Source organism: Colias croceus, chromosome 5, assembly GCF_905220415.1.
Source record: "Colias croceus chromosome 5, ilColCroc2.1".
In the NCBI taxonomy this organism is placed as follows: Eukaryota; Metazoa; Arthropoda; class Insecta; order Lepidoptera; family Pieridae; genus Colias; species Colias croceus.
The window spans coordinates 4611852-4724878 of NC_059541.1; the positions used below are offsets into that span (position 1 = coordinate 4611852).

The 113027-nt window shown below is 32.0% G+C and overlaps 8 protein-coding genes across 9 annotated transcripts; 6 read left to right on the top strand and 2 right to left on the bottom strand.

Annotated features, from left to right (window-relative positions):
* Positions 1–20195: 20195 nt before the first annotated feature.
* LOC123691891 (achaete-scute complex protein T3-like) lies at positions 20196–20804 on the bottom strand. Its single transcript, XM_045636477.1, has one exon. The coding sequence runs from the start codon at positions 20802–20804 to the stop codon at positions 20196–20198; it is 609 nt and encodes a 202-aa protein (XP_045492433.1).
* Positions 20805–60477: 39673 nt separating this feature from the next.
* LOC123691812 (protein yellow) lies at positions 60478–67007 on the top strand. Its single transcript, XM_045636379.1, has 4 exons — positions 60478–60558; positions 60799–61032; positions 65212–65400; positions 65488–67007. Exons 2-4 carry the CDS (start codon positions 60807–60809, stop codon positions 66552–66554), a joined length of 1482 nt encoding a protein of 493 aa, XP_045492335.1. The 5' UTR covers positions 60478–60558; positions 60799–60806; the 3' UTR covers positions 66555–67007.
* A 327-nt stretch (positions 67008–67334) lies between these two features.
* LOC123691581 (proton-coupled amino acid transporter-like protein pathetic) lies at positions 67335–71630 on the top strand. The gene is made up of 8 exons (XM_045636035.1): positions 67335–67759; positions 68383–68533; positions 68821–68942; positions 69369–69453; positions 69537–69781; positions 70067–70279; positions 70896–71065; positions 71289–71630. The coding sequence occupies exons 1-8, from the start codon at positions 67677–67679 to the stop codon at positions 71537–71539; spliced, it is 1320 nt and encodes a 439-aa protein (XP_045491991.1). The 5' UTR covers positions 67335–67676; the 3' UTR covers positions 71540–71630.
* Positions 71631–71907: 277 nt separating this feature from the next.
* On the top strand, positions 71908–78302 carry LOC123691582 (proton-coupled amino acid transporter-like protein pathetic). The gene is made up of 8 exons (XM_045636036.1): positions 71908–72132; positions 72596–72746; positions 72913–73034; positions 73432–73516; positions 73762–74006; positions 75099–75311; positions 75579–75748; positions 78036–78302. Exons 1-8 carry the CDS (start codon positions 72050–72052, stop codon positions 78284–78286), a joined length of 1320 nt encoding a protein of 439 aa, XP_045491992.1. The 5' UTR covers positions 71908–72049; the 3' UTR covers positions 78287–78302.
* A 2836-nt stretch (positions 78303–81138) lies between these two features.
* LOC123691583 (proton-coupled amino acid transporter-like protein pathetic) lies at positions 81139–90974 on the top strand. The gene is made up of 9 exons (XM_045636037.1): positions 81139–81350; positions 85349–85483; positions 85772–85922; positions 86044–86165; positions 87272–87356; positions 88030–88274; positions 88642–88854; positions 89728–89897; positions 90605–90974. Exons 1-9 carry the CDS (start codon positions 81313–81315, stop codon positions 90850–90852), a joined length of 1407 nt encoding a protein of 468 aa, XP_045491993.1. The 5' UTR covers positions 81139–81312; the 3' UTR covers positions 90853–90974.
* A 3700-nt stretch (positions 90975–94674) lies between these two features.
* On the top strand, positions 94675–102457 carry LOC123691584 (NADH-cytochrome b5 reductase 2). Of its 2 annotated transcripts, none has more exons than XM_045636039.1 (6): positions 94675–94904; positions 95749–95971; positions 96526–96644; positions 97932–98136; positions 101130–101324; positions 101948–102457. In XM_045636039.1, the coding sequence occupies exons 1-6, from the start codon at positions 94872–94874 to the stop codon at positions 102118–102120; spliced, it is 948 nt and encodes a 315-aa protein (XP_045491995.1). In that variant the 5' UTR covers positions 94675–94871; the 3' UTR covers positions 102121–102457. The 2 variants fall into 2 exon arrangements, with proteins under 2 accessions (XP_045491995.1, XP_045491994.1); XM_045636038.1 differs by lacking the exon at positions 94675–94904 and adding an exon at positions 95288–95524.
* Positions 102458–103569: 1112 nt separating this feature from the next.
* On the top strand, positions 103570–106573 carry LOC123691892. The gene is made up of 4 exons (XM_045636478.1): positions 103570–104388; positions 104819–104896; positions 105966–106119; positions 106293–106573. The coding sequence occupies exons 1-4, from the start codon at positions 103570–103572 to the stop codon at positions 106454–106456; spliced, it is 1215 nt and encodes a 404-aa protein (XP_045492434.1). The 3' UTR covers positions 106457–106573.
* Positions 106544–108678, bottom strand: LOC123691585. The gene is made up of 4 exons (XM_045636040.1): positions 108498–108678; positions 107934–108074; positions 107512–107665; positions 106544–107344 (listed from the first exon to the last, which is right to left on the bottom strand). Exons 1-4 carry the CDS (start codon positions 108544–108546, stop codon positions 107212–107214), a joined length of 477 nt encoding a protein of 158 aa, XP_045491996.1. The 5' UTR covers positions 108547–108678; the 3' UTR covers positions 106544–107211.
* Between the last annotated feature and the right edge of the window lie 4349 nt (positions 108679–113027).

The window sequence follows — 113027 nt, forward strand, 5'->3', positions numbered from 1 at the left end:
AAGAAAGCCGAAAAAGACGCGTTACAACCGGTGCCAACTCAGGAGCACATGTCCTAAGCACAATAGGGGAGACTCCATCCGGCCCTGTCGACTTATGGATGTCAAGGGAAAAGAGAGCGTTTCGAACGGCACGTTGTGTGAAACGTATATCCGCCATTGAATGGTTGCACCGCGGGATGGTAGGCGGTGTCTTTCCCCTGTCATCAAGAGTCGAGTTCCTAGCAAAGAGAGCGCCCAGGAGTTCGGCTTTCTCTTTAGCGGAATGGGCCAGAGAGTCTTCGTCCTTGTGCAAAGGAGGAAAGGATGAACGACAGAAGTTACCTTGGATGGCCTTGGCGAGGGACCAAAACGCCCGTGTTCCCGAAGGAAGTCGCGCTAGTCTATCGCCAAGTGCACCAATATAACTGGATTTAGCCCTAGCGATTTCTCTCTTGTAGGATCTGGAGGCAGAGTTGTACTTCTTCCTGATGAGACCAACGCTTGGATCGCGACACGCCGTTGCTGCAACCCAGGCTTGAAAAAGTTCCTGTTTCTGACGAGACGCCATGTTACAGGAACGTCCAAACCAAGGCTTAGATCTACCACCAACGGGCACAACAGAGTATGGTACAAATAGTTCCATACCCTGCAGTACCACGTCAGTGATAGACTCAGCACAAGCGTTGGGATCCTCCGAGGAGAAGCAAACAGGCCCCCATGGGTAGGAAGCGAAAAAACCACGCATTCCGTCCCAGTCTGCCGACTTGTAGTGCCACACACGGCGTCGAGCTGCAGGTGTCTGCTGTTTCGAGCCCATAAGTGGCACCATACTCCGTATCAGGCAATGGTCTGATGACCCCAGTGGGGCCACGACGGAGACCTGATAGTTCTCGGGATGTGTGGTCAGCAGAAGATCCAAAAGAGAGGGAGTATGGCCCTCCACATCCGGTATTCGCGTAGGCGATGAGACCAGCTGTGTTAGGCCATAGGCTAGAGCAAAATCGTGTACAGTTCGTCCCGCGTGGTCAGTTGTACGCGACCCGAGCCATTCAACGTGGTGGGCATTGAAATCGCCTAAAACCACGAGCTCTGCAGAAGGGAACTGTACAAGCAAGGTGTCGATCATCTCTTGGATGTGCTCAAATAATCGGTCGGTACCAGTATTCCCGCTGTGGGATCTGTACAGGCAAGCATAGACGCGAGGGTGGTCGCCGCAGTCAATATGCAGCCAGATAATAGACAGATCCTCACCTTCAAGGGTGCCAAGACGTCGACAACAGATATCCTCCCTAACGTATGCGCATACCCCGGCACGCGGTGCAAAAGTATGCTCCAGCTTAAAACCAGGGTATGTGAGATAAGATACGTCGGCCGGAGTTGATATCTGAGTCTCAGTCAGGAAGAGCAAGGCCGGCTTAGCCGTCTCAAGATGGTAGTGGACGGCGTTTAAGTTAGTGTGCAGCCCCCGTATGTTACAAAAGTCCACCGTGAGAGTGGAGGGGGGTGATTTTTTTTGCTTGCTCTGCGAACCCCTTGGCACATGACCGAGCGGAATTATGCCCGCCCCAGAATACGACGGGCTGCCGCAGCGCAGGCGCTGCGGGAGGGATTCTCCTGCACCGCAGGTGCCGGTACCCTCCTGGGGTATTCTGCCTAATAATGCCGCGTTCATATTTGGGGGTTGTTGTTTTTGGGCCTCCGGACCCCTCACTCACCGTACGAAACGCGGTGGCATACTGTTAATATGCCACCACTTCACGCCGGTTTCCTGTGAGGGTGTGGTACATTTTTATTTAATAACGTTAAAAATAACTGTAACTGCAGTAAAACAAAACATTGAAGACAATCCTGAAATTTCTAATTGCTCCTGGCCTTTTTACCTACATACAAATATATTTAAGTCCTTTTTCATTACGGCCTTATGTTCACTGTCTAAATAGAAATAATAATAGTATCAATTGAAGAATCGATCACTCCCAGTACTACGAGACATGAAAAATGAGCTTCTCATGCGGTAATAAAAATGTCATCCGCATGATATCATTATTATACATTACATTATATAATTCAATACATATTTGCACACAAGGCAAATGCATCAAACTCACGACCATAAACTACACCCTATAACATTTTTATAAGCATTCTGTGTAAAAGCTTGTTTGTTCCTTTACCCTTTCTAGTAATAAATCATAGCCCACATGGATAGAATAATTAGCAGAGCTAGATGATATCTCTAAGAAATTCAGTCAAAATAAAAAAATACCTCACACGAAACCAATCGACTATCATTATACGACATACAGATGAGGGCACGTTCTATTAATTTATATCCAATGTGGGTGGATAAACTGATATTATTTTTTTATGAGTCGCAGAATATAAAGCAACAAATAACTATAATTTTTATGACATTTTTATTAAGGTCTTTGAAAAACTATGAGGTAAATAAACAATAGATCGTAAAGCGTATGAACTAATGAAGACACGAGAGAAATTGGAACTATTTGTGTTTGATATGTTGTAGGTGATTGTTCACGAATAGTTTATATTAATTGCTCCTGAAATTATAATAAGGGGTATTTTTTTCATGAACAAATATTACAATTCCTATATTCGAATATGTAGATACTTTTTTATATCCTCACAAGATAAATTATATAAAAAAATGATAATATTTAATTCAATTAATGTCTATGCATTAATAATTGCATTGTTATGACACGTCATGAGAAATTAATTTGTAACTTTGGGTTGCGTGTGACCGAATGTTTTCTACAAAAACGTTATTGTTTTGATAAAAAATGACACGGCATAGAGGTATCTGATAATAAGTGTAGGCGGGGTCACAACAAAAGAGAAATTGGTTAACACCAAACCAACACAATACGGGTTGAAGTTTTGATTCGGGTGTAAAATTAAGTTTCCTAGCATTCTTTTGTTTGCTTGTTTTATTCTTTTTTCTAACGCGCGGTTTTGGTCACCGTTTACAACACGGCTGTTTGTTTAGCAGATCGATGGAAAATTACTGTTTTGTTATTATATTCTTCTTCAATTCAATTGTATAATGACTGTTTTTGAAAAATTAAGTTGCCAAATCAAATGGGCCGCATTTTATACAATAAAACGATCTCGATAACATTTTGTTGCTGAACCACGATCGCTACTTGACATCAATCACGCGCGTAATCGCGTCTGAAGCCTTTCTGAACTAGTGGAGACTGCATTTAGGAAGTTTATCTTGCTAATGATGTTTAACGACGTAGCCTCGCTGTGTTATCACTAGCTGTCGCCTACGGTAGCTGGTCCACATTGAAATACACTTATAGCAAAATCACCCATATACGCTGGGAGGCAAAATCTAAATTCCTGTGCACAAATGTATGTAGCGAAATGCTAGTAGCATTTTCTCATCGGCTGTCCCTTTGTCGCCTTCGATATCTCAAAAGTGAATTAATTGACGGATCGCGGTAGCAGTGTTGATTACTCTTTTTTGTGACTTCCAACCACTTTTGTCACTAATTTTATCTATTCGATATGAGGTTGCGTTATCGTTTGTCGAAAATATGTGGATACTGGAAGTATTACAGATTATCGATTTCATCGCCTGCATCAATTTAGGCGTCGGTAATTATGGGTAATTGATTTAAAAATAATGCACGTGTGTGAACAGTTCGTAGCGAGTAAATTTAATAGTGCGGAGGCGTCCAGGGTGCGCGGTAATATTCCAATTGAATTCGGGTTGCGAGAACAAAAGCCGGCAACACGGCTGTCGGCCGCATTAACGCCCTACTACAATAAATCCAGGAGGTCCGTCGCCATGGGGCTAATTACTCTGGATATCGGTTGATATACTGTCTACTTAGGAGCCGTGATGTATGACCATATTCAAAGGAGTGGACGCCGCTCGCCCGAGGCGCGGACTATATGCCCTGATTATAATTATGCACGTTTAGGATAACGACTGTCGACAATGCTCCGCTAAGCTCTAACCGCGGAAGCGCGTCCCGACCGGTCACTAAAGGACGTAATGAGACCTCCTTGTTTATATTTATCACAACCGCTTGTGTAGTGAGATAAAAAAACCATAGTTAACATGATCATGCGCCTCTTCATAAATAAAAAGACTTTAAGGAACAAAAAATTTGCTACGCAGACAACGAGTCCTTCAATACGGTTCATTCATAAAACATAAGAACCATTAAGCACGACAAAGGAGGAACTTTACGAAACTATGCAGCTTCTTATAAATCGACATCGAATGAGATATCTCGGCCGAAGTATTGTGGTCGAACAACAATAAGATCTAGATTAGTGACGCGTATTGTGTCGCCAAAGGGTTACTCTTTTGTGCTGTATACAAGCGCTGCGCCCGCGCATAATGCGTATCAGCGAAATTTTCGATCATCGATTCGCACGGTTTCTTCGAAATTTAAAAGATAATAAATAGTTTCGCATTGTTGGTTCTTTTCTATGGATTGCAATTTAAATAAATTGAACTGGCTATGATAAACAATTTCAATATGTTTATTGTTTATCTACCATTCTGGTAGCTTTATGAAATTAGAGTAAGTTTAATTAAATTTATATTCAGCAAAAGATTTAAAATAAACAAATTAATTGGGAATTGTTAGAGAAACAGAAAAATATTTAGTCAGTAGATAGGTATATCTAACATATCTTTTAAATATTATTTCTAAAATATAATTATTTATTTTACGTGTATTTTATAGGTATAAAACATTTTTAAAATTTTAAAGACACATAAAACATGCTGATTTCTCACGACCACGACTTTCTAACTAAATAAATATTTATAAAAAAAATTACATATTTTAACCACATCTCGCGAACTAAGCCACCAGTGTTGAATTTGTTACCAAACTTACAATAGAGCAGTGATAAGATCAAAACTCAGGCCTCAGTAGACAAATTGTTTGCATTCAATACCCATTACTTCGTCGATGTTTACAAAACATGTCATTCTAAAAGAATTACTTTAAATACTTTGTACTGTGAAATTGATTCTTGGATATCCATTGGGAACGGTGTGAGAAATTACATGGTGGCTGATTCTTATCTAAACCAACAACATCTTTAACACGATGTTATTATTTAAATATTCACTGAATACTAACTATTAACTTGTACTACTTGAATTTCGATTTGAATGTATTAGTCAGAATTTGTAACGTGTACGCGATACCATCTTTTTCAGAAATACACCAAATATGTTATGTCTTTCGAGAAAATGTACGCATTTACATTTCAACGACACGTTCTACAGGGTAAACGATCGCAAGCATTTTTCCTTAAATTATAAAATCCCAGCGTAACCAATTAAGTTAAATATCTGCCAAAAATATTACGCTTCTCACATTAGCATTACCTCGCAAACGAGGTATTACATTTTCGATGTGGCTATCAATCTGCAGCGCACTTCCCGTCGAATCGTTTCATATTTTCAATTTGTAAGTGTAATATTTGATAAAAATCCTTTAGTATCGGGCAGATGTTAAATGATTTCGGGCAAGCAAGGTGTCGCAGCTCAGGTGCCGCGGCACAAGCCATCAAAATGTCCCCAACGTACAGACGCGAGAAGAAATAAGAAACCACATTTAAAACATTTTTTTGGTTTCGATTTGATGAACGATTTTGGAGGGGTGATGTGATGTACTTACATATATGTTCTAGATTGATTTTATTTATTTTAACTGGATATTACATCTGCTTTTAGTAATAGTATTTTTCAAGTAAGTACTAAACACTTGTAAGATCATGTAATTGAAATTCAATTACTATATTACAGTAATTCTTTACACAACAAACCTAGCTATAAGAAGTACGCTACCACGAAACTCTCAATGATTCTTCAATTAGTGAAGATTCAAGAATTCAAGTTATGGTTAATAGTAGATAATATTCAAGTTATGGTTAATAGTAGATAATATAATGAAATGGTAATATTTCATTTTAAAATAACTATCCCATAAAATGTTTTAACGAGATTCTCTAAAATTATAAGTAACAATCAATATGTAGAGATTCATTAATCTTATAAAGCAAAAAATATTGAAATTCCTTCCTTCATATACGTCATAATTTAACATTGTATAGCGTAATAAAATTAAATACAATTAATTAATCATTACACCAACTGCGCTTCAGTGTCCTTCCTGCAAGAATTTTTTAAGTCCCGTAAGTACGATGGTTTGAAGAAGTGGGCCAGCATGAACCATCGATTAAATTCCGAATGTTTTTGGTAATTATTTTTTGGCAACATGCCATCAATTTTATATCATTTGCATATCTGTTACGTTTTAATTGCATTAAGGTAATATAATTTTACAGTGAACACATTGTACCCTGGTTATGAATGTATTATATCTACAAATTAATATTTCTAAAAAGTTAAATTTTATGTCGGGATGATAAAAAGTTAATTTTGAATAAGATATGATTTTACATAAAGGAATGGAGAGCTCGAGTCACGTTGATGTCTTTTACACCTACCGGGTGATATTTCATGCCCATTGCTAACATACACTTTACTATGAATGATATTTTCTATGCTACTATTACCCCAATTGGCTATATATTCATATTACTGACAGATGACAACGCAACCTTTGCATAACAGTTATCAAAAGCTGCAGACATTCGTCGAAATATAAAATGCAATAATCAAATCGGACGGGTGCTTCACGGTCAAACGGATTTGCTAGCTAAAGGATTTGCGCAAAAACTTTCTATTTGCAATACCCTTTCCTTTTGTGCAACCCTAAACTTTCGATACAATTTGCACAAGTATAGTCGGCACATGCTAATCCAGGTGTACAATTAAATGCATCTTGCATCTTTCTGAATGAAAAATTTATAAATTTGTTTGATAGATGATGTTTTTATACTATTTCTCTAATAAACGTTATATTTTGAAGGTTATATTTAAAATATCGTCGAAGAAATACGATTATATAAAACCTATATTGAGTAAAATTTAAATAACAATAAAGAGAATGAACAGTGAGTGGAAAATATTTTAGTTCGAGACATTTACATTGGTGTTAACGAGGGCTGCCTCTATAAAACTTTTGTGCTCAGACATAAATCTTTGGCAGCAGTAAGAAAGACATTTCAATATGAATATATAAAAATCGTCAGACTTTATGATACTTTAAAATATAAAATTCTAAAATAGATTTCGAAAAATTCTGTTAACTATTTCTAGTAGATAAATTAGATTTGTGCTTTAGTTCTAACTGTTATCTATAGAGGCAAATGTTATCTTTTGTGGTTAATACGTTAATGTTGTTTCTCTGTTTAGAAGACGTTGGACAAAAAACTTCCGCCGTCTCGTCGGCTTGCAAAATTTTCAACTAATATATTACTAAATTAGAGATTTACTAGTATTATCAGTTGTTGTTGTTTTTTTTAGTTTATTGTATGTGTGATTTATGTATTGCATACATTTCGAATACCATTAATATTATTTTTTTATGCCAGGCAAAAACACGAAGATTAAACAATTAGCACACAATTTAATTAAATTTACGTTTTCACATTAAATACATCAATTTTAAGAAGACGGTGAATATTTTGTTATTTTAACTGTTCTAATATTAACATAGGTTTATTGTTTTTAATTAATTATTAATGAATTTGAGTGTGGGAAGATTTAACCTATAATTTTTAGAAATGTATGCCTCAACGATATTTCATTAATATCCGAGCTCTATCCTGATTCGATAACAAACAATAAAAGGCGCTAGAGACTTTGGATCGATTTAAAAAATTATTTTAATGATTCCGAAGTGTAAAAATTGCGATAAAGAATACTAGGTATCGCTCTCGTCTTAAGTGGCCGATAACGTCTGTAAGAAAAGTTATTTTTTTAATTAACACATAAAGGTAAGATATCTTAATCTCCATGGCGCCAATTCTTGAAAGAGCTTACCCTTTGATAACGTCTCGACATCTTTATCAAGTGTAGCCGTAGGGCATTCCTATAGAACGGGATGCGTTATGCAAAAAAATCCATTGGTTCTTCCGTTAATTAATGGTTTGAGTATAGGGTTTTAGCTAAGACCACCCTCGGAATTCATATTGACCAATATGTAGATGGAGATATTCAAATCGCAGTGTAATAATTAATGAGCAAACATGATCTATAAAATTTAGAAAAATAAACGCCATACTAATGGCAAGCCGCCTGGACGCCTTTTTGTCATTTTCTAATAGGTTCCCTAAAATTTTGTTTAAAGTGTATAAAGCTACATTTACAATTAATATTTGTTATCTATATTCAAATCTATATTACAGCCAATGAAATTTAATACAGTACTTCATAATTAAAAAAAAATGTCTATGATTTATTATTATTCTACTACCTAATTCGAAAAACATGACATCAATTAAAAAAGAACATAAAAGACATAATACCAAGAGGTCGCGTAACTTATTCAATATTGTCATTTGAATAATTTTATATCTCAACTCGGATGGAGGCAAAATAATCGACGCAGTACAACGTGGGAATACGTAACCTACGGCGGCCGTACGCTTCGGATATAAATCACTGAATAACAACCCGAGATTTATACCACTACTTGTAATTATGTACGAATGAATATATCCCGGTAGATATACGGCCTCCGTGATTTACTTCTAATAATTTGTGCGTTTGCTGTTCGATTGTTGAACAATGTTTAGATTTCATGTGCATTATTACAATGCTTACAAATATTATGACGTCAGCCAATTAACTCAAAAAATAGTCGTTTTCAGAAGTCCGTTTTAAGTAAGCAGTCTATTATGACGACTGAGAAATGTGAACGCTGTTCAATATCCATATTTCACCCTAAGCTTTGAAATATTAGGCCAATTATAGAAAGGGAATAAGAGAAAATGAATGAAGACTAAAATCGCTAGCCCGCGGCGGCGGTGCTACGGAGGGCCACTGTTTAGACCATATTTAGATATTTTTTGCTATACATTATGAAAAATAAATCCTATCCATACGATCTCGTTCCCGTGATTTATTGTTTGAAACCATTTAACCTCTGCTCTACACTTGTTAGTATTCAAAGAAGATTTCCATATCATTAAACGCATTAGAAATTCTCAAGACACCGTTTGGATGTATAAATAATGAAATGTAATATGTTTCAATCAATTACTTATGTAAACGAGAATATTACATTAATAAAATTCCTCTCATAATATATTATTACGCATTAGGCTTTCATTCTAAATTAAAGCGACGAAATGAAAAATCTGCTTTTATTTTTAATTATGTATAATATCTAAAGTCACTAAGTGAACCTTCTAAAAGCTTAATGCTTGGCAAATTAATAGAGATGCATTAAAAGTTACGAAACCTTATGTATAATTGATACTTAATATCCCATCACTAATGAAATAGATGTTACTTTAAAATCCATTTATTTAATGAAAAAATATACACGCATATAAAATATTAATTTGAATTAATCCATAAAGTTACGTAAGTTTTTAGTTGCAAAACAAGAAAACCTGCATTATTTGATTGAATGAAATATGTTTTTCTTTTTTATATTTACGGAACTAATATATATATATAAAAATTAAAAATGTCTAAAATGTGAAATTATATATCACAGTATCATCATTTCATTTACCACCATTTAGTTTCTATTACCTAATAATTTAAGAAAAGGAAAAAGGAACGAGATTGAAAGAAAAGACAATGACAAAAGGAGCTTTTAACGCGTGTAAATGTATAAGTGTTAAACAAAAAAATTCACATTCCGCGGAATAACAATCGCTTCTTACTTTGAGACATGTCACATACAGACCAAAAGTTTGCGCAGTGCTTATTATACCCTTTTTATATTGAATTATCCCACCATTAATTAAAAAACGAAAGCTTAGGAGTTTTATTCGTGAGTTGAGTAAATTAGATGTGACAAAATGGTGATTTTTGATGTATGTAGTTCTAGTCGAGTGCTTAAAATAGTGTTTATTTATTTTTTCAATAGTTATATTTCGACGCTATCCTAGAATTAAAATCTTATTTGTATGAACTACTTCCTTAAATTTTATTAATAATAATTAGGTAATACTATTACATATTACATTAGATACTATTAAATATTGCTTTTCGTTCTTTTCCAACCATTAGCGTCTAGTAAGCATGATCACGACGTTTGCATGACTATTTCTAATTATGTTGTTAATTTTTTCAGTCAGTATGTATCGCCGTGAACCGCCGTCGGCTACCGCAGCCGCCAACCGCCCAGGAAGCGCAACTCAACGCGAATAAGAAATAAATTCCCTGGCAAGCGTAACAAAGGTAAAGAAAAAGGAAGCGTTTTAGCCCCTCGGCTATGGCGCACTGAATATTCCCGTACTTTACCACTCAGAAAAATGTGCGGATGCCTCGAAATCGTAAACAACCAATTTGTTATACCCTCCACAAAATGAAGCTCATTTGTAGACGCGTACAAGCTTATTATTACTGATTAATAAATTCAAAAATGTATTCGTTTTATTTTCCAAGTCTGTGGCATTAAGAAATCAATCTTGTTAATGATGTAGAAGCTGTTGCATAATTAAATGTTCCGAAAATTACAAATGACTTAAAACAATATTCATGTTCTGGCCAAAGTTCATGCCAACATTTCTATTAACCATTTGACTTCTGCAATCAATAACAATTCGTTCGGTCACAATATGTTACTAATTTTTTATTCCACAGAAACAGTGTGTAATTTTTTACACATGTTACCAATTAACAAAGATTGGTTAGTTATAAATCTGGTTGGAACTGATGGTCAATGTTCAGCGAGCGAGGCAAAGGTGGAAGCAATTTGTCTTACATCGTCTGATACAATCGATCGAACACTATCACAAATCTATTGACCCATGGGCCACTTTATGGAACACTATTGCTCATAGGATCTGTTTATTATTTAATTTATTCTTAGCTTTGCTAAATGCAAAGGTAAGATGAAAGAATTTTATAGATTTCCGAAAACATTTTTAAAATTATCTTGTATCTTGATGATAGTGATAAAAAAAGATAAAGATATATTTACAATACAAGTAAATTATTTTATCTAATTATTTTCAATTTATATAAATGCGCTCTACATAATTTATTGCCAATTGTAATTAAATGATGCTGAAACAACTACCTACTCCCTATACTTTAATAATTAATACTATTTAAAGTTCTTAGCTCAATACGTCATAATACAAAGAATATTACATATAATACTAAAGCTTCCAAACATCAAATATTTGTAGCAACACTGATAAAGCCTGATAAGCCAAGCACCATCGCGAGTACAATACGAGCATACGTTTTTATGCTCCACCATTCATGCTCTATACACGAGGTGTTAAATTGTTTTCACGATAATATCAACGATACAATATGAAGTTCCTGCTGCACTTTTTACAACTCTTTCTGCGTTCGTAATGGAACAGCTGAATTTTATTCGGCTTATTTTACATTAAAAGATATTACAAATTAATACAGCAGCGTCTTCATTAAAAATATTATCATGTAAAACGATTTACTGTTATTAAAACCGGTAGTTATGAGGAGGTTAAAAATTATACATTGCAATTAATTTAGGCTTCGTTGACACACCGAAGATACTTTGGGCACACAATGTTATGTAAATCTGAACGTGTGTCGAACAGCCGAATGGAAATTGGTATATCAAATGATAGTTATTATAAACGTACAAATAAGTTTAATTTGTTTTTACTATATTATAGTTTTAAATGAATGATCTAAACACGACTCAAGGCGTCTATTATAATAAATCTATAAAATGATAATCATATCTAATCATTACAAAGCAGCTATTGTTCCCGTTGAGATCTTTAATGATAGCAGTAAGTACATGTTATATAATTTTGTCTGATTATTCACAATTTCACCGTTAGTCGATGCCGCGAGCTACATCATAATGTATCCAAATGGACACCAGTATTTTAGCATAATTGAAAACGAATGCGCATAATGACAACCTTTGTATAGTTAATATTATGCCGTACTTTTTGAAGGCATAAAAATATTAGCAATATCGGAAGCTGTTTACAAATGAAACATCGTATTGTATCTATTGTGATGCGCTAGGAAGTAGAGAAATAATATTTTCATATCCTGTTTGGTGAGTGAAATTTTAGAGAGAGTTTTTGCAAAGCGCATACATCCGTGGGAGAACTACCTGGACCCCGCTGCGAGGTAATTTCTTATAAATCGACATTGAGTGAGACAGCCAGTACTGTTTTCCCGCTGGGCGAGCGACGGAGGGGGAGAGGAAGGGAAGGGGGAAGGAATCGGCGATAACAATGTCACACAATAGTGCAGTGATCTAGATTAGTGACGCACATTGTGTCGCCAAAGGGTTGGACGCTTTGTGTTCGCACAAACGATGCGACCGCGCATAATGCGAATAACCCGCAAACATCTCGATATTCAATTCGCATGGATTCTATGAATTTCTAAAGAAAATAAATATAACTTTTGACAGCGTTCAATGCTTCGATGCTATCTTTATTTGTCATATTGTGAATTCATAACAGTGATAGTAGAATAGACGGTTTTGTTCTCGTTTTGTGGATTATTTTTATTTAGATACAGAAACGTGTTTAAATATGAAATATGAAGGAATTAGACTATATTGAATTCCTTAAGGCAGTATGTAATTAATTTTTAATGGAGCAGAAAACCTCTAATCATACTTTTAACTAAATTAAGGCTTGTGACGTGACGCTCTTCAGGGTTAAATATAAATCCACCATTTGAAATATTCTAATGGTTTATAATGAATAAGTTTTTATTAATACTAGACAACCAGCAATTAAGCAATTTCAGTCCCCTTAAGGGATGGTATAATTACTGCTCATGTAAGAAACGAAGGGTAAAAGTATTTTTAAATCCAAAGGGGTAACTTAGATATTATTTAAGACTGTTTTATTGGTCTATCAATATATAATTAAATTTTGTTTAAAGTGCCTAAGTAAATTTCAGATTTCAGATTAATACGATAAAAAAGTTATATATAATAAAAAATACAAACAACCCATCTTCTTAGTCCACTAAAAGAGTAGTCAAAATATTTTATGGTCGTAAATGTTAACACTTTTGTCAAATGAGATCACCCACACAAAACACAAAAGCGGCCGATGTAAATCTTCACTTTTAAATGCCGCTTAGAGCGTTTCAAAGCGTTCTAATAAAAATATAGATATGACCAAAATGCTAAATGCAATAAATTCGACGTCCATTCATAAAACCTCTACTAAAAAACGTCAAACCTACATTTCATATCATAAAAATATAAGCTTCGTTTCTAAGGGTTTTTTACATGCAACCTGACCGCTGTCATACTTAATTGTAACCCTTAAAAAACACGTGAATAGGCTCTGCATTCGCTTCGAGCGCTCAGGGGTTGATAAAGTTTGAAGCGATTTGTCTTACAAGATCAGATTGTGTCTCAATTTTATACCCATTTTTTGCACCCTAATTGATCGGTTTTAGTAAGGTTTATGATCCAATTTCGATGACACCCCGGGCTATAAAGTAATTCGTTTTAGTACAACTTATATTTCAAGTTGAAAGATTTATTAAATCTGTCCTGTGGTCTTATTCAAATGACACTCCCTTAAATCAATGATCAACCATTCATCTCCTCGGCGACAGAAACTTTTTATCAACAACACAGTAAATAAAGTTCACTTAAAAATTCAACCCTTTCTGTCTTACTATTTATTTTCAACACTAATGTGAGTATTACTTTGTCGGTTCGATTTTAATTGTAAATCCATGTAAGATAATATGATAATTGAATTAATCGGAGTTAACTTAAGCTTTCATCCTTTAACTGAGTTTGAATTTTTATCGAAAATGAATATTCAATTCAACCTTAAACTCACAAATTTATAATGGATCTAAAGGTACATTAAGAAATTGATAACTATGTTATTAAATACTAAAAGCAGTTCAAATAGAGTAGCTTTTTTGAAAAATGTACTTGCGATGATGAGCAAAAAACAAACGGAAGAGGATGGGACCTTCCAATATTAGTTTTATATCTGGCAGAAAAAAGACTGACACTTGAGAGCGATTCACGATCGAAATAAAAATAATAATGGGAACCCTTTGAGAATGGAGAATTATTTACGAACCCTTTCGGCGAGCGGCGCACCTGATGCGGAAGCTATTCGCGTATTTCGTGAGAAAATTGATTTAAATTACATTTGATACTTTTGTGCGAAAAAACCAGAAAGGGATGAAAGTGACATGACTTATAATTTATGAAATTTAGATGACCATTCATACGTAGCTATAAAATACATCCGGAATTTTATGAACGCTGAAACAGTGTGCAAAGCTGATTATCAGACATGAAGTTTAAGCATTGTATAGCTTTATTCAGATTCTTATCACACATTAACTTATCTCCCTCGAGTACACATATTCCTTAAAATGTTAATACCGGAATATCTTAATTAAAGTTTATAGGGAAGCGACTTCGATTGCACACGAAGGAACGGTCACGTACTGAATATCACTGATAACGATAAGTGTTGTGTATTCAAGCAAGTAAAATGCACCTTATCACGTTGGAATAAGGAGTATGAATGTTATCGTTTCTTGGTTTTGCCCGCATACTACCTTACAATACAGACACGCGTCACCGCATAGATAATGTTATCTGAATTACACTTGACTCTAAATGTATTCACAGCTACAGCTTATATCTTTTAGTACAAGTACATAACAATACAGGATGCATTGTTATGCATTTTTTTTTTAATAAAAGAAATAATACATTCAGTTATCTGTAAATATCAACGAAAAAAGTTAGAGTGTTATGTAGAGCTTAATTGTTATTGTATGAAAAGATACATCACAAAGGTGAATTTTTTAATAAAAAAAACTTTAACCTATGATAGGTAAACTATGCCTAACGTGGTAAAAGTTAACCATTTTTTCGCAATCTTTAATTATATTAAAACTAGTATTAAATTTAAGTAGTGAGACAATTTATCTAGTTATTGTTTAAATCGAAATATTATTTACATTTCATTACAACTCAGCTCCCAGCGACATTTCCCATGACTAAATACCCCGATAAATTGAAACCGAGCGCGGCCAACAATTTTATCATTATGTGATTTAAAATAATGATTTTGTCACCCTCGTAAGCGCCTAATGTCACGGAAGCCGAGCTTTTGATAATTTGACTGCTGTCGTAACAGCGGATACTGGCCATTTAAGCTTATTTCACCTAATTGAATCCTAGAGTATTAAGCCCTTCTAACCTATAATCCTTTTTATGAGATTCACGCCGACGTTTTTTAGGGATCACGCACTCAAATGTCTCTTTAGCATTAACTTTTTTAGGACTTATACAATCTACTTAAAAATCTTTAATTTCTTAAGTACGTTATATTTGTATTATATATTTGACTAATGGTGCAATTTTTTGGATTGACAAATGCATAGACAAAGTACCTACACTATAATAATAATATTTTTATGATTACGATTATACATATTATCTTTACTGAAAAAGTTATCAACACAACTCTCGAATAGCAAATACTAGGCAGTATAAAATAAGTATCTACATAAATGACTATCTCAATAATATAGATAAAATCTAATAGCCAATACAAAAGGCAATATAAATATTGATAGCTAATGATGCACCTATAAACAGCAAATAAAAATTAGTATATTTTCGCGTTGTATCAGAGCTATAAAACTAATCTCAAAAAGTAGTAATAACGAATGTCGGTACACATCAAAGTAACATGGTATTTAATAAATATTAAATCTCAAGTATTACCCGCATGCGGTTAACTTAAGTAAATTCTAATCTAAAACTAGTGAAAAGGAACTTTGAAAGGCAAAACGTCCTTAAAATATCTATACACCGACAATTTTATAACCGCAGTATAAAAAACTATTAGAGGAAATACAAAAAATGTTGCAAACTGGGATAAGTGTTAACTATTTGACGTAGTTCGTGCGGAAATCATTCTCAAATTGCACATCAAAAAGTACCTTCCGATTTCGTGCGAGCTAACGTTTTTTTGGAAGGTTTGAGAATTGCGCATTTCATGGATTTTAATTTTCATAACTAGCTTGCTTCCGAATGAATATCGAATATCATGTACCATTCATGTGGTGGGCTATCGTAAGGCGATACTTTACGAATTCGCGGTCAAGTGAACCCATCTGTACTGTACGTTGTAGCTGTTAATCAAAACGGGTAATTGGCTCTTGCGATTGCTTCATTCTGCAGATGCGGAAATATTATTGTTCAGAAAATTGCTCCTTTACTGCAGAATGCGCCACTGCACAGGTACCTACCTACATTTTGCTCTTATTTTAAGGAGATCTATGGGATATGAAATTCAATATTAAGAACGTTATCAAATATAAGTGTAAATATTTATAACAAATTCCACAAGCCAACGAACGTATTTTATTTGTTACATATATATTTTCACACGATAATCATTTCGAGAACACACCTCAAAAGTTATCGAATTTCCCACCATCAATACTATTAATATATACAAGATTTTCACGTTGTCATCATAATCTATTCCATTACATAACTAAATTAGACGCGTTTTAATAGAATTTGTTACTAATGAGGTTATCATAAACATAAGAAATAACAACCTACTTTCTAATGTCATAATGAGACTTAAGAAACTCAAAGGCTTAAACCAGATGAAATTTAACATCTATATAAGATTGCGCTACCGTTAAAATACGATTGATATATTACTGACACAAAAAACTTGTATATAAGCATTAGTTTACTTAAAAACGAATCGTAAATATGCATCCGTGTATGCATACTTTGTATAACACACAGATACAATTAAAGCAATGTACTTATTTATATTCAATTAAAATCAGTTTCGTAAGTACAATTGTACAGCAGTAAGCAACCCTCGTGACCTCACCCACATCTACGAGGCTCCCGGCGAAGGAAGCCGATATCCGACAATTATTTATGTTTCCACGGGTCCGCTGTAAGACATTGTTGCGTCAATTGTTTGTACAGCTAAGTACATCTAGATAATAAATTATTAAAACGTAAAAATTATGTCAATCATCAAAGTAAAGATGGAATTTTAGAACCATTTACCAATTTGACCAATCAATGCAGTGCGATATTAAATACATAACTACTTTTGACCTATTTTACAAACATTTACAATGGCTATAAATATAGAAGTAAAATATAAATTTAAACTCATTTACTCTATTAATTTACTCGTAGTATAAGCACAAATTACTAAAATATAATTACAACGTAAGTATAAGTCCCATACTGCGATACTGTGCAATATTTACGGGAACGGCTGTGTATTTGACCTTCACGTACAGCTAAGAATATACTCAAATAAATACTGAAAGCGTGTAGTAATTAAGCATTTCATTACTTCTCTGATAATAAAGTAATGAATATCGTTTTAAGAAAAAAAAACATCAATAACAATGTTCCAATAAAGCGAACTCTGTAAATCTTACGACAAAATTGAGAGAGGCTATAAACTATTTGCATACAACCCCGTTCCCATGTATCGTTTTATTCCGAACAACGGCGACATTGCAATTTTAATCATACTTTAATGAACTAAGACGTTACTTCGGTATTCATTTCTTCTACATCGTCTATAACATATTGATACTTGATAACCCATTGTATAAATAAAAGTTATTATTTCTTACATGTACATGATGGTTTAAATACTAGGTATGTTTCAATAAGTGTTCGGAATCTACAATTTTAAAGAACAAAAGATGGTCTGATTTTAAATACAAAGAAACACAAAAATCGTTAAGACCCATCATTGTCTTGATCTCCACTTGAGCCAATTATTCTTTGTTAAAGACGCGGTAGTTCTACAGTGAAAGTAAGATATTAATTAAAATTTAACAAATGAATAAACCTATTGAGCGCATTAACGCAGTTTATATGAACAATAGCATTAGATCAGTCAAGAGAAATCGCCAGACAATAGAAGTGTTAAGATTAAAAGAAAGGTTGTTAACTTGTAAGCGCCAGAAAATTAATTGAATTGTAGTAATAACTTAAGCTCATTAGATTTTAGCACGTAGCTCGGTATTAATTATCATTATAAGTTCCTTTGTTTTTAATATTGTTTAAATATTTTTTTTTAAATTGATTATATCTATCTATACTTTATGTTTAAAGTGAAAATAATAATAAAGTGTTTGACTTTTAGTTACCACGTAATTCAATTTAAATAAAAACAAGTATCATGTTACAAATGATAGAGACACTCACGCAGTACCTAACCACATTGAGAAACTTTAAAAGAATTGTTTAGCAAAGAAATAAACGTATAAAACTTTATCGTTAACATTTCGCAAATATCACGAACGGAACAAAGCTCACGTGCGCCATGAAACAAGATTACGCGCACAAAGCAAATCAAATTCGCTACGTTTTAACAGTTTCCGGAATTTGACAAACTACACGTTTTTGTGCCGACAAACAGGAAGCATTGAAGTGGGAAATAAATCCAATATTAATAGAAATAATCTTAAGGACGTTATAGACGAACACGATTTTACAGAAATCAAAAGTGTTTGGATTTGAGGTTAGGTAAGCTTTACTTCAATACTGAGGTTGTTATAATATGATAGGTCGAGATCATTGCTTTTTTAATTTATTAAGATTAGTCATCCTCGCAATTTCATCAAAACTTTTAATATTGTTATGTTATTGATTATTATAGTTAACGAAAAAGAAAATAATGAAATTTTCTTGTCCATATAAATTAATAAATGTAACATGTTCCAAAAAATTACAAAATTTATTTAATTACTAGGGTATATATATCCTTTAACCTTCCTCGATAAATGGGCTATCTAACACCGAAACCAATCATATATTTCAAAACAATTCCAACAACCTATATGTGTGCTAAATTTCACTATAATCGGTTCTGTAGTATTTCCGTGAAAGAGTAACAAATACACACACATCCATCCTCACAAACTTTCGCATTTATAATATTAGCTGTAGGAAGGATGAGATAGAGATTTGTTACAGACGCGACGTTTGTCGGCGAATATATGATTGAAATTTTAGTATTGGCAGCTGATTTAAAAATGTATATAGGATTATTTTTTTTACTTATCGCTGTTTTTTCCCCGAATCAGATTATAAAAATAAAGGTTTTGATAGATATTTTGCGAAAAAACCCTGTTACTAATTTATTTATGTTAAAATTGAACATACAAGAATATATATTAAAGCCCGATAGTATTAAAAAAGCAATAAACAAATTTGTGCTTCCTCAACGCTATTTAAATACGCTTAAATATACCAATCGTAATTTGTGCTATAAGTGTATTAACCAGTCGGAATTTTTAAAAATAAAATTCCCATTAACCACACTGCACTAAAGATTCTCAGATAATCTTTCACAATTAAAACTTAACTTGAAATCGCTCGTATTTCGTAGTAATCAAGTAACAGTACATTATCAGACGTTCTCACCCGATGCGAACTTCGTCGCTTATCTGAGACTTTATTCACACATGTAAATGCATTTAGCTTCCAACGCTTATCTCGTTCGACACCATTAATCTTATATAACAATGCATCCGCGGTGTGACCGAGATGGCTAAATCAACTCCAGTAGGTGTGATTACAGATTTTTGCATACAAATAAATAAGATTCGGTATCGTACCGTATGTGAGACAAAAATTCGATATCCATTCAGATCGAACCGCTGGCTATGTTAATTTAAAGCCTTAAAGTAAGCCTGCTATGTAGATAACGTAAGATTGTGTTTTATTAAGATCAATAACATTATCTCTCTGATGAATGTGTTTGTTCTTTTAATTAAAATATCTTAAGTTTTTATATTGAACAGGTGATAAATGAGTATTTTTAGGTAGGTAGTATTGAAGGAAAAAATTCAATATGTTTAATACGTTTATTTATATCAGTATTATTTCTTATAATGGACGAATGCATGTTATCCTGTCATGATTACATTTTATAATAAATAAGTTCACAGCCTCATCAATACATAAACTATTTATACACAATAATTCTTAAAGCTAAATAATTTAAATTATTTACAAAACTTACTGCCACAAACATAACAATGACTAGACATCACTACTCAAACAAACAGAATCGATTTACTTCGCTTGCCACCAAGAAATAGCATCTAACAATTCATTATCATGCATTGAAGTGTACTCAGTAGGGTATGTGGTAACTGGTGGCGCATAATATTCGTTACTAATCGAATATGATGATGATACACCCGAAGAACATTCTGAATTCACTGGTGAAGGCACTGATTCTGCGTACGGTGAATTTCTTCCGCCGTATACTCCTTCGTCGATGTCACTCGCGACTGACGTGTCCATGGGGGCTTTTGTGATACCCAGTTCTGCATCGCTCTCGTCGATAAGATTTTCCAAATATCTAATATATTCCACAACCATACGTAAGGTGTCAACTTTACTAAGCTTCTTCCCGGTTCCCCGGCGGGCTCCACCGGATAAGGCGTTAATGACGGCGGCTGGTAACCTCTTTCGCAAAGCATGAAATCCATCGTTCACTTGCTTCACACGGTTCCTTTCGCGAGCGTTTCTTCTGGCGATCGAAGCGGCTTGTGCGCCTGTATAAGGGTTACTTTTGTAGCTATATTTTCTCGGAATTGTATCCATATCCAAATCTTCAGTAGTCGGTGCAATTGGAACGTATTTGGGCAAGTCGGTCTTGTAAGAAACGTAAGGCATGTTGGAGATCTTATTCTGAAGCATGATTATTTTGAAACGATAAAATTTATGTAGAGCGCGGTAAGAGACGAAGTGTTGAATGCGTGTTCCAGGCACCCGCTCCTCTTTATATGGCATCGAAATTCCCAAAAAAATGAATAGACTCCCACCCCTATGCCTTTTTTTCGGAACTTACCTGGGATAGGAGCAAAAAACAAACCAATATATTCGAAAATGTACGCGTGCCTATTGATGATATTGACCAGTACTTGAGAATACAACAAAATGACATTGAAAAAATTATGCATAACTTACATAAGTTTAATCCTTAGTCGATTAAATTGTGGACTATTTTATGCTGATAAAGATTTAACAGTAATTATATTATATCCATATATATGCAGTTTTCAAGTTCTAAAGCATAATATAAAATTTTATCTATCGCAATTATATTTGTTTAATATTACACCTACCTCTACAGGGCCGGACCGTGAACTTGTGGGGCCCTGGGCTGAAACCACCCAGGGGCCTTTTTTTGGAAATGTTCATATTATTAGTTTCATACTTACTTTCGCAATTTTGTTATTTTAACATAACCCATTGAGCCCCAAGCGGCCCTATCTGACCACGACACAATGAGTGGAGTGCCTGGAGCATTCAAAACCGTCTAACCTCGGATTAGAGTTATAGTGAATGAATTAATATAATCGATGTGGGATATTGTTTTTTAAACTATGGTGAGAAATGAGAATACACGAATGAAGTGAACAGTAGTGAACAATATCCCACATCGATCATATTAATTCATTCTCTAATCCGAGGTGAAGACCCCCAGGCACTCCACTAAATAGATTTTCTATTGTGTCTATGATTCCGGGGGCTGAGTTAATAATCAAATTTTATTTTAAATCGTTTCATTAGTTCAGGAGTCTATCGCGGACAAACAAAGTGACACGTAATTTTTTATACATAATATAGAGATAATAAAAAAATAATAAAATAATGTTAATAATCCATAATAATATTATAAATGCGAAAGTAACTCTGTCTGTCTGTCTGTTACTCAATCACGCCTTAACAACTGAACCAATTTGCATGAAATTTGGTATAGAGATATTTTGATACCCGAGAAAGGACATAGATTACTTTTTATCCCGGGACATAGGATAGGTTTTATCCCGGAAATCCCACGGGAATGGGAACTGTGCGGGTTTTTCTTTGACTGCGCGGGCGAAGCCGGGGGTGGAAAGCTATAAAAGGTTTAATTTATAATAAATATATTAATTTAATTTATAATTTATAGCAAAAGAATCTGACAGATTATGAATGTGACAGTTATGTTATTTAAATAATAATTTTGCTTGATTTAGCCAAGGATTTAGCTATAGTCCTTTTCATCTAAGATGATTCCTGTGACACATTGATTGTTGACACGTGTAGAGATTGCCTTTACTGAAATCGTATCAATTTCTTCCGATAATCGATAATATTTTATATGGAAATGAAATCGATTTAAATAAAGGACCAAAATTAGTTATATCGGCATTTCGCCAACAATTAACTAGGGAAACTTAGCAAACAACAGCAAAAAAAAAGTCAACAATAACAATTAGTAACAATAACAGAATACCACGTCAAATATCAATATAAAAATGAAACTTGTATACAAAGCTGACGCACTCGTACAGACGATTGACGCGATTGACAAACGATCACAAGATAGGCGCCGTTTATATAATTTTCCAACTCTATAATTTTTCAACGTTCCATTTCATGTACACGAATTGCGTAGGTATTATTTTTTTGTGTAATTTTATTTTATTTTTCATTATCTTAAACTAAACAATGCTGTTTTTGTTTTATTAGCTTAAGATGTTTCATTTTTATATTTTTGGTAATGATGACGCCATAAATTAAAAATATTATGCACTAAAATTGAAAACATGAAATACGTAATTCGGAACACGATGAAGTGTCACAGGAATCATCCTACGTGAAAAGGACTAGAAGTAATTTAGAAATCAACCTTTCTGAATTGTTGTGCAGCCAATTATTTTATTTGGTCATCACATAGCAAGTCTTTTGTTAGATCACAATTTATGGAAAGAAGTGATAAATTATTTAGCCGATCATTCGCCATTATTGTCCTATATTTATTTATTTTCTACATATGACATCTTGAAGAAGGAGCGTTCTGCTTCACAGCTAGTGATTTAAAAAAAATTCATAATGTGGCCAACATAGTTTGACCAAATTGTTGAATCGTCAACGTTTCACGATTTTGTCATCCACATTTGGCCAGATCGTATAAAATATAGAGAGTCCATAAAATATTAAAAGAATATTTAATAATATTAAGTATTCAGAATATTTTAAAAACTGGTTTATTGTCTTCCAAGTTAGTGTCGCGGCAGCAGCCGGCGAGTGCCAGAAGCGAATCGTTTTTGTAATAGGAAATATGTAGTTAGGTTAGACTTTGTTAAAACAACTCACAAGACGAACGAGCAAAGCGAGCGTGCCGCAGCAGCGGCCAGCGAGTAAAAGAAACAATTACAATAATATACTGGGATATTTAAATATAATTATAGGAATTTAGAGGCATTTTTTTTTTAATATAAGATATCCGCAGTTTCCATAGTATTCGGACCTCTTCGTCGTAAATTCTTTGCTATGACTTTCTTCATATTTTAATTAAACGAATTATGAAGTTGTTAATTGCGAATAATAAAATTTTCGCCAGCGGCCGCCATCTCCCCACATAAACACAGCGCTTGCAGCGCCAGCTTGATTTTCATCAATTTTTTTCGAAAACCGACTACAGATTTTTTTTTCAAATTGTCGCCTATTGTTTATATCGGGGTATGGGGGCCCTTTTAACCTCGGGGCCCTGGGCTGCAGCCCATAAAGCCCATGGGTAGATCCGGCCCTGTACCTCTACCTCTACACAACCACGACATAATATTTAAATTAAGAGGTACACACTCCCCGTAGCGCCATCTAGTTCTTAATGATGCAATTTTGGACTAATTTTAGATACACAATATTTTATTGTATTTTTTTAATATATTAAGACATCGGACATAATCTTATGAGATGGAGATAAATAAAAATATTTAGTAACTTCAATTAATTTTATATGTAATATTACGGTCTATCTACACATTGCCTTCGATAAAGTGAGATTATTTTCTTTTTCCCATGTTTATAGTGCAATTTTACAAAAGTTTTATTTTAGAAACTTGAAAAACAAGTGTAGTGTACATTGAACTTTAACAACTTGCATAATAGTGCATGTCTAATTTATTACGGTCAAGTGGAATGAAACAAAGTATGTTTTATTGTACAACAATATCCAATGCTAATATTTAAAAATAACATTCAGCTCGTTTTAAGTTAAACTTTATGTTCTAGGATATAAGGGTTATATTTTAAAGCTTTACTAATATATTTTTAAATACTCTTGACGGTTGGATTCTCGCTGTGCGGCAGAGCCTTCAGTGTATTTCTGAAAAAGGTTACATTAATTTGGAACTAAGAGCCAGTATTTTACACGGTCTTCAATGGTAAGGGCCCACTATTGTTCCTTGTATTGTACTTAAAAAGATTACACAAGGAATGTGGGCCAGGCCATTGAGACAGAGAGAAGAATGAATTGTTTAGAAGCCTTCAATCATCCCATTGACGGAGGCGCTAAACTTGATTTTAATAGACTTCGTGTCGCCTTTAAGAAGCAATTCATATTTAATTTTGTCCCATTGATTCTCTCTGGTCTACCTGACTTGAGATTGAAAAACACTACCTTTAATAGTGTTTTAATTGCGCTCTATCTGTAGGTACGTAAAACTTACTGCTATGTTGTTTTTACATTTATTTTTATAACGGAAATATTGTATGAGATAGGTATAGTCATTTAATAATTTGTATTTTATAGTTACATGGAAGATTACAAATACTAGAACTAATAAAGTTTCTTATTTTAATAACAGCTATATTAAAGGCAATATATTGCGTACATAATCAAAATATTATGTAAGAGCCAATTTTGGGAAAAGCAATATCACGAACGAAAAATATATTAAATACGACAACACTAATTAACATGTTTTCATTCACTTAATTATATCAGAGACGAAATTTAGTCAGAGCAAATTAAAACACCCATAAGAACACCTGCCACACCATAACTGTCATTTTGTAAGAGTTCGCTTTCGCCATCATTAAATCGATATTTTAGGGTTCAACTTAGAATTTTCTATCATAAAACTATGAAATTTAATGTCTCCCTTGAGTCGTATAACTTCTCACATGTTCCATTTATAAAAGAATGAATTCATCCCATCCATCATTTCAGCTTCTTCCTGCAAGTGATTTCGCAAAATATAATGAAATTGTGGGAGTGATAGATGCAGGACAAAAAGGCGTACAATGGCGCGACGGGATAGCTCACAATACTATCGTCAAATAACATTTAGCCAGCCCACACCTTAGAGAATCGCAAATAGAGACATCTACAGTACACAATAGCGATATAAAGGAGCAACCAGAACCAAAACTGATAATTACAACCTTTGTAACATCGATATTCAAGCACATTTAAGAAATGCTCATGAACGTCGACAGAATTTTAATTGGCTAGGTTTTCAAACATTGAAATAGTACATTAATTCTAAATTATTATCGATCCACCTGCTCATTTAAATGTTTTTATTGGATGTATTAAATTTATATTAATACCAAACTTGACCTTAAAACGTTAATCATAATGAAATCGTATTAATTCCATATACCTAGACAGCATAATACCAGCAATTTTACGGCAAAACTATAATGTAATTGACACTACAATTTTGCAGAGAAATTTAGTGGGACTCGGCGCATATGAGATCTTAATGCTGATCGAATCTGCATATAAGTGGGCAGTGCACTCGTAATAAACTCATTCAGTGGATTATAGACGAGAAGCGATCGCCTGACAGTTCCATTACTGGATCGATGTGTAGCTAATATTTATACACGGAGCATACAATCCATGCAAATAATCGACTTGGTGGTCCTTCGAGTACTGGATATGTCTTTGATCGATAAAGTTGTAAGCTTAATTACTAAACTGGAACTGTAACATGTTTTAAAAGACACCGCGCAAAGGATTATTGCTTCGAGTGAATCGAATCGCTAGCGCCGGGTTGAGAATCTAAGGAGTTAATGTGAATATTCATAGAAATATTTAATACGACATAGCTATGCGAGTCTCTAGGATTATTATGTTTGCATACTTTTATTTGAGAGAGAGACAAATGTTACACTACAATGCCAATAAACAGGTGATAGTAATCTTTACCATCGTTAGCAAAGAAAGTTCTATGGCTAGATATATCAGTAAATCTGTTATTGTTTGTAGAGTACATATTTGGCACAAGCCGTCGAGTGTAGAAGATTTACGCACCTTGCCGGCATGTGTGCAATCCTTTCGCATCTGCCGATCTTGCACTGATTTTTATTTATGAATAATATGACGAATTATGGCTGCGCTTTTATCTGCTACCACCTTTCCGGATGTACTTTGACAACGGATGTTGCCTATCCTTTAATAAGTGTCGCAAACTTAGTTGCTGAGTAATGCCTTATAAATAAAATAAACACGCAAATATTATTTTAAATATTTGCTTTAGCATATTACGATTTTTTTATTTGAGTGTTAATGCACCTTTTATATTAAGGTCTCTTTAAAAGTGCACAATGCGTAAGTCGCGGCGTGCCACCTATCAATCCTCCACGGGGGCATCTATTTAATATGATTATACGCATGACAGTGCCCTCAGAACGACGCTTTGTTGTGCAACATTATACCCTCTATTGACATGTTAGCTTTTTACTCGCCAAGGTCTATTGTAAATATAGTAATGTCCCTTACAAATCCAATATTAATACGCATTTTTTTAGCCTAAACACGCGCCCAACTGGCATTAGAAAGTTGAATATTCTCGGAATCCGAAAAGCGATTAATGATATACAGTGATTAGATAATAAATTAAATTGAAAATACCGAAGTGTTGAATTTGTGTTTTAGCGTATCGATTTTCCCGATCCGATCCGCTCCCTACGGCGCGAAGCGAATTTAAGTCCAATTAAAAATACCCATAAAATTAAAGCAACACTCGATAGCTATGAAATTCGAAGGAACTCGGTAGATAATTATGACTTAATTATTATTTGATAAATGCAACACACTTAAAGAGTATTTAATTTAAGAATATTAAATTATCATATGTTATGTATTAGAATATATTACCATCTATTAACTTGTAATTTGTTTACTTCTAATTAAAGCTACAAATACAGTCGAAGACGCTGACTATAAATTTTTAGGGTACCGTTTTTCAAATTTCTATCCTTTTTATATATGTGTTATAAAGGGCCTTACAGTTTAATACATACTACTACATACTATAAAATCAAAATTATACATAATTAAAATAAATATAAAAGAGTCGAAGAAATACTTTGTAACAAAATTACCTCAACATAAAGTAGAATGTAAAAGATCCATATTTAGAACTCCAAATTAAATTTAACACATAAAACCGACAATACAATGGCGTTTATTAAATATCTCGGTGGTGGGTTCCCCAAATTGAATGTATTAAAGTGAACTAAATTTTTTAATAATATCAAGATATTTCAAAGTATTCATATGCCCATTAATATGTAATATCTACAAATGTATTGACCGCAATGTGTTATTCATTCAAATTTTATGGGCACCAAATAAAATTGAGCTACCTGCAGGGTGGCCCGGCAATTTATAAATGTCGTTAACAGAAATAACTACAGTGGTTGTAATGAAAAATGATAATTAAGAATAACTTTCAAAATCTACTGTAACGGTAGGAGAGTCGTTTAAATATTCACCGTGACAATTTATGACTTTTACCAGATTAAGGCGTTATTTTTTGGAATAGAACCTGAGCCGATTCAGAGTTCAAATAAATACCAAACATATTATTATGTTAATTTCTTTACCCCGTTGTTTATCATAAATATAAATATTATGTCCGAGAACATGAAGGGAAGGGAAAATTAAAAGGAAAATTCCAAAGTGCAGCTCCATCTCGAAGTAAATAAGAATTAGGATATGCTATTAAGATAATTAATATATTTTCGCTTTACAAGTAAGCAACACAATACATAGTCATTTAATTTTAACTTTGTTTAAAAAAAAATCATTTATTATATTGCTACGATTAGTATCTACTGTACAATGTACATAGAGCACACGCTACTGACTAACTAATGCACATACAGAAGTCACATGAGTGATCTACTTAAAACATCCCACACTTAGCTCGGAGTTTCAAAACACAAGAGTTAACTACACATTTTTACAGGAAACACATTTTCCCACATCCTCTGCCAACCAATGCCATAAATAACCAAAATTACTTGAAGTGTTAAACTGCAATCAAATCAGTTGTTTTCATGCCAGTTAACAATGCTGTAATTAACACCTTCACGCTATATCCACAACGCTCCTTATGTTGATTTTAAAGAAACAAATAAATTAAAAAACCCTGTAAGTAATTACGACAACTGAATAAGACTTCAACCCACATGCATAAATTTTGCACGTGTAGTTTTTTCATAACTCAAAATTGAGGAAGAATAATGGGATGTCATTAATTAGCCACTTCAACAAACATAATGATGAAGAATACTTGAAATAGCAAGGATTAATAATTTACTTTTGATTAACGAATTAATTTATTGAAAATGTATTCGTACAAAAAGGTTGCTTCATTATTTCATTTTAAAACCATTTCTCACTTACTCAGTATTGACTGTGTGTTAAAAAAATCACAACATCTCAAATCTATGTTATTTACATTATGATACAGTAAAATAATTGATATTTTGGTCTTGAACTACAAAAGTATTTTATATTCGAACTTTCGAAGAAATGGCACTGCATCGTAACAAACAGTGAACAATCGAACAATGGCTCGAGCCAAAGTTAGTTTTTGCTAAATAGCATCCATTGACGAAAACTTTAAAATGTCGATCAGGTAATATATAGGCATTTTAATTAAACGGTTAATGAAACATATCGTTTGGAATGTTTCCTGCATTGTAAAATTCTTTTCATGACATGATTTTAAATGCGAATTTAATAAGATATCAGGAGAGAGACAAATTTTCGGTATACCTGTGCACTCATGCGTTGATTTTTATAATTACCCATCGGTGGAGCGTCAATTAGTTATCGAAAATGAAATACATATTCGATTCCTAATTAAAACATTTCTTTGGGTATTGATAAGATATTCAATAAAAACTTTTATGTTCGTAATCTTCGTGTAATAATCTCAATGCTGTAAGCTTTAAAAGCGAGCTTTATCATATTAACGATTAAAATGCAAAAGTTAGATTTACCTTTATTTACTTAGAACATTCGTGTAGCTTCTCATAACTAGTAATAAAATATGCTATTAAGAATAAACATAACGAAGTCTCGCCAATTTTATTTACGTTTATCCCCTGAGGCTATTTGGATAGTAAATGATGTATCCATTTCAGTTCGGATCATCTCTCAGATATCAGATGCTAAATTAGTACTCTTATAAAACAAACAGTTATTTGCATATCTGGATCAGGGGTTTGTTGATTCTTAAAGATATAGATGGATAGAGTGCTGTTGATACACAGATATACATAGAAATTTATAGTGATTAAGATAAATTACAATTAAAACCGTGCCAACTACAATTATGAGAGCTTAATTATATAAATCATTTTTTTACTTATTCATTAAATACGTATACATGATTAAAATGTTACAATGGTTTTTATATTGATTCAGAGTTAACAATAAAAAGGAATAATAGTGAAAAAAAAGACACTTCTACGAAACATTTCTAAAAAAATGTAGAGCGAACTAAATATTTGAAAGTATCAATACGTTTTAATCGCACTACATAATGTTTGTTTGCCAAACCAAGTGAGCTGGCAGGATAAATAATAGCTTAATTCTACGTTTCGTCGGCTAAGGTGGCTGCTTTCTCAGCTCAATACTTAGTTTGAGGTGGTTAAAAATGCGTGTTATTAACAACCAGACGCTCCAAACAACCGACAACAATAACGTTTGTTCAATATTAATTTCGTCGATTATGTTTTCAATCTCGGGAAAGTTAAAATCAATGATCAAAATTTTATTCGACTCAAGGGTAATTTAACCATATGCTATGCATGTTATATTAAGGCCTTCTAAAAATCTTCATATTAACGATATTTATATTTTCTAGTTATGAAAGCACTAACAATGTTATTCTATTAGTGCAAAAAAGCAGTTGACGGAAACTATAAAATCATAATCTTAACGGCACGACATAATGATCTAGCAATGCTGTAATAAAATTAGTTGAAAATGACATAAGAATTAACTGATATGAAGTTTCAGGGAGTTGGTATCAGTTAGAGTATATGAGAGTATATTCAAACGGGGGCCACCCATATTGCGCCCCACGCGGCGTCCTTCCCCGCCACTGTGACGGATTCCCGACACGCCCCTCATTTGTTATACAAATTTTATACTACCCTTTGAGCTAAATATCAGCAAACTCAAGGATAAAGGAACACTGATTTTGCCAAACAATCACCTTTTGCAAATTTTCAATAACACTCTTCCTCATTTTAATCATAAATTATATTCTTCTGAAAAATTTTAAATACATTTTTTTAATGGGATGATTGAATTTGATTGCCAATTTTAAACCAAATAGGTATAAAGCAGCCGGTGGGCCGATTTTTAGTATCAAATGAAAAGTCTTTTTGGGCCGCATCCCTGGACATCAAATTGAATGGGGTGCATAGCCCAGTTCAATAGATATATGAGAGGTGGCTCCCAGCGTGATTTTTCTCGTTATAATACTACAACTAGTAGCCTCTGTCACAAAATAACATAGGTATTATATGTGTAGTCAGACCAAATGAGAGTAGTTATGAAACATGATTTTCAGTTACTAGCTGTACCTTAGATTGCGCTTAGTTTGTTATTTAACTGTATAAAACATGTACTGCGCGAACAAATAATAACAACGTGAAGAAATTCCATTTAATTTACCATAACCTGAGGACAATTCGCAATTGTTTGGCGGCAACCAAGATTGAGACGGCAGGAATGGATTACGCTCAGAAGCCTCAGGGTTTTGGGCTAAGGTATCGCTCCTTGATTAAATAAACCTTCAAGTGAATGTCACGCCGCCGGCCCATAACGTCACTCTTCGGCATATTGCACTTATTTCACACCGTTTTTATTCCTTTAATTTGGTTGCAAAATAAATAGCACGCCATTCACACTCCTTAGTTGATTTGCACGAGTAACAATTATACTGCAAAAATAAAAATAAACAACTGGCTTTGCTCTTTTGCCAGACCACCACCTTGGTCCGGTATATTTGTTGTCATTTTATGCATAAAAAGCACTTATTAAACTCAAGTTTAATTAAAATGAATGTTAAGAAAACTGATACATAAGATAATAAGAACTAGTCATTTTTTACGCGACATATTTGGGTACATCCCCTATTAATATTCATTACGTATAACTGGTTGTTTACATACGACCTTATAGTAGAAATGGTTCGCTGACATCCTCGGGGAGTGCGCGGAGATTCTTAGCAATTTGTTAGGGAGCGAAGAGCTATTTGTCTATAAGGAACCGCATTTATCAGCGGGCAGGCGGTGCGGTTGATTCTTCAACTTAGTCCCTCATCACTATTTACGACTCGATTGTTGAATCACCAAACTTGCCAACAATTTATAATCGTTATTTGTTCATATAACTCGCAATCGAAACGGTAATGTATAGCCTACAAGTATTGAATATTAATATGTTCTCCGAGGTGGTTTTGCTTTCCAATAAAATGTCAAATGCACATTGAACGTCTTACAAAAAAAAAATTAATCTATGGAAATCACAAATTTATACGAAACGGTAGGGCTGAGCATACATAAAAAATCGAGGTTGAATTTCGTTCCGCCGAAAATTATGACTTAATAAAATTCTTCGGGCGTCGTATTTCATTTAGTGATAAAGGGAGCAATGACGTCTGTGGCTACCCATTAGCTTTATAAAGCGAACGAACTATTAAAACCACTAAACGCTTCAAAACGATTAAAGTGCGATATCAAATACGAGTAAATTTTATGGCCTCACCGTTTTTTAATCAACTTTTAATTTCAATTAGTTCTGATAACATACATTTTGATATAAGCTTAAAACGTTTAACTATTAATGCGCACCACCTGTATATCGAATGCACACTGAATAATTACAAGTTAAAGTAATAGAAATCTTTATCTAATAGTTTCGTTTATCGGCCATTGTACACTTTCCCACAATGCTTACCAGAATAATTTTTAATTAAATATATGTACTATGTAAATAAGAGCTTTTAACATTGATGGAGGAATTTACCACCTAAACTGTATTCGAAAATATATATTTTAAAATATAAAAGAAAACTTACAGCCAAATAATCAATTCCAATTAATAACTAAAGATAATTTAGCCTAGTGATGCTAAATAGAGACTAGAAGAAAGAATGTTGAAAGATGAAAGGAATAGAAGTGGAACAGTGGGAACTAATGCATAAATTCACAGAAGCAACGATGCAATACATAAATCTAAACATGGTGTCGTTGGACAGAACTCTGGCCCTTGAATGGGACGCAATATGAAGGATGACCGAGCATACCTATAGGCATGTCCCTTATACTGGACATTTTGACAACGATACGATATGTAAAATGATATATGAAAGCGATCGCTGAAATTGAATCGACTTTGAGCATGAGGAATAGCGTCTGAAGAACTATAAACTACGTCAAATTTACAAATGACTATTGAAAATGCATACTTATGTAATGATTAATGATTTGAATTCTGACAAGCATCTTTAAGCATATTATAACAAATTGCATTAATTATAAATCATAGTCCCATTAAACTTGTCGAATTACATTTTATTCTTTAAGTCAAATCCTTGTCAAATCATTCTTACAAAATCAGATGACAGCACTTTTGACATCGTGTCACTTTGCTGTGTCTTTTATTTTTTCATTCCATCACAAAAGCATTGTTCCAGTTTACATTACCAGTTTTCTCGAAATGTTTTAAGGTTACGAATAATTTTTTTATTTATTCCTCCCCATTGAAGATTTGATGTCAATTTAGCGGCTTTAGAATCGATCTCCAAGTTGAAAGAAAAACACAATGACATTAGACAGTCCTAATGGTCCTCCGAACATGGGCATTTTAATCCCGTCATACAATATTGATGTTTTTAGAATTTATTGTCGGAGCTTAGAGAAATTTCAAAGTCAATATAGCTTATTAATGTGTGAAGAGGCACCTCACAAGGAATCCATTCACTGGGAGCATATTTTTATGTACTCTGTGATGATCGTTAGCAAAATACTTTCGATTTCAACTTCAGAATACAATTGAATTATTTCAAAGTTAAGCTTCAGATATTCATAACAAGTAAAGGGTATTTCTTTTGTGTAAAAGTGTATGATTTGTACATAAATCATAATTCTACTTGATTTCAAATGATAACAGAGTTACATACAGGACAAAAATACCATAATTCTGTTCTTACATTAAAAATGAACAGTGCTGACGATGTGGTTAATCAAATCGTAGTGAATGTGAAATTACACGTTGGTGTAAAGTTTAATTTCTCAATTTATCTGCATATTAACCATACTATAAAAGCTCTAATAGAAATCCAGTATGCCCAGGAAAAAATTGACTCTATGTGACATGTATTTATGGCAGATTACGTTCTTAATTATGTTATACTTGATGTACTAATAATGAAGATTTCATCGACTAATATCGATAGTTTTTTCAATAATAGAGTAAAATGTTGATTAAAAAAGATGTACCTAGTATATAAAATAAACGTGTGATTATAGTATGGTACGTCAAACTTCGCCGCTCCAGAACTCCTGAAAGGTACTGACTTTGAAAAACTAATTATAAGATTATTTATAATATAATTCCTACAATTGAATTGGTCAAGAAAACAAAAGAGTGACAACATTCAAGTACTTAATTTATTGACGTAACTTCTTTACTCTATTCTTACCTTCAGCTTATTCAAAACAAAGTTTCACATTGTACTAAAAAAGGAGCGGGTTCCACTGTTGTCATTTATTTGTTTTTGACGTAGGCCAAAAAAGGCGCTATTCACAAACGGTTTCCAGACTTTTAAAAACCCTACTTTAAATATAAATGAGTATTAAGGTCTCTACCCAATTGTAGACACGTCCAAATTGACTTTAATCTGAGTAACTGCGGACATTGGTTCCCAAGGCACGTTTCCAGTTTAAATGAGATTTAATCTCGACGCTCACAAATAGAAATATCTTCAATGAATTTCTTGATGGCTGCATAATATAATATAGTACGTCTCTTATCCATCCTGCAAGTTATTTATATAAAAATCCTTCTTTTATATAAAGTGTAATAGTAAATGTCCTTAATTAATAATTGTTAATCATATTTTTTAATAAGCTATGTTTCTAAGAAAACTTTCAAGAGATAATATAGAAATGATATGTCGTTATTTATAAATTAAGTAAAATTACTATTATTTCAACTTACAGTAACAATTTCAACTTCTAATGAGGTAAGGACTAAGGTGCGAGTAGGTATGTTACTTTCTCGAGCTATAATTTTACATATAATAATAATAAGTACTGTATCTGAACAGCTTAGAATTTAGTACTCGCGATGATGATCTTAATAGTTGCTCATTATTTAAAAAATATTAAACGCGATCCGCAGTCGGTTTTTGAGTATATCCTGTCGTTCTTTTTATTACGATTTATGAATGTATTTCTTTTAATAAATGTATTTAGTGAGTAACACGTGACGACAGCCGCTGCGGGCCAGCGGTCAGACGCAAATTATGGCAATCCTGACACCTACGAGGTGCTAACTGGGGGCGCAACCTACAATTTGCGAAACGTGTGTTGTAGCACCAAAGCGCGCTGCCGGCAAACAATTCCGACACTGATTTCATATGCACTGTATTTAACAATGCTTTATTCTTTTTGCTTTCGCACTTAACTTTCATCGATCTCATTATACCTGACAGTGTCTAATTTTAGCGACCAAACCCCAGGATCATTTAATTTTATTTAACATTCTTGGACTGCAGATTCACAAAGACGACAGAACGAGTATAAAATTAAATCTCGCTGATATAGCCCATTCACCTGCTATTGAGGGCGGCGATACGCAACTGTGTGTAATACAGTCGGAAACATTGGTAGACCGTGCACCGCAAAACAATAGCCACAACAAAGGAGAAACGAGCGATCGATTTTGAAATCAGCCCCGCAATCTCGGCGCGGTGTAATCTCGCAAATATTTATTATATGTCAAAACAATATGCCGAAATGGAAGGCTTATTGTAGTTTTTACAAATGTGTCTGCTTCGCTTGGAGCGCTCGTTAGTGTGAAGTACGAGGCATTGTAGGGCACAATGGAAGGCGGGGTGAGCCCGGGGCGCCTGCGCACCGCGGGAAAATGCAATCCTATAATAAAAATATGACACTTATAGACTGAAACTTTAAATATACACGTATCTGTCTTATTCAACAACAAATACCAAATGAAAACAAAACGAGTTTAGCTATTATAAGTATTTTATACGTAGGTACCCTTTAAATGCGAAATATTTGTTTAATTATTCATAACCTGATATGATCGAGAGAACTAATTGAACTGGAGTGAATAAAACTTTTAATATCGTAAGTAATCACTGGCGCCGCGCCGATTAAACGGGCAATATACTAAGGGACATTCCTCGCTGTCCATTTTAATCGTAAGTCCATGTCGAGGGTGGATAAAGAAATAATCATAACATTGGAAAGTCCCGTTGGTTTCGATGAGCAGTAAACGTGTGGATGTCGCGCTGCCTCGCGCGATGCCACAATTTTACGACAAAATAATATTCTTTAATTATAATGGAGCGTCTTAAGGTAAAAAGACGGCACACGCGACAACTGTATTAAATTTTAATGGAATAAAGTTGCACCTGCGTGGATCCGCCGCTCAGTCGATCACTTGGTATTCGCCTCCGCGGAATCTACCGAGTATTTCTAATTAAACAATGATTACGCCTAAACGCAGACAGGAATTACGTTTATGAAAGCACTCGAATTGCCAAATGTCAAGACGAAGTTAACTTATCACTTTAAAACTGTGTACCTCGAGTAGGTACCTAATTACTTAAATTAGCCAATTAATCGATTAAAAGGCTTTAAGGAATTTCAATTATGTCCGTGGATAAATAATAATTAAGGTTTTGTTTTCATTTAATAAAGCTGCAACCAGAGACGTCTTTGGATTATGTTTAGAAGCTAAGGTATTTGTTGTTTTCCGGTCCAAAAATTCCAAATAATAATACTCGATTCAGACGACTTCTTGATAGAGTCGTAAAGACTAAAGACATGTAATATTAGATCTAGCAACAATTTTGTACCAGAATTTTTGACATTTTGTGTATGTGTTTGCTTGCTTGCTTGTTTCAGCCGTGGGACGTCCACTGACATGACGTGTATGTGTTGAAGATAAAAAAAATAATCCAAATTTATATAATATAAATGCGAAAGATTGTGAGGATGGATGTTATTTACTCTATCAACAAACATTGTTACTTCTTCACGGAAAAACTACTGGGCTGATTTGAATTAAACTTTACACTAAAAAAGTATTTATAACAGAATAACATAGAAGCTAAAAATACCTTATTTTGCCGCGGGTTTGTCCGTGGGTGAATCCGCGCTACACAGATAGTAATACAAAGAGATACTGCCAATGTTTCCCATATGAATACCTACATGTTTCATTATAATTTATAGAAATAAAACAAACTTAATTCCTAAACGTTATACATTCATTGTTGAGCCTAACCTGCCCTCACGAAGGCTAACTTTAAGCTAGAACAGGTAGAATGTACTTGCGCAATTAATAGAACTGACGTAGGCATGGTCATTATAACCGCCGCAAGGTCCATTCTAGTTACCATCACTTTGTATAAATTATATAAAAATAAGCACATCACGAAAGGGACAGTTATATTGGCATTATTGGGTATTAGAAGGTGATGGGTGAGGTGGCAGGGGCAGGTGTCACGGGACATCTGCTGTCCACGGCGGGCACGTGGCCAACCCTCTAAGCCGAACTCTTCGCGGTACGGGAAAAAGTCGAGAAATCACATTATTAACCACTAATTGCGATTTTTCCTTGATTAATACGGTTTTTGTTTGCAAAACTTGTTATTCGTAAGATCGGGTGTTTCCTTTCGGTGTTTTCCTTATTCTTTTGTTTGTTTTTTATATGAAAAATTAACTTATGATGGAATCATCAGTCAGTAACATTAGTTGTGGGTAAAGTTTCTAGTCTGTGGTTTTAACGTTATATTAACATTAAAATCTTTAAAATAAGATGTTTTATTAATATGAACTGAACTTTATGTTTAGTTTTTTATTAAACTCTAATAAAATAAATTATTTTTATAATAATAACTTGAGGAGCCTTACAACATAACATTATCATTGAGCTGATAATATTACAATGTTAAAATGATTTTATTTGATGTAATTATAATCAGAAATCATAAATCTAAAGTGCAAATTAAAACAAAAAATAATGAAACTTATTAATTATACTCATTATCTTTTTCACAATGAGGATGATGCAAAATCTTTTTTATATATTCTATAATACGTAGATACAAAATATTTTTTATCATATTGTTAAAATTTTAGACCGCAGTTTTGTCTAATATGGGTAGTATAGTATTATAATTATCATCTATGTATAGGTATTAGGTATTGGGTAAGTCTAGATAATAATATTATGTACCTACTAATTCGGGCAATAAAATATCTCCCATCATATAACCATCCATCAATCTTCACAAACTTTCCCTTTTATATCTGCCTTAGATTAGCATGAGAAATGTCAGTAGGATTCGTGTCTTTGTGCTTAACTTGGTGCTTAAAAACTCATTGTTCCAATATTATCATTTGAGTGCTCTATAAAGTAGAGAAGTATCAACAAAACGATGACGTAGATTTCTCAGTCCTGCAAAAAGAAGACCCTTCGATATTATTATCATTGCATTGCAACACATAACATTATGGTGATGAAACTGAGAAAATGGTGTTAAACACTGGTATTTATTATTTAATGAGAAATGTTTTACCATAGTTACTCGAACTTTGGCTGCCAATTTTTGTCGTGTGAAGGTCGTCTTGACATTAGCATCTTTAAATGACTACTAGGGATTTTTACGATTGTAACCCATGTCATCACATTCTATATACGTCAATTTTAAACTATCATTGGGCATTAAAATTCTTTGTGTTTTAATGGAGTAGCTCATTATACCTCGGTCAGTTAGTTAAATATGCTCTTTTAGGACATGAAACAGTGGGAGTTAAAAATATTCAGGAATGGGTGATGTGTAAACGTACTCCTCATTAATAAATAAACCATATATAGCGACTGTTAAATGCTACTCACTATAAATTTATCCTCAGATCAATATCAGGGATAAGATGAACTTCACGGTTCTTGATGTGGGTTGCAGGTAGGTACTTTATTGTGTCTTATGTTGTATTTCCATATATGCACTAAAGATGGCCATAATAATGTATTTAAGAGGACGGATCAAGACTAATGGGTACAAATTTGTGTATTATTTATTCCCTTTCTGATAGTGGATTCCGTTTTATATCTGTGTATGACGTACAATGTGAATTAAGCATTTCGTTTGTACCTACAGAAAATTATTAAGACTTTTTTAACATTTATTTGATGACTTTTAATATACTTAATGTTAACTTTTTAGCAATTACAACGATAACGAAAACGCGGCACATATCGTAGAACATATTTACTCGTAGCAAATTTATGCAAGGCAAAATAAGATAATTTATTTAGAAGGATTATTTTTTAATACGTATAGTGTTTATAATATTATATATCTTCACCTAATACAATCCACGTTTGTAGATAAAATAAAAAAATATAACTATAAGGAATAATTTAATTAATATAACTGAGCCATGTTTTTTCGTACGTGCAGCCGGCTCCATCGAATTATAAAGACGTTGTCACGTCAAATACCTATAATAATAATTATATTTGTATTTTTATATTAGCCATAAATATTCTATCGTATTATTTCAAAAATTTAAAGAATTTTTTTGTCATACCTGCATTCTGATGTATTATTCCGTTCCTACTCCGTTTACTGAGCAAAGTATACATATTAATTATTTAACTAAACTATTTTGATAGGAGTAAAAAATTATATTTACGAATTTTTTTCTTTATTTTGTTTCATTATTCATCCATACTAATATTATAAATGCGAAAGTAACTCTGTCTGTCTGTCTGTTACTCAATCACGCCTAAGCCACTGAACCAATTTTCATGAAATTTGGTAGGTATGGATATATTTTGATACCTTTTTTTTTTTTTTTTTTTATAGTGGGGAAATCTTCCAAAGATACCCACTGCCCCCGGGGAAGGAGCCGTGGATTATGTCGGATTCCTACCGACGAGAATGGACATGGCTACTTTTTATCCCGGGAAAATGACGCAATCCCGGAAATCCCACGGGAACGGGAACTATGCGGGTTTTCCTTTGACTGCGCGGGCGAAGCCGCGGGTGGAAAGCTAGTAGTCTATAAATACGCATTGAACAATTTTCTTAGTTTGTTTAACTTGCATACCTAGTTATTTTTGGAAATTACGTACATAATAATATCTATGTATTTTAAAAAAAAGACACAATAATAACGATAATATTTTTTTCTATGTAGGTTTTGTGGGTGTTTAACCTTATCCTTCATAAGAATAATTTAAGTCTAAAATTTAATAAATATACGCAAAAATAATTAATAACGTATATTCATATTAAGATACCTCAATAAGGATTACCGATTAAGGTTAGATTAGTAAGTATATTATATTTTTTAAGTAAAACAAAATCAAGGCCTCCCATTAATATTTACTCGTAAGTCAGAAATCCATTAAATCAGGTAATTTTAATATGTTTTTATGATGCAAGTAATCCGGATTAAATTGCAAGGGTGGGCAACATATCGGGGCACGCGACTACAGCATTCTTTCGGCGACAAGTTTCCTTCAAAGGCGCGCCAGCCGTCCAAACATGCATTAAATCATTATCAGAACTATTATCCACACAGGTCTTATTTACACTCATGTTTAAATATCATTGCTCTGGATAATAAGCCTTCACTAAATTGAGGCGTCGATGTTTGTTTTGTGAATAGAAAAATAGTTAGGTATAGGGTGTCCACATCTACTAAAATCCTTGAACACCTGTTTTCAGAAAAATCACAAAATGAAATCCTATTCTAGATTGTGAAATCCTTTCCAGATATTATTTGCTTATCACTTATCAAAATAGAAGGAGCTATATTAGTAACAACCTGAGGTGTGTATCTTAAATTTCAGATTCTGTTGGCAAATATGAACATGGTCCACATACAGCAAAAGTGCAAGAATTTTTTACATTCATTTTTCAGTGTTATTTTCCAGAGGTTTATTACCATGACCAATTTAAAGTTTTTTGTCTCAAAAAATCGATGCTTCTTTTACAAAGTAAATAAATAAAAGCCATTATTTACATATGCAATACGGATAAGGTAATATTTATTCAGTTTGCCTGGAAAAGCGGTTCCTATTGACAAATTTAAAGAAATCAACCACGTCGTAACGTAAAAATTCGCATGTATCTCCTTATATTAAAACTTGACGGGCAATTTTATTATGTTGACGTTATTCGAGAAGGAATGTCAATATCAATCGTCATTTGCATCGGAATAATAAGTGAATACGCGGGTACAATCGAAATATTTGCATCGATTTCAATCGATTCGATCACTTAAAGCATGGTGTCAGTTAGTGAAAAGGTCTCTAGTGTTATTTATTGACACTTCTCATTGTCTCCTTCACTCACTGCCATACAAGTAGGAATTTGCTCGCGTTTTTAGCGCCATATTTATTGACACTTTATGTGAACCAAAAACAATGGTGCGGATCCATAGATGGTAGAATGGAATACTAAGATCCTCTTATTGAACACTGACGGTTAAATAAAAGCCTTGGCTAAGGACGGAGGAGTTATTGTGCATTCAAAGATACACATTTTAACATCTCTTCTTTTCTATTTACTGTCTCATTTTGTTTATATTGTAGGAATATCACTGTTTTACTTTATATAATTTTATTAATACAATAAATAGCATCCAGAACTACATACTACGCATATAAATAAATAATTTCAAAAGCGCATTATTGCTTATAAATATAAATTACACAAAGTATTGAATGTTGTTTTTGTGCACATTTTATACTGTGACATGATTTAGGATGTCTCTAATTGGACATTTATTTCTTGCAACTTTAGAACAATACTCAATGAAACTGGCCGGCACGCGCTATTTTTTGCTGACATGTAACCGATATTACAATTTTAAATAAGCTTTTAAAGTAAACGTATCATACGGTGATTGGGACCTCAGAGCATAGAGTGCACGGCAAATAACCGACTAATTGGTGTCCAATAATTTCGGGACTTCAAATTAATGGGCATTTTCGTTTGTTTTTGTTCAGAGCAAAGTTTCTAATCGCAGATTAAATCAAATGACACAAAACATTGGAGACCTCGTTGTTAGAGCAGATGTGCGAGCTAATGAGGAGCTCATGTGGAAAATGTTTTAATCACATCAGTGTGGAAATATATGATTCTATTACCCTGATGCAAATTTAAATCCTCTTTTTCAGGATGGATGAATATATATTTACGTAGACTTTTTTATTCCGTAGATGTTTTGTAAGAACCGGCGGGTTATTTTTTATTGATAAATTCGTGATACAATATTGGAAAAATATGCAAAATAATATGTTCTTATGTACATATTTAATTATTTACATTAGTAGGAAATTCGCCAGGTCACCTAGTTAGTAGTTACAAATAAAATATAGTTTTTAATCTTCAATAGGAGGACTTTGGATTGAAGCAACAATGTATAAAATTACCTATTATTATTTTCTCGACTGCGATAAAATAGCACTAGCCACAGAAATATTTCCTCACCTTTGATTATTTAATCAAAGTTCCTCATTTTTGATTAGATCCTTCTTGCGATACGAAATTATTATGCAAATAGATTTTAAAACAAAGAAATGCACTTAAGAAAATAAATTTATTCATTTTATTTTATTTTTTTGGTTTCGTCCACTGGCTCTTACGACATTAAAATTATTATAAATTACAGCTAGTAATTTTACGAATTTATATTAATTACATCGGTAATAAGTTTAAGTTAATAATAAAAAACGTGAAATATTTTAAACCAACACAATTTGGTAATAATATATACAATAGAATAACTACCTACTTATATGTAAATAATTAAATGATATAAAAACGGTATAAAAATAATATTCTTCTATTTTATAATAAACTTCATAAAAATACGGCGCAATTGTTTTTATTTGTATAAATTTAATTTAAAAATATTAAATACAGTATAAAATATTAAGATAAGAATTAAAAAACTTGGCACTTGGATCTTGTTCCTGTCCATAATTATAATAAACATAAATATAATTTTCGTAAAGACTAAAACGAATTACATTTTGACGAGGCGTATTTTATAGATAAGTTAATTTACATAAAAAGAGATATGTTATCTCCGAAAAATCGCATGCAAATGCAGACAAATTAGTAAACTACAGCCAGTATTCAATCAATAAACATTTACATCTTGTTTATGTTTACAATAATTAAATCCATAAAACCCGTAATAATTAAATTAGAACCCGTTTTAATGCTGGCAAACATAAAACAAAGCTGACAGGCCACAAAACATTAATCAAGGATCACACTATTGCGAATAGTGCATACAACAGGGCGCGTCTATTGCTTGATAGAGTTCGTTTTTTTTTCATAGCAAAGGTGTGCGTGATTACTCATTATCATATTATTATATACCTACGTATTAGGAAATACGGCCTCAGTTCAATTGCAGTGAATTAAAACAGGTTTCTCCTCAACTAGCTGTATACAATAACAAATTTCGCCACGCCCATGAAAAAGGAATCGAGTCATTATTCAAAAAATGTACCGGTTTGTAAATTTGTTACACAAATAGATTGATTGTAATGTTTAGTGCTAGTAATGTCGTACGCATTTTATAAATAGCTACAGTGTGTCGTGGACGACAAACACAACAATTTTTTCATACAACTTACGTTCCTCTTGCATAGAGCAGGATATTTTCATACAAATTTAAACTGAGATTGATTGTTTTTTTTTTATTTTTTATTCGGATAACATAGACCCACAATTTTACATTTACATAATTTCAATTACAAAAATATACTAAATGTAATTCTAAATAAAAAATTATTATCACAAAAAATTTTAAATTTATGTTTATATTTTTTACCAACACTGGGGATTTCCAATGTGTGAATCGAGCATGCTTCAAAAAGAATTGGGCCAGTTCACACCCGGGAGAGTACCATACCCTCACAGAAATATGGCGTGAGATAATAGCATGCGAATGCTATTTCATGGGCGGTGGTGATGGCGAACCACCAGATAGGTTGGTTGCCCGTTTGAACATAAACAAAAAAGCGTTAACTGAGTGTCTTATATAATGGCCTAAGCTTAAAATAGCATATCTATAAAATGTTTAATAATTAATTTATTTATTTTATTCATAACCTGATTATATATTGCATAATTTGTGTAAAAAAATTCAAATAAGTAAACTTTTTCAAAAACACCAATAACCCATATTTTATGCACAATTTCAAAATCCATGAGAATGTTAATAATGTGATTTTGTCACTTTTTACATCCTATGGACGTGTAATTATATGTATATCGACCTTGCTACATATTTTATAAATTGAATTTATATTATTGCACTTTCAAAAAATATTCGATGTTTTTGAATGGCAAAAACTAGTTTATTTGGCGAATATCCTGCCCCTGAACTGCCAGGTTACGTTCATAACGAATATTATGGTGGGCTGTAATTATATCGTGGGAAATCATATTTTGAAACGGAATTCAAAAGTAATATGACAAAAATTAAAAACCCAATGGAGGAACCATATCCGTTTCGCATTAGAGGTATTTTATAGTTACAAAAGATTTTCATTACATTCACCGAGAGTAGATAATCTTGAGCCTTGGAGATGAGATTCTATATTAATAGGCATTTTGTACGAGTTGCGTAGTGTTTGAATATTAGAAGCCGTTGAAAATCGGAGTGAAGAAAATGTTACAAAACGGCTATAAATACAAAGTGTGCACATAAAATATTTACAATGTTCGACTAATCAAATGTAGCACTTTCCATGGTAGGTATATATTCCTCCAGCATGGAATAAGTTTTTCTTTTCAATATTATGAAATCCTCTTTCCACATTTATTTTTCGTTTATTTTTTTATACATTTACTAGCTTCCGCCCACGACTTTGTACGTGCAACCCCGTTTTTCCCCGTTCCCGCAGGAATTTCGGGAAATCCTTTCTTAGCGGATGCCTACGTCCTAACATCTACCTGCATGCCAAATTTCAGCCCGATACGTCCAGTGGTTTAGGCTGTGCGTTGATAGATCACTATATCAGTCACCTTTGAGTTTTATATATATAGATTTTAATTAAGTACACATTACAATAGATTATAATCTTTTTGTGGTTGTGAAAATGTTTTCGTGTACAGATATCGAATATTTTTGATCGAATACAATGTGTACAATTTTATTTAATCACATGTACAATTACCTATTACGTACCAAAATTATTGATCTTTTAATCCAAATAATTCGACTGCATTCCATCCGCAAATATTATGATTTAATTTACTTATTTTTTTTTTTATTCACAAAGAATTTCGTAACTACAAAGTCCGCATTTGTAGATGCAATGTACATAAACTACAAACACCATCATCCACATTATATTGACCTCATAGTATATTCTGAGACCATGGTTTTATCGCGTAGTGAAACATTGCAAAACTAGGCTTCTTCTCACTAGGCCTACTTTGCGATAATTTGCACCTAGATATTAAGAAACACTTGTCAGCGGGACATTAGGACTGATTAATATAATACCCGGCTATATTTAGCTTGTTTAATTCTCAATTTTGATTTAGACTTCATTCCTACATTCTCACTCCTTATATAATGTCTAACCAGATAAAAGAGAAAACTTACGCAATAATCAAATTATGTATATTTCACCACATATATTATTTAATTAAATCTTATTTTGAGGCATCCGTCTTACATTATTGTAAATTTGCCACAAAGTTAATTCGTCACGTTTTTAAAACTCCATACATTGAAAGTAAATTCGTCACATGCCTTAAAAAGTATGTGTAAGTTCGTCACAGGTATATTCGGGTTATTGTAAATTTGCCACAAGTACTAAAGTACCGCCAGCAAGCAAGGCAAGTGAATTATACCTTTCAGCCTGCGATGAAACCAGCAATATAATGATTTACATTTTAATATTACAGTCATCATTCACATAAGGTAAATTCATCAATAACATAAGGTAAATTCATTATTGAGTCAAATTGATTTGCGCTTTTTAAAAGTTTGAAATGATTTTTTATGTATTAGAATTTTTATTTTTATGGAAAACGAAAGTTGACTTATAAAAATAATTAATGTGATTTTAACTGTGATTTATTAAGTGTCATGATCATGAAACGCGCTAGTCTATTTGAGTTTTGATTTTTATTTGCTTTGTGTTTTTCGAATATTATAGGATATGATTTAAGTAAAGTAAGAGCAATATCTTTACTTGTTAAAATAAAAGAATAATATTTTATCCTTATTTTTAGGATCCTTATCCTTAGGATTGTTATAAATTTTGTAGAGCCGCTTTTAGTTCATTGTATTTTAAAAATATTTATAGAGAGAACTGTGATTTTTACGATTACCTATGTAGAATAATATAGATGTTAAGTAATATTTTTTATAACTTTTGTATATTTTTAGAACATTCAGGGTGTAAGTGACAGTCTTTCGAAAACTTTTACCATGGACTCAGGTCATCTTTCTGAGCAACTTTCCCAAAGAAACCATATTGCGGAAATGAAAAAAAAATTCGGCTTCCCATACAAAATTTTCGAGTGAGATGCTAATTTTGTATGGGAGGTTGAAATTTTTTTTTTCATTTCCACAATATGCTTTCTTTGCGAAAGTTGCTCAGAATGATTCCATGGTTAAAGTTTTCGGGAGGCTGTCCCTTACACCCTGTATACAAAATAGGTGAAAAATATTTTATACTTATTTTTATACGATTGTGATAAATATTATAGAGCCGCTCTCATTTCATTACATTTTAAAAATATTTATAGAGAGAACTGTGATTTTTACCATTACCTATGTAGAATAATGTAGATGTTAAGTAATACTATTTATAACTGCTGTGAATTTTTAGAACATATACAAAATAGATGTTCCTTGGTTTTTAGCAAAATTTATCTTTGTTATGCTTTTCCTTATGTTTTTACAAAGTCCATTCAACCAAATCCAAAATCTAAAACTGATTAAGAAATAAACATTTTAAATTAATTTATTGTTTAATTTTTTTGCTATCTGTACTTAAATTATCGATGTGACGAATTTACAATACTTGATATTAAATCGTGACGAATTAACTTTAAAAAAATAAAAGTGTGGCAAATTTACACATACTTTTTTATGTGACGAATTAACTTTGTGGCAAATTTACAATAACCCGTCTTACGGGTAAGACATCAAAGTTAGAAAAAACGCTCCGATGAGCGGAATTGACCTGATAAGATAAGATTCAAAAGGATTACCTAAGTGGCAAATGAAATCACAATTTTTATAGGTTTATAGTATTTTTGTGTACTTTACAGATACTATCACTATGAACTAATTCCCGCATTTTTGTTTCTTTTCCACATCTTACATCACGGTCCTTGACCCTTTCGTAGTATGTAGTAAAATGTAACTGTTACTAGCAGAGAGATGTTAAATTATGTAAAAAATGTCCAAATGATTGAACGGGATCGACAATACTTAGTTGCCAGCCAAATCAAGTTGTTGACTATTTAACATAACTTTTCACTCACGAATTTTTTTAATGTATATTTTAGTTAGCGGAAGTTCCATGTGTTACGTTTTGGTCACAATTTGAAATACATTCAGCGGATAACACTGACTGCTAAATCTAAAAATAGCAATTAACTTTCTAAAATAACGCAAACTAACGAGTGTATATTTATATCAAAACACGTATGGTAAAAATAGTAACCGACAGATTATGTAACTTAAAAGTACAGTCTAAATTAGTAATTATTAGTTACCAATAAATTCGGCGACCTTTTCAGTTTACATTTAATTATATTGTTTACAAAGCAATTTGATCCAGGCTATTAGGGATTTCCTCATCAAGCTAACTAAAGCAGTCGTCATCCGGTATGTGGGAGCCGGAGGCTTTATCTCTTACTTAACCTTTTCCGTTATAATTGTAACCCTGAGTTTTCCACCTTTATAAACCATCACTGACCATAATGTGCAATGGTAGGTGTATCACCTCCTCAAAATAAGAAGGGATATTCACCTAACATAGAGTTAATCCATACTAATATTATAAATGCGAAAGTAACTCTGTCTGTCTGTCTGTTACTCAATCACGCCTAAACTACTGAACCAATTTTCATGAAATTTAGTATGGAGACATTTTGATAGACATGACAAGCTACTTTTTATCCCGGGAAAATGACGCAATCCCGGAAATCCCACGGGAACGGGAACTATGCGGGTTTTTCTTTGACTGCGCGGGCGAAGCCGCGCGCGGAAACCTAGTACTAAATATTACGATGACAAACGATAGAGAGTAGGCAGGTTGGAAGAAATAGGGCTAGGAGATGGAATACGATGAAATGGTCAACATAAATGTTTTTTTTAATGCGATGCGTTAAAATAAATACTTGCATATTAAGTACATAAGTAAGTACAATAAAGAAACAATGAGCTTTTATAACTGAAGGTCCATTGATCTAATAACTTTTCCACGAACCTTCAAGTACTTTTGTTACGCAACGAAAACATACACTTTTTAGCATTGGGAAATTTTTAGAAAGCATACTCTATTAGACGTTTAATAGCATAATATGTATGTTTGTTTAATGGCTATTAACTATGTTAAATATAGGTGTAGGTGGTAACATCTATACATATAATAAAATCGCAGGAAAGTCAAAACTGTACATTGAATATTTTTTTAAAAGAATACTTGATCCATGATCTATAAGCGATATAGAAACCAAAAACATAGTTTTTAGAATTTTTGTCTGTTTGTCTGTTTGTCTGTATGTATTTCCGAGCTAATCTCAGAAAGTACTGCATAGATTTACTTCAAATTTTGCATGAATATTCCTTAGAGGTCGGGTGAGGATAGTTTATACATATTATCATGATATCACCTTCGGGGGAGGAGCTGTGAACCTTTATATTTCTTACCTATTCTGTGTACTACGACAGCGCGTACAATTTAAAGACTCATGTTTAAATGTTTGTTTCGAGTAAGCCATGCTATTATCTAGCTTTACAAAATAAAAACTATGTCATTTACGTAATTTGGGCAGAGAAACAGTTAAATGAATCTTAGCAGTATAAAGACAAATTTGAAACAGCGCCATCTATGCAGTGTTATAAAAATCAAACACACGTTAAATATATTGGAAATTAATAATAATCAAATGACGCATATATAAATGTTGTTTGACAATATCTAGATTGACACTATAAATTATGCCATTTAAGTAACTTGGGAAGAGAAACATAGTATAAAGAATGTTAGTTGTATAATGTTAATTTTGAAACAGCGCCATCTATGAGATTTCGTAAAAATCAAATCAATTTACATTAACACTACTGAACACAATGTTAAAAATTAATAATTTAAATATAATTATGTTATTTATTTATTAAACTCTTTAACCCATATCTTCCGTTCCCTATAAGATATATTTCGTGTAAATAATAAATATACTACATTTTTTTAAAGTGAGGGTAGATTTTTATTACCCTCACTTTAAAAAAATAAAAACTAAATCTAATGATTGTGTTCATTAGTTAAAATTTTAAAAATCTTCGTGTTTTATAAATTTACTAGCTTACCGCCCGCGGCTTCGTCCGCTTTGTCTAAGACCTAATAAATTATATACTAAAACCTTCCTCTTGAATCAATCTATGTATCTATTAAAAGATCCGCATCAAAATCTGTTGCGAAGTTTTAAAGATTTAAGCATACAAAGGGACATAGGGACAGAGAAAGCAACTTTTTTTATAGTATGTAGTATGTAGTTTTATTAATTTATAAAGCAATTGAATGCCATAAAACCAAAAATATCAAATGCAATCTTCGTGTTTTGTGAATTTTCACCATCATGCGTTCCCACAAAAGGTAAGTTGTTACTTATAGGTATTTATTTTTTATAATGATAGCAATTCATGTTTTTTGTTGGTATTATAGGTAGGTTATTACACTTTTAGAATGAAATAATAAAATGATGAATTATTTTATTATTTTGAGGTGCATTGGTAACAGTAGTTTTTGATAAAATTTTATTTGTAAGTAGCTTTTTTTATAGATTTACAGTTAACTTTAGATTTTTTTATTAACAGATTCAATGCTCATAAAATTATATCGCCTTTGGAAGACGATTTCTGCTGATATTTTTACTACATCACTTGAAAATTGATGATTCGATGATAAAGATAGTAGCAGCGAGGATTAAGTGGAAATTAGTAATCATCCGCTTCGTCAATTTTTGACTGAAGTTAATGTCCAACGTCCAATGGTTCAATCATTGGAAGTATCTCGGGAAATTTTGGAGGATATACTTCAGGAAGGAGAGGAGGGGCAGCCAACCACATATCGAACTACTACGTTTTAGTACCGAAAAAAATGTTATTGCCAAATGAAACGTAAATTTTGCACTCACAACTTTACAAGTAATGTTTTTATTTTGACTTTGGGTTAGGTTATCTGATTATTATATTTATCGTTATGGCTATCGAGGTACCGACCATACTGGGATCAGAGTACATGATATACAGTTCATCATCCAGGATTGCTAAGAGCATTTTCACACTGAAAAAGATGTTTTCTTTGAATCGTAGTTGCTTCATTTATTTATTTTTAATCATTTTACATAGTATGTTTTATATTTTATAAATGTATCATTTTCAGTATTGTAGATAAAATAAATTATGTAACGGTTTTATAAGAAAACACATTATATTTATTAGGTGACGGTGATTTCTTCCAGGCAAAAGATATTCATCAGCTCAATAAAATTGAATAGTATGTTGTCAGTTATTCTTTAGATTCACAATTTTAATGAGCATTTCCGCATGCAAGTTGTATCGTAGTTTAGATATACATATCATAGTTTTTACATATTAAAGTTCCAACAAAACCCTCCAATTTTTGAGTAGAGTTGAGCAAGATAATTTTAAAAATGTGCCGTGTTAAGTACTATTATAGAAAAGGTAAGTTCGTTGGTAATTATTATTTCTTCTTCATTTACATGTTGTTAGTAAAAATAAACTTTGACTAACAGTCAAAGTAGTCAAAGTATATTTTAACTAATACTACTTAATATCTATTATACTTATGTTCAGTATTTATCTGTATTATTATTGCTTGACAATTAATATATTTTTATGTCGTATACCAAATTATAAACATAAGTTTGATGTGTAATTAGCTGGATTTATTTTTACACACTCACAGACTTATATTTTATGTTAAAAGAGTGTTAATAGTGTAAATCATAATATATTTTTTTCACAATTAAAAATAATCCTTTTTTCTGATGGTGTTGGCATTGAATTAAACCGCACTGTCGTTTCGTTCACAGTGTGTTATGAGGAGCATAATATTCGGTCCTCATAATATCATAAAAAATCTGTGCGAAAACAATAAACACGTGTGAGGCCCTCACGGCAGATCTGGGCGGTCTGACGCGAAGTGGGGACAGCGTTGTCACTGTATCGCTCTTGCCACGCTGGTCAACAGACTTATTCGATAGTTCAGTTTTGTATTAAGACCGCTGGCTGTGACAACCAACCCGTGAGACAACCAAACCCGATCTCCCCTACTATCCCGTGAGACCGAAACCTTCACTGAGAGGGTATGACGTCTCACAGCTGATCGCAAACGGCATATTGTACTATCCCGTGAGACCGAAACCCTCACTGAGAGGGAATTACGTCTCACTACTGATCACGACAGTCATATTTTATCTCGAGAATCTGAAACTTTACTCAATATGAAGACCGTTTGACAAATGATAGGGTGCATCATAATATTATTCGATCTCTTGAAGATGAACATGAGCATAAGCAATGACTAGAGTAGGGACGCGAATATTACAATTATATGAGACAAGAACGATTAATAAGTTTGTTTAATGAAAGATTAAGAATTGAAACTATCTACATACTATATCTATGAAGGTCTGTGGAAACGTACGAATAGCGAGAGGCCCGTCTTACTGCAGACAGATTTCGTCATGAGGTAAACAATCTACGAATTCGGTGGTGTAGTCTGACAAATATAAAAGTGGGTTTGCTCACACAATTGATTACAGATCATCTTCTGTATAGGCGATATTAACGTAGTATGTTCTTTTTGTAATGCTTTAAAGTGTAGTAAGGAGTCGGCTTTCGTTTGAAGATAAACCGGAACCTTTGATGATCCTTTGGTGCTCAATAATTATCAGAAGGTCTGTTCATGCTTACTTTTAAGATACAAGGTCAAGTTTACCTTTTGATAGGATCCCTTTTGCCTGAAGGCCAACCTAAGTTTGTTTAAATATATTTTGTATTCGACTACAACGAATAGTGGAGTACAAGAAATCAATATTTCTCAAATTTAAAACTGAACTCATTTCACAATTTTAGAACAGGTTAATTCGTGTGTATGCAGTTTTAAATCGACATTAGAAGCTTTTCCTCAAGATGGTGATATCGGCACTCAGGAACTCCCTGGACGTGTTATAACGCCCAGGCCACAGTATTACAATTTTTCCTACAGTAGGGCGACGAATGTATTTTCGCATAGCAACGGAGGGGAACTCGCGGGGGGTCAAGTGACGCGGGCCACGTACCACAAACTTGCTTAGTTTGTGGTACCGAGCGCGAAATATAGTCATCGTGTTTTTAGTTAAGTTACTATGTAAACTAACGTAAGTTAATATGTACTTAGGTACATGTTCTATAATGGTGTGCTCAAACTGTTAATCTACATTTAATTTAGATTATTATTTGATACTAACTACTAAGTAATGTAGAATTTAAATCACATTCATTCATGTTTTCTTCAGATTTTAAGATTTTCTTATCAGCGTTCAATTTTAATGTAGTTAAATTTATAAGAGACTATATTAAAATAAATTGTCACGTTTTTTTTTTAAAACTACGAATGACGAAAAACGACCTAATCGCGGACGAAGTCGCGGGCAACAGCTAGTACATGATACAGTAGCAAATAATCGCAGACAAAAAGTACGTTCTCATTATAATTAGAGAAATATATAGGTACTAGAACAGATGCCCCGGTATACGTCGTATGACCTACACAATATAAATAGGTACATATTATTTGTAAAAACATATTTTCTCGAACTTATTATTTATGATTCTGACTGATTGCTACATAGTTACTGCGATAACTTAGATATTTTGGAATCAAATTATCCAAATCGATAAAGCCGTTCTCGAGTTTTAGAGAGGTAATCGCACAGCAAATGATTGTATAGTAGTTATATATATCGATAATAATAGTTAACACAAATTGACAAAGTCATAGTTTTTTTTTTTTTTTTAATAATTGTGTACCCAATTATGTATAAGTAAGTAAATCATTGTCCGAAGATAGGTAAGAATTACATAATCCATGTGATTGTTTTCAAAACATTCTTGGTCGCAGTAACAACCAGAAATGTGTTAAAATTAAAATATATCAATCAATAAAATCACACCTAGACGTGTAATAATAACCACAAACTAACAATTTAATAAAGCCTTGTACCGTTTGACACTTGTCATAATGTACACAACATATCTTAAAGATAAATTGTATTGACATAGCTTTGCGTTCCTCATTTTATTAACACCATTTTTATCATGTGTATCCATTGACAAGCCATTGACATTGTTTTTTAAATTAATATTTAAATCTCTCGTTTTAAGTACCTAATATTTCTAATATCACTTGTTTTTTCATTTGCAGTCATAAGATAAAATTTTTAATTAGGTATAACTAACACAATAATTTAACAAATTGAAGTTTACGTTTTTATTTGAAAACAAACTCTGACATACAAATATTTAATATTATAATTTAATTTGGCCTTTAAATTCCTTTAATTATTCTTGTGTACACGTCACACACATACACGTCACATAACTCGATATTCCGAGCAATGGTCACACTATCACAGAAAATTCACTTATGGTATTGCATACCATGTCCATGACCTGGTTTTGTTTTAGTTCCACAACCTTAATAACTATAAATATGCAAGTTACTTCCACGTGGGTGTGTTGTCCGAAACCAAATCAAAACGTACTTAGCAATGAATGTATTTAGCACCGTTTAGTAAAGTTGTTTAATTATTAAATAAATTATAATCACAAAATTATTTGAGTAGACTAGGAATGAATTAGCTATCTATTCTGATGCCTACTGAATATACGCAACATTTTACAAGAAAATCTCTCAAGCTTTTCGGGTTACAAACACTGTGACATAAGAATTATTAACAATGAAAGATAATACATATAACAAACTGCGAATATACTCTGTGGGTCAGGGTTTGCTATGGCCTGACGCCTCGTCTCCTAAACGTGTGACTCGCACGAGTAGCATTTGTATGATGATGATAACAATGTATAAAAATGTTTTGAGATATGTTTTATTGTTGTTCAAAAAACAAAATTTTGTAAACAGACAAGTAATATTGGAGTCTATAAATTTAGTATTCGTAAATTTTAAATGTAGTGCGTAAAATACATTACAGTTATAATATTTAAGCCAAAAGTAGAAGAAATTTAATGAGAAAACAGACAGATATATTAAGAGGAAGTAACTAGGTAAATAAATAAAATGCAACTTTTGCCTTATTTTAACGTAATTTTCGATTTATATTTATTGTCAGCATGTCGCCAATATCATATAATTGCTCCTTCTTAAGTACATACATATATAAATCGTTTCCAAAGTTTTTGTACATCATTATTTACTTATATTATATTAACAAACAACATTAAAAACTGCTTCGATATCCATTAAATGGTTACACTTACCTACTTATATGGATTTCGGTATGGGCTAAGAAGTTCAACCTTGATTAAAAAAATAATGAATTAACTTTAAACAAAGCCCTTACACAAAACGTCAATTAAAAAGAGGCCAACCACTTCCTTTACTCGACTAGTACGACAATATTATTTACAAATATTCGTAATTTGTAATCTTTTATTACCTCTTCTTATATAATATTGTGAATGGAGTTTAAAAATAGAATTCTTATTTTTAATTTTAAATTGAGAAAGTCAGTGACCTTTTTTGTAGATTATTTGAAACTTTAAATCAAATATGGCAATGTGAAAGCCCTTTTGCAACAGCTAGTTATCGACCGATATAACCAAAAAGCTTCTTTAAGATTCTTTAATACATTATTATTTATTGACTAGCTGTTGCCCGCGACTTCGTCCGCGATTAGGTCGTTTTTCGTCATTCGTTGTTTAAAAAAAAATACGTGACACTTTATTTTAAAATTTTCTTAATTATTGTCTCTTATAAAATTTAACTACATTAAAATTGAACACTCTGATAAGAAAATCTTAAAATCTGAAGAAAACATGAATGTGGTTTAAATTCTACATTACTTAGTATCAAATAATAATCTAAATTAAATGTAGATTAACAGTTTGAGCACACCATTATAGAATATGTACCTAAGTATTAAATTACGTTCGTTTACATAGTAACTTTACTAAAAACACGATGACTATCTTTCGCGCTCGATACCACAAACTAAGCATGTTTGTGGTACGTGGCCCGCGTCACTTGACCCCCATCTGGATCCATGATGATGATTCCATCCTGAAGATGATTCTGAAGATGATTCAGAAGATGATTCTGAAGATGATCCAGGATGATTCCATCCTGAAGATGATTTCTTTTGCCTGGAAGAAATCACCGTCGCCTAACAAATATAATGTGTTTTCTTATAAAACCGTTACATAATTTATTTTATCTACTTAAATAATGAAAATGATATATTTATAAAATATAAAACATATTATTTAAAATGATTAAAAATAAATAAATGAAGCAACTACGATTCAAAGAAAACATCTTTTTCAGTGTGAAAATGCTCTAAGCAATCCTGGATGATGAACTGTATATCATGTACCTACTCTGATCCCAGTACGGTCGGTACGTCGATAGCCATAACGATAAATATTATAATCAGATAACCGCAAAGTCAAAATAAAAACATTACTTGTAAAGTTGTGAGTGCAAAATTTACGTTTCATTTGGCAATAACATTTTTTTCGGTACTAAAACGTAGTACCTAGTTTGATATGTGGTTGGCTGCCCCTCCTCTCCTTCCTGAAAAATATCCTCCAAAATTTCCCGAGATACTTCCAATGATTGAACCATTGGACGTTGGACATTAACTTCAGTCAAAAATTGACGAAGCGGATGATTACTAATTTCCACTTAATCCTCGCTGCTACTGTCTTTATCATCAAATCATCAATTTTCAAGTGGTGTAGTAAAAATATCAGCAGAAATCGTCTTCCAAAGGCGATATAATTTTATTAGCATTGAATAAAAAAATCAAAAGTTAACTGTAAATCTATAAAAAAAGCTACTTACAAATAAAATTTTATCAAAAACTTCTGTTCCCAATGCACCTCAAAATAATAAAAGAATCATTCATTTCATTTCATTTCAATAAATACCTGTAAGTAACAACTTACCTTTTGTGGGAACGCATGATGGTGAAAATTCACAAAACACGAAGATTGCATTTGATATTTTTGGTTTTATGGCATTCAATTGCTTTATAAATATCACTACATAGTATGCTTAAATCTTTAAAACTTCGCAACAGATTTTGATGCGGTTTTTTTAATAGATAGACTGATTCAAGAGGAAGGTTTTAGTATATAATTTATTAGGTTTTAGACAAAGTGGACGAAGCTTTAAAACTTCGCAACAGATTTTGATGCGGTTTTTTTTAATAGATAAGACTGATTCAAGAGGAAGGTTTTAGTATATAAATTATTAGGTTTTAGACAAAGCGGACGAAGCCGCGGGCGGTAAGCTAGTAAATTTATAAAACACGAAGATTTTTAAAATTGTAACCTAATGAACACAACAATATATTATTATACTCTTTGGAACACAATCATTAGATTAACTGTAGATAATGGTGTCTATTTTTACTTAAAATAATAAACATCTACCCTCACTTTAAAAAAAATGTAGTTTATTATTCACACGAAATATATCTTATAGGGAACGGAAGATATGGGTTAAAGAGTTAAATAAATAAATAACATAATTATTACATTTAAATTATTAATTTTTAACATTGTGTTCAGTAGTGTTAACATGTAAATTGATTTGATTTTTACGAAATCTCATAGATGGCGCTGTTACAAAATTAACATTATACAACTTACATTCTTTAAACTATATTTCTCTTCCCAAGTTACTTAAATGGCATAATTTTTATAGTGTCAATCTAGATATTGTCAAACAACATTTATATATGCGTCATTTGATTATTAATTTCCAATAGTTAACGTGTAAATTGATTTGATTTTTATAACATTTAATAGATGGCGCTGTTTCTAATTTGTCTTTATACTACTAAATTCATTAAACTGTTTCTCTGCCCAAATTACGTAAATGACATAGTTTTTATTTTGTAAAGCTAGATAATAGCATGGCTTACTCGAAACCAACATTTAAACACGAGTCTTTAGATTGTACGCTGTCGTAATACACGGAATACGTAAGAAAAATAAAGGTTCACAGCTCCTCCCCCGTAGATGATAGCTTGATAATATGTAGCCTATAGCCTCACCCGACCTGTTAGTAATATTCATGCAAAATTTGAAGTCAATCTATGCAGTACTTTTCGAGATTAGCTCGGACAAACATACAGACAAACAGACAAACAGACAAACAGACAAACAGACAAACAGACAAAAATTCTAAAAACTATATTTTTGGCTTCTATATCGATTATAGATCACGGCCCAGGTATTCTTTTAAAAAAATATTCAATGTACAGTTTTGACTTTCCTACGATTTTATTATATGTATAGATAACGCATAAAATATTTTTACAACAAAGTCGATTAAGTTGCTTTTCAAAAACCTAATACAAATTCACCATCTATCCTTTTCAAATTTTGATAATTCCACGCTGAACTTCGAAGCTCGTACGCCTCAAAAGCCTCGTTATGTTTTTTTCCTTAACCTTTCTTAGTTTCCTATGGTCTGCTGTACCTTTCTTTTTAAGTGTCGTTTTCCTGGAATATTTTTTATTCAAAGCACTGTTTCTTTGATTTTCTTATTATATCCTGTTTAATACTATGTTATACTTTAAGTATATACGTACTTTGTGTCGGAAAATGAAAATCGTGTTTACTAAACGATAACTAAACCTATTTTAGATTACTCTGATACAAATAAATATATTCATTGAATGTATAAATTAAATTGTTTATTCTAAAAGTTTAATATTCAAGCATTCCTTAACTTGTAGCTCAGTACGCAAAGTACCTCTGGTAAATTAGGTCAATGATATGTATGGTACTGATAGCGACTGATTTCATAAACTAGTTATTAGAAGGTGCTAATGCAGTATATGCAAGTTCAATATATATAATTTTATTTGATATTTTAATATTTAATATGTTATATGAAGTAAGACCGTTGAACGTATACAAAAGGAACATTCATATATTCATATGACTATTATTATTATTAGAGTACAAACAAGCATGCTAAGGTATACCGTATAATATATAATATACCCACGTAATACGTTTTGTGTACAAAATTCAATTTCCGTATATTTTTATTCGTGAATTTAGGAAACCAAATCTAAACATTTTTATACGGTTGTATATACTATATAGGTACACATATATTTTAACCGACTTCATAAAGAGGAGGAGGTTATCGATTCGGACGGTATGTTATATTTTATAAAGAGTTAGTTTTAAAAAGGAATTAATTAAAATGATAATTACCATAAAATGTTGTTAAATTAAACATTTAGATAGGTATTTTGTCGAAACGAACGGAATATTCTTAACCCAAGAAACCATAATAAATTGCATCCGTCACTTAAATCCCTTTAGTAAAAGTAAAAAACATCGAGTCATTCAAACCGGCTTATCACATTCCCTTATAAAACTGAAAGTGAACTCCACAATTCAGAAATGTGTTACATATTATTATAAAATTATTCTGAAAACAATAAGTATATAGTTTTTGCATAAAATCAGTTTTGTACTTGATTAAGCAGTTTCCGCTCTACTTTTCTTACATAATACCCAAGGTCGTAGGACAGATTCAGTGAAGGATAAAACAAATAATACTATTTATTTATTACCTATGATATATCTCAATATTTTAAGGAATGCTTTTCTCATAAAGCGGAAATAAGGGAAAATTTAAATTTGCCAAAACGGTTGACTTCTAGAGTTGCTTGGAAAAATATACTCTCATTGAATTTGTAAGTTATACAGTTACTGATATTTTATAATAGTTTATAGTTAATGATATTATAGTTATTGATCAATAATTACTTCCACAATCCCAACCGATTACAATTGCGTTACGCACAAACATTATACATAATAGAATCACGATCCATCATGGCCCGTATACTAAATAGGAAGGTTGAAGAATTATCTATAAGGTAGCAGTAATAAAAAAAACGGTTAATTGTTATGAATTTTGTGTCTTGAATAAACGCAGGAGCTACATAACCCGTTTAGAAGCACGTGACACGCGCTAGATGTGATGATACCAAACGCGTGCGCAAAACAATTATTTAAACTACCTAATCTACGATCTGGAATTCATTGTAAAATAAGACGACTACTCATATGGGCTGGAGTTATAGCTCTACGAGCCTTTCACTTCAACCTACTACACTACATTGACCCAATTAGTGTCGAATCAAACACTTTGAAAATCTGAATTTATCTCAATTTAAGTAAAATTAAACTTCCATTATGTTATCCTGGCTCAATATCATATTACAAGGCAAATTCCTTTGCAAATTGTCGTTCGAAGAATTTTGCTTAATTTTCTCTTAGCTAAAAGCTTCCAGTTTAGTTGATAATTATGTCATCAATATTACACACGCAAGCTCGCCGTCACGAGAGAACCGATAAAATAATCGTGTTCTACCGCACGTGGGTAAGTGTATCGCCATGGAGCTAAGAAACCCGATTTACATATCAGCGCAATAATGTATTTTATATTCTCGCTTTTTAAACTATACAAAAGTATTCATAACGTTGATTAACATAATGGATCAATACACGACAAAAATCTTTTTTGATAACGGTTTTCGGGTTAAGTTTTAGTTTGGGTATCTATGAAACGTTTCTGCTTTAAAAAAAGTAATAAAGTTAAATATTGAGGATTTTGCTGCATAAGATGTCTTTGAAAAAAGGTTTCCCTTATTTCTAAACAGTAGATATTTATAGATAGGTATTGGTAGTGTAATTGTGGAGTGTAATCCATATACATAATACTTAGGAAGTTATTATGTTATTTCTTTTATATTATACCTATAAGAAAGAGAAAAAGCATAGGTATAAAACACAGATTTATACCAGTTCTTGTTATGTATAATAAATATGTAACACGAGATTTTAAGTACAATTTTATAATAAAATATAGCTTACTAGAAAAGGGAGGTTGGTCAGTAAAAAGACTAATTTATGAATATCATTCTAATATTACAACATTTATATGAAAACATTTTCTATTTTTGGTTTGTTTGCATTTTTAAAATTTATTTTGTTACGAAAGCCTATATTTTGCAGTCCATTAAAACAAGTATAATCTTTGATACTTATGTAACACTTATATTTTGTCGTGGCTTAATCTGGTGAAACAATTAATCTGTTTTGTCGTGATTCCTCTAAATTACATGAAACGCCCCCTTTACATATTTTCTCTGCACAAAAATTTAATTGATATACATTTCTATTTGGGCATATTTTAAAGGCAATTGCAGCAAAATTAGCATAACTTTAAAATGAATTTAATGTTTTAATTTAATTAAAAATTGAGTGCGTGTGAAACAAATTCTTTAAAAATATTTTTTCGATATGTTGTGGCAATTAAGATTCACAAAATTTTAATATGATGCAATTTCTTATTAACTCTGTGATCACTTCCTCAGCGTTAACGCACTGGAAGGAGAATATGGTAAGTTTTAAAAGGCTGGGGTTACTCATATTACTTTAGTTTCATTCAAACAGCTGTACCCAATCGTAGGGCTGTTTACAACTGATTGTACGTAATGTATATATGTATCATATTATTTACACGTTTTATGAAAAACTGTATCGATTTTATACGCGGCAGCTTTATGTAGTTATTAGCAAAATAGACCTTTTTTAAACTTATCATAAATTTAAATATTTAGAGCTTAAGTCTATAGTGAAAATGAAAATTAAGAGTGCCTATTATACATACAGGTTCTAAAAAACAATGACGTCAATTGGATCTTAACATGTCCGTTTGAATTCACAGTTACAAAAATGGTGGGACGTCTTCTCGTATTCAGTTACATCTTAGTCGTTGCTTCTGCGACGGTGAAGCTTCGGGAACTTTACGCCTGGAATGTTCTGGATTGGAATTATCCAGATCCTTTTGCAAAGCAAAGGGATATTGACAGCGGAGCTCTCAACCCAAAGAATGCCCTGCCTGTTGGCATTGAAAGATGGAGGAACAAGCTTTTTGTCTCCGTTCCCAGATGGTTCCCAGGTTAGTATTTTATATTAAGGATTTTTTTTTTTTTTATATTTTAATTATAATTATGAAATTCTCGAATAGTTATAAAATCTAATTTTGCATCCAATGAAAATTAAATGATAGCTTAGCTACGTACTACTCGATTCAGACTATTATGAGTAAATACAAAGTATACATGACCTTTCAAAATCGCCTAAAATTAAAAATAGATAAAGTCTATTCACTAATCATAATTTTACCATTAAAATGATCGTTTTTGCTCAAGTTGAATAAAATTAAGATGGATGGAATATTTTCTCCTTTCAAAAATTTCGCAATATGATCCTGATCACTTTAAATTTGTTATCATAAGAAATGCAATAGTTGTGCTTATTTAGACTTAATATTCCTCGACATCAACATAGTATTGCAATTTCCTACTTCCTATATTCTATGTATTCAAGTATGTATTGATGAAAAGTGCAAGAAAACGTGATAAGATGCAATATGGAAAAGAAATACTCTATTTAAACTTCTAATGTGAAAAAGACCATCCATTAAGAAATATCGATACTCGATTCCTTTTTGTAGCAGTAGCTATACTCGGATCTTCTCAAGTGTAGATATTATTAAATTAAATACTTAAAATGTATAGATAATAAATACCTAATTATATTTATTTAAATATTTTATATACTTGTCACAGAAGCTCTTTTAACTTTATCTAAATTGCACAATGTTTATTTTGAACAGTGAATGAAAACCCATTAAAATGTACTAAATTTTCCTATTCTTTTAGTACTAATTAGAACAAATTATGTATAAAAAATAAAAATGATTAATTTAATCATAGTTTTACCCACTATCTAATCTGTGGTTTAACCAAGGTAAAAGTGAATTAGCCCCTTGAATTGTTTGCCCGGATGAAGCAGGAAAAAATAATATATAGTACAGCCTTAGTTACGCGTTAGAGGTATTTTCTTCTTAAAACTAGCCCAGTAGTTTTTTAATAAAACCATAGCAAACAAACAACTTACAAAAAATCAAATCTTACCTTTTCACTTCAGATCCTTCATGTTTTTAAGTTATTAGCAAGGAATAGTTAACTGTGTGGGTAATAACTATATTTTCTTATTTAAATAAATCTCAGCTTTAACGATAGCAGTTTTACAATCTCCATTAACATAATTATAGCGCAAAAAATAACTTCATTAGATGTACCTACAAGACGTCTGAAAAGATATAATAAACCAAACTTTAAGATAAATTATGAAATACGTGTTTCATAAATCACAATGCACTCGTTTCGATTTATTTTTAAAATTAAACTGACCTAAATTTTTTTCTTTTTATATTTGGGGCCCGAAAATAGAAACAGTTACCTACTAAATTTAAAATAAGGATTGAGTGTCAGTAAAAAAAAAATTAACCAAGACATAGCAAAAATGCCCTAACATCTCTGATGTAGCCCTAATAAAAACTAAATTATTTCATTGTTTACCACGACTAGAATAATAATATAAATGCCGATCATATTTCAATTTTAAAATGAGTGCATTTCATCCGACAATGACCTAGTTTACATTCACATATACCTAATGCAAGATTGAAAATTATCCACAGGCTCCATTAATTAAAATTCTTCAAACAGCAGAAAAAACAGACAATGGTCGCGGGCTATGAATTCATAAGATTTAGAATAACAAACAAGAATAGTTGAAATGAGTAACAAAAAAGTGCATAATAATGCTATGATATGTAATAAATAAAATGAGGCAATTATGCAAGACGCAACCACGCCCGGGCGTGCAAAAAGATGATTAGCAACATTTCCTTTTAATCGCTGGTGTTTATGATTTGCGTTACACCGGCACAACTGCTGAACCGTAACATCGAAATAACCCATTTTTTTAAATACCTCAATTTAATATAAAAAAGTGTTAACGCGCGTTAGAAGTTATACTTCTTTGGCGTATGGAAAAAAAAATACTAGAATATACAACTTGAACATAGTTATCAATTTTCATACCACCTAGAACTAACTTCATGCTGTTAAATTTAGGTGTCGGTGTGCGCGCGCATCGTAAAAATTCACTCTCAACATTTTTCTCCATCGCGCCAAAAGAAGTATAACTTCAATAACATTTATACAAAAACTAGCTGTGCCCGTCGGTTTTACCAGCATTCGCTGCGCTTCTATCGGTCTTAGCGTGATTAAAGCCTACTCTATAACCTTCCTCGATATAATTAATGGACTATTTAAATAGTGAAATAATTTTACAAATCGGACTGGAGGTTTCTGAGATAAGCGCGTTAAAGCAAACAAACTCATTAGCTTTATGATATTAGCACAGTATTATTTTTTATACTTTTATTATGATAATATCATGCATATCTCCTTAAATCACAGCACTGGTGCAAATATTCACTTACACGTGATTATTTGCACCAATTGCAACTACCTAATTCTTTTTTGTTGTGCTTATTATTATGAGGATTTCTATGCCAGAAAAAAATAAGATGCGCGGAAAATTTAAAAATAATCAACATATAATTAACTTTTTTCAACGACAATGACGCTGACGGGACAAAGTCTGATAGTCTACTTATAGGAATGATGTTTTTGTTTTGATTGTTACGGTTTAACCCAAAAAATTGTTTTTATCACTTTACCGGTTCATTTAGGCTATTTCTTATCCCGGGTAAACCCAAGTGAAGTTATAGCTAAGTAACATCGAATTTCATCAAATTGATATGTGTATTTCAACTGCGTTGGTACGTTTCACAACATAAAATCTAAAAATACTTGTATATCACATTATGTAATAGATACGACCTTAAAACCAAAATACAAAAATAGAAAAGAAATTTAATACTAGTCTCGATTTTGTAATTATGTATTTCAAAGAACTCTTTGTAAGTTTTTATTAAGTAATCTTTAATTTTAAGGATAAATAGTTCCGGAATTATTACGGTATAATTTTCTCATATTATTGTCTACTTGCGTCTTTCAATTATATTTGTATGCGCTATTAATTATAATCTAGGGATTAATTAGATAACGATAAAGACCGAGTGTTGCTTATTAAGTTTCATTGCAACACAAGGTATCTCTTTGTAATAATTAATTAATTACCGAAAACGCCTTATTGAACACGCAACTAATTTTAGGCAGTAAAGGAATTATGTTGAATTTGGATACAAATTTACTACACCAAAAAGGTTATTCATGCTTTGCTACGTAATCTAAAATCAAATTAAAAAAAAACACTAATTGGATTTTAGATTTCGCTTTTTAATTTATGAAATTGAAAAGCTTATTTTTTTAATTTGCTTTATCTAAAAAAAAATTCCCTTCACAAACAAAATTACATAAATAAATATTTAATGAGAAGTCTGTCCTATTGGGACATCTTAAATCCATAAATATTATCTCATCATCTAATATCACTTAACTGTTAAGTTACCAACAATCCACTAACTGGCTCAAACCTGATTTCTCTAACAAATTAAACGATGCTATAACATAATCGGTTGTTGATGTTAAATTTGACACACAAAATTAACGGACACAAACAGACCTTGTCGTTTTAATTTGAACCATTGGTTAGAAGCAAGATGGGTCATTTTACAAGCAGCGTTTACTAACCTAACCTAAACCAAAGGTTATTAAGTTTTCCCATTTAATTTAAATAGAGCTGTGCCAAATTATGATACATCAATCAATTATGCAAAGTTAACAATTTCTGTACTGTAACTATCGTTTTTGCCAAACAGGACACAGGTAAATTGATTATGGTAATTTATTTGTACCTACGAAGATTGATGTATTGAGTTGGCGGAACTACGCGGAACTCAGTTCGCCTACCAACATTTATCAATATGGGTTAACAGTATCTAAGGGCTAAGCAAGTATTTGAACGTTAAAAGTCGTACAAAGCTCTTGCGTAGATTATTATCGGCTGTCTTAAATCGATTTGACAAGTCAAAATTATATAATGAATGTCTGTAATGTATTTTTCTTGGTAATGAATCATGGTCAATTTATGTACTTAATGTATATGAACGTATGACATGACATGAAACCTTCACGAGGTATTTCCTTAACTTTTTAATTGCTTAAAAACAATCACCACCAAGGAACCCAGAACCACCTCAATATTACATAACGTTATATAATAAAATTATCAATAATTTTTATCAATTTCACAGGTATTCCTGCCACATTAAATTACATCGATATGGATGCTCCCTATGATCCATCTCCGAAACTGACACCATATCCAAGTTTTAGAGAAAATGAATTAGGAAATTGTGAGGAAGGTCTAACTACTGTGTACAGAATAAAGGCTGATAAATGCGATCGTTTGTGGGTCTTAGATGTCGGCACCTATGGATATGGTAAGAATTCAATATTCAGAAATAAAGAATTATGTAAATAAATCACGATATGTAGAATATTGACATTGAGATATATTTTTTTTTCAGATCCTAATGTTACCAACGTGTGTCCCTACGCATTGAACGTATATGACCTACACACCAACAGACGTTTAAGACGATATGTGTTCAGGAACGAAGACATCGTCTCTACAACTTTTATCGCTAACATAGCCTTAGACGAAGGCGACTCCTGCGACGATACCTTCGCATACTTCTCAGACGAGCTTGGATATGGATTAATCGCCTATTCGTGGGAACAAAACAAATCATGGCGCTTTAGCCACAGTTACTTCTTCCCCGATCCATTGGTCGGTGACTTCAACATTGCAGGTCTGAACTTCCAATGGGGAGCTGAAGGAATATTCGGAATATCTGCTTCACCTAGGGGACCTGATGGATTCAGAACCCTTTACTTCAGTCCTTTGTCAAGTTACACGGAGTTCGCTGTGTCTACGCGTATCTTAAGAGATGAATCTAAAGTAGAAGGCTCATACCATGACTTCAAGGTTGTTGGATCTCGCGGCCCTAATACTCACACGACATCTAAAGTTATGGATGAGACGGGTGTCCAACTTTACAATTTAATCGACCAAAATGCTATTGGATGTTGGAACACGAACCTTCCACTTAAACCGCAAAATACTGCTATCGCTGATAAAGATGATGTCGGTCTTATTTTCCCTTGTGACGTGAAAATAGATAACGATAGGAATGTTTGGGTTATTTCAGATCGTATGGCCGTCTTTTTGGAATCGGAACTTGATTACAGCGATATCAATTTTAGAATTTATGCGGCTAATTTCGACTCACTGGTACAAGGAACAGTTTGTGAACCTGATCCATCTCAAGCAATTACGCAGTTTAAAAATCCAACATTCGACAATTCACTGAGTCTTTACGATGCAAACCTTGCTTCTGTAACTCCTCAAACTTTTACAGGAATTTCCCCAGCCTTCAGATCTCTTCCGACTTATACTAAAAACGCTCGACAACAGTTCTCCTACCAGTTCCCCAGTCAAGCTTCTCAGTCGTACGTTTTTCCTACACCTAAACCACTTCTAAGCTCAAACAGGCCCTGGTGGTTCGCCAAAAACAATTATAGTCCATACTAATAACTGTACTTTTGAGAGCTAACAAAATATTGAAATTCAGAATTTTCATTTACATATGAAAATATCTGAAAGTTATTATCCAAAATGTCAAATGAAATCAGTAGTTTGAAAATCTTAGTATTTAAGTAATTAGTGTATTATGAATGAAGAATAATTGTTTATTCGTAGAACATAATATGCGATGCATATATTTTTAGCATAGTAAATTTCACTATTATATTTAAGCAAAGCTCAAATGAATGATTGTCGTAAAGCGTGAGAAAATGTTTTTAATGTAAATATAATGAAAAATAATCGATATAAAATCGAATTATTTTGCCGCGTGTTCTTATGAAATTAGGTTTTATAACTAGTACAAGATTATAGTAATAATATATACCATACTACATTTTGTTGTGAACAATCTGAAATCATTTATAAAAATGTTAAAAAATAAATGAATTTAAGTATAAAGCGTTTTATTGTTTCCCCTTGATAGTTGTAAATTAATCAACAAAAGACCTTGGAGAGAATTTCTACATGCAGATATTATTACTATCAGGTACATTTCTAATAGGATTGCGTTCCTTCTGATGTTATCCTCTTGAACACTAAACATAAAATAATACGAATACTTAAAAAACAAGAACCACTTTTCCATTTGCAACTAAGTATGGATAAAATCCTATGCATGTTCAGAACAATTCATAAAACAATCATAATTTTATCGGCGACCATTTCATACACTGTCATTACCTTCACGACAGATCTATTGTTGTATGATTTCATACGATATTATTCAGTTATCACTTATCACCAAACCTGAGCGCTTCCGACACCTTATTTAATGAACTATGTTTATGAAGAATGTCGTTGAATATTTAGACAAACCGTGATTGGCTTAACATTTTTATCTAAGTCTTAAACTATAAAACACCCGCATTGTTTGCTCACTGTAGGCTTCGAGTGTCAAACAAGGGTAAGGTTGTAATTGTAGGCTATTTAGATTTAACTTTAATTGAAGTGTTTTAAATTATTTACTGAACTATACGACGGATGGAATTGTACATTAATTTTATATTAAATGGTTCCTGTTAATTAAAAGTGAAACTGTTCTGTTAAAGTGAAGTGTATTTTTACATTATGAGTGTGACAATAGAGAAGGTCGATTGTAAGGAAAGTGAATACAATCCGTATGAACATAGAAAGGTGTTAAAACCTAGTTCGTAAGTTTTTAAAATTAATTCATTCTGTTTTACAAACATTTATTATTTTCATCCATGACACACTCGTCATTCATGTAGGTATGTAGGTATAACCTACCTATTATGACATTCTATACAAAATGTAATATAATTCTTAATACTTACACATTCTTTATTTATACTTATATACATACAGCTTTATTATAGCTTTCCACCCGCGGCATCTCCCGCGCAGTCAAAGAAAAACCCGCATAGTTCCCGTTCCCGTGGGATTTCCGGGATAAAACCTATCCTATGTCCTTTCTCGGGTATCAAAATATCTCTATACCAAATTTCATGCAATTTGGTTCAGTAGTTAAGGCGTGATTGAGTAACAGACAGACAGACAGAGTTACTTTCGCATTTATAATATTGTAGTATGGATTCTTTAATTTATATTTTCACTAGCGGTCCGCCCCGGCTTCGCCCGTGGTACATATTAACGTTTTCTCTACATAAGAACCATCCTCGTACTTCAAGGAATATAATAAAAAAAGAATTATCGAAATCGGTTCAGCCGTTCTCGAGTTATGGAATTACAACGAAAAGTGGCATTGATTTTTATATATTAGATATTCAACAACAAATGTCATAAATCATTTCAGAGACGTAAGGGCTACCGCAAACATAATAAAAGCTTCATTAGGTTCAGGACTATTAGCTGGCCCTCTGGCATTTTCAAATGCTGGATGGGGTGTTGGAATTATAGGAACAATTATTGTTGGTGTCATTTGTGGACATTGCATTCATATTTTGGTAAGTAAATTTGTATAGAAGCCTCAATAAACTCCTTGTTTTAATGACTAGTTAAAACATTTGTGATTTTTTACAACGTACCCATTTTTCATCAAAAATATAATGTAATTTTATTTATAATTGATTCCCGTTAATAGCCTTCTCATTTTGTATAAAAAGCAATGGAATTTACAATTTATTTTGTAGCTTAAGACATTAGAGTTTTATATACGAACATTTCTTCCTGAAAACATTAAAACATATTATTATTGAACAAACATGTCTAACTTTTTACTTATTTCTTAAAGGTAAAAACGTCTAGAGGTTGTTGTAAAATCGAAAAGAAGCCCCAACTAAATTACGCTGAAACTTGTGAATCTGCATTCAATAATGGACCTAAATGCCTTCACAGATACTCCAAAGCAGCGAGGTATTGCATTAATTACTAGATAATATTACTTTCTTTCAATTTCCTGTCCCTATTCATTCAATTCACAATTTAAACATTTGTTATCAAGCAATAATTATTGTAATTTCGTACGTAAGTTCATATTATGACTTCATTGTTTTCTTTAACATAGCTCAATAGTGCTACAAAATAATGTACTTGTGGCTAATATCTATATTTCGATTACATATAATAAAATTGATAAATTACATTAAACGATACAAATTAACTTGATCAAATAATGTCCAAAAAAATAATAACAAAGCTATAGCCGAGACATTATTTATAATATGTTAGTTTTACACTATATATAACTTTCTGATACGATGTTGTTTAGTTCCTCATTCTCATTGCAATGCAATGTATAATACAGGTATAATCATTAATAAAGAATTCATAACATTTCAGTATTTTCGCCGAATTTTCACTTCTATCAACATACGTAGGTGTGTGTTGTATTTATACAGTTTTGATATCGGATTCTATCAAACAGGTTGGCAAATTTATATTGCGTTTAATTATAATTTAATTTACATTGTGTTGTTTTCGTTATTATAAAACAGTGCCTTTTTTCAGCTTGTTGACAGATATGTTCCCGGCGTCAATTTATCTGTGGAATACTACTGTCTCATCATATTAATACCACTATGCCTGTTATGCCAAGTGAAATATTTGAAGTGGCTCGCTATTTTCTCAATGCTAGCAAACTTTTTCTTAGTAGCAACATATCTTATCTGTCTTTATTATATATTTGGGGATGAAATCAACTTTTCAGATAAGAAAGTTGTCGGTGACCCGGCCAGATTTCCGGCTTTTATATCGTAAGTTGAGAAAGGTGACTCAGTTCTTATGATTTTGCAATTATAACGGTCGATCAATTTTAATACATTAATTATTGATAATTTCAAAATTATTCATCTACTTTAAACTCTCTCATTAAAGCAAGAAGAATGTGTTATCTTTTTTCTTATAAATCTGCACAACAATTAACATATTATTAAATATTTATATAAGAATGAAATAAAAAAGCACTATATTACGTTAATAGTAAAATCCGACCTAGATTTAAAAAATGAAATTTTATTAAATAAACATAAATTCCTCAGGACCGTAATTTTTGCAATGGAAGGCATCGGCTTGGTCATGCCCGTAGAGAATGCTATGAAGAAACCACAACACTTTCTTGGATGTCCTAGTGTATTGGTGGTAGCGATGTCGGCTATCGTATTCTTTTATAGTACATTGGGTCTATTCGGTTACTTTCGTTATGGAGACCTTGCAAGAGGATCCATAACGCTAAATCTCCCCATTGACGACTGGTAAATATGCTTTTAGTTCGTTGATTTCGTTCGTTCATTCATCAAATTCTAAACACCATTATCATTTTATCCTAAATTTATTAAATGAAAATAACTATATATCTTATGATGAAAATAGTTTTCAAACTAATAGAATTTGGTATTATTGTTTCATGTAGTAAAGACATATTTATTGGACATACAAGCTTTGAAATATTATCTTTCAATAGTTCCCTTTTTATTATTCGAAACAACAAAATTAACAGAAAATAATATGTATTAAACAATAACTTTCTAACTGTAATCTCAATTACGTCTTCATTGTAACTTTAAAGATACCGCTGTTGTAATAGAGCTTAATGCTAATATCGATAACCTATCAAACACTCGATTTGTTAAGCTTGTTTTTACTATACTGTACCCAGTAATCGCTTTTTGAGTGGGTTATTATGATATTGTGTAGATTTAATAAATATGCTATTATGTAATAATTAATATTCCTGTAAGAGCTGATATTTGTTCAATCAGTTTATTCGTAGTTAATTATTAATTTCACTTTACATTAGATGCCGTTCACTTTTCTTTTATGTCTATATCTTTACATTAAACCCAATCTTATTTGACATTTTCCTTTCAGGGCCGCTATATTTGCTAAAGTTTTCATCGCCTTGTCTATCTTCTTCACGTATCCCTTACAATTTTACGTAGTCTTTGATATATTTAAGAGATACACCGATTCGTTTATTGGGGATCGTTATAAGAACATAGCTGATATTGGAGGACGGACTATAGGAGTTTGTTTTTGTGGTAAGTTCATTTTCAACTATTATAATTATTCTATTGTCAACATACATTATAAATGTAACGCTACCATACTTATTCAAAAGAAAGAATGGCGACGGGTGGTGTTTATAATCATGAAAAATTAACATATTGATTGAAAAATAACCTTCGAGGTTATTGTTAACTCTAATTTCCAATGTTAAACTTATATGGTATAAATTGATCATAGAAATATTATTTCTTTCAGTCGCAATTGGTGTGGCATTGCCTTTACTGGAACAAATCATCAATCTCGTTGGCGCCTGTTTCTACTCCATCCTAGGACTTGTAATCCCTGGAATAGTCGAGACTGTGTTCCGATGGAACAGTCTTGGAACCTTTAAATGGGTCCTAGTAAAAAATATATTCATTGTTTTATTCGGTCTCGGAAGTTTAATATCAGGATGTACAGTCACAGTTCTTGACATCATCGCCATATTAAATAGCAAAATGGAATAGTAAATATACCTAGTTATTAATTTATATTATTTCTTAGACAATATGCATATCCGTGAAATTATTGTAATTTATTAAAGTATTGAACAATTTATACTATGTCGTTTAATTTAAATACCTAATATAAAGTTTAAATAAAACATTATTTATACAAGTGTAATTGCCCATTTACAACATTTTTAATAAATAAGAGTACACATAATAAGAATAATATAAATAAGAGAACATTGCTAATTCATACTTGTTCAAATTTTGTAAAGATAGTTTTAACATTTCATACTGCATACGTTATAGGGTTCCAGTATTTATCTCATTGTTATCTACGATTTAAAACTGAGATTATAACTATAAAACACTTATGTTTAAACAAACCTTGTCATTCACCAACAACCTCGAATCGGAATTAATTCTTGCTTCTATATTATTGTATTTTAAGAGCGATTTTCTTATGAAAGCACGCGCATTCTATAATCGTGAAACGAAGGATAATTAATACCTTGCTCAAGTGATAACATGAGTGTACCTAATGATGCGGAAAACACGCAAGAGAAGGAATATAATCCTTATGAACATCGACAAGTCAAAAAGCCTAACTCGTAAGTCAATTTATTATAATTGAAGCAACCTTTATAACACTGTAATAGGTATAAATTAATGTGAAAAAATTGACATTTGATGAGGATCTTTTCCATAATGAACCTTTGATGTTCTTGCGAATAATAACAGAGTTAATCTTTGATTATATGAAAGTCTGTTTTAGAGCGTCACATTAAAGTGTGTTTTTAGAATTTAGATTCATACGTTTTTTCAATTTAAACAACCTAGCATGCACTTTAGGTTTGTAGTTGTACCTACAAATTGTGAATACGAATACTATTGCAAAACAGTGCATTGCATTCTACCTACCCACTATGTTTCTATTTTATTATTTAGTCCTTATAACATTAAGTAATTTTATAATATTTATAAATTTAGAAATTAATTCAATGTTAAATGGCATGACACAAATACAAAATGTATACCAAGACGTTATATTGAATACCTATAACTTAATTTCAGCGATGTACGATCCTTGGCAAATTTATTGAAAGCTTCGCTAGGATCAGGGATCCTTGCTATGCCCCTTGCCTTTTCCAATGCAGGATGGGGCTTTGGCATTGTTGGAACAATAATAGTAGCATTTATTTGTGGTCACTGCGTTCACATATTTGTAAGTAGTCTTCTATCAAAATTCTCAAAATTAGTTAAATTTAAATTAGTCAATCAATTACTGCAGAATAATATTATAAAAGTAGGTATTTGTGTCCATATTTAATATACCTAAATATTTAAAAATTGAACAATCGTATTTGTGTAATTAACTTGAAACATTTCAGGTTAAGGTATCTCGTGGATGTTGTAAAGTTCTTAGGAAACCTTTATTAAATTATGCTGAAACTTGCGAAGCAGCATTTTCTATTGGCGATAAAAGAATTAAACCCTTTGCTAAATTTGCTCGGTAAGTAATAAGTTTTCTATGCAAGCATTATTTGTAATCAGCTGTATGTTTTTTTGTTTCATTTTTAAATAATAATGTCTGTTATCTCTGTACGTTTACGTAAATCATAATAATCAGATGAAACTAAATAAGACATTCAGTACCTAAAAATACAGAAATTTTAACCTAACGCGACTGAATTTCAGAATAAAATCTTTAAATTCGAAATGATAATGAGAGTAGGTACTGGTACATACTTTCAGTGAAGGCTGTATGCCAATGTCATATTGGATAATGGATATAATATTCTAACCTACTATCAATATCATGACGTTTAAACCAACTCGTATGTTTTCGTATGTTTTTTGTATCAAATAGGTAGGTATATTTAATTTATTCTTAACGTTATATTTTTCAGAATATTTGCAGAGGTAGCACAATTACTCACTTACTTAGGTGTATGTTGTATTTTTACAGTATTGATAGCCGATTCAATTAAACAGGTACCTATTTTATATATTTATATCCTAACTCAATAACATAGAATATATTTATATTCAATATTTTGGTCTATATCTTTCTCTATTATTTGTACATTGAGCATTTAAATCTGAAAATATATTCTATATCTAATATACAATAGATTTATAGTGTTACAACTATAAATCCTTTTTTTTTTCTAATTTATAATCTTAAAAAAAGTAAATTTAAATGTACCTACAAAAATATATTTTGGTTATCATTTCAGCTCTTCGATAGATATGTGCCAACAATTATTCTGCCAGTCGAATATTATTGCTTAATCATACTAATCCCACTTTGTTTGATGTGCCAAATTAGATATTTGAAATGGTTAGCCCCATTTTCGTTGGTTGCTAACGTTTTATTGGTCGCCACGTTCGCAATATGCATATATTATATCTTCAAAGATGAAATATCTGTTGCGGATAGGAAAGTTGTGGGCCCAGCAGCGCGACTGCCGGCTTTTCTTTCGTAAGTATAATTTTAAACGTGTGTGTAATTTTAGAGGAAGGTAAATTACGATAATTGCAAAATAGTTTGGAAAATCTAAAAGTGCACGCCTCATAATCTCATCCTTTACAATAAAATTGATTATTTATACACTATAAATATAAAAAATAAATAAAATAAAACAGTTGGAAAAGTAAAGAAAGCGGTACCGTAATAATTGAGCTATTTTTCTTGTGGCCCCACCTAGATGTGAAACTGCGCAGGTTTAAGGGACTGACTACCAACTTATTTTTTTAAACCTTGGCTTATAGTATAAAGAATCGAGTTTATAATGGTGAATTTTGAGTACACTATAAATATAAAAAAAAAATAAAGAATATATATAGATATACTAAAATTATGCAGAACAGTCGATATTTTTTTTGTTTATTTAATAACAATTAAACCACATCGAATCAGACCCTGAAAAATGAAAGGGTTCTATTCCTGAGCATACTCAAGCGTAAGAGAAAAAAAAAGACTCGATTAGTAAAGTATTTCGGTCGCTATCGTGTTAACAAGAAAATCCTCCGCACATACAGACACACGGACGTCCAAGACAGAACTTTTTTAAACTGTTTTTTAACTAGTTTAAATAACAAAAATGACATCAAAAATATCATGAATGTTAAAAATAGTGTTATTTCTTAATATGTGTGTATGTATTATCTTACAAGTGCAATGATTACATAAAGACATTTTAAGTTTGAAAAATCAGATGTTTTACGCGAAGTGACAGTAGTACCCACCTCAACGCTTCGCTTATGAGGCGTGCAATAGTAAATACTATACAATTAAGAATCAATGTTTCGTGTAATAACTAAACAAATAATAGGTTCAATTTTAATGGGCAGGGACATTTAAAAATTGAATTATTTCTTTCATATTTACAAACAAATAAGAACAATCAAACAGTTAAATTAAATTTTCTTTCTACCATTTTCCTAATTTACTCATTACCGAGTCTAGTTATTAATACATAATATGCACTCAAATGACATACATTAGAACCTCAAATCGTTTTTGAGATACAAACCAATAAATATACACATCAATTATAACATTAACAATTAGTACAGTGATCTTCGCAATGGAAGGCATCGGTGTCGTGATGCCGGTAGAGAATGCCATGAAGAAGCCGCAGCATTTCCTTGGATGCCCAGGCGTGCTGGTGATAGCCATGACGTTCATCATGGTTCTATACTCCATCCTGGGGCTGTTTGGATATTTAAGATATGGCGATGAATTGAGGGGCTCGATTACGTTGAACTTGCCTATTGATGATTGGTATGATTTTTTTTCATGGATTTAAGGCTGATGATGTGTAGTGTTATAATATTTTGAAAATTGAAAATATTAAATACTTCAATGGCTTAAAAAAAACGGATATTATATTGAAGTTAGAGTTTTATGGATTTTATTGTTAACCATAACTAAAGAATAGTTCTAGAATGCTATTAGTTTATTTTCTGGTAATTGGATTAATTTAGCTTTATACTAAACAAAATTTTATATACGTACTTTTAATCAAATTATATAATATACACTTTTCAGGCCAGCCATTTTTGCCAAGATTTTTATAGCACTCTCTATATTTCTTACTTATCCATTGCACTTCTTTGTCGTTGTTGGTGTTCTAACAAGATTTATTGAACCTCACATACGAAAGGAATATAGAAATATGACACAAATATTTGGCAGAACCGCTGTCGTGCTTTTTTGCGGTAAGTTTACACGAAGGTGAAAGAATTACCGTTATTTCGAAAAATCCAGTTTATGTCATGTTATATTGCTTCATTAAAAACATTTTAAAACTACTCAATGTATTATTATAAATTAAAATAAAAGAATTATTTCATTCCATGAGAACGAAATAAGACGCACATTACCGTCTTTACCAAAGGGGCACAGGGGGCCAGTGCCCAGGGCCCCCCATCATCTGGGGATGAACACGACGAACATGATGAAACACGAACACGAACACGAACACGAACACGAACACGAACACGAACACGAACACGAACACGAACACGAACACGAACACGAACACGAACACGAACACGAACACGAACACGAACACGAACACGAACACGAACACGAACACGAACACGAACACGAACACGAACACGAACACGAACACGAACACGAACACGAACACGAACACGAACACGAACACGAACACGAACACGAACACGAACACGAACACGAACACGAACACGAACACGAACACGAACACGAACACGAACACGAACACGAACACGAACACGAACACGAACACGAACACGAACACGAACACGAACACGAACACGAACACGAACACGAACACGAACACGAACACGAACTCGAACACGAACACGAACACGAACACGAACACGAACACGAACACGAACACGAACACGAACACGAACACGAACACGAACACGAACACGAACACGAACACGAACACGAACACGAACACGAACACGAACACGAACACGAACACGAACACGAACACGAACACGAACACGAACACGAACACGAACACGAACACGAACACGAACACGAACACGAACACGAACACGAACACGAACACGAACACGAACACGAACACGAACACGAACACGAACACGAACACGAACACGAACACGAACACGAACACGAACACGAACACGAACACGAACACGAACACGAACACGAACACGAACACGAACACGAACACGAACACGAACACGAACACGAACACGAACTCGAACACGAACACGAACACGAACACGAACACGAACACAAATTCAAATTCAAACACAAACACACACAAATTCAAGTTCGAACACGAACACGAACACGAACACGAACACGAACACGAACACGAACACGAACACGACCACGAACACGAACACGAACACGAACACGAACACGAACACGAACACGAACACGAACACGAACACGAACACGAACTCGAACTCGAACACGAACTCGAACACGAACACGAACACGAACACGAACACGAACACGATTCTTTGGCAAGATTATAATTTATAAGATACCAAAATCGTTGAATTACTCCATGACGTTACGGTATTGTTATGATGAGACCATGAAATTTTACTCTCAACGCGCATAAAGAAGTTTTACTTCAAAAATAATATTTTTGAAGTGACTGTTACTAGGAACTGTTACTAGGAAATTTTTTTTTCCTGTTTTTCGTGATTTTTACCGAAACGGTAAGTTTTATCATAAATAACAACTTTTACCCAAATTGTAGATCATATAATCATCTATACAAAAGAATCAATACATTATTTTCCTAAGATATAGCTTTCTTCCATTTTCTAAGATATAACGATTTATAAACTCATCCCATCCTTATACCTAATATTCGAACGTTTCTTAAATCACTTCACACCCAAATGATTTTATGATAAAACTTATCGTTTCAGCAGTAGCGTTTCAAATGAATTATATAAAAATAAATAGCGGTCCGCCCCGGCTTCGCCCGTGGTACCTACATGTTTAAACTATCCTATCTCTCAAGTTGGATCGAACTGCACATGGTGTGCGAATTTTATTATAATCGGTTAAGTGGTTTAGGAGTCCATTGAGGACAAACATTGTGACACTAGATTTATATATATTAAGGTAAGGAAAAAAAGTTTCCTCAAAAAATATTATAATAAAAGATTGGTCAGAAGTAACTTTTTTGTAAAATGTAAGTCTAAAAAAATGGAGCAAAAATTTTACATAGTTTTCTCATTTCTTATTACTTCTTTTAGTTTCAATTTAGAGCAAAAACATATATATTTATGGGAAAAAATTTGTATACCTAGTTTGGTTTCAAAGGGCCCCCATTTCTTGTGTGCCCAAGGGCCCCGGCATAGTCAAAGACGGCCCTGAAGACGCACCAGTAATTAATAAACTGGTAAATCCAAGAGATAATATTAAATCACTTCTTCAGCACTTTAAATCTAGTATACCTACATAAATAAACGCTAATCACCATGTTCATAGCTTCATTCGACAATTCTATGTTTTCAGGTGGAATCGGAGTAGCGTTACCAATGTTAGAACACATAACTAACCTAGTAGGAGCTCTGTTTTATTCAACACTAGGACTTATTATTCCAGGAGTGGTAGAAACTATATTCAGGTGGGAAGACCTTGGGAAATATAACTGGATCTTATGGAAAAATGTTCTGATTGTCGTATTCGGTGTATTTTGTGCAATTTCTGGATGCACTGTCACTGTCCTCGATATTATTGAAAAACTTAGGAAAACAACAGAATAAAATATTTCCTTGACCTTGTTATTGTTTCATTCGTAGAAAATACGATGCTAAAATTAAATTTTACTCATAACGTATGGTTGGCCTTTAGAAAGTACTTACTCCTTTATAAAATGCAAGAGCAATGTCGCCAATATAAGTTGTTTCTATTCTGTTGTAGAACACAAGATATAATCAGAAATTGAACAAAAAAAAGTATATCAGTCTTAAGTTTTCTTAAGCTTACTTTAAATGTGTTTTCAAACATGTAAGCTATGTCAAGGTCCTTATAATCGTTTATCTTTATTGTACGTTACATTAATAAAAAAAGATTAACAAATTCACTTATCTTAAAATATTTAGTTCAAAAATGTTTTTAATTTGTTTACCTTTGTTTCAAAGGTAGCCCCTGCCATAATAATGATAATTATTATAATACGAGTGATTGAAAACATAAACTTTGATATAAATCATCGAACTCCGGTGGTTCGATAAATAACACTGGCCAGAATCATAATCCTGAATTCAGAACAATTTAGAAGAGTCGATTGACGATTCATAATCTTAATTTAAATGTTTGTGAGTTCACTCTATAGAAATGTACAGAAAGATGTGCGTTCTTAATTCAAAATCCGGTATAGAATTCAGGAGAATCTGAAAAAAATCTGAAATTTCCGAATCGGTGGTAAATTATAATTTTTCTGTATTTTGACGATTCAAAAGAGCTTCGAAACTATACCTAAGTCTAGTTGAATAGATAAATGTATGAGTTTTAGTTATGAAATGTTTGAGGTTGAACAGTGAAATTGTATGCAATTTTAGAGAACATTTTCAGATCAATTGATCATTCATATTGTTATCAAAACATAGACTGAATAAGCCAAGTGCGTAGCGAATCGTAAAATGTTGACAGAGTTAGAATAAAATTCGCATTTATTGTAAGACTCGAGGCTATCCAAAAATACACACTTGACACTCCTCTTAATCTTTATAATTATCCTACTACATGAAAATGACATAATCCCGCAATAATTTTATTGTAATCTTTAATGTGTATGTATTTTTAATTGAGATTTTGATTTACAGAATAATGCCTATAATTAAGAATTAAAATCAAGTCTCAGCGAACGCACTGCATAATCTCCAGCCGTGAAAGCATAACTAATGTAGTCTACACATGATTAGAGATTTATTTTGAATTTTAGATGCCTAAATGAACGAAACTGATTTCTGTTAATCAGTTGTAAATACCCTATTTTAAATTTCCTTAATGATTACTGTAATGAAATGAATAAATTCTACCCATAAACACCATTTCCTTTCGACTTTTCTTAAACAATTTTTTGCTTTAAAAATTATATCACGAGTGCTCTTCATTGTTTTTTCTAGTTTTTCTATTCTTATTAATTTATGTTTCCCTCGTTTACGGACGGCACGGCACGCGCCGAGTTCAATAAGTAAATATTAATTACTAGTTTAATCGAAGGTAGGTAACTGGTTAAGTGACTTCAATTTGAATAATTTACAAGCTATTTTATAATCGTTACCAACACTTGCCAAAACGCATTATCAACAATGTTGCATTTATTTCATGTAGTAATTTCAATTATATAATATTTGTCCAAAAATCACTTTACAATGTCGTCCTTCCTTCCACGTGGAAACGACAGTCTAATTTTGCTCTCTCTCAAGGTAATCCTTAAAGGCCCTTGACACTATTTACATTGTAGTAAATATGAATCTTTATAAATTGGAACCAGCACGTGTCTTACTGCTATTTGTATCTACGCATTATATGCTCTATGGTTATTTATAAACAACTAGCGGTCCGCCCCGGCTTCGCCCGTGGTACATATTTACGATTTCTCTACATAAGAACCATCCTCGTACTTCAAGGAATATAATAAAAAAAGAATTATTGAAATCGGTTCAGCCGTTCTCGAGTTATGCGCTTACCAACACATTTTGCGATTCATTTTTATATATAAGATCGTCGCCCTTTGTGTCCTACTCTTCTCGTCACATCACGTGAATAATTTCCTGGTTTAATAAAGCTTCGAACAGAATCACATGAGAACAGAAGATAACCACCGTTCTCCCAAATGGGATCATACCCAATACGTTTTTGTCTTTCTTTACAGCATTGAGTATTTCTTCCTTTACTTACAGAATTGTACCTACAGCATTACAAATTATATTATTACTAGCGGTTCGCCCCGACTTCGCCCGTGGTACCTACATGTTTATGTTTTTTTTTTCATAAAAACTATCCTATCTCTCAAGTTGGATCGAACTGCACATGGTGTGCGAATTTTATTATAATCGGTTAAGTGGTTTAGGAGTCCATTGAGGACAAACATTGTGACACGAGATTTATATATATTAAGATAAGAAGATTGTTATAGGTAGAGACCTATTTACATCAACAGTTCTTTTCATTTTGCCAAATTACCGCTTTCTTTTAGTAAGTTAATACAAATTTTTAAGTTCACAATTATAATTCAGTCATATTTAAAAAACAATAAGTTATTTTATGAATTAACATTTAATACTTTGATTCAATAATTAAGTTATTATAAAATTAATTAATTAATTTAATATAATAATCCATACTAATACGCTTTATAAATTGATTCCATGAAATTGGTATGCGCGGTGATTGGATATTAACCGATTTGGTCAGATCCAACGTTTTACTGAATGAAAGAATCTCCCGTCTTAATATTAACCATTGTCACCTAGCAGCGGGAACCTTATTGTAAATATTTATAGCGCTGCATTAGATCTATTAAACACTAGCGTTAGATCGATTAAGAAATTAAGAATCTTGCCAAACGGCGTCTACGAGTTTCGTATCAGTTTCTTATATTTATAAACACAATGATTGCGAGTCTGCTGTGACTTCGGAGACGTCTTGTCGTGGTTACCGTGTACAGACACGCCGCACGCTATGTCACGAGAAATAAAATACAACTAAATTAATTTTAAAGTTACCTAACTAAATTTCCAAACAGTATTATTGTGAAATATAGTGATTAATACCTGTGATTATGTCGAATAGTTATAATATGAAGGAATTTAGTTCAACGTAAGTAATTTTTTCCAGTTTTCGATCGTTAATTTTGTTACAGTTTGGTTGGACACTAATAAAAATTTGCTACGCATTGCACGTACAATGTAATCCCTGTTTACAAATGTTTCTAAGTATCTGCAACAGAAAAGAAGATTATTTTTCACATAATTACAAAAGATTACAACTACCTATAAGTATTTTATTGCCTACTTCTAGAAGTTCTCTTTCTAGTTAATCTTTAGACTAATATTATAAAGCTGATCGCGCTAATCTCAGGAACTACTGGTCCGCTTTGAAAAATTCTTTCGCTTTGAGATAGCCCATTTATCGAGGAAGGCTATAGGCAATATAATATCATCGCGTTAAGACCAACAGGAGCGGAGCAATGCGGGTGAAACCGCGCAGCACAGCTGCAAGTGTAGAAAACGCCTTAAAATTCTGGCATAACTACTTTAATATTATAATTATATATTAATATAATTATATATATAAAAAACTTTACCACACTGTTTGTACCCTACATTTTATAAAATATCTGCATATAGGTAATTTAGCTATGTGTACAAAAATATCAAAGTCAAATGCCTTCAAAAAGCTTTGTGCTAACTCATTTTGCGCACTGTGCTTAAGTATTTATAATCCACTTTTCTTAATGCACATTATGATTATATAGTGTTATTAAAATATCTAGATAACAAATACATACCAAAAATGTAAACAATGAATATCATAATACATAACAGTCATCTCATGCAATGCTTTAACTGCACCAAAACGTCATCAAGTTTATAAAAGATTTAAAGAAACAAACAATTTAAGAGAAACAACCTACCCGATTATCCCTATAATAAATAAAATAAATAAATAAACCATATATTTTCACATAATAATTTTATATCTCAAAGTGACCCAGGCTCCAAAGATAATAAGAACTGTTTTTCAGGAGCCTGTTTCTCCATAATAGACCTTTTTATATCAATAGAACGCAGAAACTTCACATGAGTGTCTATTTTTTGCAAAATAATTTTGAGATGAGGATAGCTATACTCGCCACAGATATTTTTATTATCTGTCTACCAGGAACTAGTCTTAACTCTTAACGAATCAAGGCAACATATCTTATTAGAACCTCATTAAAAAATTACTTTTTTAATATTATGTATTTAACATAACAAGAGCGTACCTATATAATCGCTTATGTAGCTATTTAATTATTTTGAAGTACTTATTGATTTTTATAATTGCTATTTGTCCATAATTAATGCATAAAAAAGTAATTGCTGCGGATTTTTTTTACCGACGCGATTCCAAAAAAACCTTTTTTTATTCAATCAATTGTTCATCTATCATAATGGTAATTATATATTATCTATTCGTTCATAAAATTCTAAACAAGGCCAACGTTTTAAAAAATAACTGATCTATAATGAAAATTAGCAATGTTTAATGAAGCAGGCAATAGTTGGAAAACGGTTACATGTGAACGCGTTTTATTTTGCCCAGTATCTTCCCGTTAACACTACGTTATTTAGTAGTCGTCCCAGATACCATAAACTATTTTCAGTTCTAGTAGGCGTATTTATGCAATGCGGCGAATTTCATTTCACGGTGAACATATGACTTGCGCCAACTCATTGATAACTGATAACTCATCATGTACAATTAAAAACCGGTCCAGCGTGATTTATCTTAATTCTGGGGCTACTGTAATTGAGTAACCTACTAATTTTGATAAAATGTTTTAGATTTTAGAATTTAATTATTGTTTCAATTTATGTAACTACAAGCACTTGAAAATTTCTAAATTAAATTCATAGTTTCCTTATGGCTAATGGTATGAACAAAATTATAATAAAATGATCTTACCATATAGGAAATTGTTAGCGGGGCAGATATTTTACCAAAAGAGGTATAATCTTAATATATATAAATCTCGTGTCACAATGTTTGTCCTCAATGGACTCCTAAACCACTAAACCGATTATAATAAAATTCGCACACTATGTGCAGTTCGATCTAACTTGAGAGATAGGATAGTTTAAACATGTAGGTACCACGGGCGAAGCCGGGGCGGATCACTAGTATATTATATAATATAGGTTACTTAGACGTAAATCGATCTGTACAAACTTAGCTTGATTTATTAATTAAGTACTTATAATAATAATTAACACACGAAATTGGCGAAAATAAAATAAAATAATACATAGGCAAATATGTATATAATAAGGTAATATTCATAATAATGTATAGGTACCTTTTGAGTGTAATATTCTATAAATAATAAGAAGCTGTGATTAAATCGCAATTATTACCTATCTTCCTGAATCGTATTGCACGATTACTATTGATTATGATTATTCATTATCGTGCTGATCATTGTCAAACTGGTTTTGTTCATATATTTAGATTTCATCGCTGGATACGCCTGACCTTTTATTATTTACATTACAAATCTGAAGAGTTTGTTCAATTATTGATAAACACGCTAAAATATGTGGGTCAAAAATGGTGGATCATGGAATTATTTTATTGTCTCCGATTCTCTCTTTCAATTAAATCTGTCCATTTTAAGGCCTGAATCGGGTAGAATCCCCTTTTGATACCGAAAATTAACTCTAGTTATAACCGTTTTTCTTCTTAGATTCTTTATGTACATAATTATCTAAAAAAAATGTATATTATAGTTTCGAATATGATAAAGGGCATGGTTGTTTTAATTTGTTTATTTTACAATCAGGTTTTTTGTAAAAAAATCATGAACTGAGGTCGATTTTTGTACTTTAAACCAAAACGCTAAGTAAAAATATAATGTCAATTATTGTAGTGTTTTTACAGTGTGTTTATAAAATTGAAACACAGGGCATGGTTGTTTTAAATTTTGATTCAATATCCAAATTTCTTTTTAAATAATTTTTATACGTACTTTTACTACGATAGATTCGTGCCGGTCCCCCGATTCCGCCTAGTAAATCGTCGCCAAAGTCGCTAGCCCCTATTAACGCCTTAAGTAGGCCCAAAATCACTGTACAGGAAACATACATGATATAGCGTAGAGGTGAACCATGTTAATGAAATGGCAAAATATGAAAATAATATCTTATTTGTCCTGCGCTCTTTTAAATATTTAACAGCATTTTCTTGTAGTCTACAAGTAAACCTGTCTTTAGACTTGAATAAAATCATACCTAGTCATCATATAATTTTAAGCAAACAGATAATATTAAAACATTGAAATTATTTTAATAGTTGCATGATAAAGCATATAATCTAGGTGTATCGTGATTGCAGGTCTTCTCCTGTAATCTAATAGCATATAAAGCCTTTTAATCCGTAGTGATTTGTGATATTTTACATAGGTACTCACTTATACCATGCGATAAGATAAATATTCTGTGAATATCTCACGTAAAATAAACGTGCCGCAATGTTTAATGATTAATACACATAACTTTGACTAAATCAACAGACGAGATTACTAACTAGGCTTTTTATAATTTCGGTAAATTGCTGGCAAGATTTCGTCCAAAATCAGATTATGTAGAATCAATCATCTTACTTCTATCCAATCTAACCTTGATTAAATACACATTATATATATGTGAAGCTATAAAATTGATTTAGCTTTTTTTCTGTTTAATTGTATCTTATTGAAACATATTAAATTATATCATCAATTTCTACTTACATTATGTAATGGTCTTGAGCTAATTTACTTAATGACTGAAGTAATAAAGACTGTTTCCGTTAAACGTTTTAATAGATTTTATATATCGTACTCGTAATTTGGATACGTCTTTTTTAGGCTAAGTATCGAATATAATGATAGTAAATTACAAATAAATGTACCTATTATACTATAGCTATTTTATGTGCCAAAACTGTTAAAAGATCACGACGTATCCGTTTTCCAAACCAGTTTCTCCGCATGGTACCAAATAAGAGTCTCCAAGTCATGACTCAAGTATGACGTAATTATTAGTATTAATATGCATTTTTTATATTGATTCCAGGGCGGTAATAACAGAAAATGGAGTATTTCCATCCACATTTTCTGTAAACACAATAAATACAAAATGTAAAGAAAATGACATTGAAGAAAATTCCTACGATCCATTTAAAAACAGGAAATTGGAACATCCGAACTCGTAAGTTAATTTATTTAAATAACCACCATATAAAGTTTATAGATGGTACTATATTTTAATTATATCTTAGGTAGGTATAGACATGGTATAGATATTGCGTCTATACACGATGCAAAAGTTACTTATGTCTTGTTTATCTTACTATTAATAAGTACAAGGATTTTCCTTAACAAGAAACTACAAGGCATGTACTAACTTTATTAAAATTTTCTATGCAGCTTTAGTTAGGTACCCGAATCTTATCTATTGCTATTCGTGTCTTTAATCAACATATTAATTTGATTCCAGAGATATAAGATCATTCGCTAATCTCCTGAAATCCTCACTAGGTTCTGGTATATTGGCAATGCCTGCTGCTTTTAAAAATGCAGGATCAATTGTTGGTATATTTGGAACAATAATATTAGGATACATTTGCACACATTGCGTTTATTTGTTGGTAAGTTCAGGATTCTACATAAAGAACACATATTTAAATGGTTTTGTTATTGAGGCGACCAACTTAATAAAGTTGTTTCTAATAATTGTGTTTTCTTGTTTATCGTAAATTTTGTGCACAGGTTAAAACATCACAAGATGTTTCCAGAGTATCAAAAGTACCGTCTCTTGGATATGCAGAAACAGTTGAAGCAGTATTTGCTACTGGACCCAGGCGGTTGCGCAAAATTGCTACTGCTAGCAGGTATACTATTATATTAGCTTTTAAGACGGATTTTTTAATAATATAAAAACGCACGTGACATATAGAAGTACTTATGTAAATAACAATATAAGTAAACATTGTAAAACGCAATACAATTTTCTATTTTTAAACCACTCAAGGCGAAAATATGAATAAAAATAAATCGCACCAAACTCAACAACTAGGTAGTTCTGTGCTCAACAACATGTTATACATATTATATATACAGAGGAAATAACATTTTATATTCCAGTCTCGGTTTTAATACCTTAGTGGCTGGCAATTGCAACCAAAAAACTAAAGAATCAAGTCGCTCAAAATTTAACAGTAAATCAAGATTTCTTTTTACTTGCCAAAAACCTGTATGGCTTGATACTGTGCAATAATTACGTATACCAGAGCCACAATAGTAACTAAAGAACAGAAACTGTTATAACTTTATCTAAAGAAAATATTTTAATATCAGTCCGTGTTAAGTCCTAAATTGCATTGCCGATGCGACAATAGTAAATAGTATCTAATAGATTCTATTTGTAGGTATAAATAATTGTGTAAAAATATATAAGATATTTAATGTATTTTTTATGTTAAAAGCATTTAAGAGACAAAATGTTCCAGACATAAAAAGTACAAATTTTGATATCAATAAGTTTCTCCAAATGTATTTGATCGACTTCTAATTGTCGTGACACATATTATACAAGTCCAATGCCGAATTAATAAAAACGTTAATATGGAACACGTTTAAAAAAATCATAAGTACCTACTTGTATGGGTATTATATTATTATATTGTATATACCTACAGCATAATTTATATTCTGGGACATATTGTATCGTCCTAATTTTATCATCGATTCAAGGATTCATAGAATAGAAAAAAATATTCAATATACCTACCTATTCTTAGAGAAATAATGTCAATAAGAAAAATGTTACACATTTTTTGATACTATTGTTAATGTTGTCCCTCTCCTCTTTTAGTGTGGATCCCTAAAATTAGCTTTTAAACAGAATGTTTAAGAAAATTTGTATCAACATCTAATATTCTGCTGAGAAGTGACAAGTTACGAAGTAGTTAATAAATATTTTTCACTAATATTTCAGGATATTTATAGACTGGGCGATGGCTCTAACAATTCTTGGCGCTTGTGCAGTGTATGTCATCTTACTCGTCGATTCTGTACAACAGGTAGGTATTTTGGATGATAGACAATGTGATAACGAATAAACAATATGAAATTCTTGCAACCTCATAGCAATAAGAATGAGTAGATTTAACACAATAGTAATTTATAGCAAGCTATGCGCAATAAAAGCGTTTTATTGCAAATATTATTATTCCCGCAGTAATTGTCAACTATTAGGCATGTGACCGAAATTATAGGTATATTTATTCGTAGAAACTGCAGGGAGATTATTTGGCAAACTAACTAAGCAATAAATTAATAAAACGAAGGAAATATGTAATTATTTTAGACGTATAATTAGTGCAAAAGTTTGTGAGGATATTCTCAGTCGGTAGCATTATAATCACCAATGTACATGCATACAATGAACAATGCAATTTAATCTTCTCTAGGTATATACTCAGTTAAATTGAAAAAGGTATAAATGTACCTATGCTCATTGCTTATCACTCACTAGTAATTTCAGTATGTGTCCCCTGACAAATCCTTCTCACTGCTCTAGTTTCAGTCTAATAATATTACCCAATAACTAGTTAGTTAGGTACCTAATAGCAAAGAAAACGGAAAAATACTGACAGATCGATGCTACCATCCAGGATAGAATTGAATGCTGCCAATATCTGAAACTATGTCTTCTATAATAAAAACTAATATGGAAATGCCTTGTTCTTTCAGATAGTCGACTTCTATTATGTGGATAATACTATAAACAAAACAATGTACTGCCTTATGTTTCTGGTGCCTGTCTTATTATTTACACAAATCAAAAACCTGAAGTACATAGCGCCATTCTCAGGTTTCGCCAATATACTATTGGTACTCACTTTTCTGATATGCCTTTACTATATTTGTGATGAATTCCCTGAATTTGATTCTAAACCGAAAGCCGTTGATATTGGACGACTGCCATTATTTGTTGGGTAAGCATAATTAATATGTATCTTGTAAATTATATTGTTTGCTTTGCATTTGAATGTCTTGATTATGATCACGTTAGTTTAAAATATTCTGAATGCAATGTTTAAGGAAAATGTAAAATAACATTCAGCCGACTTTTTCTGTAATTTTAATGTAGGTGAACCTGGACTATTAGTTATATATTTTAGCGGATATACAAGTCATCAGACTAACGACTACTTTTACAATTTGCATGGGACGCAATAAAATTTAACTTCAGCTGCATCAAGGAAGAGTCACTCTAAAATACTTACTTGAAGTCGAGTCACTGCATATAATAAACTTTAAGAAGCCAAAGTATATATCTAAATATAAAAATCATACTTTCAGAACCGTTATTTTTGCCATGGAAGGAATCGGTGTTGTTTTACCAGTAGAGAATACTATGGCCAAGCCTCAGCATTTTCTGGGTTGCCCTGGTGTACTAAACATCACGATGTCAATTGTTGTTCTTCTATACATGATTATGGGAATATTGGGATACTTAAAATATGGAGAAGCTGCTGCTGGCAGTATCACGTTAAATCTTCCTACTGAAGAAATGTAAGTATTCGGTTAATAAAGTGAAATTTTTTGGAAATGTGATGATTTTTCCTATCAATATGAGGGTTATTATTTATTATGATCACTGAATCGATTAACTACCTATTGATGCATACGCAGAGTGGGTACTTTATAAGTAGGTAATAAGTTAGGTAGTTAACTATTGCTTACTTAAAATAATTGTATTTGTAAAAATTAAAAAAAAACAACTAGTCATTGAATTTTTGTATTGATACGTTACATTAAATTTAAATTTATTTCTAAGTAATCCATACTAATATTATAAATGCGAAAGTAACTCTGTCTGTCTGTCTGTTACTCAATCACGCCTAAACTACTGAACCAATTTGCATGAAATTTGGTATAGAGATATTTTAATACCCAAGAAAGGACATAGGCTACCTTTTATTGCGAAATATGTACCACGGGCGAAGCCGGGGCAGACCACTAGTGTATAATAAAGGCATAAAATAAAACAATAGAATAATGTAATTCAAAATTTTGTCCCTTTACAATTTTTGTATATATACTATAGTAGGTAGTAGAATGGAATATCGAAAAATAATATGATTGTTGTAATTTCCAATTAATATTGACAGGGGAATAATTTTAAAGTTCTTGACAGTAGTTCAGTTGGTCAAACGTTGTTCTGCCTTACTCTTATCATTGAGAGGTATGAAAAATAGATGTTGGCGGATTCTCAGTGATACCTAATAGGCCCAGAAAATTTCATGAGAATCGGCCCAGCCGTTTCGCAGGCGTTACTGAGCGTTGGGCACAAACTAAACATCTGATCTCAAACTAAATAGAAATCTAATACATCCTTTTTTATATTTTTCAATTATCCAATAAAAGTTCTAATTAAATTTTCAGCCCTGCGTTGATGGCTAAAGTGTTCATCACATTAGCTATATTCTTCACTTACATCCTGCAGTTCTACGTTCCCATGGAGATCGTGTGGAGAAATATTAAACAACGTGTAACGCAAAAGTACCACAATCACGCACAAGCTGTAATGCGAGCGATATTTGCGATACTTACTGGTAATTACACAAACCCACTTAACTACACACCTACGTATTATGTGGTATTATCACAATATAGGTACCTACAGTTATATTTTTTTTTGCTTTTTCGTTGGTAACACAAACGACATTAAGCATTTTGGATAGACATAATATAACATATTGTGATAACAACATTTCGACGTGATAAATTGTAAAAATATTACACCATAATTTTTGGTAAGATGAAATATAATAAAATAAAATATGTTACCTATAGTTACTTAGGTGTTTTAACTTTGCAAACACGAACTGATTACATATTTAATTTGGTAATACTAAACGCAGATTAAGTGCAATTCCCATTTTAACTAAACGACTCCATGAATTATCATAACAAGTAGGTATCATATTTCTGTATAAAATAACTATCAGAGTTATACCTATGTACCTTCGCAGAAACTTAAAACTTGTCAAATAAGTCATTTTAATTTCTTTTCGCCTAGTTTACCAAAAGTTCACGCTCTTGCTTGTTAAATTGATTATGATGCTATCATCTTGAAATACCTAAATGAACTTATTCAAAAGCGGTGCGTGGCCAGATCAGTTAGTTTAATAATTAATTTATAGTTCCCACAAATTTTCGTCATCACAAACGTAACTAGGTAAGTTTGTTTCAAAACCTTTCGTCAACAGGTACCTAGGTACCTACCTACCTAATTATTCATTTGATTTGTTCGTTACAGTGGCAGCTGCAGCAACATTACCTCGATTGGAGCAAGTAATCGGACTGGAAGGAGCATTTTTCTACTCATTCCTTGGATTAATCGCACCTTCAATTATTGACCTCATCTTCAGATGGGAAAGAGGCCTTGGAAAGTACAATTATGTGGTTTATAAGAATATGTTTTTGATTATATTCGGATTTTTTGTTTTAGTAACAGGAGTATTGCAAAGTGTAAGAGAAATCATTAAAACAAGCGAAATGCATTAAATTAGTATTGTATAATATATAGGTTTATTGAATTATTGACTGACGAGAACAATAATGTAAATAATAATAATTAATGAATTTATTTTAATACCATTATAAATAGGACAAAAAATAAAATTGTACTAAAACTGATCTCTGTGTTTTTTCTCAAGTGCGGTTGTCCTGTTAAGTAAAATGTAAATAAATAGTATTACTCGTTAGAGCGTTTTCACATTATCCGGTCCGATATCGGTATCGGACTCCGATCCAATATCGGGGGTAAGTGAGCCGACACCGATATGCCCGTGAGTGTCCGTGATTCACATACTTACAAAGGTATGTAATCGTAGTTAATCTGTGTGACACAATAAGAACATTTATTTATCTCTCTCACAAGGGTTAAAAACTTTACAAAGGATGAATAATACCATGGACCCAATAAATGATAATACTAAGACATAATATAGATTAGGCAACCTTATGAGAGCTGGTGCCCAAAGTGGGTTCTGAAGAACCTGTGGTACGGGTTACACAATTACAATATTACAATCACAATGTTATTGTAATATAAAAGTTAAATAAGTACTAATTTATTCACTTTTTACCTGTCTGCCTGCCGCGGCCGGACAGCTCGCTAGAGAGCTTACATCCATACTAATACCACAACAATACAATTGTATACGTAGTATATTATTATTAGTCTGTGCTAATAGAGGAACTGCAGCAAATTTGGAATACCGGTTTGTTTTTTGGGAATAAGTAGAAAATAAAACGGCTTAGCCCAATAAAAAATACACCAATAGGTTGGAAAATTAATAAACTTTAATAGCACAAAGAATAAAACAAATCGAAAGAAACAAATCGATCTTTGTTATTGCTTACACTTTTCCTTCATATCTAAAAAAAATCTAATTTTTATAACAGTTTAACAGATTTCAGTTCTCTTAATCATTTTTATAACAAAATAGCTTACACTAATATATTATTTTTTTTATAGCTAATCGATATGCCAACCGACGCAAACGTCCATTCTGGTCAGCCCATAAAATTTATTCTCCATAGTTAATATGTACTCAACCAGCATGTTTTCAATATCTGTAGTTACCCAAAACTGGCCTTCGAACAATGGCTTTATTCTTTATAGATTCAATCGAGGAGTCATTATTGACAAATCGAAAGAGGGTTGACATGTTGTTAAAAGAGCAACTATGGAGTTTCTTGCCGATTCTTCTCCATAGATACCTACTGCTTTCCGAATCGGTGGTAAATGTTAAAAATAATTATGTAATGACGATTCGAAAGTGCTACTAAATAGTAGTCTAATTGAATAAATGAATGTTTGAGTTTGAGTTGAGTTTGATCTAGGAATGTTAAAGTGTTTAGCTGCCTTCAAGTATCTCATTCTCTTTTCTCGAACAGCGATAATCGCCGCGGACACCTTGTCCCACTTCTTTCTCTTGCTGTACTTATGGGATGCAGACATTTAAAAAAAAAACAAGATTGGATATCTTCTTACAAAAATTTGCATAAAATTTGGAATATCCCAAATTATATTCACTTTCGGTATTCCAAATTAACAACATGACATCCTAACCTAAAATTTCTTATCACATTTTTTATTTCAGAAATATTAACAGAATAAAAGTAAAATCATAAACTTAAAAGGTCGCTTAATAGTTTAAATAATTACAATAAAGATTTTACATAATATAATAGTAAATGATTATCACCGATTGCTTTCTAACCGAAAAAAATTTGAATATTGACATTTCGCTTCTACGAGGCTGGCAGCCGAAATGTCAAGATAGTGGTCTCTTTTTAGTACTCATTAGATCCGTATGGGGTGTGACGATAATCTTGCAAGAAGAAAACACAGATGGCGATTATAATAATTGAGTATCCAAGGTATTCCAATTTACGTGCAGTATTCCAAATTTGCTGCAGTTCCTCTACATATTATAAATGCGAAAGTAACTCTGTCTGTCTGTCTGTTACTCAATCATGCCTAAACTACTGAACCAATTTGCATGAAATTTGGTATGGAGATATTTTGATACCCGAGAAAGGACATAGGCTACCTTTTAATTCGAAATATGTACCACGGGCGAAGCCGGGGCGGACCTCTATCTAGTAATAAATAAATAAAAAAGCAATAAAACTAGAAATCTCACCCATTATATCAAACTCGCAAATCGCAATCAAAATCGAACATTTTCCTATATATTCAATTAAACTTCTTCTAGATGCATTTTACTCATAGGTACAAGCTAAGCCCTAAGGGATTGGTTTCAAATTAAAATGTTAAGAGAAACCTGAAATGGTTTTCCCATAAATTTACCTATTTACACGCATTTGAAATAAGGTCATGCAAATATAAATAAGCAATATCCTCGCCCGGATTAATATGTATTTACATAGGTATTATATTTATTTGTAATTGTTTTCGTAATAATTAATCATGATGTCCAATGTAAATGTGTTAGTTAGATCGTGAAAATTCAGGTTTTATTTTACATATTTTAAATGAAAATCCATATTCCACAATATATCAATAACTATATGCATATTTTTATCAGCGCTATGCGTTTTCTAAAAATTCTGGCAAAACAGCTCTCGAACTACCCGTCCGTCTCGCAATAAGGACCGTGCATTATTTCCATATCCGGAAAAAATTAACAACATGCTGTGTGGAAGATTAGAATTTAAAATAGAATTACGTGCCCTAATCACTTGCAGAATTATTATGCAAAATTATTTTAAATATGCTCCAATCACATCCTGTGATGTTGAAAGATAGGTAGTAAACTCAGTCATTACAAAGCATCCAAATTCAAAAATTTCAATTTCGAAAATTAAAAAAAAAAAACATGTGATTATTTACTGCATTTCAAATGGAAGTGGTTAGTTATATGGAAGTGGAAATGGAAGTGTAATTTTTGACTTTTTTCAATTATTATAGTTATGTTTATTAAAAAGGTTGTTACTTTTATTGTACCCAGTACCCACCTACATATTTTTTCCATATTTTAGTTTTTTCACTCCATTTTATATTTATAATATACCTATTTCGAGATTTTATAATAGGTAACTACATAGCAAGATATCCGTTACGAAATGGCGCGAAAGGATGCGGGTTCGAGTCCCGCCTCGTGATCGAATTTTTTCTATTCTTTATAAATTTAAATTTATAATGTAAAAACAGTTCTAATCGTTTCATTGAAGAATTTTTCATTCGAAAGAATTTCGAAAGAAATTTTTTATAAGAAAATTATATTACAAGCAATTAGGTATGTAAGTATGTTTATAAACCTATTATTATTTATGCCTCTATCCAAAGGGCGGACTTTCAGCTCTACCCTCAATACGAACTACGGCACAAGAGAAAAGCACCCCACCTTGTAGGTAATCACCATCACACACTTAAAAAAATATCTCAATAAAAATAAAGTTTTTGGTTAAAATACCTACTAACTCAAGTCTCAACCACAGAACTCAACCATCTAGTCCCGGTCGAGTAGCTAAGTTTATGAGGTAGGTAGGTTTTAAAGTATAATTATTTTTATGTAATTTTTATCTTCTCCTATTCATTCATAATATTATTTTACTCAGATTTTTCTTAATATTTTTCATCTGTGCCGTGGTCAAATAACTATTATTACTTATCTATGTAATTTATTATCATAGAAATGTTAATTGCTGAAAAATAAATACCTAGGTATTAATATTTGCCTGCAACAAATACATGCAAATCAATTAAAAAGTAAGTTAACTTTTTATCAGATTATCCTACACAAGAAAATTTACGCCTTCAAATAGGAAAACGTCCAAAACGTATACCTGCAGGTTGCCGCGCCAAAACGATCAAAAATATTATTATCAGCACAAAAACCAAGTAACTCAAACATTTACTCACATTCTCATATATGTTGTGATCGATTGCATAACCAATAAGTATTATAGATATTATCCCCTGTGTTGTCTAATTTGAGGTTAAATCTTTATTGATAAACGCATGAGAGGTTTCATCATATTTCATAAAAATGGTGTTCGATGTGAATTTTAACTCCAAAAGCGTAAGTAATTTCTTGTTATTACAGTATATTATATTGCCTTGTTCCTGAAAGACCTTTGTTCATAATGTGTCTATTGTACTAGGTACATTATATTACATAGAATTCAATAAAATGAGATACAGATAATCAGACTCTGGTGATTGGTTTTACTTATCTCCATTAAATACTATCTTTCGATAAAATAAAATTTAAAGGTAAGTCCAGTGTTTAGAAATCCTTTTTTACTTGAAATGCGTTTGTGTTGAAACTGAAACTGAAACGAAAAAAATGGTATGTACGAATCAACATTTTGCAACACTTCAATTATTTACCTAGGTACTAAACACTAGTCCCTCCCACGTCCCTCCACTGTATTCCCTGCATGTACGTCGTGTTTATATGTTGTTTACGCTTATGTGATCAGTGTTAAATTCATATAGTTAATCAATCACTCCTAGATAGCAGGGTTCAAGGTTCATTACCTCCTCAGTGATATTAGTGCAAAGCTAAGGTTAGATTTCAATTTTCATGTCATTGAGTATCATTAACATAAGTTACGCGCGGCCGTAGTGTCGTCTAAAGTGTGAGATACAATGAGTAATTTGGAAGCTGCTTTCCACGACATATTTGAGAATATTTCTGTATGTATTTAAGTGTGTTCCATCTAAATATTCTTTATCTGTAAAATCTGTCTTTTCAAAGACTCATATCACATTAACTTTACTTTTTGCATTATAAATCTGAATGTTCACTACAATTTCATGTGTTTATAACTTGGTAACTATTTACTATGTCTATATGTAGGTACTTCTAAATAAAATAGTAACATTGAATTTATAAATTAAAATTTATGTTTTTTTTTTAGGTTTTGCCGATTATAGCTGGTGTGGGTGCCGGTGTAGTTGCTATAACGGTTGTTGCAAACTGTGTATGGGGAAAGAAGACAAATGCTTCATCTCAGAAGAAAAATCCCATTACTTTAGTAGACAACACTGTCAAATATCCTTTGCCATTAATAGAGCGGCAAGAATTAAGTCATGACACAAGGAGATTCCGATTTGGATTACCCACTTCTGATCATGTTCTAGGTAGGTTACATTTTAATCATTATTTTGTACTTTAGTCAAAACAGCAGAACTTAATAGGTATATATATACATTTTTAATTGAAGTGAAGTAAGTTTGGCTAAGTACATTTTTATAGATATTCAATCTAGATACTAATATTATAAAGCTGAAGAGTTTGTTTGTTTGAATGTGCTAATCTCAGGAACTACTGGTCCGATTTGAAAATTTCTATCGGTGTTGGATAGCCCATTTATCGAGGAAGGCTATAGGCTATATATCATCACGAGTGGAGCAATGCAAGTGAAACCGCGCGGCACAGCTAGTGTTTCAATACAATTAAAAGTATGAGATCATATAAAACTGTTTTAAACCTAGATAGGTAGTACAAAAATGTATGTTCTTTGATTGAGTTTATTAAATATTCACATCAACAAAGCAAATAGCAAAAAATTTACACAATAGCTGAGTTGACTTATAATTTTGTACATAAGACTTCAAGGCTCTTGGTTTAAATATTCTATTAAAACTAAATGATTATCAAATATATTATTTGAAATGTAATTTTTAATTTTTAGGATTGCCTATTGGTCAGCACATTCACCTTTCGGTTAGAATCAACGATGAACTTGTTGTGAGAGCTTATACACCTGTCTCCAGTGATAAAGAGAAGGGCTATGTTGATCTGGTTATTAAGGTAAAGTATATTTCTTTATTATGCATATCTATACAACATTGAAAATATTGAAAAAATAAATAGCATGGGGTGTTACTGGATTGATACCAAACCACACCCCGGACACTCCATACAAAATTAATGTTTTGACAGTCACACTGTAGAGACTGCAAATGTGTGTGTTAACGCTTTATGGTTGGCACATTTGTGACTAGCGTAAAAAAAAATCGCGTTTTTCTGATGAAATACATCCGTAAACAGCACAATATCTAACCATTTTCTACGAAAAACGATAATCACAAATCCAAAATAATAATTATTAAATATAAAATTAAATAATTAAAGTTATCCCACAAATAAAATGGGATACTTTTTATCCTGGAAAAATACGTAGAAAAAAATCTTAATTTTTTAGTTTTATAGACCAACATCCGCGCGAACGGAGTCGCGGGTGGAAGCTAGTTTATAAAATAAATTTTAAAAGAAAAATTCATCTCTTGCCACTTAACCTTATTGATTAAAATTATGTAGATAGCTTTATAATTAATATTGTAGAAAAAAAAATTGCAAAGTCATAAGAAAAACCAAACTCGAGATGACATGACAAAAATTATATACAAAATATGTTTATTTTCTATGAATTAATTGTGAAAAATTTATATAACAGGTTGATACAGTCTAGAAATTGGTATTAGAAAAAAATGAATAATAGATAAATTATTACTCTTAATTACCTAGTGATAATTCAACTACAACAATGTGCTTATTTACTATTTTAATTAACAATAATATAATTAATATAAAAACTAAACATGTACCAATATAAAATGTATAAGATAACTGAATAATCATTTTGTTTTCTTATTAAATATTAGCTTTTCGTCCGCGGCAACGCCCGCGTTTTGATAGAAAACCCCGCATAGTTCCCGTTCCCGTGGGATTTCCGGGATGAAACCTATCCTATGTGTTAATCCAAGTTACCCTCTATATGTGTGCTAAATTTCATTCTAATCGGTTCAGTAGTATTTGCGTGAAAGAGTAACAAACGCACACATCCTCACAAACTTTAGCATTTATAATAGTAGTAGGATTAAGTTCTATTTAAGATTAAAAAGTTGACAAAATAACTAAACTTCCATAAGTTATCCAATAGATTTGAGCTTGGGTTCACTAAATTAATGGTTGGTTGACTTGTATATATACATAGAGATTTATTTATAAAATTGAATAGATTATGCTATCTGTTTCCTTTTATAAACATGGACAAATAAGGAAAAACAATTACATATAAACATTTTCCTCATACAGGTGTACTTCAAAAATGTCCACCCTAAGTTCCCCGATGGTGGTAAAATGTCACAGCATTTGGAAAGTATGAAAATTGGTGACACCATTGATGTGAGAGGTCCATCAGGAAGATTGGTATATATTGGCAATGGCACTTTCCACATCAAGAAGCAAGTAAAAGGTCCGCCAACTCCAGTTAGTGTGAAGAAAATCAATATGATTGCTGGTGAGTTAAATATTTAATATGTACTCATTATTATTATTGGGTTATAATAATATGTAGGCCTCCTAGAGACAAAATCCATAATGCTGACCAAGCGTTAACTAATAGATGACACATGTGACATTTTTCTTCTATGACATTGTTTTTATTGTTTTATCTTGCAAAAAAATTTTTTTCAATGTGATAATAGTAAAACACTTTATAAATTTGAAATTGTTTATTGTTTAAAGAATAACAAAACTTTATAATCAGTGTCTGGAGATATTAATAAAGACTGAAATCCCAATCTGATAGCAAACTGATGTCTCACAATGACAAACCATTTTTTTACTGACCTTTGTAAGGTTAAGTAAATACATAGTCTCCATTTTTTATAGAGCGTGAATTGTTTATACTACTCTTATAATTATTATTAAAAAAACTGTCATTGACTGGCATAAAAACAATTTTTTTTCTTAAACAAAAAGAACTTGTTATTTTGAATACATAATTAAATTGCATAATATTATGGTTTAATTAGCATAAAATATCACAATAATTTTAAACTAATTCAACTTGTTTATTTGAAACATTAAAACATTTCAATACAACATTTTTATGAACAATGGCACTTATATATCTATACTAATATTAAAAAGAGGAAAGGTATGTAATTATGTATGTATGTATGGTTTTCACGCATAAACTACTGTACCGATTACAATGAAATTTATCACACATATAGAGGGTACTTTGGATTAACACATAGAATAGGTTTTATCCCGGAAATCCCACGGGAACGGGATCTACGCGATTTGTTTGAAAACGCGGGCGAAGCAGCGGGAGGAAAGCTAGTATTATATGTATTTGTGAGGGTGTGAGTTTGTATGGATTTAGTGAGTGTGAGATTATAAAATTGATTATACTTAAAAATTATCCATTATCATATAGTGGTTAATTTTTGTTTTTTAATTGTATGGAATGTAATTTTATAATCCATGCTAATATTATAAATGCGAAAGTATCTCTGTCTGTCTGTCTGTTACTCAGTCACGCCTTAACTACTGAACCAATTTGCATGAAATTTGGTATGGAGATGTTTTGATACCCGAGAAAGGACATAGGATAGGTTTTATCCCGGAAATCCCACGGGAACGGATTTTCTTTCTTCTGCGCGGGCGATGCCGCGGGTGGAAAGCTAGTATGTAAATATAGCATAGTTTCTAAGATTAATGTATACTAACACAAATATACTGTTACGTTTGATTAAATACACAAAACAAAGTTAATATTTGTATAATTATTTCAGTGACATAATATGTGCGTAGTTTGTAGATAAAAAATGTGAGTATGGTATGGTCATATCATATTATATCATGTACCTATTGGATAACATATCAATTCAGGATTTGGTAGAAAAGATATTGAGAATAGATAACATGTTGTCTGGTAATAATAAAGGGACAATGTTAAGGGTGCTTTTCAATCAATATTTAGGAAGTGAAGTTATATGATTGGTTATTTACAAACACATTCCTCGCTCATTATTAGTGGAAAAGCATCCTTACTCATGGTTATTTTACAGAGGTTATTATCTTTGAAACAAAATATATCTTATCAAAGAAATGGTTGTGCAAAAGCCCTTGTATGAGTCAATACTGCACTTATTATTATCTATATATATATCAATGATATATGATATACATATAATCTGATTCTTTTAGCAATTATTTGAATTTGCAACTCTCCAGTTTGAATAATAAATATCTAATGAACTGTTGTATATTAAAAGCTAAATAGGAACGCCTTCAAGAAAACGGTTTTATCATGGCTAGACGACTATGATTACGATGGCATAGAAAATCTCCTTATCTCACAAGTTAAATAAATTATTATTAATGTAACTCAACTCACCGTAATAATACAGATTACACAACATGTTCACTCGTTACCCAAATAAGTTAAACACACACTCCCACAAAAACTCAAACACACATCCACCCACACTCACTCACATACATGCACATACACACACACGTACACACACACAAACACACACACACACACACACACACACACACACACACACAAACACTCACACCACACATTCATTGGGTTGGCTATACCCCTTTTATTTTTAATTTTTGCCTTTGTATAAATTTTCTTTTTCTTTTAACCTTTATCTAGACCACAATGTATTAAGGGAAGGGACTGGCTTTCTTAACACAGGCTATGCCTAGCAAGAGAGCCAGAGCCTCATAATAAATATTGTATATTTTAAAGGTGAAATAAAGATTTATTTTATTTATTTATTTATTTATTTATATATTCTTAAATTTTTATCTCAATTTTTGAAGTGTGTAAACTTTAATGTTAAAATGGGTCATTCTTTTAAACTGATAAAAATATTACATATTATTACAGTTTAATAACTCAGGCCTCGGAATCACAGACACAATAGAAAATCTATTGTGTCCTGGCCTGATCGAGCCGCTCGGGGCTCAATGGGTTAATAAATTATGAACAGATGTCATTTCTTATGTTATACCTTATATAAGTAACTAGCGGTCCGCCCCGGCTTCGCCCGTGGTACATATTTACGTTTTCTCTACATAAGAACCATCCTCGTACTTCAAGGAATATAATAAAAAAAGAATTATCGAAATCGGTTCAGCCGTTCTCAAGTTACGCGCTTACCAACACATTTTGGGATTCATTTTTATATATAAGAAAGAAGATAGATAAAGATGTGAAGAACTATGGAAATTATAATTATTGGAAGAACATTATTATTTAATATATTACTACAATTGTATTTAAAAACATTAAACTAATAGAGTATTATAATACATTAAAGTATTAGATAAAAATAAAATTTAAATCATAATAAACTTGAATTAAGTAGGCATTTGAACTAAATGATGATAGTCACTCATGTATACAATGGCCGTATTTAAACCCAATGTGTGACGGAATGTAAACAAACCGGTATCATTACACAAATAATTGTTTTACAGGTGGAACGGGCATTGCGCCCATGTTGCAACTTATCAGACACATTTGCCAAGACCCTGAAGATAACACGGAAATAAAACTCCTGTTCGCAAACCAGACTGAAGATGATATATTACTGAGGAATGAATTGGAACAATATCAAAGGGAGCATCCTGAACAATTCAGCCTGTGGTACACAGTTGACAGGCCTACAGAGGGTTAGTGTTATCAATTTTCTCATATATTTTTTAGTAAGTAAATAAAAGTCTATGACCTAGGTCCAGCAGTTGACAAATATGGGCTGATAATGATTATATAAAAGTTAGGCTAAACTGATTTTGTTTCCTTCTGATTGTTTAAAACTTAGTGAAAATATGTATCTACTCAGGCCAAGCCAGTAGTGAATATACAAGTAAGTTTTTTATCTTATCCTGAACTTTGCTAAGAGTTTATAAAGCCGTTTAAGATTTATCAACGGCTGATAAGTTTCATAAAAATACATAATGGGGGGAAAAACCTATTTATTACAATCGAGATTGAGATAATCCATCCGTTGAAATCGATCGAGCGTGAGTATTATTTTTAGTGTACAAATACACTAAAAATAATATAGTGATCCGTCTTCAAACGGGTAAAAAATTAATTAATCGAAAAATGGCACCACAAAATATAATGTAAAATATTTCGTTTTTTATAAACGAATTGGTAGTTATATGTCATTTTTTTCAATATAAGTATTGTTAACAGTAGAAATAAATTACGAATTACGCTTGCTATATTTTCTAGATACTACAACATTGAAATTCTCTCCATTATAATATATCTCTTTCATATATTACAGGTTGGACCTACAGCTCAGGCTTCATAAACGACGAAATGGTCCGCGACCATTTGTTCCCGCCCGCCGATGACGTCATTGTACTAATGTGTGGCCCACCGCCGATGATCAACCACGCTTGCAATCCAGCGCTCGATAAATTGAATTACAATAAAGATTTGCGTTTCGCCTACTAAGCGGAACTCAGATTAGAAAAAATATCAACTACCTCCATTGTTTTAAAATGGAATTATATTTTTTTATTTATTAACTAATTATTATTGTTGTATAAATGTTTTATTGTACGAACAAATTTGTATCGTGTTGACTTAAAACGAGGGCCGATAAAGGTGACAATGTTTTACCGTAATTTTTTGAATCGTTGTTTTACAACTTGTTATTGCATATTAATATTGGTTGTGAGACGTGAAAGAGACTATTGTGTTAATGTCTTGATGGTTCGTAAGTGATTGAATGTTACACGGTACATTTATAGAATTTTAATAAAATATATATGTTTGGTAAAATTTATAATCGGTGACTTTGATTTGTACCTAGTACCTGCATAAATAATTTTAATCCCTAAGCCCCCGGAATCACAGACAAAATAGAAAATCTATTGAGTCGTGGTCTCATTGGGGTGCTCGGTGGTCAATGGGTTATGGAAATGTTTTCTATTTTTTGCAATCGATTAAATAATTGAGGAAAGCACTCGAAATTTAAACTAATGCGTTCTACGGTTATATAATTTGATAAAAATATAATCTTGATGACCAGTCATTCATTGCTCGTTAATGAAATGCATTAATTATTTTAATGGTTCCTAACGATATTAGTGACATTTCTATTTCTAATAAATTAAGAGCTCAGACTGGCTCAAACAAATGCTTTTTATTACTAATAAATATTTAAGTCATTTACCAAATAACCAGAGATGTTTATAATTTATATTATTATTTACGAGGCTTTTTTGATTTATTAATTATGACATTTTATATCTAATTGATTATAATATCTATATTGTATAAGAAGTAAAAACATGAATAATTATTATATATTTACCACAATCTACGTAATAATGTACTTTTATACCTTCCTATAAAATGCATGTCTCACTTTTGAAAATTTTTTTAATCCCTGCCAAAAAATATAGTGCTATGGTCAGTTAGTGTATAATTAAATAAATTGCTTAACAATTAAAATAAGTGAAGTTATCCTAAATCTTAACACACTAGTCGTGAGGATTTTTCGCGACGCTCGCCTAGCACCCATAGCTAACTTACTGCGCGTTATGAAACTTCGTCCCAAAAAATACGTAGGTAAGTATTTATTTTATTGTTAATTATGTACCTTGAAAATAATAATAAAATTTATATAACTAACCGTTATCTACTGAACCCCTTACAAAACAAAAACGCCTAAAGATACATAACATTCATGATTCACCATCACTTTGACTTATGTATAAAATTGCTTTTAATATTAACGAAGTGGTTAACAAATTAACACGTCCTATTTTTGTTACTTCCATCAGTGGATTCAACGACTATTAAGCGGTTTTGTAAAGGCAAAATACAAAATACAAAGGCAAATTCCCGTACCATAATTTGTAGGAGTTGAAAATTTTAACTAAGTAGATATTTGAAATGGAAAACCTAAAGAAACATAGAGCTGAATATCTGTCAAGTGATATATTAGAGGAAAACTTCATCAAGTCTTTTTCACCCTTCCATGTGGTGCAAACGATATTGGGATCGTCTCGTGTTGATATTCGAGACCGATTTGTGAGTCCTCTATCGAGGAGACATAAAATTATAGCTGCTTTTTCGTTGATCATAACTCTATTGTTGTACATTTACATTATACATAATTACGCTTACAACAAATTTAACAAGTATCCTGCTATTTGCTTCATAACTACGTGCTCTACATCCGCATACTATTTTATTTTCCTTTGCAATATAATTAACGTAAGGTTTGTAAATGCTGATGCGAATCAAAAATTTTATTTATTGCTCCAGGAAATTGATCGCATCATGAAAATAGACCAGAATGATAAAATTTATCAGTTGTTATTTCTTAATAATTTAGGCACTATAATTTCGTCTACTGTTTTCTTAGCAGCCCTATTCTTTATAGCTATTTATGAAAATTTTATTTTGATTTTGGGATTCTCAGGAATGTTATATAGCATGTTATGTTGTATTATAGAGTGGTTATGCTGCGCAGATTTACTTGTTTATTTCTTTTTACGTTTGCGCTTTATAAATGCCATTATTATCAATCACATTGAAGGCAACACTAAATTAAAGAAATCAAAAAATACCTTTAATTTTCCTGTGGCTTTTGTTTGTATGCGTCGGTTAGCATTAGAAACACATCATTTTAAAACCAGTAAGACCCATGTCTACCTGAAAGCATTATTTGATGGATATTTGTCATTTCAACATCATTGCCGATGGCAAGTAAGTTTTTGTTTTTCTTTGTTTTGATTACCTGATATCTGTACATGATATTATGTGTGATATTATTACTTACCTATGAGTCACGAGGAAAAAAAATAGGTACTTACCACATAGTATTTAGTATCTATCTACTTATTATACCGTGGAAATATCATTTAAAAAAGTATCCTAGATTACAGTTAACCTCTCATTGGGTACATTAGCAAAGTCAGAAAAGTTCCAATCAAAATCGGTGTTACCTAATTCCAGAGATTATGCCGAACAAACAGACAGATCACAGATAGAATTACGTATTTATGTTCAATTTCTGACTATTTTTTTGTCAATAATTTATTGAACTAATACATAATATTAGATACCTACCTACTTATCTACATATTATGTACATACTTAAACATAAATTGACTAATTATAATTCGTTGTGTTTCAGATGCTCTTATTCTTCACCAATTTCTTTGTGCAGTCAATGTTAATTATTGAATTTAGCATCATGGCTCTACAAAATGATGTGAGTTATCAGAATACCTACCTAGTTAAAACGATGGTACTTATAAGGATGGTATATTAGTTATATTTAAAAATTTAATTGAGTATAATCTGATCATTAAGTAAGTATAGAATTTTTCCTTCCTTCCTTTAGCCTTCCGCTAGCTAATATGGCTCTATGATAAACTAAAAGTTACATAAGATATTGCTCAGTTAAAATTAACAGGAGTGACAAAATACGATACGATCAATACCAAAACATATTATGTAGTATCATCCAAATCCGTTCAGGGGTTTTCGCGTGAGTAACATTAAGATATGAGTACTTAGGTATAGATGTTTTAAGTTACGTTTGAACTCAAATAAAAAATCGTGCTTATAATATAAATGTTATTCTGTAAATATTACTCTTTTGAAGGTTCTGAACCACAAAAGTAAAAAACGGAACCCTTATATTTCACTTTGTTGGCCGGTCTGACTGTCTGTCAACTCCATAAAACTGATAAAATATAAAAAAAAATGTTGTGTGGTTTTATGAAACCACGGTAAAAGTGAAACTTTTTTTCACACTGTAGACATTTAACTAAAAATTATCGTATTTGTACGATAATTATCGTACGTATCGTGCGTCACGCGACATGCGCTACACATACCAAAAAGTTTGAGACGATGTAATAAAAGTTTCACTTTAACACGTGGTAACTGGTAAGTATCAAGATGAAATTTATATCATATACCAACTCAAATCTATAAGTACTACCTATCAATTGAAGCTGTGAAAGAAAAAATATACCGGCCAAATTGATAACCTCCTCCTTTTTTTTGAAGTCGGTTAATAAACTTCTAAGTCAACGAATTTTTGCTGTAAATTTTCACATTACATTCGCACGGGAATCAAAACATACAGATACCTCCCGTGGACACAATCTTGAAATTACAGTAAATCATAGGTAAACATGTACTAAGCAACGTCTGGTAGCACAGGTAGAGGAATAATTGCTAAAAGCATAAATTTAACAACAAATAATAAAAAAAATGCGTGCTTGCTCTTGACTGCTCTTTATTTAAACGAAATATTTACATTTTTTCAGGCAATGCAATGGCTGGAGCTAGTAACCTTACCCTCAGCAATAGGTGTATGCCTTATCCTGGGTACAGTAATTTGTGCTCGTTGTGAATTCTTCTTTAGAGAAGTGCAGCAGACTAAGCGCTTATGCATTACTATTTTATCACAAAACTTTGAGGGTAATCATATAATAATATTGTTAACGAAAATTCTAAAAATTCAAATAAATTTTAATTTTCTTTTTGACATAGAAGTATTCTATATAGTTACTAGTTATATAATAAACTTGATACTTTTACTGATTTTCGTTAACAGTTAAAATTATATATAAAAATTAAAATACCATTTACAGGACCTCTACGCACAAAAGCAAAGACCATGTTGAAAATGATTGAAAATCAGCCACCACAGTTCTCTGTTTATAACATGTGGGATATGAACGCATCAGCTATGTTGAAAATGTTGAATATAATCACTACATTAGCTGTAGCTTTACTGCAATTCGCTTTTCTATAAAAAAAATTATAAAAAACATTAGCTTCTAATCAAAGTATTAATTTTTTAACAAAAAACATTGCAGGGGAAGAGAAAAAAAGTCAAGTCTATTCGAAACATTTTTATTTCAAGTATAAAATTAAAATATCAGGTCACACTTAGATAACTAATTATGCCTAGGACGGACGCATATAATTGGACGGAACATTATAAAATATGTCTCTTATCACTGTTACCTATTACTTTGCGCTATTTTTATACATCAATGTATAAGCCATTACCACTGCTTTATTTAATAAATGCACAGTATAAGTTTTGACAATCATGTTATCAATGTAATAAATTTTAAGTAATAATATAAAAAAAATACATTTAAAAAGTATAAAGAATGTAAAATTTCATTGAATTATATTTTTTTTTTCTGACTGCATCTTCTTAATTGAAATAACAGTCATATATCAAGTTTTACAATGTGTGAGTAATTGAATCCCTTCATTAACCAAAGATATTTAAAATAGGTTGGTTAAACTTCCTATGTAGGTATTAACTATTAACGTAACAATTATAGAAAATGCCTTATTTACTGTGTTTTTTATTTGTATTAATTACTTAAAACTAAATGTATAAAAGAGATTCTTCAACAATTATATAGATCTATTAAGTCTAGTTCTAAAATATTTTGGAATAAATGCACAAGGCTCTAAAATGTCTGAATCACTGATCTGAGCAAAATTGTCTATTTTATAATTATGAATTATTCTGTAGTGTGTTGAATATCAAAACATTTTACTTATGAATAAGAAAAATAAAGATATTGTTAATAAAAGCACTGAGTTTGAATTGAATGTAGCATTGTTACACCTGTGGTCGAGGAAACAGAAGCACCATGTTGTTTCATCATACCAGTTTCTGAAATAAATTAAATTCTTATTATGTTTTTTATAGCATTTTGTGCATTATATTTTGTCATACATGAAATAAATATGAAACTAATGTACTGTTTATGATACAAAAATTTGCATTATTAATGCTATTACCACAAAATACTAAAATAAAGTAAAATAAAAAATTCATACCTTTTAATATCAAGTTCCTTAATAGTATTGTTCACATAGTGAGCGAGGTTCTCATCCTTTGCTGCGGCTCTGCAGCCTTCATATGTATCTGCTGGAATGTCTGTTCTGAATGCTTTGAAGTTACTTAGACAGTCTCTTGTTATCACCCTTTGCGCTAGAAAGTAACACTTACCAATTAATTTGATATTTAGTTTTAAAAACATTCAAATGCTTTTATTCAACTTTCTTTTATTATTTACACTCCTTTTTTTGTTGAATATGTGTTTTTATTGCCCTAAATCTTATCTAAACTTAGTATTTTTGTGAGCAACCAAGACATTGCAATATATTTTAGCCAAAAACTTCAAAGAAATCATCTTTCTCACAACTGATTGTAAATAAGGCTACAAAGTATATATTTTAAAATATAAATAATAATATACCTCCTTTTCTCTCAATAAGTTTGACACAAATGTCTTCATTGTCTGGGCACGGTTTGCCCAAGTAGCCTACACCTCTCCAGTTAAATGGCTCATGGCATCCTGGTATTGCAGATGTACATTGATAGCACCATATCGCTGAAACTAATCATGACATTATTAAAAACAGAACCAAACTTAGACTCATATTGGTTGTAATTAGCACATCTTCACAGGTCAAATATAAATATCACATAGAGTACCTTCAAGCTACCTCTATGTGATATTTATATATTGTTTGAATGGATTTTGTTTTCATTAAACCAAAGAAATTCTTGCAGCTTTATATAATATGCTTTGTGTTTGCAAAAACTAATTATTAACCTAACATGATTTTTGAAATTCTGTATTCAAGTAATGTTTTGCTGTTCGAACATTACGTTTATAAATCAAAATGAGGATCTTCTTAATAAAATATAACTAACGTGACAATAATATAAACTCAAAAGTAAGTAATAAGCTTAAAGTTATAAACGCCACACCCTGATATTCTTAATAATTATTATTAATGGGATTTTATAAACTTACTTTCGATTATGCAAGACGCAAAAGCAAGTAACATACAAATCCTTTTCATATTTAAGTATTGTTATTGATCTATTTTGAACACAATATTATAGATTTTAACTTAAAAACAAGCGGTTCGTAAAATGTAAATAAAAATGGTTTGGACGTTCGTTATTCGTTAACTGTCATAATGTGAAATGTCATGACCGACATTGAGAGTTGTGACGTCTCGACTTAATGACTAAATGACCACAGTAAACTGTAAATGACTAGGAATCCCTCGACTACATAGATTACTAATTGCTCTCAGCTCTGTGGTCTCGTCGACGTCTCATATGTGGCCAGCATACTTTTATACTCGATCTATAATATAATTTAACCCCAATTACATATCTTGAGCTTTGGTTTAAACTGCTCCAAGAATAAAACAGCCACGAAGTAAATAATGATATTATTATTATTTTTGGTGTACACCCGTTGCAGTACTTTCTCTAGCGAGCAAACATCACCTAATACGAGAGTCTAGACTAATATTAAATAAGCCATATGCGAGCCATGGGTACACTTATCCTATAGGCATAGTCCTAGGCTGTTTTACAATTACAGAGCATAATGCGACTCAGTGGCGCAAAATGCCGAATTATGCTGATGCTTAATAATTGGAACGTGAAACGCACCAGCAGGTTGCGCTAAGAGGCGCTAAGTTCAGTGTTGCAAAAAAAAATATTCATAGAGTTAGCAATAACCTCATTATTGTGTAAATAAAGTGGTATACATAATAATTGGTTGAAAACTGTTTACGGTTATTTTAAGTAATTTGGATTTTGATTATTTCAGTAACATTTTTTTCAATGTTTGTACCTTCCTCCATACTTATATTTATTTTTTAACACAATTTGAATTAACTTTGATTATTTCGAAAAACTACAATGAAACGAAAGCTTTAAATTTTTTTCCAACAATTAATAATTACTAACGATAAATCGACTGCACGCATCAATTCACGCGCATTACTTTTAAGAGTGACCAGTGCAAACTTAGCACCCCATCTATGGAATTTTGGGTCGAAAATGACCTTGATCGTTAGGTCCCCGTTAGGTCCTTTAAGGTCCCACAATTTTTTCGTTAGGTCCCCTTTAGTTTTTTTTTAAATATTTTTTTAAATTTTAGGTATAAAAAAATGCAACTTTAGCACCCCATCCGTAGAATTTTGGGTCAAAAATGACCTGTTTGCACTGGTTTAAGAGTGCTCGATTGTGTGAAGCGTTGCTGTAGTTGGAACATTCAACGTTAAGCATTGTGCCGCATAATGCGCTCTAGTGCTGTAATTGGAAAACACGGCTAGTAATTTTATTTAGCCGTGATAAAAAAAATTACATCATTTTTTTATGTCGGAGCAAGCAAAGAGGCAGGTAGGTCACTTGATGTTAAGTGGTCACCACCGCCCATAAACACTTGCAACACTAGAAGCAGGTGCTTTGCCGGCCAAATAAGCTCTTTTCTTGGAGGCCCCAATGTCGTACTTAATCAATTAATATTTTAGTTATTCTCCAATTTTAGCGATACAAAATAGTGTTTAAACCTAATCTCACTCTAATTTAAATATGTAATATTGTATAACACTAATATTATCCTCCTAACATCGAAATATTACTACTAAAAGCCTGTTAGAGATTTTTTTTATTTACTAGCTAATTGAAACTTAGGTCTAATGAAATATGGTTTATTTATAGTATGTAAGCGTTTCATTTACTAATTTATTTGAATTTTTACTGTTTCTATTTATTATACTTTTATGGCTTTCATTTTGTGCATTGTGCATCTTTAAAATTAATTAGAGTAAATTAGGGATCTTCGGGTGGCGGCTGTTCTTCTGGAGGTTGTAAGGAAGCCATGAGCATCAATAAATCTTCTTTATTCAAATCTATGCACATAGTACCTACGACGTCTTCGATTCCAATTGTGCCATCGTTACTCATATCCACTTCCTTAATAAGATTATCCAATTGTTTTTGTGGCATTTTGTGACCAAGTTTAGATAGGACTTCTTTCATGTATTCTCTATCCATTGTTCCGGTTCGGCCTGGGTCTAAAACTTGTAAAGCCGATCGTAGCTCGTCTTCGACAGGAAAATCCCTTTGTCTTAAAGTTACCATTTTTACAAATTGATCAAAATTAATGTGTCCCTGAGGGTGTGGTGGTCGTACACAGTAAGCTATTAATTCTTGTAATTGTTCAGGTGTATATGTCATTAAGAGAAGAGATTTTAGCATGTACACGAGCTCTTTCTCCGTTATATAGCCGTCCAAATCCGTATACGCCGGAGTATAGTTTTGAAAGTATTCCCAAAGTTGTTCAACTTCAGCTAATTGATCGGGACGTAACTCAAATGGTGGTTTGAGTGCTTCTTTGGAATCAGTTAAATCAAAGGGTGCAGCTGGGTCAGGTGGTGGTTCTTCTACATATCCCTCTTCTTCTTCAACTTGTTCTTCATCTGCTGGAGGCTGTTCTTCTTTTTTTTCTTCTTGCTCTCCTTCCACATGTTCGCCCTCTAATTCTTCACCCATCATCTCTTCACCTTCGCCCATAACAATCTCTTTCTGCTCTCCATCAATTTCTTCATGATCCACATGTTCACCAGCAATTTCCTCCCCTTCAAGCTTTTCCGTTTCTTCTCCGGTGACTGCTTCTTGGTCCTCTGTCGTGACGTCAGTTTTACTTCCGGTTTCCTCACCATCGTTATTTGTAACTTCATCGCCTTGCTCGCCACCTTCTGAATCTTTCGCGGTCTGTTCCTCACTCACAAGATTTTCCTCTTCCATATTTTACCACGTGTAATTTTAAAAGATACTTACTTAAAAAAAGATTGGATATTTCAAGCGACTATTTCATACTAAAAATTTATCATCACTTCTAGTTTTTCTCAAATGCATCCGAAGGACTGTTATCAAATTGTCTGTTATTTTATCATATAAACTTAAACTGCCTAATGATATAATATCAAGTATATCAATAAATTCTTCTAAAAGTACATATCGTATATTTTCCATAAAATCGAACATTTAAATTAAATAAATATATTTTTCATAACGTAAACTGTTTCAAATGAAAATTGGTAAAAAGACAACGTCATTAATTGAGTCTTGAAAAAAAGTTTACATAATTAAAAGTATACTCGTGGCACAGAATACATAATAGTAGCTAAACGCTACTCGTGGCGTGGGACCTCGTGGTATATTTGCGTGGTACCTACTTTTTTTTTCATTTTATCGGCTGAACTAAAATAGGCATTTCAAGACAAAAATATACACTAGGTAATCCGATACGCAATTATTTAAATAACTATGTATGTACAAATTTTTCAGTCTTATTTACACAACTCACAATATTTTTATAAACCCTCCTTGGCCCTTGCGACCGTGGCCCTAAATTATTGTGAAAAAATTGTGGAAAAAATGTAGGCTGATAGTGATGATTGGTGATGAGTGATGAATATAATGATGACGAATAAGTATAGTTAAAATGGAAAAACAATATAAGTCTTGTTGTCCATCCATAAAGTACGTCACACTAATTTCATGAGATTTTGCCCCCCCCCCCCCCGTCCTTGTCACAGGTGGTCACATTTCTGAGACCCCCCCCTCCCTAGTGTTACGTCACATGTTTTGCAATTTAACATCGAAAAATTATTAAATTAAAACAGCAGTTCCGAAATTAGTTTTATTTCCATTTAAATTAAGTACGTTTTTATGAAATCAACATAATATCAAATATTTGAAACAATAACAAAAAATAAACTAATGAATAAATATAAATTGTCAACAAAACAATTTAAACCGTATTGCCCGATAGAGTTGGACATATTTTTTAGTTTAATTTATATTTCCAATTACGTGTTTAGTATTTTGAAATGTGATATCACACTTTGTCGACCCCCTCCCCCCCCCTTTACGTGTGACGTACTTTATGGATGGCCCCTTATAATATGGGAAGACAAATATGGAAAATGACTTTAAAAGGTCAAAGAAGCAAGAAGAAGTGTTTTGATGTTTTACGTAATTAAAATCTCACCAAAACCATAAATGTAAAATTTGGAGCCGAGTTCAATCGTTGACTTAATTTGCCAAAAAAGAAATGAGATCTAAATGTGTGCCAAGTTCTGCAGACAGTCCAGAAATTTATTTACAAAGATGTATTAAGTTCTTAGGTTGACTGAAAACTCAATTGTTTTATTTTCCCTTAGAGAACAATGTTTATTCCAAAGTATAACTTTTTTAATTTGAAAAATATAATTATTTTCACAAAGCAAACAACTAATGACCTATTGAACCTCATAATTTGATGAGGCTAGTTTTACATACTGTTTATATTTTGTGAGGTTCTGAAAACTAGCCTCATCAAATTATGGGGTTCCATAGGTCATTAGTTGTTTTTTGTGAAAATAATTATATCTTTGTAATAGTGTGTACATATTCACGCTGGATGTTTAGAAAATCATGTAATCATTTAAACAGAAAACGAGTTTAAAAAATATCAGATAATGACGGGGCA

What these genes read in the sequence shown, in the direction of transcription:
- LOC123691891 (XM_045636477.1), bottom strand. Translation starts at nt 20,804, where the DNA reads ATGCCTTACGTTTCTTACAAGACCGACTTGCCCAAATACGTTCCAATT.
- LOC123691812 (XM_045636379.1), top strand. Translation starts at nt 60,807, where the DNA reads ATGGTGGGACGTCTTCTCGTATTCAGTTACATCTTAGTCGTTGCTTCT. An exon ending in CGTTCCCAGATGGTTCCCAG is followed by an intron (nt 61,033 to 65,211) that starts GTTAGTATTTTA and finishes TCAATTTCACAG; the next exon opens with GTATTCCTGCCACATTAAAT. An exon ending in TGTCGGCACCTATGGATATG is followed by an intron (nt 65,401 to 65,487) that starts GTAAGAATTCAA and finishes TTTTTTTTTCAG; the next exon opens with ATCCTAATGTTACCAACGTG.
- LOC123691581 (XM_045636035.1), top strand. Translation starts at nt 67,677, where the DNA reads ATGAGTGTGACAATAGAGAAGGTCGATTGTAAGGAAAGTGAATACAAT. An exon ending in AGATACTCCAAAGCAGCGAG is followed by an intron (nt 68,943 to 69,368) that starts GTATTGCATTAA and finishes ATAACATTTCAG; the next exon opens with TATTTTCGCCGAATTTTCAC. An exon ending in AGATTTCCGGCTTTTATATC is followed by an intron (nt 69,782 to 70,066) that starts GTAAGTTGAGAA and finishes TAAATTCCTCAG; the next exon opens with GACCGTAATTTTTGCAATGG.
- LOC123691582 (XM_045636036.1), top strand. Translation starts at nt 72,050, where the DNA reads ATGAGTGTACCTAATGATGCGGAAAACACGCAAGAGAAGGAATATAAT. An exon ending in GTCACTGCGTTCACATATTT is followed by an intron (nt 72,747 to 72,912) that starts GTAAGTAGTCTT and finishes GAAACATTTCAG; the next exon opens with GTTAAGGTATCTCGTGGATG. An exon ending in CGACTGCCGGCTTTTCTTTC is followed by an intron (nt 74,007 to 75,098) that starts GTAAGTATAATT and finishes ATTAACAATTAG; the next exon opens with TACAGTGATCTTCGCAATGG.
- LOC123691583 (XM_045636037.1), top strand. Translation starts at nt 81,313, where the DNA reads ATGTCGAATAGTTATAATATGAAGGAATTTAGTTCAAC. An exon ending in AAATTGGAACATCCGAACTC is followed by an intron (nt 85,484 to 85,771) that starts GTAAGTTAATTT and finishes ATTTGATTCCAG; the next exon opens with AGATATAAGATCATTCGCTA. An exon ending in CACATTGCGTTTATTTGTTG is followed by an intron (nt 85,923 to 86,043) that starts GTAAGTTCAGGA and finishes TTTTGTGCACAG; the next exon opens with GTTAAAACATCACAAGATGT.
- LOC123691584 (XM_045636038.1), top strand. Translation starts at nt 95,477, where the DNA reads ATGAGTAATTTGGAAGCTGCTTTCCACGACATATTTGAGAATATTTCT. An exon ending in ACATATTTGAGAATATTTCT is followed by an intron (nt 95,525 to 95,748) that starts GTATGTATTTAA and finishes TTTTTTTTTTAG; the next exon opens with GTTTTGCCGATTATAGCTGG. An exon ending in GAAAATCAATATGATTGCTG is followed by an intron (nt 98,137 to 101,129) that starts GTGAGTTAAATA and finishes ATTGTTTTACAG; the next exon opens with GTGGAACGGGCATTGCGCCC.
- LOC123691892 (XM_045636478.1), top strand. Translation starts at nt 103,570, where the DNA reads ATGGAAAACCTAAAGAAACATAGAGCTGAATATCTGTCAAGTGATATA. An exon ending in AACATCATTGCCGATGGCAA is followed by an intron (nt 104,389 to 104,818) that starts GTAAGTTTTTGT and finishes GTTGTGTTTCAG; the next exon opens with ATGCTCTTATTCTTCACCAA. An exon ending in TTTATCACAAAACTTTGAGG is followed by an intron (nt 106,120 to 106,292) that starts GTAATCATATAA and finishes TACCATTTACAG; the next exon opens with GACCTCTACGCACAAAAGCA.
- LOC123691585 (XM_045636040.1), bottom strand. Translation starts at nt 108,546, where the DNA reads ATGAAAAGGATTTGTATGTTACTTGCTTTTGCGTCTTGCATAATCGAA. An exon ending in TGCGTCTTGCATAATCGAAA is followed by an intron (nt 108,075 to 108,497) that starts GTAAGTTTATAA and finishes TGTCATGATTAG; the next exon opens with TTTCAGCGATATGGTGCTAT. An exon ending in AAGGAACTTGATATTAAAAG is followed by an intron (nt 107,345 to 107,511) that starts GTATGAATTTTT and finishes AATTTATTTCAG; the next exon opens with AAACTGGTATGATGAAACAA.